The sequence below is a fragment of the Camelus dromedarius genome, chromosome 5, assembly GCF_036321535.1.
Source record: "Camelus dromedarius isolate mCamDro1 chromosome 5, mCamDro1.pat, whole genome shotgun sequence".
Lineage (NCBI taxonomy): Eukaryota > Metazoa > Chordata > Mammalia > Artiodactyla > Camelidae > Camelus > Camelus dromedarius.
In genome coordinates, this window is record NC_087440.1 from 84,979,593 (window position 1) to 85,111,409 (window position 131,817).

The following is a 131,817-nucleotide window of genomic DNA, read 5'->3' on the forward strand; positions in this document are numbered from 1 at the left end:
AGAAACGGATTTTTATAAGGAAGGCAACAGAATGCACTGGAAAGAGCGTGAACAAACACCTCTGTCAGACAACTCTGGGCTCGAATCCCACCCAATTCCTCCAGATTCCTAGCTCTGGACCTTGGGAATGTAACCCAACCTCTCTGAACTTTCTTTGTCTTCGCATAAAACGGCCCAAACTGAGCCTCTGGCCCATGAATACCTCAGTAGCACTCAGGCTGTCGGTGGGCAGCATTGTTTCTAGGGCGGTGGATCCTGGCCCCCTAGGAAGTGTGACTCAGGAGTTCTCCACCTTCAGCTAGGACCTGAGTCCTGAGGGGCTCCCAGCAGGTCAAGCTCAAAGCCTAGCAGGATACCGTGAACTCTTTCACCAGTCGTGCGACCCTGAACACGCTCCTTGCCTCAGTTTCCTGATCTGTAAAACGGGGCTCCATTAAACAGTAAAACAGCAAAAGGCTGGGCTGTGAGGAGTGTTGTGAGGCTTAAATGAGGCAGTGCCTGTGAAGAGCTCGGGAGCTGGTATCTGTTGTATAATTTGTTGCATAGAGACCTGTGCTGACCAGGGTAAAATCCGAGGAGACAGTACAACACTTCCTGGAACTCCTGCCAGGCAGGAAGTACAATGCTTCCAAAAGTTACCCCGGACGGCCAGATGGAGGGGCTTCTAAAGCAAATACGTCCTGGGACCCAAGGGGCTAAACGTCTGAAAAAACAACTAAAGCCAGTTATGGCATAATCAGGCTTCAGGAGACAGACAGACAGAACTGCAGCTCGTTTGCTCTGCGTGGATCAGATCAAGAGGAAAGCTTCGGCAGGTGTGTAACACGGGGGCAGAAGGGAAAAGGCTTCCAAATCCTTGCAGCACGCGCTCGCGCATGCGCGCACGCACTCGGAAGATAAATGACTCGCCGTTTGCCCAGCGGCCTCGGTGTCTCCCTTCCTCACTGGCCTTCTAATTCCCTGCTTCGGCTCCAGGCTGCTTTCCATCCTGGCTCACCTGGCTCCAGTGACACCTCACAAGACTGCAGATTGATCTGTTCTGTCCCCAGCGCTGCAGGGCTGATGGCCCAGGCAAGTCCCTTAATGGTTGCTTTTAGAAGCTGTACGCAGGACAGTGGTCAGCGAGGTGGAGATAACGTCTGGGTAACTAGGAGTTTGGCTGGTTAGCACCTGCATCTGCATAGCCTGATAGGGGAACTAATAAAGCTTTCTTGAGATGGGCTTTCGCTTTGGTGCAGTCAGAAGGACCTCTAAATAAGAGGGAAATGATAATGAGTTTTCCTTAGTGGGTATAAGGAAACAGATGCTCAGAGAGGTTAGTTAATTTTTTCAAGAACACAGAGCTTGAATCTGAACCCAGACCTCTCTCTCCAAAGGCAATGCTGTGTCTCCTAAACCCCTGACTTAAGTAGCACAGCTGCTGACAACAGGTTTTAATTAAGATGGTCCTTCTACCGGGGATATTATGTCCTTTCCTTATTTTTCTTTTGTGCTGTGGGTCATTATTTATTTATTTTTGTTTTTAATTAAAAAATTATTTTAAATAATTTCAAACCTGAAGTAAAATTGCAAGAATAGTTACAAAAAACTCCTATAACACTTTATCCAGAGTCGTAACTTTCTTTTTTTAAAACTGTCTTATTATTTTATTAAGGAATCCACCTCTGTGACTGTCATGAAGCCCGGGCTGAGTTAACGGTGACGAGTTTTGGAGGTAACTACACCCAACTCTGGACTTTCTGGTTATAACCACTGTCTTCTTTCTCTACCTCAACAAAAAACTAAACTCATGGGGCTTCAATCCATGTCCTCCTATTCCTAGAAGATGCCAAAGCCAACTGCGTAAGAGGCTTTTTCAGAGGAGATGACTTTTGTTCTCTTAGAAGACAAACCCTCTACTTTGCTTTGTGAGGCAGACAGCAACCCCAAACCACAGACAGGTTGGGTTCTGCGCAGATACATAAATTTTTAAACATCGTCCACGTGTTTGACAATTCTTTTCTCCATATCTGCCTGTGCGCACGTGCGTGTGCACATGCGTGCTATTGTATTCTGAACCGTTGGAAATGGCAAGGTAATACCAAGAACAAGAACATTCATTTATGTAAATAGTATCGAATAAGCAAATCCAAGAAATTTAATCTTGTTTCAACACCTGAAGCTACAGTCATGTTCCAGTTTTGTCAGCTGCCCCACACGTTCCTTGTGATATTTTTACTTTCAACCTAGGGTCCTGTCCAGGACCATCTATGTGGTTGGGGCCAGGTCTGTTTAGTTTCCTTGAATCGGGGACAGTTTTTCAGCCCTTACTTTGTCTGTCACTATGTGGCCATTTGGGAAAGCTCAGGTCAGCTGTTTCACAGGCTCTCTCAATTTAGGTTGGTCTGCTGTGTCCCCATGGTTAGCCTCAGATCATACATTTTTGGAAGGACTATCATGGAAACAATGTTGGCTCCTTCTCAGACTGTCACATCCAGAGGACACGATGTCCCTTTGTCCCTAACTGGTGATGTTAATTTTAATACCTTGGTTAAGGTGATATACATTTCTCCAATAAAGAGCTACTCTTTCTCCTTTTATAATAACTCACTACTGAGGAGAGACTTCAACACAAATTTTAATATCCTGTTTTTCATCAAACTCCCCATGCCCCCGGATTTAGTATCCATTGACTGTTCTTGAATTGATTTTTACTATGATAATCTAAATCCATCTTTCCTTTCATATTTATTTATCACTATGATGGGTATGGATTCATGAACTCTTCATTTTATTCAGCGCACTTTAATCCATTACTGTTCTTACTATATATACATATCCTCTGTTATGTATTTATTTATTTACCTGTTCAAATTGTCCCAGCTATACGTATATATTAGAAATGTACTAAAGACCATGAGTTTATGCATTCAATTCATACCCTCCATCACAGGATTCTTCCTTGCTTCCCTCATTCTGTATTTGTGGCTCTTCTTGCTCAATCCTGCAAATCATATAGTGTCTCGTTTGCTATCCCCATTCTGTGATGAAAAACAAACCTGGAAAGAGGGCTTCCAGATTCTTCCAACTAGAGATACATCGTCCAAGTCTTGTGTTTGACAATTCCTTGGATTAATTCTTTTTCTCCCTCTCAGTGTAGTTATGTTATCCATTTGAAATATATTTGAATTCATTTTATTTTCTTTTCATTTGGTTTTAGGGCTTTGCTCACTTTGTTCATGTAATTTTATTTTTAAATATATAGAACATTAATATTATCCTTAAAGTCTAAACCATTTAAAAAGATCCATAAAGAGAAGTGGTACTCCCTTCTACCTCCTCCACTCTGTCCTTCCTCATGCTTTTCAGGCAACAGTTTATTTAGTTTCTAGTTTATCCTGCCCGTGTTTCTTTTGACAAGGACCCACCAGCATTTCCATAAGCAATGCATGAAAATGACTTTTTCCACCCAACCATTATAGTGTACTGGGAAGCTGTCACGTTTTTGCCAGTCTGATGGATAGGAAATGGTATCTCAGTGTAGTTTTAATTTGCATTTTTTAATTATCTATCAAGTCCAACATATTTTCATGTGTTTAAACACCACATATTAGGGATATTAGCTCTTTATCAGTGATATATTTTGAAAATATTTTCCCTGAGGTTTTCACTTCTGTTTGTTCTTTCTGACTTTGCTTATGAAATTTTGACCTTGCAATTAAAAATATTTTTCATATAGTCAAATTTCTCAATCCTTTAACAAACTTCATCTGGACTTTGAGTCATGGTTGGAAAGCTTTTTTTCTACATCTAAATTATAGAGGAATTTACCCATGTTTTCTTCTATTACTTGTATGGTTTTTTAAATTTAGATCTCTGATTCTTAGTTTATTCTTATTTATGTTGTGGAAAATAGGTCTAATTTTATCCTTTGTTTTTTTTAAATGGTTATCCAGTTGTCCTGATACCATTTATTTAAAAGTTTTTCTTTATCAAATATTAAATTTCCATTTTTACTTGAGTCTGTCTCCAGACTTTCTAACTTACTTCATTGGTCTCTCTGTCTCCTCAGGGCCTAGCACCACAGATTTTACTAGAGTATCTGTGTAGGATGTTAATACCTGAGCGGGCCAGTCCCCTGTCCTCCCCACTCCCTGTCCCCCATATCTGTACCTTTTCAATGTTTTCCTGGCTACTCTTGCACATTTATTTTTCTGTATGAACTTCGCTAACATCTTGTCTATCTCCAGAAAAAAAATATTTGCTAGCATTTTTATTGGAATACCATTAAATTGATAAACTTAGGGAAAACTGATGTCTAGATGATGTTGGCCCATCTTATTCAAGAAAGAATATCTTTGCATTTGTTCAAGCCTAATTTTGCATCTTAAAGGATTATGGCAGAATTTTCTCTATATAAATTCTGCTCATTTCTTGCTTATTAGTAAGTGTTACATCTTTTCAGTTGCTATTTGGTTTTCTCTTCATTATGTGTTTTAACTGGTTGTTGTTTGTGTATATGAAGGCATTGTTTTTGCATGTTAATTCTATATTCTGATACGATACTATAAATTCTTTTATTATTTGAGTTTGCTTTATCATTGATTTGCTAGGGTTATATAGGTACGTTACATGTCATCTGCAAATATAGAGAGAGTTTCTAATTCTATGTCTCTGATTTCTCTTATCTAATTGCATCGTCTAGTACCCCCAGGACAATGTGAAGTGGTAGTGGGTATAATGAGTGGCCTTGTCTTACTCTTGACCTTAGTGGGAATGCATTTCTTATTAAGATGCTGACTTCAGAATTCGGGGATATCTATATTTATATCTATATCTATATCTATATCTATATCTATATCTATATCTATATCACAGACACACACATACATAGGAATATATATATATACACACATATGTATATATAGGAAATGTATAAATATGTATATTTAAGGAAGTATCCCTCAATTTCTTTTTCTCAAGATATATGCCATATCTATCTACCTATCATCTACGGTATCACCTGATTATCTACCTATATATCATATATCATCTATCTATCTATCCATCCATCCATCCATCCATCCATCTGGTTCTTCTTTATCTCATTTAATGCTTTTTGCCCTGAACTGGGAGAGTAGGGTCTCTTCCTCCAGCAATCTTTGTCTAGCGCCCTCTACTGACAAAGATTAATATGCCCGGCTGGCAAAGCAAAACTGTTTAAAACGTCCAGATCAGTTTTTGCAGAGCAGCAATAAAGGGAGGATTTGGAGTTGAGAAGCAATAAATTGATAACTATTTTTGCTTTAAACAGTTAATATTATTTTAAATATATTTAAAATATATATTATATTTATCCACATATTTACTCTTTCCAGTGCTCTTCCTTCTTTTGTGTAGGTCCAAGTTTCCATCTAGAATCATCTTGTTTCTGCATAAAGAACTACTTTAAAATTTTCTTTAGTGAAGGTGATAAACTTTTTCAGCTCTTGCTTGTCTGGGGAAAAAAAACTCTTTATTTTGCCTTCATTTTTGAAGGTTTTTTATGGTTTGTTTTTGTTTTTTGAAAGATATTATGACATTTTCCCACTAGCACTTTAAAGACAACTTTCTTTTGTGTTTTGACTTGAATAATTTCTTTTTTTAAAAAAGTTTTTACTTAGAAATAATTTCAAATTTACATAAATTTACAAAAAAAAAAAAAACCAGTGTTTCCATATACATTTCAGTGTACTACCACATAGTACACAACTCTAGGACAATGATCAAAACCAGAAAATTACATTGGTACAATATTATATTGGTATTATCCAAATGTCAATCGTCTCACTTTTCTCCTTCAACTAACCTTGTCATCAATCACAGTGACATTGTTTATTACAAGAGAACCTAGAGAAGATTAGGGGAACCCGCCCACTTCCCAGAACGTTTCAGTGGACTCCCTGGTGCCCAGAGTCCGAAGCGCTGCGGCTCCTCTGGGTGTCCCCTTATGTCAGATTCACAACCTTGCCCAGGAAAAGGCTGCTCCACGTGAAGTGGTCGAAGATAATGAGGATGAAGGGCCGGTTGAAGTGGATGGTGAGAGGATCGGGCGCCCCCTGTAGGCTGACCTTGGTGTACGCAACTGCCTCCAATCCTTTCTCATCCAGTTGCAGGATGGCCTTATGGAGCACCTGGTGGGTAAGGACCGAGAGTGGGGGTTGAGCACCTGCGGCGTGTGGGGAGTTCTCCAAGTCTCAGCGCTTCACCCTTCTGCCCTCGGGTTTCTGGATGGCGAAGCTGAGGCTCAGAGGAGGTCACCAGCTAGCTCCTCATCTCCATGGCAGTCCCAGGATGGGAGCAGGGGTCTGCCCAACTCCAGAACCCATACCACACCTAGGCTTCCTCCCTAGAAAGTGGGCAGGTGAAGCCCACCAATGAAGATCAAGGCTCTGGGGCCAGAATTGGACTTCCGCGTCCATATCCCGTGCCCCTTACTGGGTCCTGGGCTGGTGGAGGCAAACCTTGCTCCTTCTCCACTCTGCCAGTAAAGAAGGAGGGTTCAACTTATGCAAAGTGCTTGTGCCTCTCTGTATGAAAAAGGGTCATCTCTGACTGTTGAAACAGTCCTTGATATGATCAAAATTAGAAGAAATTCTGAAATCAGCAAAACGCTTGCATAGCTTTTATCAAAAACCTTGGACAGAGCAGATCTGCCTAATTAAATAACAACACCCTATGGGCAGATGGTGCAGCAGGGAATCAGAGGCTCAGTGGCTCTGTAAATAGGCACATATGGCTGGGGAGAACTCTGAGCTGGGCTACGAATCACTGCAGTGTGTCTTGGGAATATGAGGTTTTGAGTCAAACAGACCCTAGGTCAAATGTCAGACTATTTACTAGCTCTGTGGCCTTGATGAGTTATTCACCCTCCCCAAGGCAGAGATTCCTCTTCTAAGAAACTGGGGTAACACTCGCCTTGTAAGGTGATAGCTGTCTGACTCAGTCCTTCACACACAGGCATTTTATTGTGCACATACTCTGTGCCAGCATCACAACGGTCCATGTCTATGTGCTTAGGGAGGAGGCTGCTGCCACTACAGCTTTCCCCTGTTGCCTCTCTTGTTGTGTCACCCACAGGACTGTAAGATCCTGTGAGGGCAGGGCTAGGTCTGAGGAATGGAGGCACATCCAGTGTTGAGCACAGTTTGGGGCACAAAGTAGATGTTCAATAAATACTCCCTGAATGAATGAATGAATGAATAACAGAACATGAAGCAGAGGGATGAAGATAATGAATGTAACTGAGTAGAAGATTCAGTGTGATCTCATTTAGACGTTTCCTTTTTGCTGGAGGTGGCTCACAGTCCTGCCATGGTGACTTTGTCTTCCACAGGGGCCCCTCTGTGTGGCCTGGCAGAAAGGGTCAACGCCTGGGCTGCAGCGCTCCCTTGTCACTAGCTCTGTGTAACCTTGGGGATGTCACGTTCTTGCTGAGCCTCTATTTAGCCTGTTGCAAAACTAGGAGCTTGGACAAGACCTGGGGCTCTCAGCCTGGGACCTAGAAGCCTGTTCATGGATGGGCTCCATGTTGCTTCTATCATTGGTATTGTGGATTTTGGCAGGGGTGAGGGGAAGGTGGGGTCTAGAGATACTTACCTTCAGCACCTTCGGTGGGGCCTCTTGGGTGATGCCTGAGAAATGTGTCTTGTTGTTAAGCAAGTCTGCAATGCCCATGTCCCTCATGATGCCCCCAAGGTCATAGGCTCCGGAAATGGACACCTTTGGGATGTACAGGTCCACCTGGCTGCTCGGGGTAAGCAGATGGGGTTAGGTTTTTCTGGGGGCTGGGCCTGGCCAGCCAGACTCCCTCTTTCACTGTGATCCCTCCAGACCCTGCCTCCCAGCTGGACCTGCTCTTTGGGGACAGGGGAAGGGAGAAGGGAAGGGACAGGGCAAGAGGCAGACTCTGTCTCTCCCTCCATCACACAGGTAGCTTCCTCTTTGGGCCTCTGAACTGCAAAGCCTTCTCAGCTCTTTCTTGGAGCTGATTCCACCTGATACAGATAAACCATTGGACACTGAAGGAAAGACTCCCTAAAGAAGTCCTTGTGGACAAAAGAAATAAAAGAAAAATTAAACAAACGGGATCTAATCAAACGTATACACTTTTGCACAGTAAAGGAAACCATAAATAAAGTGAAAATACAACCTATGGACTGGGAGAAAGTATTTGCAAATGATGCGATTGATATGGGATTAATTTCCAAAATATACAAACAGCTCATACAGCTTAATAAAGAAAAACCCAATCAGAAAACGGACAGAAGACCTAAATAGACATTTCTCCAAAGAAGACATACAGATGGCCAACAGGCACATGAAAAGATGTTCAACAACACTAATTATTAGAGAAATGCAAACCACAACTACAGTGAGATATCACCTCACACTGGTTAGAATGGCCATCATTAAAAAGTCTACAAATAATAAATGCTGGAGAGGGTGTGGAGAAAAGGGAACCTTCCTACACTATTAGTGGGAATGTAAATTGGTGCAGTCACTATAGAAAACAGTTTGGAGTTTCCTTAAAAAACTAAAAATAGAGTCACCATATGATCCAGCAATCCCACTCCTGGGCATATACCCAGAAAAAAATATAATTCAAAAAGACACATGCACCCCAGTGTTCATAGCATCACTATTTACAGTAGCCAAGACATGGAAGTAACCTAAGGGTCCATCAACAGATGACTGGATAAAGAAAATGGGTATAGATACACACAATGGAATATTACTCAGCCATAAAAAGGAATGAAATAATGCCTTAGACCTAGAGATTATCATACTAAGTGAAGTAAGTCAGACAGAGAAAGACAAATATCATATATCTCTTAACTGTGGAATCAAAAAATACTACAAATGAACTTATTTATAAGACAGAAATGGACTCAACAGACATAGAAAATAAATTTATGGTTACCAAAGGGGAAGGTGGGGGAGGGATAAATTGTGAGTATGGAATTAATAGATACACACTACCATATATAAAATAAACAAAAAGAATTTACAGTATAGCACAGGAAACTATATTCAATATCTTGTAATAACCTATAATGGAAAATAATTTTAAAAGGATATATATATATATATATTTTTTGAATCACTTTGCTGTACACCTGGAACTAGCACAGTATTGTAAATCAACTAACTATACATTAGTTACCCCCCCCAAAAAAAAGAGAGAAAAAGCCGTTGTGGTCCCCCAAGGACCCCCAGCAGAAGAGGAGGAGTGGAGGGAACATCCACTGGGTGTAGGGGTCCTGGTCCCAGCCCGGCTGCTAATGCTGTGTGGCTTCAGCCAAATCCTGTCCCTCTCTGTGCTTGTTCTCATCTATACAGCAAGGCAGTGTAAGGCAACAAAGGCCTCTCTTAGGGCCCTTCTGTACTAAAGCTCTGTGATTCTGGAAGAATTTGAGGATAAGACTGGCAGTTTCCTCTGGGTAAAGCAGGTAGGCTATCTAGAAAGGTAAGTAAAGTCATTCCAGGGGTGGGGGTGGGCATTACTTTCATTTTAAAATTTCTTCCTTTTCCTGCTCTCCAGCCCCAAACCCTGAAATCAGTGAAAGGGTGCGGCTCTCCAGCAGGGGAGGGAATGCAGGAAACCTTCTCTTTACTGAGCAAAAGCTGCTCTGGTGAGGTTTGGTGGCTGGCAACCAGGGCAGCTGAAGAGGAATCAAAGGCAATGGAATACTACTTGGTCATAAAAAAGAATAAAATAATGCCATTTGCAGCAACATGGATAGACCTGGTGATCATCATTCTAAGTGAAGTAAGCCAGAAAGAGAATGAAAAATACCATGTGATACCACTTATATATGAAATCTAAAAAAAAAAAAAAAAAAAAGACAAATGAACTTATTTACAAAACAGAAACAGACTCACAGACATAGAAAACAAACTTATGGTTGCCAGTGGGGGAAGGGATAAATAGGGAGTCAGAGATTTGCAGGTACTAACTAACAGATATAAAATAGATAAACAAGTTTACACTGTATAGCACAGGGAACTATATTCAGTATCTTGCAGTAACCTACAGTGAAAAAGAATATGAAAACGAATATAGGTATGTTCATGTATGACTGAAGCATTATGCTGTACACCAGAAATTGACACAACATTGTAAACTGACTATACTTCAATTAAAAAAAATACGTATATATATATAAAGGCGAATGAGACATGTGACTTGTCCAGACAGGAAACAGCAAAGGAAGGTAAGGGAAGCACCCATACCCGGCACCTGGTGGACCTTCCTGAGCTCCCTTATCTCCTCTAATCCACGCAGGCAACCAGTCTTAAAAATTGGAGTCACCATCCTCAACTTCTAGATTGCGAGACTGAAACTCAAAAGAGGCTGAGGAATTTCCCCAAAGTCACACCACTGGGAAGCACAGGAAAGTGAAGAAACCAGGACTAGCTGCCTCAGACTCCCATCGCCTCACCCTCAGAGAGCTGCCGCCACGACCTATGCAGGCAGCAGGTAGGTAAGTAAGTGACAGCAGAGCAAGGAGACCTAGTGGAGGCTCTCGCGAGAGCAGCCGGTGAGTAGGGCCCAGAGGTTTCTGGTGGGAGGTGCTGGACCCTGAAGGATGCTGAGCTTGGATGCGTAGGAGAGCACAGTTGGGGAGGAGGCAGTGATGCTGGGAAGGATGAGGGAGAAGGGGCGACGCAAGCATGGCGGTGAGAAGCCACGGGCAATATCACCCGGATAAAGCAGAGAACTCATGCCCAATCACATATGATGTGTAAAGATGCAAAGTTTTACCTTGAATGTTCATTTAAAAATTTAGAAGAAAATGGAACGTGTTATTGATAAATGTTGTTCAAGTAGTTTGGTGCAGAGATTATTTTGGGTGTAAAGAGATTATCCTTTATTTTCAACCTGCTAGGGTCGCGAATTTGAATCACGGTGCATTATCACCACCTGGTGGCACTGTACCTGAATTACAGGTTGCTTTTGAGAGGTGGGAGTGAGGTAGGGACAGGAGGGCCGACTTGAGGAGCTGGCAAATGGAACTCTCCCATCGCCCAGACACAGGCTCACATGCACACACACTCAAGGGAGGTCTAAGGACACTTCTGTGCCCCCACGTAGCTACAGGGGATCTCTCTGGAACAGAGCTGACCATACCACTCTCCCCCGCACTAGTGAGGTCAAACTTGCTGGCACTTTCACGTCCACTAGGGGGAGCTGGATTAACCTCTCCAGAAGTATCAGCACTTGGCAGCTCTCTGAGGGGATAATTTAAAATAAAAATAACCAAAACCCTAGAACAGGAAACCTACATATATAATAAAGTAGAAGAGCTTCTTTCTAGACTGTCTGCCTGCAAAATTCTTGGATTGCCAAATTCATCCAAGTTGAATTCGTCTCATCTGTTTCTGTTGCCGGTGCCCCGGGCCCCGCCTCCCTGACTTGGCTGGAGTCGTTCCCTCTTCCATGAACGCTCTTGGGCGCACTTGCCACTGGCTGAACTTCCACTCGGGCTTAGCGCACAAAGTGAAAGCAATCTGCTCTGCAGCCCCTTTCCCAGTCCCCTGGCCGGAGTCCCGTGTCCCACCCTCCCCCAAATTTTACACATTTGTGCATCTCCTCCCTTTTCTTGCTCTGAGAGAACCTATGATGTCATTGTACCCCTATCAATGGCACCAGACTCTGTTTTCTGCCCTAGAGTGCAGGCCTTTTGGGCCTATATTTTGCCCTTTTCATCGTTCTATCCCTTGTGCTTAGCCTAGTGCATGGTACACAGCAGGTGCTTCCATATAAATATAGTGAACGAATGGATGAATAAATGAAATCGTACCTGTCCATGAGCCTTCCTGAGCGACTCCAGATCCGAGCGCCGGCTCCTTCCCCCAATCCCCTCTTCCCTTTGAGTCTGCACCACCCACCCACCACCAGCTCCCAAATTGCTTGGTTCGTGCACAGACAGAACTCCAATCTCCCGGGAGTGAGGACCATGTTCTCCAGAACCTCTGCTTCCCCCTCCAAGGTGAGGATCAGGGCTGGACACAAGCTTGGCTATAATTTTGATTGTCCTCTGGCTCAGAGGTTCCCGAGGGAAAATGAGTTTATTACCAACTTATCCTTACTTTCTTACTTAGTTACTGATTGATTGAAGAAGAATTAGATCACTGAGTGGCTTAAGAACCATTCATAGGCTTTGCATTGTTTCCAGGGTGGATAGAGTGATGATTTTCATTGTCTTTTTTATGAGATCTCCCAGGAATCTTTAGAGCTGCTTGGTCTCAGGTAAGCAAGATAAATGGATCAGTGAGGGCCGGGTGGTTGGTGAGCTCAGTTTGAGAAAACAGTGAAAGATTTGATAACACAGAGGGCGGCTATTAACCTTCCAGGGAAGAAGGACCTCACTTTGTGGAAGGGCCCGGAGTAGCTCAGCGCCAATCGACAGGTGGAGAAGTAAGTGTGACCTCTAGACCAGAGAACCTCCAGCCTTTGGGGACCCAGCAGGCAGGAAAAGTGAGCCCTGGAGGGCAAATCTGGGGGAAGAAGGATGGCCAGTGCACCCCTTTTCCACCCACCCTACTTTCTGGGAACGCGACGGCTGCAGAAATCAGCACAGCTGGCCGGAGGGCTTACCTGCTGGTCAGGGAGTCAGCCCATCTCTGAATGGTGTTCCGGCTCAGCCCGGCAATCACTGTGTCCATCTTCCCCTTGTCCGGGAGGATGAAGAAGGCGGTCTCGTTGCCTGTGTACTCCAGCTGCACCAGCTGGCAGGGGAGCTCCGAGTCATTCAGGTACCTGATGGCACTCGACTGGAACATCATGGGCACTGTCACCCTGGTCGTCTCGTTCACATAGAAGTTCTCTTCCCTGGTGCTTTCTGGGTTGAAGGGCTGTGCCCACGTGCCTGGTAAGAGGAGGGAGAGGGAAAGTAAGAGAAAGTCTCTGAGAGCAGGGCGAAAAGGCAGCTTGGGAGGCTGCACAGCCCCAGGGGGGACCGCCAAGCAAGTGATGCAGCCTCCTTCACGCCAGAAGGTCCCACCAGAGTTGCTGGAATTTCCTGCTAAGATGTGAAATTCCCGGAGGTTTAAAGCCTGTTCCTTTCTCCACCCTTTGCGATGGACTGAGGATCAGCACCGTATCTGAGACTGACTTCTAGAAATAGAAGGAGGAAGAGAGCAAGAGATTGCTGGCTCTAGGATTTAGGGGTAGGGGTCAGTAAACCAGACTTTGCCTCATTGCCCCGGCCCTGGAGGCCATCCTGGCTGGGAGGGCTCTGGAAGTGGTGCTGGATCTCAGTCTGTGGATTCAAGGTCCCTGGGGGGATTTGAAGGAACCAACCATCCATTCCATCCCCACCCTCTGATGTCCTAGCCGCCCAGTCAACTGTACGCACTTTCCTACAGGAGGCTCCACATCTGCCAAATGGCCCTGAAGGCCACAATACATTCCCTAGAGGCAGAGTCTGGGTGAGAAGATTCCTTCAAGGTCACAGACACCCACCCCGGACTGAACTCAAACCCTCTCCACCATGTTTCATGATATCATGCAATCTGTTCCTCTTGTGACGGGGAACTCACTACCTGAACAGATGGGACTTTCCACTACTGGTCAGCGCTGATGGGAAGAAAATTGCTCCTTAGACCGAGCCAAAGTCTGCCTGAATGTAATGCCTGCTTGATTGAGCCTTTTTGGCCCTTGAATTTATTCCAAGCAACCCTGAGTCTTCTTACAGGGGACAGACCTTTGGATGTTTAAAGACACAGGCTGAGTCTCACTAGGGCCTCCTCTGCTCTAGGTTAAGTCTTCCCAGGTCTGGAGATGACTGAGGACCCTAGTCCAGTGGGTACCAAGTGTCCTGGCTGCCCTTGAGCACCAGTCCAGAAACCCTTGTGAGGTCACTGTTTCCCACCTGAGGCCACCTGAACGTGGCCAGTGCATAGCTCCAGGCAGACCCTTCTCCATCCCTCTGCCTGGGGGACTCCCTGGATCATGAGGCTGTCTCACAGCAGGTGGGATCCCTTGCACGTTCTCAAATCGTCCTCCAAAGGAAGCCTGAGGTCCTCAAAACTGAAGGGGGCATGTTTTGTGGCTAAGTCGTCCAGCTCACAGCCAAAAAAATTGGATTAAATATTTTTTAGTGCTAGGTTTTTCATCCTTAAAAGTTTGCTGTATGCTTTTGACTAAGTATTTCTTTTCTAGAAGCAAGTATAACATATATCCAGTTTGGCAGAGAACCAAACACAGAATGGGATCTAACCTCTACTTTAGGGGATCTTTTCTTGAAAATTCGTGGGTCAGGAGAACTCATGGTTAAGAAACTTAAGAATTTGTGAAGGGGAATTGGAGAGAGCATGGATGACTCCCTGGAAAACTTTTTCACAATATTTTTACTGTTCTCCATAAAAGAGCTATCAAGACAGTCCACTAAGTAAAGACCATGCCAGGGACTCTGTACATGTCCTAAGTGTAGTGATGACAGCCACACCCTGCACTTCTGTTTATTATCCTGACTTGCTGCAACATTTCAGAGTAGCTCCCAGCTTAGCAGGGGCTTGTTAATTAGCTTTGCTGTATCACAGGAAGTCTGTGTACAGCCAGGCAGCCCGCACTCCTGTCAATGTCTGCTCTTACATTCGAAGGTTAAAACTCTCTCTGATTTTATTACCAGGAGCTATGGTTTCCCATCAACTCAGCGGCACTGTGGCCATGAGAACACTTAGAAACCACAAGAGCAAGGCCCTGGGCCAAATGCCATCCTGCCAGCCTCTGTCCGTCCTGCCTCCTCTCAGGCACCAGTCAGGCTCAGAAGGGCCCTCCCTCTACCTGGGTTTACTGTGTTTTTCTCCCAAGGCTGTGTTACGAGAACCTCTATGCAACCACTGTTGAGTTTCTTCCACATGCCAAGTGGTATGCAAAGTATCGGGTCTCCACAGAGATGGGGATGCCATGCACAAGAGTGCACAGTCTAGGGGGAGAGATGTCCTGGGTAATTAGTGGGAGCATCCAGAAACATTTCCAGGCAAATATACCCAGACTCCTTGGCCCTCCCGCAGTCAGGTGTCAAGGATGCTGCCTTTTGTATAGAACCACAAAAGACTTTGAATAGCCAAAGGCATCTTGAGAAGGAAAAACAAAACTGGAGGCATCACATTTCTTGATTTTAAACTACATTATAAAGCTATAGTCATGAGAACAGTGCAGTGCAGGCATAAGAACAGACACATAGACCAACAGAACAGATTTGAAAGCCTAGAAATAGCCCCTCACATACATACTCAAATAATATATGACACGAGAACCAAGAACACTCAATAGGAAAAAGAAAATCTCTTCCATAAATGGTGCTGAGAAAACTGGATATTCACATGCAAAAGAATGAAACTGGACACCTGTCTTACATCTTCACAAAAATTAACTTGAAATGTATTAAAGACCTAAACATGAGACGTGAAACTGCAAAAATTTTGGAAGAAAATATAGGGAAAAATAAACTCCTTGACTTTGGTCTTAGCTATGATTTTTTTTTTTTTGGATATGACACCAAAAGCACAAGCAACAAAAAGAATAAACAAATGGGATCACATCAAACTAAAAAGCTTCTGCAATAGCAAAGGAAACAATCAATAAAGAAAAAAGGCAACCTATGGAATGGGAGAAAATCTTTGCAAAACACATATTGGATAACAGGGTAATATCCAAAATATACATGGAACTCATACAACTCAACAGCAAAAACAAAAAAACACCCCCCCCAAATAATCCAATTAAAATGGGCCTCTGACTTGAATAGATACATTTTTCCCAAAGAAGATATACAAATGGCCAACAAGTATAAGAAAAGGTGCTCACTCAGCATCACTAATCATCAGGGAAATGCGAGTGAACAACCATGAGCTGTCACCGCACACCTGTCAGAATGGCCATTGTCAAAAAGAAAGGAGAAAACGAGAGCTGGCGAGGGTGTGGAGAGAAAGAAACCCTCGTGCACTGTTGGCGGGAATGCGATTTGGTGCCACCAGTATGGAAAGCAGTATGGAGGCTCCTCAAAAAATTAAAAACAGAACCACCGTATGACGCAGCAACCCCACTTCTAGGTATGCGTCAGAAGGAAGTGAACTCACTATGTTGAAGAGTTGTCTGCACTGCCACGTTCATTGCAGCATTATTCACAACAGCCAAGACAAGGAAACAATCTTCCAAACAATTTGATGGATGAATGGATAAATAAAAGTGATACACACACACACACACACACACACACACACACACACACACACACACACGTATACCTGTATTAGAAAGTTACTCAGTCATAAAAGAATGAGATCCTGCCATTTGCAACAACACAGAGGAAACCTGAGGGCATTATGCTAAATGAAGTAAGTCAGACAGAGAAAGACAAATACTGTATGCTCTCACATATATGTGGAATCTAAAAATATAGAACTTACAGAAACAGAATGGAATGATGGACAGGAGGAAGGTGATCAAAGGGACACACTTGCAGTTATAAGATGAGGAAGTTCTGAGGAATCTCATATACAGCATAGTGGATATTGACTACAGTTAATAATGTTATGTTATATACGTAAACGTTGCTGAGAGAAGAAATTAAAAATATCATAGTCAGCATTTTATAATAACTATAAATGGAGTGTAACTTTAGAAATTATGAATCACTATGTTGTACACCTAGAGCTTTTATTGTACATCAGCTATACTTCAATTTTAAAATGCTACAGTGAAAAAATAAAAATGTATAGAAGAAAAAAAGTTCTCACCACACACACAGGTTTCTTTGTGAGATGATGGTTGTGTTAACTAACCTTATTTTGGTGCTCATCTCACAATATATACATATGTCAAATCAACCCGTTGTATACCTTAAATTTACATGATAAGTTAATTATACCTCAGTAAAGCTGGAGGAAAAAAAGAATGGTGCCTTTGCCTGGCCAGTCCCTTACCCTCACTACCCTCCAGGAAAGGAGGCCTCTCCCAGGTGGGTTCCCAGACTCGTGCTGGAGAACGGGCAGAGAAAGGCCAAGAGGCAGCAGGAGGGCTCGCCAAGATGCTAAGAGATGCTAAGTCCATCCAGTAATAACATGCCGGGGGCGGGGGGATGGGGGACAGCTGGCTGATGGGAAGCCCCGAGTGAGAGGCGGGGAGGAGAGAAATGGTATGTGAGGAGTCTTTGCTGGGGATTATGATTTGGATAATCTTTAATGCGGGTGTGGAAAAACTGCAGAGGATGCGTATGAGAGACAAAGATTTGCCTGAGGGAACTGGGAGGTTTCATGGAGGTGGTGGCTTTTGAGCCAAGATTTGAAGTGTGGGAAGAAGTTTTAGGCAGTCAGGTAAGTTGAGGGAGGGCTCAGGGGACAGAAGGGGCTTGAACCTTTTGTCAGGCAGAGTGGCCCCCCAAGGATGCCTGTGTCCTAACCCCTGGAACCCATGAATATGTTATGTTACGTGGCAAAAGGAAATTCAGGTTGCTCATCAACTGACTTTGAGATGAGGGATTACTCTGGGCAATCCAGGTGGGCCCAGTGTAATCACAAGTGTTCTTAAAAGTGGAAGAGGCTGGCGGGAGGGTCAGAGTCAGAAAGGAGATGTGAGGATGAGAGCAGAGGCCAGAGTGATGTGATTACTAGCTTTGAAGAGGGAAGAGGGTTACAAGGCGAAGAATGCAGGTGGCTTCTACAGGCTGGAAAAGGCAGGCAACGGATTCTCCCCTCGAGACCCTCTAGAAGGAACATACTCTGGCATCCTCTTAACTTTAACCCAGAGTGACTCATTTTGGACTTCTGACCCCAGAATTGTGAGATAACAAATTTGAGCTGTTTTAAGCCATTGAGTTCATGGTGATTTGCTCCAGCAGCAATAGGGAACTAACACAGGCTTCCACGGGGACGTCATGCTCAAAGACTTGAAAGGAATTCGGTGTGGGCGGCCTGTCTGTGATGTGTGTACGTGTCAGTCTGCTGTGTATTGGGAACTTTAAGTAGGAAAAATATTGAGACCTGAAGCTGGAGAAGACACAAGAAACAGATAATTCTAGGCCAGGGTTTTTCAACCTTGGGACTATAGCCACTGGGGGCAGGTATCACTGTGGGGGCTGTTCTGTGCACCCTCCCTGGCCTCTCCTCACTAGATGCCAGTGTCACCCCCCCCACTCCTAGTTGTGACAACCCACAATGTCTCTAGACATTGCCTGACATCCCTGAAGGTGGATGGGGGTGGGATCTCCCTCGGTTGAGAACCACTTATAGACTAAGGAGTACAGATTTTATTCTCAAGGATAATATATCCTCAAATTGCCTGATCATAAAAATGATGAGGGGAGAGAGCCTTGTTACAAATACAAATTCTAGGACTTTTTTAAAGCAGTTTTGCTTCAGTAGGTCTGGTGTAAGCTCTGGAATCTGTAATTTTAACAAGTCTCCATGGTGATTTTTAGGGACAGGCACTTTGGAAAATCCTGCTCCAAACTGGTGAGGAGGGACTGTGGTTGGTTGACAGGAGACTTGGTCAGAACTGGCCGTGAGCCCCCCAGGAAGTGTGAACAGGAGGGCTTAGGGACCACCTGGAAGTTCCTGAGGACAGGGGCTTTGTCTGTCTGGCTAGAGGCTGTATTTCCAGCCCCTGGCCAAGTACCTGACTCACAGCTGGGACTTGGCCAATATTTGTAGACTGTGAGGTAGCCAGACTGTTCATAGCTACATGTTTGACCTTGAACCAACTTGCAAGAGCTTGGGCAAGTTGCTCAACTCTTCTGGGTGTCATTTTGGTTCTTGGTGAGATGACATAATTCCATCTTCCTAATAGGATCATGGAGAAGATGGAGATTCAGATGTGCAGGTGCTTTGTAAGATTGAAGTCTTTGCCCAAGAGTGCACCCTGGGTTTTGATGGCTCTTACTATTGTTGACAGTAGAGGACAGGGCCTTGTCAGAATGGGATGGGTGAAGGGTACCTTTAAAGAAGATGTAGTTGACCAGGATGAGCATGGCTGAGCTGTCTAGCTCCGAGAACAAGTCCACAATTTTCCCTCGCGTCTTATTCTTGACATACTCGTTAATTTGTCTTCTGGCTCCTGTCCAGTCCTGGAAATCTGTAGCCAAGGCGTCCAACCCATAGTAGTGCTTAGTGTCTTCTGAGAACGAGTCCAGAAGCTCCAGGCTGCAGTCAAGGAACAGGGCATTGCCCATGGCCATATCCAAGGCAGTGTCTGACTCCCTGAGGAGGTGGTGGACATGCCGGAAGCCCTGGTGGATCTCAGCTTCGGATGTCTCAGTGAGGTTGAAGCCCAGGCTGTGGAGAAGCTGCTTCCGTGTGTAGCCACTGGCACCCAGGGACAGCATAGCCAAGGCTGTGGAGATGCTCACAGGGGAGATGAAGACGTTCCTGCCTGGAGCTGAGGCCACTAAGTGCTTATACAGGGTAAAGGCAAAGTCAGTGTTGCTTGGAGCCAAGTCCCGGTGAGGGTTCCTCTTGCTCACGACAGCGTCAGAGTCTTTAGCCTGAATGGTCCAGAGCCCACTGGTAGACAGCCAGAAGAGACAGGTGTACAGAGCGAGCAGCATCATCCTGGATGGCCAGGCCCTGCAGAAGCACAAATGCTCATTAGATGTCGTGGGGCCTCTGAGGCAGCGAGGTGTGGTGAGCAGTAGGTAGAAGACCCCATTGAAGACCCACTCAAGTTCCAGTTCCTTCCTTCCTCCACATTGGCTGTATGACATAGGGCAATTCAGGGTCTCAATTTCCTCATCAGAAAATGAATTCCAACACCTGCTGTGATTTATCAAGTAACTATCAGGTGCCTAACATTTTGCCTTGCCAACAAACTAATAAAGTAGATATTATTGTTCTGATTTTAGGCAGGCATAAATGGAAGCTCAGAAAGGTTAACTATCTATCCAACTGATATATTCAAAGTACTGAAAGAAAGAAAAAAACTATCAACCAAGAATCCTCTATCAGGCAAAACTCTTCTTCAAAAGTGAGAGAGAAATTAACACATTTCCAGGTTAAAAAAAACAAAACAAAACTGAGGGAGTTCATTACCACTAGACCCCTCCTACAAGAAATGCTAAAGGGAGTCCTTCTGATTAAAATAAAAGAACACTTGAAAGTAAAAAAAACCTGTAGGAGGAAATAAAGATCCCTGGTAAAGGTAATATGAACAATTATAAAATCTAGTATAATTTCAGTTTGCAACTCCACTTTTTATTTTCTATATGATTTAAAATACTAATGAATTTAGTATTCCTCTATGTTTTTGGAGACACAACAAATAAAGATGTAATTTGTGACTTAAATAACGGAGAGGATGTGGGAACAGAGCTATATGGGAGTGGTTTTGTATGCTATTGAAGTTAATCTGGCACAAATTCAAATGAGAGTATTATAACTTTAGGATTGTAAATTTCCATGGTAACCAGAAAGAAAATAGCTATAGAGTATGCACAAAAGGAAGTGAATTAAAATGTTTCACTACAAAAAAAAATCAACTGAACATTCAGCTAAACATAAAAGAAGATGGTAATGCAGGAAGTAAAGGACAAAAGAGTTATAAGGCATTTAGAAAACAAATAGGAAAATGACGTAAGTCCCTCCATGTAGGTAGTCGCTTTAATGTAAATGGATATAGTTCTCCAATCAAAAGACAGATTAACAGAATGGGTTAAAAAAAAAAAAACAACTATATGACTACTAAAAAAGGCTTATTTTAGATCCAAGGACACAGACATGAAAGTAAGAGGATGGAAAAAGATATTCCATATAAATAGTCACCAGAAGAGATTGTTGGTAGCAGAAGAAAGGAAACAATAAAGATTAGAGCACAGATAAATAAATAGAAAATAGAAAAACTAGAGAAAATAAATGAAAGCAAAATATAATATATCTGATCAATATATATTACATAGTATGATAATACAGTATGGTATAATAATATATGGTATAATAATAAAATGTACTATAATCTTCAAATATATTAACAAAATTGACAAAACTTTAACTAGACTGAGTAAGGAAAAAAAGAGAGGAGTCTGAAATTACTAAAATCAGAAATGAAAGTAGGGACATTACTACCAATTCTACAGAATTTTTAAAAAAATTATAAGAGAATACTATGAAAAGAAATTAAAAATTACAGACCAGGAAGATGGATAACCTAGATGAAATGGAAATTTTGTAGAAACACCAAACATACCAAAATTAAACTATAAAGAAATAAAAAATTTGAGTAGACCTGTAAGTAGTAAGGAAATTGAATCAGTAGTTGAAAACTTCTCAACACAAAAAAGCCCAGGAGCACATGGCATCAGTTTTTAATTCTACCAAACATTTAAAGAAGAATTCACAGAAATTCTCCTCAAACTCTTCCAAAAAAATTGAAGAGGAGGGAACACATTCATTATCTTGATATCAAAGCCAGGCAAAAACACCATAAGAAAACTACATATATTGGTTATGAACGTTGATGCAAAAATTCTTAGCAAAATACTAGCAGGTAAAATTCACTAGCATATGAAAAGGATTTTACACCATGAACAAGTAGGATTTACTCCTGGAATGCAAGGATGGTTCTATATGCAAAAATTGATCAATGTAATACACCACATTAACAGAAGAAGGAAAAAAAAACATGATCATCTCAATTGATGCAGAAAAAACATTTGACAAAATTCAACATCCTCTTTCATGATCAAAACACTCTACAAACTAGGAACAGAAGGAAATTACTTCAGTGATAAATGCCATACTATGAAAAGCCCACAGCTAACATCATACTCAATGGTGAAAGATTGAAAGCTTTTCATTCAAGATTCAGAACAAGACAGGATGCCTGCTCTTGCCTCTTCTATTTAACATACTACTGGAAGTTTTAGCCAGAGCAATGAGCAAGAAAAGGAAATAAAATGCATCTAAGTTGGAAAGGAAGAAGTAAAATTATCTTTGTTCACAGGCAACATGATCTTATACATAGATAATGCTGAAGACCACAAAAAAACCCGTTAGAACCAATAAAGGAATTCAGCAAAGTAGCAGGATACAAAATCAACACACAGAAATCAGTTCTGTTTCCATGTAGTAACAACGAGGAATCTAAGAAGGAAATTAAGAGAACAATTCCATTTACAGCAGCATAAAGGGAAGAAAATACTTAGGAATTAATTTAACCAAGGAGGTGAAAAACTTATACACTGGAAACTGCAAAATGTTGCTGAAAGAAATTAAAGAAGATATAAGTAAATGGAAAGACATCCTGTGTTTATGGATTGGAGGATTTAATATTGTTAAGATGCCAAAACTACCCAAAGAAATCTGTATAGAGTCAATGCAATTCTTATCAAAATCCTATGATGTATTTTGCATAAATAGAAAAATTTGTCCTAAAAGTCATATGGAATCTGAAGGGACCTCAAATAACCAAACAGCCTTCGGAAAGAAGAGCAAAGTTAGAAGTCACACACCTTCTGATTTACAAATGCACTATAAAACTGCAGTAATCAAAAGTGTGGTATTGGCATAAAGGCAGGCATGTAGACCAATGAAATAGAATAGAGAGGCCAGAAATAAACCCGTGCATATCTGGTCAAATGATTTTTGACAAGGGCACCAAGATCATTCAATGGGGAAATGACTTTTCAGCAAATACTGGGAAACTGGATATCTACATGCAAAAGAATGAAGTTGGAGCCTTACCTTATACCATATACAAAAATTGACTCAAGATGTATCAAAGACCTAAATGTAAGAGATAAAGCTCAGAAGAAAACAGAGTCAAAACTTCATGACATTGGATTTGACATGACATTGGGTATAACACCAAAGGTACAGGCATCAAAAGAAAAGTTAGACAAATTGGACTTCACCAAAATTAAAGACTCTGTTTGTTAAAGGACACAACCAATTGAGTAAAAAGGCAACGCACAGGATGGGAGAAAATATTTGCAAATCACCTATCTAATACAGATACATCCAAAATATACAAAAATTCCTGAAACTCAAGCGCAAAAGACCAAAAACCAATCCAATTCAAAAAATGGGCATAGGACTTGAGTATATGTTTCTTCAAAGAAGATATGCAAATGAACTAAGAAACGCATGAAAAGATGCTCACCGTTAGTAATCATTAGGGGAGTGCAAATAAAAACCACAGTGAGATCCAACTGATACTCATTAGGATGTCTATTATGAAAAATGAAACACCTAAGAGAGAAGTTAAAAAGGAGCAGTGGGACTCTTAGAGCAGGCAGATTGCTAGATATGAGCAGAGAAAGGGGGACACAGACCAAATGGCAGGAATTGGGCAGAAAAGAGGGGCACAAGCCAAACGCAGGGAGCCATACATCATGTAAGCACCAGGGTCCCTGGGCAGAGAAAGAAAAGCAGGAACCTTTGGGCTGATAAGGGATCACACCTTTTGGGGTCATGAGTGGCCTGGAGATGAACAAAGAAAGGTGAGAAAAGGCAGAAATTTCCAGTGTCCGAATGTAACCTTTTGCTCATTATGCCCTCATTTCAATAAAATTAGCCTTGCAGATCAGGAGTACCCATCATGCACCGACACCATGACACTTCCGATCCAGACTAAATAAGGACACAAATCCCCTCTCCCTTTGGGAAGGTGGAGTTGGGATGATGATCAGGGAATACGACCCCAAGCCCTTCCCTCCTCAATGAATATTCGGCCCATTCATTTTTACACCCTATGTAACTAACTTGGCCAAGAAACACAGGGCAGCCGCTCACCTCAGCCTGCCCGCTCTCCCCTTGAGAGTGTACTATCTGTCCTTTAATAAATCCTCACTTTACTTTTCTAACCACTATGTCTTGTCTCTGAATTCCTTCTGGGACGGGACAAGAACCTGGAACACCGGTTGCCTCTACTGGCAACAGAACCGTCCCAAAATGTCACTTGCCCAGAAAGATCAGGTAGCTCAGAAGAAGGCAAGCTTCCTTAGAGCTCAGGAGTGAACTGCTGAGAGTTAATGAACCAAACCACAATCTTCTATGAAGATTTTTCAGATAAAGACAGTAATAAACGTATTGACCAAGCAGCAAAAAGAAAAAAGAAAAAAAAAAGAAACAGAACACAGAAGAAGTGTTGGCATGAATGTGGAGAATTTGGAAACCTTGTACATTGCTGGTGGGAATATTAAATGGTGCAGTCATCTGGAAAAGAGTATGATGGTACCTTAATAAAATAAACATAGGATCATTTAATTCAACAGTTCTGCTTCTGGGCTGCTCCAAACTCAGAACCTCACCAGAGACAGATGCAAACATCCCCTGACCTCCCTGAGCCCTCCTCCCACCCTCTCCACGTGGATGGAAAAACAACTCCTGCTCTGAGTTCCTTGCATCTTGGCTTTGATAACAGCCTCACTGCCCTGCCCCCTCCTTCCCCGGCCACAGGGCTTTGTAGGCAATTCTCCATTTTCCTGGGTTTCCTGGCGAAACAAGTTGGATTACGATTTCAGCCTTGCTATTTATGACCTGGGTGGCATGGGTGCTCTATCTAAACTCTGCCTGTTTCGTTGGTATAAAATAGAGTTGATAATAATACACAACCCTGGCCTGGCCCTTTCTACCTTCCAAATTTTTGTTGTTTGTCTCCTCCAGTCTCAGGACACAGCCCAGGTTTGGGGCTCGGCCTCTCTACCAGTCGCCTGCCCACAAGGTCTCCTTGTCTCCTGCTCACTTCCTGCCAACCATTCTCGTCTCCGCAGCCAGAGGTGTCTTTCTCAAATCAAGCAGATGGGTTGCTCTGCTGCAGAAAACCTTGCAGTGGCTCCCACTGCTCCCAGGGAGGGGTGATCCTCACTGATGTGGCCCAGGGAGTCCTCACCACCCTGGTGACAGCCCCACCCCTAGCTTCACATCAGGCCCCTTCAAGTCTCAGCTGCAGCAACGCTGGGTGTCTCAGGAGTGATCTCCCAGCACATATCAGACTTTCATCCCTCTGCCGGGGTCAGGCCGGGGAGGTCATTCCACTGCCTAGTATTTGCGGAGTCTGGCTCTGGCCTGAGAGCTGGGAACAAAGATGGGCCTGTCCCATTCCTGACCCATGTGGCTCCACTCTTTTAGCCCATCCCCTCCCTGCCAGGCCTGGCTTGCTCCCTGTCGTCCTTTGGTACTCAGGTCCCGGGTCACCTCCTCCAGGAAGCCCTCCCTCTGTGCTTCTCTCTGTCACTGCCCCTGGCAGATTGCAGTGAAATCTTTGCTTCAGCTTTGGCCCTCTCCACACCTGTCTTTGGTCCTTTCTTGGGCAAGGACTCCGAGCAGTTCACAGCCCACAGGGTGGGCTTTCTCCAAATAGAAGTTCTTGTCCATTCCCTTGTCTTCCTACTGGCTCTGAGATTTCATGCCTCATCCTCTCCTGTGTTAACTCTCCAAGATTGTTGTGAATATCAGTCACAGCTGTTATCAGTGCATTCTGATGTGACCTCACTTAATGGGTCATCCCGAGCCCATTGTACGGATGAGAAAACTGAGGCTCAGGGAGTGAGAGCTGAAATTCCAAGTCCTGCAGTCTGACTTTGGAACCTGTGCCACGCCATTCTGCCTTTCTCTAGAGAAAGCAAAGTGAAGAGTAAAACAGCTCTCTGAAAAGTACCAGCAACATGAAACTGTGGAGTATCAGCATCATCCACGTATTTCATTTCATGAATGTTCTCCTTGTCCTGCATTTCTGAAGTCATGCATACAGTAAACATGACTTTTTCTCTTTGTTCTCTGTATTCCAAAGGGCCCCTAAGGGCCAGGTACAGTCCTAGGCCCTCTGCATTTAAATCTCATAGCACGTGGTGGAAAGCTGATAGTTCCGTTCTGTCTGCAGGATCCTTGCCCCAGGTCACCAAGTGAGGAGGTGTGTGTGACTCTGTGGATGCACAGTCTGCTGCATCAGCCGGACACCACTCTCCCCTGCCTGTGTCCCCCTGCAGGGGCTCTGTGTCGCACTGAGCCACCCCAGCGCTCAGACTCCATCCCTGAGGCAGTTATGGCTGCTTGGCTGGGCCTAGGAACACTGTGCATTGGATGGGAATGGCTCTTAGTGATCAGCCTTTGCAAGGCAGGAACCCAGCAGAAGTCAGACCCCCGTGGGTGACCCCCAGATTCTGGAAAACCCTCTCCAGGGTTGCCTCATAGCACCGCTGGTTGCCCTAATGCCCAATGCCTCATTAAAAAAAAAAAAAAAGTCAAATAAGCAAGATGCTGCTTCATTCTGGAGGTTGGGCAGGAGCAGGAAGGATGGAGAGTCCTCAGCTGTTACTCACGGTCTGCAGTGGGCTTAGGCTGCAGCTGCTGACTTGGTCCCGCCGTCCTGGATCCTAATATGTGTGCAGTAAGCCGGCAGGGCTTCTGCCACTAAATCTTGTTTGCCAGCTTTCTTGCTGGTTAATGGTTAGAGGGGGGCCACTGGCCTTCACCATTTGGTGGTCCCCTCCCCCAAGACATTAACCAATGGGAGGCTTTTCCAGGAGATTTGAGTAAACACAGTAATGCTGTGAATTAACTTTCCTCTGCATACAGTTCCCTGAAGTTTTTTTAATATCAAAATGTGACTCGAGTTGCATCAGTGTTTGTGGTTGCCTGGTGCCAGCTGGCACAGAGGCCACAGGTGCCCTTAGTTAGTATGATGGTGCTGACATATGTGAAGAACCAGGTGCTAAGCTTGGGCTGGGAATGAATTCAGCAGGTCCTGCTTTCAAGCGGACAGTGGTTTGGTGGGAAGACAGACATGGAATAAAAGCAGCCCAGAGCTTCCTGTGAATTATCCCATTTAATCTTCACGATTCTATGAAGTGGATATTATTACTACCATTCTTCTTTAGATAAGGAAATGGAGGCACATGAAGCTTAAGTGAGCTGCCCCTGAGACTCAAATCTAAGACCATTTAACTCTAAAGTCTAGCACCTTCTCTCTTCCCCACATCTTCATTCACCAGTTCTCTTTGGATTGCAGGTGACAGAGATCAAACTCAAAATGATTTAAAATAAAAAATAATATTTATTGGGTCTCCTGAAGGAGAGTTCTGAAGGGTGGAGAGAGCTTCAGGCCTGGCTGGATCCAGGGGTCCCAAGATGGTCATCAAATCTCTGTCTCTGTCTCTCTCTCTCTTTTTAAAAAATTCTTTCTTAGCTCTGCTTTCTTCTGCTTTCCTGCTTCAGTCTGTCTATGGTGGCCATTGCAGCTCCAGGTTATTTGGTTCTAACTGGTTCCTTGATATCAGAAGGAGAGAGACTCACTTTTTCTTGGTGTTCCTGTCAGTCCCCTGAAGGACATGATTGCCCATCCTTGGAGTGATAACCATGTGCAGAAGAGCACATTGCAGATGGCCGGCTAGAGTCCTTTGCCCTCTACTGGGTCAGTAGTGCCATTACAACCTTTCAGGTATGAGGGGACATGTTTCCGTGAGGCCTACAACTGTGTCTAGAGTTTTGGGAGCTCTTTAGTTTTATTAATACTTGTTGGTATTTTCAAGGTTTTTATTTCTTAAACCAATTTTAGAATTTCTATCTAGGAATTTACTAGTTTTCAAATCTCTGTCATATCAGTAATTACTTTTAATTTTTGTTGGGTCTGTATTTTCTTTACATATTTCCTCTCTTTTTTTTCCCATGATGAGTCTTGTTACGGAGATCTGTCCAGCTAATTAATATTCTCAAAGGACCAGCTTTTAGTTTTGTTAATCCTTATTGGTTTTTAAAAATCTATATTTCATTGCTTTCTGCCTTTTAAAATTTTTATTTTTTATCATACTTTCACAAACTCTGAATTTTTCTGTTTGCACTTTTTCTATTTTCTTGAGTTAAATGTTAAGCTTTATTGATTTTTAATATTTCTATCCATATAAATGTATTTAAAGTCAAAAGTTTTCGTCTAAATACTGACTTAGCTATGTCCCACAAATTCTTGATATTTACTATTCTCACTGTCATTTTCTTCTAAGTATTTCTTAATTTCCTTTATGGCTTCACTTTTAACCCAAGGATAGTTTTATGTCATTTCGTGTGTTTAGAATTTTGGGCTATCCGTCTGTTATTAAATTTTACTTTCATTTCATTGTGGTCAAAAAGTGTCATTTATATTACATTGAACATTTGGAACTTACCGAGGCTGTTTTTGCTATCATAAATTGTCTGTTTTTGTAAATATTCCATGTTTTCTTATAAAATAATGAGTATTATCTATTCAAGGTGTGTGTGTATGTATGTATATACATAGTGCTTAAGCTTATTTTATTCAACTCTTCAGTATCTATGTTGATTCCTTATTTATTGAACTTTCAGCTTCTCAGCAGGGAATGTTAAAATCGCCAGTCACAATTGTTCATGTATTTAGCTCTCTGTCAATTGTTGGTTAATACACGTTGAGACTGTTAAAGCTTATGTACTTTTGGTTATTATATCTTCTTGCTCTATTGTATTTTTCTTTTATTGTTGTTTCATATGACACATTTTTGTCTTCAATTCTATTTTATCTAATAAGATTGTTTTCCTAACTTTGTCTTGGTTCACTCTTGCCTGACATATTCCATCCTTTCATTACCAAACTGAACTTTCTTGTTTTATTTTTGTGTGTGTGTGTATATATATATAAGCGTAGTCAGTTTAAAATGTTGTGTCAATTTCTGGTGTATAGCACAATGCTTCAGTCATACATAAACATACCTATATTTGTTTTCATATTCTTTTTCACCATAAGTTACTACAAGATATTGAATATAGTTCCCTGTACTATACAGTATGAACTTATTGTTTATCTATTTATATGTATTAGTTAGTATCTGCAAATCTCGAACTTCCAATTTATCTCTTCCCACTCCCTTCTCCCACTGGTAACCATCAGTTTGTTTTCTATGTATGTGGGTCTGTTTCTGTTTTGTAAATAAGTTCATTTGTCTTTTTTTTTTTTTATATTTCACATATAAGTGATATCATATGGTATTTTTCTTTCTCTTTCTGGCTTACTGCTCTTGGAATGACAATCTCCAGGTCCATCCATGTTGCTGCAAATGGCATTATTTTATTATTTTTTCTCGAGCCCTCTTATTTTAAGACTGTCTCATGTACACAACATTTTGTCTGATTTTTTTTTTAATTATCCAACAACAAAGGTCTCTGCTTTTCAACTGGCAAAATGAACCTGTTTGCGTTTTAATCATTGTTGTTTCAGGGCTGACATACCAGTTCATTTCAAATTTTCCATTTACTCCATGTTCTTTTTCTTTTTGTGTCTTTTACTTATTTGCATTGAAATGGTTGAATTTTCTCCCATTGGTTTAAAAGATACGCATTCTGCTTTTGGTCTTATGGTGGTTGCCCTTTACTAAAAACACTGAAAACTTCCAGCTAAGCTCCTAGCCATCCTGCAATAGAGACAAGCCATCCTGCTGTGTCTTCTGAATTCCTGTCCACAGAACCCAATGGTATAATAAACGATTGTTTTAAGCTACTACATTTTGGGATAATTTATGAGGCCACATTACCTAGAACAGGTTTTGGTTCCTGGAAGTGGATGTTACATAAAAAAGCCTACAAATGTGGCCATGGTTCTGGGATCAGTTGGCAAATGGGAGTTGGAAAGGCCTTATAGAGGCTGTGGCTGTCCGGTGGTCCTTGAGGAGGGCTTCAAGGAAAGTGGGGACCAGGTCAGGGGATGCTTAGAGGAAGAGGATCTTTATTATGAAGGTGGAAGATTTAGCAACATTGTCACTTGTGGAAACGTGAAAATAGAAAATGTGACAAACAAACTGGTGGCTGATGAGATTTCCAGGCAAACTGTTGAAGGTGTGTTCCAGCTTCTTCTTGCTCCTTAGAGTAAAGTTTGAGAGGAGATAGAAAAGCTTAAAATTTTTTGTTATGTATAAAAGAGCCAGGACTTTCTAGGTTAAAATGATAACACAGTTTCTCCTTCTTAGCCAAGGATGTTGCCTTCTGAGAAGTGCCTGTTTCAGTAAGATTGAGCAGAAGTGCCTGCTTATATCAGATTGTCTTTTTCTTAGTGATTGGGAGGCTTGCCAGTTAGATGGGGGGCTGTGTGTGTGTGTGTGTGTATATAGTGCAAAATAGTTTGTCCAAGTTTGTGGTTTTTTCACTCTCTTTTACATAATCTTTTGATGAACATAATTCATGATGGAGTCCAATCCTTCCATTTATTCTTCCACAGTCAGTGTAGCTTACGTCCTGCTTACAAAATCTGTGCCAACTTCAATGCCCTGAGACGTATTTTCTTACAGGGATTTTATTGCTTTAGTTTTCGCATTTAGATCTGCAATCCATCCAGATCTGATTTTGTGTGTATGGTGTGAAGTAGGGGTCAAATTTATCTTTTTCCATATGTATGTTTACACCACTTCGTGACAACAAGGGAGCTTGCTCTTTAAAAGTGTAATGCTCAAAGAGGACAGAATATGTCACCTCTTGAAGGAGATTAAAGCAATGTGGCATCTGTAATGGTGTGCTTTCTGAGAAGAAGGTGGTGATTCTTGGAGAGCTTTGGCAAGGAACTCCTCCCAGGCTTTGAGGTGACCCCTGAAAGGCCAGCAAATCATTACCCATAACTTACTCAGTGTTGTGCCTGGGTCCATAACTGGAGGGACATTATAGGGACAGTTGACAAAACTGGAACATGGATGGTACATTAGAGGAAAGTATTGTACTGATGCTAAATTTCCTGAAGTTAATAGCTTTACTGAAAAAATAATATCCCAAATTCTTAGGAAATATACATGGAAGTAAAGGGTCATGGTGTATATAATTTACTCTCAAATGATTCTTTAAAAAATATATATATATATACACACACACACACACATATACATATATACACACATGGTGTTACTGTGAAGACTGGGTGGAACTGTGAGCCTAGCACAGCAGAGGGCACCTGGTAAGGCCTCATTCAAGAGAACCATTGGTAGAATTTTATTTCTCTGGTGCCCACCAGGTACTGGATTCTGCTTAGATGGTACCTGACTAGAAGGCCTTTTCTTTAATCATCAACCTCTTAACCCCTTAAATTTTTTTTAGAAAAATAATTTTCTTAAAATAGGAGAACATTTTTCAGAAGCACTGTTGAGTCAGACATCCATCCGTTCACCGCATGTTCCCTGAACCGCTGGTCTGTGCCCACGGGGCCCTGGCTAGTGGCCTCCAGGTGAGTGGGACCAGGTCCCTGTTTACCAGAAGGCCCCCTTCAGTTGTTCCCTCTGGGCCAGTCACTGCTGCACATGGGTCTTATTTGGGAAAGGTGTATCCATCTCTCAGGCTTCACCCCCCAATCCAGGGATGCGCTTCTGGCGGAAGCCTCTACTCCTCCTCTGAAATCACCCCGCTACAGATGCGTTGCTCTGGATTCCTCTTCCCCAGCTCTGCCAGCCACAGAAGCTGTGACCAGGAGGCTTGCTCAAGGCCTCGTAACTTCTCCAGCTTTGTGGATTAGTGCCCTCTGGAATCCCGTCTCCAGGAAAACAGAGCCCTTGCCCGGCATGAGACAGGTCACGTCAAGCCAGAAAACTGCAGTGATCAGGCTTGCCCTGCATGGCCTTTGCTGAGCCGTGGCTGGCTGTTTACCTGAGGAATCGTGACCTGTGTTGGCAGAAATGGATGCCAACCTGTACTTATGGCCAGCATGGGGGTGGCGTGGGTAGGTTGGGCTAAATCTCCGGCTTCAGAGGCTAGACCAGAGCTGGCCCTTGCTGGTCCTAGCTCCTGTCACTGCTGTGGGTCAGGGGAACTGCCTGACTCCCTCTCCTGCAGCCCTGCAGGCTCTCATCACTGGGGCCACCTGTCCAACCTGCAGCCGTGTGCAAAGCACTGGGCACAGGGTCTGGCCCCTAGTGAGGGTGGTAGGTGGCATTTACTGAGCCCTTGCTCAGTGCCAACTCCGCTGTTTCGTGGATATTGACCTCTTTGATCCTCACAAGAACCTTACCGGTACCGGGTGAGTATTATTATCATCCAGGATATCTTGGCAGTCAAGAGTATGGACTCTGGGTTTGAATCCAGACTTTAGCTGTGTGCCATTGGGCAAGTTACTAAGCTCTTTATGCGTCATCTGAGAAATGGAGGTCCTAGTATCTAGAACGTTTTTAGGTTGTTATGAAGTTTGCATGAGGGGCCTGGAGTTGGTTTTGCCTGGCTGGCCACCAGGCTGCTTCTTCCCCATGACTTCCTGAGCCAGGTCACAGGCGATCGTGCCAGTGGGGTCTGGGGCAATTCCGCACGCTCTGGGGACTCCAACACTGTGGCCATGAATGGGAGAGTGGACTTCCCGGTAGAAAGGCTAGCCCCCCAGTGTGTGGGTGGCCATGAGCAAGCTGCTGGAGGGGACGGCTGCCCTGCTCTTGCTCGTGGGCTGGTGGGAACCGAGCCGAGGTCAGTCTCCGGAGCACCTGGACCACCTTCTCCGCGGGGACGGCTCCAACCAGCCTGAACCGGCTGCTTGGGGACAACAAAGGTGCTTTGTGGCCAGAACATTGACCTGGGGCTCCGGGAAGCAGCCAGGCCTGCAGCCAGCACACCCCTAGCTCCGTGCCCCACTGTACATTTTTAAAGACATAATGCTATTGAACACAATAGACTATGATGTAAACATAGCTTTTGTATGCCCTGGAAAACCAAAAAAATTTGGTGCGACTCACTTTATTGCAACGCTTGCCTGATTACAATGCTCTGGAACCGAACCCACAGTATCTCCAAAGTGTACCCAGATTGCTGTTCCCATTTGGCAGACTAGGAAGCTGTGGCAGAGAGAGGTTAGAATGTTACCGAGTCCAAGCTGTGCTGCTCACCCCAGGGCAGGTCAGTAAATTGAGAGATGAGGTGCTGGGGCAAGGAACAGTGACTATTTGGAAAGACAGCAGACCAAGAAGGTGGTCCTAAAGAACCATGTTCCCCAAGTTAGAATTCAGGCTTCTTTTACATCAGAAGAGGAGGGGGTGTGGCTGGTTGCTGTAAACTTCTTGGCTGGCCAGACCCTGGTGGGGGTGTGATGACCCTTTGTTCTTACAGCTGTCCACGTAAAATAAATGTTATTTTCTGTAAAAGTGTTAAACCTTTAAAGGTCAAGCCTGGGAGGCAGAGGCCTTGAGAACGGGTTATCCTGTGTATTTCAGGGAATAGGCAACATCCTTTTACGGAAGGTGCAGAGCCAGCATGACTAAGCAAAGGCCACAGTGCACAAAGGTTAGAGCTAAAGGAATAGATCCGATTTGGAATCGGGTTTGTTCTCTGTTACCAGAAGCCTTACCTAAAGTCACACTGTTAAGTAGAGGAATCAGAATTAAGTACCTTACAGATGCCCTGGCCACAAAGGTCCGCTGCCTCCTCTCTTTCTCATTCCTTCCCTGCCTCACGTCCCACATTAAAAGCAGAGGTTATGGGCGCTCTTGTCTTAGTCCTGAGGAAACTGCAAGGTGGTTGTGGGGAGGGGGCCGATGGGGGCGCCGGGTCAGCGCGTGGAGGCGGTGTGGATGCCCCTGTGGGTCCAGGTGTGGCCAGTGAATTCACAAGTGGGCAGTACCTGAAAGAGCCTGAGGAACATGGGACAGGACCGGCCGGCTCGAGCGGGAGAGAGAGGTGATTAGACACGCCTACTGACACCGGCTGGTTATCAGCAAGGGGAAGAGAAGGCCAGGCTGTTGAAAAACAGGACATTTTCTCTTACCCGCATCTGGCTTCTTGGTTCCAAGGACACAGCCATGCAACAAGACAGTTTGTGTTCCACAACTGCTGCATCCGTCCCAAGAACATACTCCAGTCTCTCTCTCTCTCTTTTTGTCTCTTTCCCACCAAAGTTTCTGTTTTAGGGCTGAGCTCTTTGGGAGGAAAGAGACAGTGGTAGAGGCTGACTGGCACCGGAATGAAGATAAGGATGGCGGAGGCTTCCGATAAAAGAGCCCGCGGCCCCGCAGAAACTGGAGCTGTCTCAACCGGCTACCTGGCTGACGGCTCCCCGCCTGAGCCTTTTCTTTTTTGCTTTATCCCCCCTCTCAGCAACAAAGCAACTCTTTTTTTTTTTTTTTTCACTTTGTCCCTCTGCCTCTACTGAGAATTCTTTCTCAATTGGCAGGCAAGGGCCCACACATTTGGCGCTGACACAGGCACCCCCAGGAGACGCCTTCAGGGGCTGGGGCTGAGTCCCAGCTCTGCCTCATGCTCTTTCCTTCTTCTGTGACCTTGGACAAGTCACTTGACTTCTCTGAGCCTCAGTTTCCTAAATCCCTGCCTTCCCTGAGGGCAGAGGAAGCAGGAGATCAGAATCAAGACATTAAAAGAGAAACTGTCACAGCCTTTCAGTCTGTCAGACCTGTCTCCAGTCTCACTCCAGCCAAATGCTGATTATGTGACTTTGGCAAATCCACCCCTAGCAGATCTCAACTTTCTGGCTCGTTAAATAAGGTGAAGAATTGTGCCCACCAAAGAGAGTTATTTTGGTGATGAGTGGAAATAATTAATGGAATGTATTTAACACATGGTGGTCAGTGAATTTCTCTTGTCAATGAAAAATTAATCAGAAGTGAAGCTAAAAAGACATTGAAAATTTTAGTTGAGCCACGCTGAGGATTATAACCCGAGAGACAGTCTTTCAGAGAGCTCTGAGGACCGTTCCACCTGTTAGAGGTGAAGGCAGAGTTGTGCAAGTTTTTGAGACCAAGGGTGATACATCAAAGTAACATACTGACAGTTTACATAATCCAACAAGGTGAGATCCTGACCCCAGACTGAGAAAGGAATGTTATCTCTAAAGGGAGGAAATTGCTTTTTTTTTCCTTTTTTTTTTTGATTCCATATATGAGTGATATCATATGGCATTTTTCTTTCTCTTTCTCTGCCTAATCATTAGGGTATGATCTATCCCACCCCCACCTCCCAGGTCATGACCTAAAGACAGAAGCTGCGGCGGCTGAGAGGGTGGCTGTTGAAATGGGCTTATTTCATGCAGGAGTGGGGAGAGCAGGGGTCCTACCTTAGCAGGAGGGTCTGAGTCCATGTGTCACAATTCTCTTTTAATTTAATTTAATTTAATTTAACTTAATTTGATTTTTTATCCTTATTTTTTATTGACATGTAGTTGATTTACAATGTTAGTCTCAGGTGTACAGCAAAGCAATGCAGTTATACATATACATACATGTATATATATTTTTTCAGTTTCTTTACCATTACGGCTCATTGCAAGAAATTGAATATAGTTCCCTGTGCTATACAGTAGGTCCTTGTTGTTTAAATATTCAAAATTCTCTTTCATCAGAGCCTCTTCTGTCTCCCTGGCCTTCCCTGTGTCGAGAAGGATGAAGACTGAGGTGATGTTGCAGCTGTGGTGCGAGCGGAGGACGTGGCTGTGCAGGTTAGAAACCCGGGAGCTGGAAGCAGCCCAGCCACTGCATGTGGGCCCCGGGGTCTTGGCTCCCTCGCCCCCTGAGAACGGTCTGATCTCAGTGAGCTTTGGGTCAAGGAGGGTTTCCCATTTTCCTGATGAAAGAGATGGCAAGTATTAGAGGAGACCACCAGTGTTCAAGGTGGAGAGCACTGGGTGTCAGATATTTCATTCATTTGGGAAATACTTGGGAAGGGGATGCTATGCACCTGGCATCGTTCTTGGTGTGGGCAATACAGTCATGCATGAGAGACCCCCAACCATGTGGAGCTTGTATATTGGGGGGAAACAAGGGACAAGATAAGTAAGGAAAAGTATGTTAGATGGTGATAAATTCTAAAGAAAGAAACAAAGCAAGAAGAGATAGGAAACATCAGGGAAGGAGAGTTATAGTTTTATATAAAGCTTCACTGAGAAGGTGACGTGGAGTGAAGCCCTAACAGAGAAGGCAGTGAACCATGGCGTGTCAGGGAGGCTGTCCCAGGGAGCGGGACTGGCTTGTGCAAAGGGCCAGTGGCAGCAACGGGTCTGGTATGTTCAAGGGATATTGGGAAGCTGGTGTAGCTGGAGCAGAAGGAGTGAGGGAGAGGGTAGTGGGAGGTGAGGCCAGAGAGGGAAAGGGGCCCATCAGTTTCCTCCTGTGTAAACTGAGGGTAATAACATCTACCTTATTAGATTCAGTGAGATGCTCTGAGTGAAGCCTGGGCACAATGCCTGGTACATAGTAGTTGCTCAGTAATCACTAGTTGTTAATTTTATTATTACAGTGCTCACTGCAACTCTACTAAATATAAATAAATTGTTCTAACACTTATTTTTTTTAATGGCTTTATTGTGGTATGATTCCTGTACAGTAAACTATACATATTTCAGATGTACAAGCTGATGAATTTTGATAGCTGTATACACCTATGAAACCACCACCACCAAGATAGCTAACATTTCCATCACTCCACAAGAGGTGCACATTTTGAGTTCCCAATTTATCCCTTCCCACTCCCTTTCCCCCCTGGTAACCATAAGTTTGTTCTCTATGTCTGTGAGTCAGTTTCTGTTTTGTAGATAAGTTCATTTGTGTCCATTTTTTTGATTCCACATACAAGCAATATCGTACGGTGTTTTTCTTCCTATTTCTGACTTGCTTCACTTAGAATGAGAATCTCCAGGTCCATCTATGCTGCTGCAAATAACATTATTTTATTCTTTTTTAGGGCTGAGTAGTATTCCATGGTATATATACCACATCTCATTTATCCAGTCATCTGTTGATGGACATTTGGGTTGCCAACACTTACTTTTTAATTTAAGAATATAGGGTAGATATATTTCACTAATTTGTCAGTAAGTGTGTATCACGTCACTATTTTACTGATTATATACATTGGGTAGTAAGGATCTACTTAACTATAAATTATTGAATCATCTTCTATGGATGAGTGTTGATTTTTCCCCTCTCTGGACTCACCTCCCACTACCCTCTCCCTCACTCCTTCTGCTCCAGCTACACCAGCTTCCCAATATCCCTTGAACATGCCAGACCCATTGCTGCCACTGGCCCTTTGCACAAGTCAGTCCCTCTCCCTGGGATAGCCTCCCTGACACGCCATGGTTCACTGCCTTCTCTGTTAGGGCTTCACTCCACGTCACCTTCTCAGTGAAGCTTTATATTTTATATCAGGTGTCTAGGAAAATTCAAAATATGCATGCCAATTTCATAAATGAACTCTATGGACTCTCTCACATTTTGATATGTGTACAAAGATATTCGTGGCACATATCAAAATTTTCCTAGACACTGTTAATTAGCCGTTCAAACAATCTGCACCAATTATGCTCCTACAAACACCGGGTAAAAATGTGTACTCCTCTACGCTCTTTCTGATGTTGAATATTGGCATCGTTTTATTTTTGATTGTCTAATAGGTGGAAATAGCCTTTCATGGTCCTTTATTTTTGTTGTTCTATTGTCTTTTTTCCTCTTGAGCAGGTTGTAGGAAATTCTTGTATACATAAGGGATGTTAAACCTTTGTCATGAATATTACAACCATTTTCTCTCGTCCCTCTGTCATTTGTCTTTTAACCTTGGTCATCGTATCTTTCGTTGTAAAGAACTGTTAACATTTTGTGTACTCTGATCCGCCAGTGTTGTCCTGCTGATGAAATCCTTCCCTGTCCCCAGTTATAAACAGCCACATGCAACATTTCTTCTGGTATTTTTGGAATTTCATAATTTTATGTTTAGCTCTTTAATCTATTTTAAATTTAATTTGCATTTGGTGTGAAGGAAGACTACCAGTATCCCATTCCCCCAGTACAGGAGACAATAGATTGAACTGGTAGCACTTATGAATGAAACCAAATTTTCCTCATGGATTTGAAAACCCATCATTGTCATATATAAAATTCCATTTATCACAGATTTTTCTAGACGTTTTATATCCTCCCATGCATATACCTGCCTTTTTTCCCCACCAGTACCATATTGTTTAACTGTTGTAGCTTTTAAAATACATGAGGTCTTTTGCAAGGCAAATCATTTTTTTTTCCTTTTTCAAAAATCATCAGCTTTTTTTTTTTTGTGGATTTATTCCACCAGATGAATTTTAGAATCAGTTTGCCAAATTGAAAGAAAAAGTCCAAATAGGATTTCAATAAGAACTATTCATTTGAGGGCAAATAGCTCTTTAAAAGTGAATCTGTTAAGCCAGGGATGTGGTACAGCTCTCTAATAATTTAGACCTTTTAAAAGTAACTTTTTCCATACTGTTCTTTCTTTTCCTGTTACACCAGGATTCCATACTGTGTAGTATATTTGCACACATTGTTTTGGCTGTTGCTGCTGCTGTAAATGAACCCTTAGAGATGAGCTCTCTGCCTCTACTCGCTCTGATTGGTCTGGAGCAGGCAACCGGTCCAGGACAAACAGACTCGTCCTTCAGAATTTGTCCTTGGGACTGAGCAAGTCTGCCCCTGTGGCTGACTTCTCTGTCCTGCGAGCGGAAGAACAGCGCTGTTTGTCATCACTTGGATGGGACAAAGAGAGAGGGGTGGGAAGGGTTAGGCAGGCTCCGTGAGAGATGGAGAGAGAGGACTCCTAGGTTTCCCACGTATTCAGGTCCAGTGTCAGGCAGGAGCGGACGCCAGGCCATCCCTCCCCTCTCTTCTGCTCTGGTCATCAGTCTCTCCACCTCTGGAGTCCCACGCATAGCTGTTTATGATTTGGTAAAATAAGCACCCTTATTCTAAACAAGTCACTAAAGGAAACCTGGGGGAAGAGGTGGGAGTGGAAGACACTGATCCCCCATTTCTTAAACATGTTAAGAGTCTGAATTCACCTCTGGGACAATGGGGAAGTCCATGAAGCCAGTAACACCAGTAGTGAGCGCTTATGTGCTCAGGGCTAAACTCTTTACAAGTCGAAATTAGATGAAATACTGTACGTGCTCGTGCACCTAGTAAGTGCTCAGCAAAAGCTGGCTCTTCCCAGTACTGAGAGTGGTATCTTTTCTGTGGGCTATTCTTTGCCAGCCCCCTGCCCAGATCCATCATCTGTCCTTCTCTGCCGTGTTCTGGGCTGTGAGAGGTGGGCTCCTCTGCACGGTACTGCTGGCTCTCCTGGCCACTGACTTCTTGGGTTTGGTGGCGGGCGGGAGTCCTGGGCAGGAGGAGAGAGAGGGCGGGGTGCTTATTCCCATCCCTCCTGGCTTCCGTTCCACGCCTCTGGAGCAGCTGCCTCCCTCCACCCGCTCAGACCCTTCCAGGCAGCCCCTCCTTCCAGGATTCCTTCTCTCACTACTTCTTCCCCTTGCTCCTTCGTCTCTGGGCAAGTGAGAGCAACCTGGTTTTGCTAAGCTCTGGGTGTCTCACCAAACAACCTCCGTGTTTTTCCCTTCAGCCTTCCCACATCTTTCTACATAGTCTCTTCATGGACGTCTCATCCTTTGAACCACTGAGGGGACTCTGAGCAAGACTCCGTTCAGCCTCACAACAACCCCTGCAAAAATAAGAGTCTCAGGGAGGTGAAGTGGCTTATTCAAGGTTCACAGCTAGCCAGTGACTGAGCCAGGATTCGAGTCCAGGACTGTTGCCTCCAAAGGCTTGATCGTACTCTCGGCTAGCACGCTCTTTCAGAGCGAGGGGACTCCCTACCGTAAGACCCCCCTGCATGTGAGCCCTGGATGGCCAGTGCTGCTGCTCCGCTCCCTCCCCTTAAAGCCACCCCCCAGCCCACAGCTTACAAGGAGAGCTCCTCCTCAGCTAGTGACCGGGAGCCCTGGGGACCGGACATGAGGTTAGGGGAAGGTCATTTTTACTTACAGTCACTAGGAATCTGATGAATCCACAGCACCCTCAAGGCTGGCCCCCACGGGCACCTGTCCTGGGCTGAGGAGTAGAGCGGGCAGCCAACATCAACAGATGATTCTGACCAGGGGTATGGAAACACATAGAAAAGTCAGTTTGTGCCCTCCCCAGGCAAATATGCCAGCTCTCAGCCCACTGCACCACCTTCATTTGGGTGCATAGTGTGCAGTGCTCACTGGTACACGAGGAACTAGTGGAAAAGGAACTGCTGATCTGACTGACCTGACCAAGGAGGTTGGCCTCACTACACTGCAACAGATGCTGAGGAGAAGGGACAGATGTCACATTCTGGGGGGAAAGTGTTTTCCAGTCCTCCCATCCATCCATCCTCTCATCCATCCATCCTCTTATCCACCCATCCTCCCATCCATCCATCCACTTCTGAAGCACTTGCTATATGCTTAACCTTGGATGGGCATTAAGGGGGGACTTAGAGTAATTGTATCGCTGCCTTCAGGAGGACTGTCTCACTTGAGGCTATGGTTGCCTGCTGCCTCCATACTCAGATTCCTCGGGGTTGGGTAGTGGGGTGTATAAAACTCTGGACTGAGGAAACCCTGAGTTGACAAAGTTTATGTTGAATGAACAGAATTCAACTAGGGTTAACTAAGGTTAAGCTTCCTCCAGGCAGAGTAGATTCTTGAGTACTCAGTGGAGGCTTCTGTAAGGATGTGGACTTGAGCTGATTCTGAAGGATGGGCAGAATTTGGGCTCAGCAACCTCTGAGCAGTGTCCCAAGTAGGCTCAGAGTCCATCGTGGTCACACTGCGTTCCTTCACTTTGTTATCCCCCTTTGATCTCCGTTTGGACTTCTTCGGGGAATGAGCGTTATCTTATTTCTCTGTACAAAAGCCCAAGGACCGACAGATCAATGTAGAAATAGTATTGACAATACTAGTGATACATGCAAAGATAGCAGAGAATCTTATTTATTTGTTACTTGTCTTCCAGGTGGTAGGATACGTGCTATGTGCTTAAGTGACTCCCTGGGGAGGCATTAGTCCCATCCTGCTGATGAGCTCAGGAAAGATTGAGTAACCTGTTCAAAAGCAAACAGGTTGTAGAGACTGAGGCTGGCTTGGCACGCAAAGCTATGTGGCACCCAGACGTACAGTCTGCTGTAACAGGTGACTTTCCTGGGAATGGGCGCATTCCGAGGTTGCTGGCAGAGTGCTTTGAAGGCTCAGTTTTGAATGTTGAAAAGAAAGTTATTCCTATGGCACTGGTTTGAAGCTGATATCTATAAACACACACAGAGTTAGTTTTTTTTTTTCTTGGTTTAATAATTTGTACTAGAGTTTCTTTGGACTTACTTTCTTGTGATGAAATGACCAACAGTTTTTTCTGATACATCAATTTCAAGCAATTGGTAAGAGCTGCCTGGGAGACTGAGTTGAAAGGGCAAAGACTCCATCTTTCTGTGTGAGAGTGCCTTAATCCATTAACCATGACTGCCTTGGGCATGCACAGAGGAAGCCTGCTTAGTTAAAATAAGGCGTTATCCAAATCTAGGATGCTGGTGAAGATGCTGGGTATTTAGTCTGGAATTAGGGGATGTGGAGCAGTAGGACGACTCAAAATGTTAAGACCCCAAAGAGTGGAACGTAACAAATAACTACCCCATGAAAATCTTAAAGGATGCAAAATGAAGTCATGTCTAGCTGAGAGAGGAATCAGGCCCAGAAAACATAGGAACTGAAAGGCATTTTAGAGATCTTCTGTGACAGGATGGCCACCTTGGATCTTTCATAGCGGTTCCTGGAGTATTAGCCTGACAAGGATTCTGAGGCCGTGCCGCATTCAGGTATCTTCATTCAAGATGTAAATGGAGCTGTGGTTGACTGATGATGTCTGCTGAGGATGTGAGATTGGAAGGAGTTGCCCATGGCCACCCGCTTGCCATTTTTATTCCAGTCTAACATTCTCATTGTGCAGAAGACGACGAGTTGGGGAGAGGTAGCAGGGACTTACCAAAGGTTACACATCCCAGGAAAATCTGAGAATTAGAATCCTCTCTCATGCCTCATGAACATGTGTTCTTCTACTTCACTGTACATTTTCTCAGAACTAACAAGAAATCATAGCCAATTTTCACAGTGGCTGTTGGAAATAAATGCCAGATATCAGCCAAGGGTTGATTTTGACATCACAGTCCTGCTGACCTTCACCTGCAAACATTTGTTTATTGAACAAACAAGCCTTTGAGCCTGTTTATTGGTATTCAGGAGGCTTATCTCATCCTGCCTCTGTATTTTCACCCTTTTTGCTTGGGTACCTACTATGTACTTAGAGCTTTATATGTAACACTTTACTTAATCCTCCCAACAACCTGTGTCTTTGTGAATGAGAAAGTTGAGTTCAAGTGGCTAACCCAGGATGATGCAGCTGTGAGTCATCAGTGCCCAGACCAGAACCCAGACTTCAACCGCTCTTTTGCCTTACCTGGTTCCTTGGGTTCCTGTGGATTCTTAAACAACCTTGTCTTGTATCTTTATTTGTGTTATAGCATTGGATGTTAAAAGTCAACAGTGGCAAGGACAGGGAATATAGCTCAGTAGTAGAGCCTGTTCTTGGTGTGCACAAGGTCCTGGGTTCAATCCCCAGTGCCTCCATAAAGGGAAAAAAATTTAAAATAAGAAAAAAAAATCAACAGTGGCAAAAGCTCTTTGCTTATAGCTCCATTATAATTGGCCTTTGTCCCTTTATAGCTGACATTAATTGGCCTTTAAATCCCAAAGGGCAATGACTTCTTTTCATTATGACTTTAATTTCTAAGGCAAACTGAGCCCGTGGTCAGTTCTTAGCTGCTCAAACCTTTCAGTAGGAAGTCTCTCTCCTACAACATTGCCAAAAGCTTTCCTTGCAACTTGTGTCTACTCTGGGAGTTCAAGCTGGTGATTAAGTCATTGCCAGCCCTCAGGGCGCCTCCCTCTGTGCAGACTAGGACATGCATTGCTTTGCTCAGGCAGCCATAACTTAGGTGCCTTAAACAACTGAAATGTATTGTCTCACCATTCTAGAGGCTAGGGGTCTGAAATCAAGCTTCCGGCAAGTTTGGTTCCTTCTGAGGGCTGTGGGGGAGGGTTTCTGTTCTCTGCCTTTCTCTTTGGTGTGTAGATTAACCACCTTCAAGCTCTCCTGGTGTTCTCACTGTATCTTCAACCCACCTCCCCTCTCTGTGTCCACATTCTTAAAGGGACACCACTCATATTGGATTAGGGCTCAGCCTAATGACCTCATTTTAAGTTGATTACCTCTATAAAGACCGTATCTCCAAATGAGGTCACATTCTGAGCTACTGAGGGTTAGAACTTCAATATATAAAATTTGGGAGTCGGGTGGGGAGACACAATTCAACCCCTAATAGCATCTCTTTGGCCCATGCATAACTGATGAGGAGCGGTATTCCACTCAGCCCACCCCCAAGCATTTTGTTATGACGGTTTTAAAACAGAGCATATTGGGGAGATTTTTACACTGGGCAGTTTAAACCTTTTTTTTTTAATTTAATTTTTAATGGAGGTATAGTCAGTTTACTATGTTGTATCAATTTCTGGTGCACGGTGTAATGTTTCACTCATACACATACATACATGTATTAGTTTTCATATTCTTTTTCATTAGGTTACTACAAGTTATTGAATATAGTTCCCTGTGCTATACAGAAATTTGTTTTTATCTATTTCATATATAGTAGTGAAAATTTGCAAATCTAGAACTTCCAGGTTTAGCTCTTCCCGCCCCCTTTCCCCTTGGTCACCATAAGTTCGTTGACTATGTCTGTGAGTCTGTTTCTGTGGACAATTTAAATCTACCACCTAGAATCTACCATGAACATTTTAATATGCTTGTTTTATCACATACTACCTGGAGTCAGAGCATTTTTATTCAAATTAAAAAGAGCATCTTTTAACCAGATGGATATCACCACATGGCAGGGTACACCACTTGGCGAGTGGAGCTGGGATGGATTTCAGGTCCCACAATATATCTGCCAGCATCCGTGTACAGTGCACAACCTGTACCTCCATCCTTATTGACCCTGAAGACAATCCTCTGAAGAAGCAGCAGGGCAACAGAGTATCTACAAAGCCCTTGCTTCTTTTTACAAATAAGTCTATAAAGCAAAATGATTCCCTGAACTTACATGAAACTCACACGCAGAACAGTGTGTAGCCCAGGACTCCACGTGGTTGGCACTTAGGACAAGGTGGCTGAATGCAAGAATGATTGGTTGACTGAATCTACTTCTTCATAAACTTAGTTTATGTGAACAGCGATTAGGAATCAAAAATGTGTCCAGACTCCAAAGGCAGGGAGTGCCTACCGGGGAGAAATGCATTCTTCTTAGAAGCAGCTCTGATGGTACAGTTACTGAAAGGGCACAAGATGACAATTGTCCTGAAGGCCACTGGTTGGCTGTTCGTGCTGCTTCTGCTGAGTCCCTACTCACATTCAGCCCCCTACCTGGTACTGCCCTGACCTGGGAGGAATGTTCCCCAACATTTAGCCCCAGGGGATTAAACCTGCATATTTGAGCAGGACTCAGCAAGATCACAATCTAAGACCAAGTGAGTATTGTTGAAGATCTAGCCAACAACTTGAGCAAAACAATGTTTATCAGGGCAGTGACTTCAGGGATTTCTGATGCTCCCCCAGGCTGGAGACTGAGTTAATATTAACAGGCCCAAGGTGATGTGAGCTTGTGTAATCGGGGCCTGGGCACCTCCTCCCTGGCTGACAATCCTGTTTGTCCACTCTGTTGCACTTCAGCTGCCCTTACAGTTAAAGCCCAGGGAGGAGGTTGATGGGCTGGGTCTCTGGGCAGCAGCATGTGATGCCGTCGCTCTGAACCAAGAATGTCAGATGCTGCCCTGCTGCATCAGTGGATGCCTGAGTCTCAGAGTGCAGGGGCATCTTGTGTTTGAATCACTGTCTCTGGGCACAAGGACATTTTAGCCCAGAAGGGGCCAAAGTTCTGTGCGATGAGAGGGTTAGCTCCCAGATCTCCTTACACCTCATCTCACCCTGCCAACCAATTCCCCGCTACTGCCCGGGGAAGCTAACTAAATGAAAACGTGCCATTGCCACCATGCCCACTCAAGGGCCTCTCGCCCACAGCAGCATTTTGACAAGTGTATTCCATGGAACCCTAGTGATGACTTGTAAAAAAAAAAAAAGTGTGTTCTGTAACCAGATAAGTTTGGGAAACACTGCATCTTCTCTCTCCCACTTGGGTGGTGACACTTGAAAAAAGCTGAGAAGTCCCCCAGTCAATACAAGTCCAGAGTTTTCCAAACCCATTTCACCAAGGAACATCCCCGCACTCTGTAATAAAACGACCCCAGGGAAATGCCTCAAGGATAATGTCCCTCTTCAGGCCCAGGGCCCTGCTTCTCTCTCTAGGATAGACTTGCCTCCCTGAACGTCCACTTGCCACCATCCCCTTCCATTTGATTCTTAAATTCATCTCTGATACTTTTTAAACATAGAAAATCATAGAGAAGAAAACAAAATGGCATGTGATCTGCCACCCAAATCTTTATGTGGTTCTGGCACAATATAAATCACTTCAAGCCTCTGCTGGATACCCTTTTTGAGCTCCAGGTCACTCAGAACAAAAGACAGTTCGTGTATGATGTGCGAGTCCTCCCTGTCCCCCCATTGCCCCCCAAACCAGGTTTTGTAGTCACATCTCTGGCCTCTTCTGCTTCTCTGTTTCTCTCAGGCTCTCCGCTGCTCTAGGCACTCTGCCTCCTCCTTGCTTCCCTTGAACATGCCAGATACATTTCTGCCCCAGGGCCTTTGCACCTCTTATTCCCCCTGCTCGGCTGCACTTCTCTTAGATACCTGCATGGCTTACTCTTGCACCTGCCTGGGGCTTCAGATGCCACCTTCTTAGTGCGGCTTTCCCTGACCACTCTGTCTGAGTGTGTCTCATACCCTAGCAAGCCCCATCCCCTGGCCCTGCATTATTTTTTGCTGTTGGACTCATCACCTTCTCCTATTCTATACATGGTATTGACTTACCCAGCTTACTGCCTGCATCCCCCACTGAGCTCCCGTGGACAGGGATTTTTGTCTGTTTTGTTCATTGCTGCACAGCCAGTGCCTGGCACATAACAGATGCTCAGTAAATAATTGTGAAGTAAATGAAGCAAGCGTGTGTGTTCACAGAAGAAATCATACTATGTACACAGTCCTGTATTTTGCTTTTTACTATATTTTTTGCTTTTAGAGGCCTTTCCTATCAGCCTATACAGAACTGGCCTCCTGCTTTAAAATAGTCACATGATACTCCATTGCAGGGATGTACTTTATTTTGTATCATTAATTTCCTATTTTAATGGACATGTAGGAGTTTTTGCTCTTCAAACAATGCTATGATTAAAGAAAACACATTTAAAAAAAAAGTTTGCTGTTTGTAAATATTTCTATGGGATAAATTCCCAGTAGTGGCCAGTCTGAGTCAAAAATTAGGTTTTTTTTTTTTTTTTTGGCTTTAAAAGCCATAACCAAATTATCTTTCGAAGATAGAAAGGCTGCACAAATTTATACGCCCCCATCTATTGTATGAGAATGTCTGTTTCCTCACATGTAAATCAGCAATGAGTATTGTCACCCACATATGTTCATGCAATCTGATAGGTGAAAAGGGCGCTCTGATTTGTGTTTTTAAAATAATGAGTGGATTGAGAATTTTTTCATATTTGCATTGGCCCTTTGTATTTATCTTTTTGTAGTCTGCCTGCCTAAGTCCTTATGTATTGTTCTACTGGATTACTTATAGATTTAAAAGAGTTCTTTAAACTTAAAATGATTGTCATATCTGTTATAAAATTTCTTAGTTTGTTCTTTGGCTTCATGTACATACTTTTTGATATGGCATTGAATATATGTATTTTTAACAAGTTGATGTGAAATTACCATTAAAGCCATAGGATTATAAGCTATAACTCAAAATATTAGAAATTTCACTGGCTTATTTGGAAAATATTGTGCATACAATTATTATTATTAAATTTAAAAATAATCTGTATTATTTTGTTTTCAGTTCTGGTAAAATACATATAGCATAAAATGTATTATGTTATCACTTTTCAACGTTCAGTTTCATAGTGCTAAGAACATTCACATTGTTGTGCATCCAATGTCCAGAACTCTTCCTCTTGCAAAACTGCACCTCTATGTCCACTAAACATCAACTCCCATTTCTTTTCTCAGAGCCCCTGGCACCCACCTTTCTGCTTTCCCTCTCTATGAATTTGGCTACTCTCATATTTCATGTAAGGGGGATCATAGAGTATTTTCCCGTTTGCGACTGGCTTATTTCACATAGCATAATGCCCTTGAAGCTCATATATGACGTAGCAGGTAGCTTCTTCCTTTTAAAAGCTGAATACTATTCCGTTGTGTGCATAGACCACATTTTGTTTATTTATTCACCTGTTGATGGACGTTTGGATTGCTTCTATCTTTTGTCTGTTGTGAATAATGCTGCTCTGAACATGGATATACAAATACCTTTTTGAGACTCTGCTTTCAATTCTTTTGAATATTTATCCTGAAGTAGAATTGCTGGATCATTTGATAATTCTTTTTTTTTTTCAGGTAATTCAAGTTTTTTGAGGAACTGCCACACTGCCTTCCTCTTCCTCTTCCTTTTCCTCTTTCTCCTCCTTCTCCTTCATCACATAGTAGCCATCCTAATGGTGTGAGGTGATATCTCACTGTAGTTTGGGTTCTCATTTCCCTATGATTAGTGATGTTCACCATCTTTTCATGTGTTTGTTGGCCTTTTATGTATCCCTGGAAAAATGTCTGTTCAAGTTCTTGGTCCATTTTTAATTGAGTTGCATGTTTCTTGTTTCTATTAAGTTGTAAGAGTTCTTTACGTTTCTGTTTATTAACCCCTTGTCAGATATATGATTTGCAAATAACTTCTCCCATTCCACAGGTTGCCTTTTTATTTTGTTAATCATGTCTTTTGATGCATAGATGCTTTTACTTTTGGTATAGTCCAATTAATCTATTAATTGTCTGTGATTTTGGTGTCATATCCAAGAAATCACTGCTAAATCAATGTTATGAAACTTTCCCTTACAATTTTTTCTAAGACTTTTACAGTTTAGCTCTTTCATTTAGGTTGTTGATCCACTTAGAGATAATTTTTTTTTTTTTTTTGTATATGATGTGAGGTAAGAGTCCAACTTCATTGTTTCACATGTGGATATCTGGTTTTCCCAAAACCACTTGTTGAAAAGACTCTTTCCTCTATTGAATAGTTTTAGGATCTTTGTCTAGTATCATTTGACCATATGCATGAGGGTTTATTTCTGGCCACCCTATTGTATTTCATTGGTCTATATGTCTTTTTTTTTTAAGCCAGCATCACACTATTTTGATTACTGTATATAAGAGATTAGGAAATGTGAAATTTGTGACTTTGTTCTTCTCCGTCAAGATTGTTTTGGGTCTCTTGAAATCCCATGTGAATTTTAGGATGAATTTTTCTAGTTCTACAAAAGATGCCAGTGGGATTTTTGTTCGGGATTGCTTTGTCTTTAGATTGGTTTGGGTAATATTGATATCATAACAATATCTAGTTTTGCAATCCATGAACATGGGATGTCTTTCAATATACTTACATCTTCTTTAATTTTTTGAGCAATGTTTTGTAGTTTTCAGTCTGCAAGTCTCACCACCTTGATGAAAGTTTATTCCTATGTATTTGATTTTTTTTGATACTATTGTAAATGGAATTGTTCTTAAAATTTCCTTTGGAAATTTAGTTTAAGAAATGCAACTGACTTTTGCCTGTTGATTTGGAATCCTACAACTTTGCTGAATACATTTGTTAGTTCTAACAGTTTGTGTGTGTGTGTGTGTGCATGCACACACGCAGTCTTTAGAATTTTCTACATATAAGATCATGTTGTTGGCGAGCAGAGAGAGTTTTACTTCTTCTTTTCCAATTTGGATACCTTTTATTTCTTTTTCCTGCCTAATTGCTCTGGCCAGAATTTCTAATACTATGTTAAATAGAAGAGGCAAAAGCAGGCTTTATGGTCATGTTTCTGATCTTAGAAGAAAACTTTCAGTTTTTCACCATTGAGTATTATGCTAGCTATGGGCTATTTATATGGACTTTATTATGTTGAAATATTTTCTTTCTATTCCTAGTTTTTTGAGTTTTTTTTTTTTTTAACCATGAAAGGGTTTTGAATTTTGTCCAGTATTTTTCTGCATCAACTGATACAATCATGTGTTTCTCTCCTTCATTCTGTTAATGTGGTGTGTTGATTAATTTTCATATGTTAAATTATCCTTGTATTCCAGGAATAAATCCCACTTAGTCATGGTGTGTAATCTTAGTTACGTTCTGTTAAATTGCATTTACTAGCATTCTGTTGAGGATATTTGCATCAATATTCATCAGAGATATTGGTCTGTAGTTTTCTTTTCTTGTAGTGTCTTTGTCTGGCTTTGGTATCAAAGTAATGCTGACCTTATAAAATGAGTTAGGAAATGTTCCCTTCTCTTCAGTTTTTTGGAAGAGTCTGAGGATGATTTGTATCAATTCTCTTTAAATATCTGGTAGCATTCAACAGTGAACCCATGCCATCCTGGGCTTTCTTTGTTGGGATGTTTTTGATTATTGATTCAAACACCTTATTCGTTATATGTCTGTTCATGTATAACTAGTAGCATGTGTCAATTTTCTATTTCTTCATGATTCATTTTTGCTAGGTTATGTGTTTCTAGGAATTTATCTAATTTATTTAGATTTTTCAATTTTTTTTTACAATTTTTAATAGTATTCTCTTATAATCCTTTTCATTTGTGTAAAATAAGTCATAATGTCCCACCATTAATTTGTGATTTTAGTTATTTGAGTCTTCTCTTTTTTTCCTTTGTCAGTCTAGCTAGCTAAAAATTTGACAATTTTGTTGATCTTTTCAAAGCACCAACTCTTGATTTTGTTGATTTTCCCCACTTTTAAAACTAATTTGTTGATCTTTGCTTTAATCTTTATTATTTCCTTCCTTCTGCTCGCTTTCAGTTTAGTTTGTTCTTTTTTCTAGTTCCTTAAGGTGTAAAGTTAAGCTGTTGATCTGAGATCTTTCTTCTTTGTAATGTAAATGCTAACAGCTACAAATTTCCCTCTTAGTACTGCTTTTACTGCATCTCATAAGTTTTGGTATGTTGTGTTTTTATTTTGATTTGTCTCAAGATCTAGCCTAATTTCTCATCATGTATTTTTTGACCTGTTGGTTTTTTAAGAGTTGTTGTTTAATTTCCATACATTTCTGGCTTTTCCAGTTTTCTTTCTGCTGCTGATTTCTAGTTTCATTCCACTGTGACTGGAAAAGATACTTTGTATAGTTCCAGTCTTTTAAACTTGATTAAAACTTATTTTGTAGCCTAACATATAGTCTACCCTGGTTCCATGTGCACTTGAGAAAAATGTTTGTTCTCTTGTTGTTGGATGGAGTGTTCTGTGTATGTCTGTTAGTCCAAGTGGTCTACAGTGTTGTTCAATCTTCTGTTTCCTTACTGATCTTCTGTCTGGTTTCTCTATTAATTATCGAAAGTGGGGCATTGATTCCCCTGCTATTATTGTGTTACTGTCTCTTTCTCCCTTTAATTTTGTCAATGTTTGCTTCATTTAGGAGCCCTGATGTTTGGTACACATATATTCATAACTGTTCTGTCACCTTGGTGAATTGAATTACTCTTTTTCTGCCATACAATTTGAGTTTTCTAAAGTCAAATATATCAATTCTTACATTTATGATTTCTGGGTTTTCTGTCTTATTTAGAGAGGTGTTACCCACTTCAATATCCATAAATGAATTAACCATTGCTTTCTTCTAGAATATTTACATTTTTTTATGTATTCATGTTTGATCTGCCCAGAGATCCAAACACTATTGCTCAGTGTGGACTTGAGCCACTAACACTCTGAATTGACTGTGATCCCCCACAGAAGTGCAGGACCCTTAGCTCTCTCCCTGTTCTGTGGTCTTCCTGGCTTAGCCTGCCTTCCTGTTGCCCTCTTTGCCTACCACTCTCCTATCAAAACCTAATCAATTAATTAAGTGTCTCCACCCACTTCCAGGGAGGTCCATCTCTGTTGTTGCTGGCTTTCCATATCTGTTAAGTAAATTTCAGCCAACATTTCATACTTGTCTAGATAGTGCCTGGATGGTGTAAATACATAATAAAACTTAATTAAGCGGCTACATGAAAGATCGCTGTGATTCTGGTTTCCACACATATCCTGAGGATATGAAAAGAGACTCAGAGACAATAGGATGAGAGATTTACACATCACACACAAGCCTGGGCCAGGTCAGTCATTCTTTAATGTCGTCTAGGGAGGGATTTGGTCTGAGAGGGAGAGTTGAACCCAGGGAAGAAGTTATTTTTGCACGGGAATCATCACCTTTCCCATAAAGAGGGGAATGTTGGTGTTTACATCCTTGGTGATGATTATGAAAGGCGTATTGAAGTTGATGGTCAGATGCTTAGACCAGCTGCCCTCTTCTAAGAGAGTGACCTCAGCCTGTTCTGTCTCATTCTCATTGATGCTCAGCACAGTCTTATGAATGGCCTGGAGAAGAGGGGGACAGAGGACTGTCTGAGGCAGAGACAGGCTGCACCATACCCCACCCAGACCTGGGAGGAAGGCACCACATGGTCAGAGCTGTCCTGGGACTCAGGACACAAGAGAACCAAAGATTCATGACTAAATAAAGAACCACCTGATTCACAACTAAATCATCATGGTTTAGTGGAATGAACATGACTTTCCATCACAAAGATCTGGGTTCAGATCCAATTTTCCCCACTAACTAGCTACGTCACTTTAAGGACAAAGACTGCACCTCCTGGAATCCCTGTTTCGTCAATAGGAAAATCAGAGCTATGGGATGGGATGATCCGGAGCCACTAGGGTGCTTCATGTGAGGAACTTCACTCAGTGTAGGTGCCCAATAAATGTGTGTGTGTGTGTGTGCATAAGTTTGTGCATGTGTGAAAGGTGTGCATGTATGTTTGAGTATCAGTGTGCGTGTGTGTGTGTGTGTGTGTGTGAATAAGGAAAACAAAATCGAAGATCATCCTCTGATCATCTTAAGGTTCCATCAACTGCTCAGACCTATTCACTCAACCCCATCCCACATGCCTCTACTTAACCCTTCCCTCATGGGGGACTGGTCTCTTCTCTGTCCTTCACCACCATACTCATGCTTCTCTCCCCACCTAGTCTGTCCTTCCCCAGCCCTGTCCTCCGCTCCCTACAGGGGACACAAAGGCATCCTCCTCAAGGCCTCTGTCTGAGCCCACACTGCACCCCCACCTCTTCCCCATCACCATCCTCAGCGTCCCCGGGAAGCAACCCACCACCTCGGGAGGTAGATTTTCTTGCATTTTGTCCCCTTGGCTCATCTCTTGTTTATAGCACCACATTTTAAGCTCCTTGGGGACCAGGACTTTGATGGGGACTTCACAGCACCCCAGCCCCACCCAGGCACTCCAGGTCACAGCCAGGCATTGAATTGCAGTTGCTCCTTTGGGCACCTTTAAGTCTCCTGAGTAAATGGCATCCTTAGTTGAAATCGCTCCGTAACTCAGACTCGGTCATTTGCCAATAACTCCTAGTGTCACAGATGCAGGTTAACAGTCCTTTGCAGTCCCTGAGCCCTGAGCCTCTCTCTGCAAATAGGGGTTTACTGGGACGCAAAGAGAGGAAGACCGCAGCCAAGGATGAGGCAGAGGGTGAGTGACACAAACTCAGAGGAGGGCGTGAGGCCACCTCTTCCCCCCATCATCTGACCACATTCCAGTCCTGGTGGAGCAATGGTGTTCCTCAGGGACCTCAGTCTGCAGGTGTGTTTGTGACCCTCCGTCCCTTCCTCAGCCTCCTCCCTGAGCTGCAGCCCCCGTGCACATTCTGGCTTGCAGATGTCAGGGGCACACTCACCTTGGACAGCTTCAAGGGCACTTCCTCAGCGATCCCGGAGAGGTCAGCCCCATTGCTAAAGACCTTGGTGATGCCCAGTTTGCCCAGAGCAGTTTTCAGATCATATGTTCTAGAAATGGACAGTCTGGGCAAATTTAAATTGACATTCCTGTCAAAATGATTAGAAAACAAAAGACTGTCACAGAATTGAAATGTTCCCTTTTCTGGTTGTCTCCCTCACTTGGCACCCTGTCCCCCTGCCCACGTGAGGGTGTGAGGCCATCCTTGGTTTATTCTAACACAGAGTCAGAGATTGTTAGAATCACAGGGATCGTCTTGTCCTGCAAAGCCTCTCAAATGTCTCCTCCTCTGAGAAGGCCTCTGGGTGGATCCAGGGTGTCTTCTGGGAGCACCATGCACACTACTTCCCTCCAGGGTTTGATCACCGCCAGACTGGGACTCCTCTGGGGCCAGGATTCCAGAGGACCATGGGGCATGCTGGCAGGTCCTGAGTGACATCAGTTCAGTGAATGATGAGTGGGTGCGCGGGGCTGGGAACTCAGCTCTCGTTTTCCACGGGGACAAAGCGTGGTCCTGACAGAGTCTGCCATGTGTGCCAACAGGCACTTGGGCCCCATTTGACCCGGTCTGGACCCAGCCCTACTAAGTTCTCTGCTCTCAACCCCGGCGCCAGGAACGTGGGCACGGAACTGGGGTCAGGGGGAAATACAAAAACATCTATTTGCTTTTTGCCCTTATACTTCTCTATATTTTCATTTTTGTTTTATAGTGGACATGATAAAGTAGTTCACCTGGACGTGGGCAGATTAATGAACACAGAGATGTGCATTAATATGGGGCACGTGTCAGGAATGTGGTCAAACCACCCTCGTCTAGTGACAGAGGAACCAGAACCAGCCTCCAGGACGTCCCGGAGTTTTCCCGCCCTGTGTCTTTGCTTTTCCCACCTCTCCGAGTAGGATTCCCCCTCAACTCACAGTGGGCTTTGTATCCTGTAACTCCACACTCCCCTGCCTCCTTTGCCAGGAAGCCCACCTCTTCCTTCTGCGCTCGCCTGTGACAGGCGTTGGCATTGCTTTCCCCGCCCTGGGCACTGGCCCCCGGGAAGGGGCAGTGTCCACAGTGGGGAGGAAGTGCTCAAGGACAGGACTTTTGCCTCCTCACCCCTGGACACTGTCCCTCTTACAAAAACTGGTCAGTGCTTCCTGGATGGATGCTGGCCTATTTCTGGAAGCACAGGGTCATGCACCAGATATGGCCCCCCCTCCCCCCTCCCTGTGGCCAGGACCGGTGTGGCTCCCAGGTCAGCCCTAGGCTGCGAATCACTGCATCTCAAAGCTTTGGAGGATCAGGGAGAGGTGGTGCTCCCTGAGCCCGTCCTTCAGCATCTGCATATTCCCCACATTCAGGCAGAAACAGGGAGGCGGCGATTCTGCCCTTGAAGTACTGCAGCAGGACCCCGGAGGAGAGCGTGTGGTCCCGGTACGGGTGTAACACGGCCAGGCGGTTGATCATTGGCACCTTGATGGTGGTCTTCTCTTCCACGTGGAAATCTGTCACAAAGTGCTCAGCCTCAAATTTATCGTTTCATTTGCCTGGAGAGAGATGGAGGTGCACATTCGCTGGGAGTGGGACGAAGGTTTAGAAAAATGTGCTAGAAAAAGGAGCCCTGAGGACCCCTGTTGAGACACTTGTCTTTGAGCCTCAGTTTTCCCATCTGTATATTGGGGCAAAACCAAAATCGTCAGGCTACTGAGGGGCTTTTGAAGATAATCAGAGGTGGGAGGAGGATCCAGAATTCCTGTATCGTAGAGGCTAAACCACATCGACCTGGGTGGGAGAACAAGCATTTTTATTTGGACTTTGTGTTTATTTGCGCATGACCCGAGGCTGATTGACGAAAACTATTGGGAGTAGTTGGAAGCTCCCCAAGTCTTACGTGGCACCTCCTTGTCTGAGTCTCCCTGTGCCTTGGTAATTGGCTGGGCTTGTTATTCAGGGAATCCACTCTTGTTCCTGCTCTAATGGCTTTTGCCTGAACCAACACAAGAAATGCAGATGCCCGGGCAGGGCGCCCTCTGCTCCAGCTGGAGAAGGTCACCATCCTGCTGAGTCAGAGTGGGAGGCTGCCTCAGGCATCCCAGGGCCCAGGTTTCCCATTTGATGGGAGGAAGAGACTGAGGCTGGGGAGGGGACAAGACCCACCTGAAGTCCCACTGCAGAGCTGGGACCGGGCAGGTGCTGACCCCGGCCTTGGTGCTCTCCGCCACACTGTTCTCCCTCAAGAACAAGGAGCTGACAGTGTGAAGGAGGCAGCCCCTGGCCTAGACACTCACCTTCCCTCCCCCAGGCCATCTCCGTGGACCTATTGAACTCCTTAGAATGGGGCCCAAGGTTTCTGACATACTCATCACTCAGAGGGAGGAAGGCAGGCAGACATTGCAGTTTAGTTGAGCACCTGCTGTGTGAGCATATAGTCCTATGACCTTTGTAAGTTGTTTACTCCTTCCAGAAACCTGCCGACAAGGGTCTTATGATGTCCATATTACAGACGGGAAACTAGAACCTCGAAGAGGTAAAATGACGTGTCCATAGACAAACAACTAATAGGAAAGAGAGGCAGGATGTGAGTCAGCTGGAACTGACCATCTTGGCGGATTGAGATGTCAAGGAGATGATGTACGCCTCAGTGGACATCAGCGTTAAGTGCCTTCTTAGAGTTGTAGCCTAGGGCCTTCATGATCTCAGTGCGAGCGTCACCCTTGGCCCCCAGGGAGGGCATCGCAAAGGCTGTAGCGATGCTCACTGCGGTGAAGACGATGTTTTTGTTGTCGGACTGACGGGCCAGTTCACGGTACAGTTTGAAGGCAAAGTTGGCCAGTTTGGGGGCCATGTTGGGGAAGTGTGGGGTTATGTAACCATCGTGGTGGGATTCATGCATAGCGCCAGAGACCTGACCTCACAGGCCTGCCAGCAGGAGGAGGCCCCGCGTGGTGGAGGATGCCATTGTCCTGCAAGAGAGAGAAGGGGGCCACGCCCCAGTCAGGCCACTCAATGAGTTCCTCAACCACTGATCGACAATCATGGGAAAGCAACCACAATTTATTGAGCATCCACTATGTGCCAGGCCTGTGCCATGAACTGTCCTCCTTCGTCATCCCTGAAACACTCAGAACACTGGCAAAGACACTACAGCGCTCACCAGGTGCCAAGTGCCGTGCTAAGCACTTTCCGGCCCTGTTGCGCCACACTCTGCTAACAGGCCTAGGAGGTAGGTCCTATGACCCTCACGGCTTTACAGGTGAGGAGACCAGAGCCCCTAGAGGTACAGCCACTTGTTCCAGGTTACAGAGCAGCACAGTGGCAGGACCAGAATCGCCTGCCCGGGAGTCTGGGTCTGGGGTCCACGCGCTGGACGGCTCCGCTAACGGCTGCAATGACCCCGAGGTGTAAGGGCCACAGCCCCTATTTTACAAAAGAGGAACCTGAGGCACAGGAAGGGCAATGTACGTGCTCACGATCACCCAGGAAGTGGGCCAGACCTGGCTCAGGGGTGACTGGACCTGGAACAGCCCTCGGAGGGCCTCCACTGAACCCTGTTATTTAGCGGACAGAGAGGCTGCTGCCCAGAGTGGGAAGGGTCTTGCCCAGTGACACACAGCCAGGACACAGAGAGCCGCGGGGACTCATCCTGCCTGGTTCTGGCCCAGACTCTCTGACTCCGCACAATCACTCGGTCTTCCTTTCCTTTAAATACCTCACTTTATAAGCCACCTTAGCCTGGAGTTGCCATCTGATTCTGCAGTGTTCCAGGCCTGGGGAAGGCTGTGGAAGCAGAGCCCACGAGAGACCTCAACCTCCAGGCATTCACAGACATTAACCCCTGTCTCATGGGGTGTTTTGTTATCTTCATTTCACAGGAGGTTAAAAGTGAGGCTCGGGAGGGTCAGTCCCTTGCTCAGGGCCACAGAGCTGAGCAAGCAGAACTGAGACACACAGGCCCCTGTGCTTCTGGCCCGGCGCTCTGTGTACCTGACACCTGCATCGCTGAAGCGGAACGTGCCTGCTTGTGAGGGCTGGGCACACGGGAAGTCGGGGTCTCCAGCTCAGGACTATTACTGGGCTGGGCATTTATTCTGAGGGGGGCTGTCCTGTGCCTTGCAGGGTGTTTAGCAGCATTCTGGAGAAAACTAGGTCCCAATAGCAACTCCCAAGCCCCAAGTGTGACAGTCAGAACTTCCCCAGACACTGCCCAGTGTCCCCTGGGATCAGAGTGCCCCCATGGGCTCCCCTGTTGCAGGGGCTTTGGTGGGGAAGGGTGCAGAGCAGGAGGCCTGCTCAGGAGGCCTCCTCCCCTCTAGATGAACGGACTTTTCTCATCAAAGAATGGGCTTGGGTCAAGTGATTCCCAATTGAATTTATTCACTGGGGCCGAAGTGTTGACTGGACTCAGTCAGTTTGGGGTGTTCATTCTTCTTGAGTGGGGACCTGGTCAAGGGGGTCCCAGGATTCTGCTGTGGCAGATTGTGCCAGGCGTTCAGGAGACCGCAGAAAGTCTCCAGATCTGTCACCTTGGGAGCTCAATGCCTCTGTGGGCCTTTGGCTCCAGGATCTTGAGGATCACTGCCTTTAAGAGTCTTAATGACAACAGCCACTGAGTGTCAGGGCTGTTTCAGCGAAACACTCACATGCAGCCCCAGCCCTGAGAGGCCTTTCCTGACCTGGCCACACAACGAGTCTCAGACCGAGACTCCAAATTATTTGCAATCCCTGCCGTCAGCTCCCCTGCCCCCGTGGGACCCTTCAGCCTTCCATCCTGGGGATCAGATGATGGGGGCCTTGGAAATGCTGGTCCCCTCAGTGATACAGGGTGATGGGGAGGAAGAGGTGTTGGAAAAGCAACTCTTTAAGCTTTAGACAGGTCTGGGTTCTAATCCACCTCTGTCACTCCCCAACTAGGGCCAAAATTTGAATCTCTCTGAGCCTCCTCTTTAAAGTGAGATTGTGGGGAGGAGTGAGTGGGAGCCGTCTAGCTGTCACACGCACAGCTGGCAGGGACCTGAGAGGTCAGCTCTTCAGGGGAAGAGGACACTGGGTTTTGTGCACTAAACCTTTAGGGTCAGTGAGGGGCTGGAAGATAGAAGACAGGGCTCTGAACCCAGATAAGAAAGGGGAGGAGGTGACAGTGAAGGACAGCAGGGTTATCGGCGGGGTTAATGAATACACCTCAGCCTTGCAAAGGGGGACTTCCAACAATGAGTTCAAAGCCAGGGGTCCACTGTGCAGGGGGTAGGGTCCTTTGCTCATTCCCTATGTAACGATTGCTACGGCAAGCATCGGCACCAGTCACAAGACTGCTGCTACCATCTGAGTGCCTGCTATTGGCATCTTTCAAGCTTTGTTGAACAGCCCCATCTTTCCTGCCAAGTGCCAAACCGGTTGAGTGAAAGGACACAAATAAGGCCCATGAGGACGTATAGCACCTTCACTGCTGACAAAGCTGATCTTGAAACCTGGGGCTTATTTCTGTGGGACACTGGGCTTCCAGAAACGGGCCCCTGAGTTAGACAGCTCACATCTGCAGCACTGTGAGACTGAGGCCAGGTCTTTCCGTGGCCTGACATCCAGCCCACGGGAAAACTTCTGGGCTGCCCAGGCCCAAAATAAGAGTGGTTATAGAAATGAGCCATTTCATAGAGCCCATATGGAAACTCAGCAAAGTAGATAACTCTTTTTCACCTTTTACAAATGAGAAAAATGAGGCACAGAGAGGCTGAGGAACTCCCCCAGAGTCACACAGGCTGCTGTCTCTTAATATCTCTCATGCTATACCAGAGTGAGTCTTTTATCTCCCTGGGCTGCTGGCTGTGTCCTTGCTGGGGAGGGAGCTGCCTTGGTGAGAGAGCCTTTCTCTGATTTCTCCACTCGGTAACATTCCATTAGACCTTCTATGCCTGGCTCAGACTTCATTCAGAAGCGGTCCCGGGAGGGCCTGGCTGTGAGGGAGGACGTGTCCTCTGCCTGCTGCTGTGAGGACCCAACAACGAGCAGCAATGGAAAGGCCCAGCCTCAAGGGGCTCTCAGGGCGTCCACGATGCTTGTGGATGTTTGTGGCTCATCCCTGATGCTTCTGGAAGGGATCTGAAGGTGCACACTCACCACCCAGCTGGGCCTCTAATGATTCTGTGTCAAGTTCCAGTGTGGGTTTTTTTGTTTCTCCAAACCAAGAAATTCTCCAGCCCCAGCTGTGTGTCCTACAGTTCAGTTCTGACGCTATCTACCTGGAGATCACATCAGATCCCACAGGTCACACACTCAGCGCTGCAAGACTACCCCACCTCTCCTGCAGACACCAGTCACAAGTCCAGGTTGTCACCTGTGCTTCTGACCCACGGGCTATAGATTGGAGTTTCCCATGACCCCCTCCTTGGGTTCAACTGATTTACTAGAATGGCCGCAGAACTCAGAGAAACCTTCTATTTATTGGATTACCAGTTTATTAAAAAGATTAACTCAGGAACAACCAGATAGAAGAGATGCATAGGCCAAAGTAGAGGAAACTGAGCGGAACTTCTGAGCTCCCTCTGAGCTCATCACTCTCCCCAGTCCACGTGTTCATCAACCCAGAGGCTCTCTGAAGCCCATTCTCTTGGCTGTTTCAGAGGCTTCATTACAAAGGCATGATTGATTAAATCACCAGTGGCGGTTGAACTCAGTCTCCAATCCTTCTTCCCTTCCTAGAGGTCAGGGGTTGGTTTTCCATGGCAACCAGCTCCCATCCTTAGGTGACCTGGGGCTTTCCAAAATTCACCTTATTAACATAACAAAAACAACTTTCTAGTGCTCGCCAGTTAGGAAATTCCAAGGGTTTTAGGGTCTCTGTACCAGAGCCAGGGATGATGACCACGCATATATATTTCTTCTTATTAATCACTGTATCACAGCCTCATTCATTACCCGTTGTCCACAGCCACAGACCAGCATCCTTTACAGGTGGGACCTAGGCCTCCTTCCTATTCCCAGGATATTGCAGGTACCCAGTAAAGGTTTTCTTTTTCTTGTTGAGCTAATAAAATAATGTCCAACCCACGGGCTTGTGGAGAGGGTCAAGTGAGCTCCTGGGAGGGAGATCGACATGTAATCAGCATCTTCCATTTCTGAATTAGTGCACATGTGTGAGAAGCCAGAAGTACCCCTGACCTTTGCCCTCTTTTTATGAATGAAGCTTAGATGGCCCCACCAGTCAAGGCAGAGTTTGCACTTAACCTCAAAGGGCCATTTATTTATGCTTTAATATGGTAATTCGTATGTCTTTTTCCTGCAAATTTACAGGGAGGTGTAAATATCACTTCCTCCATTGTCTCTGCCTGAGTCCGGAGCCTGCCTGTGTGTCTCCCTCCAATCTGTCTATACACTCTCAAGGGGAGCGCGGGCAGGCTCAGGTGAGCAGCTGCCCTGAGTTTCTTTAGCAAACTGGTTACACAGAGGGTAAAAATGAATGGACGGAGTATCCACTGGGGAGGGAAGGGTTTGGGGTCGTATCCTTTGATTTTCATCCCAACTTCACCTTCTTGAAGGGAGGATTTTTGTCCTTATTTAGTTTGCATTGGTAGTGTCATGGCATCAGTGCATGATGGGTACTTCTAATCTGCAAGGCTAATTTTATTGAAATGAAGGCATAATGAGAAAAAGGTTACACTTGGACACTGAAGATTCCTGCCTTTTCCCATCTTTCTTTGTTGGCCTCCAGGCCACATGTCACCCCAAAATGTGTTACTGCATTATCAGCCCAGAGGTTCCTGCATTTCTTTCTCTGCCCAGGGACCCCTGTTGTTTACACAGTATAGGGTCTCCTGCATTTGGCATGTGTCCCTCCTGTTTGCTCAGTTCCTGCCATTTGTCCTGCATCCCCTTTCTCTACTCATATCTAGCTATCCACCTGCTCTAACGCTTCGACATGAAATGATGGTATCTTAGGTGAATTCCCTGGACTCTCAGGAATTCCAAGAGGTCTCGGCATCTGTCCCATTACCGCCATGGAACGCCAGTGTTGGGGGAGTATGCAATGTTGCTTGCTCAAGGCTGTGAACACTTGAAGCTTGGGCAGGAAGAGCTCCAGCAGATCAGGGGGGCAGTTTTTCTTGTGGAGGCATCCCAGGCGTGTGCTGTGGGCTCCCAGTGTTCCTCACACTTGAAGGAGGAAGTTCGCTTTGCCTAAGTCCAGCGTGGCCCATCTGGTGTGATGTGGTGAGGTTCGGAGGAACAAGTAGAGCCTCTGAAGCCAGCATCTGCCACTTACCAGCTCCGTGACCTTGAACAAGGCAACCAGCCTCTCTGAGCCTCAGTTTCTTCATCTGTAGAACATGGTGCGTGTAAGAGCAGAGCAGCTCCGCTCCCAACATCACAGGGCTGCTGTGAGGATTAAGTGAGAAAATACCTGAATGGCCCCTCCCAGGGGGCCAGGCTTAGAGAAGGAGCTCGTAGATGCAACCGACATAGTCCCTCACATTGGCGTCCTCCTCTGCTGGCCTTTAAAAGCTTTTTGAACACTCTGATGTGAACCTCACACCAACTCAAGGTAGATCTTAGAACCACGATGAGACTATTGAGGATCAGAGAGGTTTGGCAACTTCGCTAAAGTCACACAGCTGGAAAGTGGCAGAGTGTGAACTCGATCCAGGTCTTCAGACCCTTAGGTCCGGCATCATTCTAGGTGCTGGACAACGTTCGTGTCATTAATGGAATTTGTCGAAGTTGGGAGTCTCTAGGCAGAGAAAACTCAAGAGGATATGAGATGTATATGGCAAACAGCCCAACCTTTCTCCATTATGTTAAATTATGTGAAATTGCACTGATGTGGCCATTTGGACCTAAATGGTGTAAACTGGATATGACTCAACTTAGTTCTTTAGGCGTACATTCATCCCAGTGAGAGGCTGGATGGTGACTGCTAGATTTGTGTGGGATGGGGCAGCCTGCCACAGAGCAGACACATTCTCACTAGTGTTCAGGGCGCTGGGTCCTTCCGGCTGGGGCTCCAGCCTGGCCTCTCACTGCAGTAGCCCTCCAGCAGGGCTTGGAGGATGGAAGGAGTCACACGGCCCTTTCTGAAAAGGGCTGCTCCTGGGACAGCCTCTGGCTGTGGCACAGGAGCTGTGGTTTCCTCCAAAGACCGCAGGGAGGGCCGCGGGGCGGCCAGAAGACAGGTTGAAATGCGGCCCCGGCAGGGCTTAGCCAAGGGAGGGCAGGCGGGGCGCTGGGAGTGGATGGTCTGCTGGACTTCCACTCCTATGACTAAGGAATCCTTCTAACAACTTTTCAGAACCATCCAGGGCACCTTGACCACATGATTAGGGAAGACAAGAGGGCATAAGGTAAGTGGCCTTGAGGGTCTGACATCCTGGATGAGTTGGAACAGGTGATACAGGCTGAGACCCCAAAATCTTCTCTTCATCGAGGGGACGAGACCTGCTCCTAGGAGTTGTAGGTTTGAGGGTCCTGGGGCAGAGACGGAGTGACAAAGACAGAAGTATGTGTCCCCAGGCCAGCCCCTTTGGAAAGGGTCCCAGAATAAACAGTCAGAGCTGTGGAGCCAACTGGGGCCCACCAAGGCCCTGCGACCCCCAAATTTCCAGCCCTTAGGCGTCCACCTGCTCCTCTTTGGAAGGTAAAGTTCATTCCTTTCTGATCCTAGCAGGAGTAACTGCCCTGGGTAATGTCTAAACACACAATGAAACACTCCTGACCAACTGGTCTGCTTCAACCCCATGTCTCCATCTTAGAGCCAACCAAAATCTGTTCCAGAGCTGATCACACAAGCCCTGTGTTTGCCAGCCCCTTCCCCATAAAAGGCCCTGCACATGCACCCCAGCGCTCACACGGGCACCTCTCGTCTGTGTGGCCCACCGTAGCAGCATGTCTCTTAACCTTTCCTTTGTCTTTGGTAAATGACCTGTGAGCAACCAGGACCCAAGCTTGGCACAGGCGACAAGGTGGGGCGAGAGGGGACCTGGTCTCCCCCTCCTGCTGCTGGAGACGTGGCAGCTCAATGTCCCCGTCTGAGCTGAAGGCTCTGAGAGCAGCTGGCAGCCCTGTGTATGTGTGTGGCGGAGGGGGGGGAGAGTCTCAGGGGGCAGGGAGCGCAGTGAGCACTGCAGGGGGCGGTGCTTAGCAGGAGGACTTGCTGGACACATGATGAAGGTGGGGGCTGCGGGCTGGATTCTAAGCCTGTGCGATTTCCCCTTGGGGATTCCCAGAGGAGACTGGAGAGCCCGGCACGTTTCCGTAAAGATGGGGGAAGAGTCAGTAAGTGGTGGGTTACAGCCCACATTTCACCCTCGCCTGGCCCAGGACTGGGCGGTGTAAATGCTAATAGGCACTAACGCAGTGGACACAGGAAAGACTGCCGTGGTCCAGGTTCCACACACATCCCGGGGATGTAAAGGGAGACTCAGACACAAGAGGATGAGAGATCTGCACGCCACACTTCAGCTGGGGCTGGGTCAGTCATTCTTTAATGCCATGGGGGGAGGGTACTGGCTTGGGAGGGGAGGGCTGAACCCAGAGAGGCAGTTATTTCTGGGTGGGATTCACCACCTTCCCCACGAAGAGAGGAGCCTTGGTGGTGTTATCATGGATGATGGCGATGAAGGGCCTGTTGTAGCTGACATCTGGGGGCAGCGACATGGGGATGGCCTCCAGAATAGTGGCTCCTGCAGCTTCTGTTCCTTTCTCATCGATAGTCAGCACGGCCTTGTGCACTGCCTGCAAAGGAAAGAGCCCAGGAGTCCGATCTGAGTAGAAACAGGCTGCCTGGCCCTCACCCAGGCCAGGGAGCAGGGCCTGGAGAGGAGATCCTGGCCCACTCATGCCTCTCTCCCCATCTGGCCTATCTTTCCCTAGCCCTGTCCTCCCCTCCGAGCAAGGGACACAAAGGCATCCTCCTCAAGGCCTCTGTCTGAGCCCACACTGCACCCCTACCTCTTCCCCCATCACCCTCCTCAGCGTCCCCAGGAAGCAACCCACCACCTCGGGAGGTAGATTTTCTTGCATTTTGTCCCCTTGGCTCATCTCTTGTTTATAGCACCACATTTTAAGCTCCTTGGGGACCAGGACTTTGATGGGGACTTCACAGCACCCCAGCCCCACCCAGGCACTCCAGGTCACAGCCAGGCATTGAATTGCAGTTGCTCCTTTGGGCACCTTTAAGTGTCCTGAGTAAATGGCATCCTTAGTTGAAATCGCTCCGTAACTCAGACTCGGTCATTTGCCAATAACTCCTAGTGTCACAGATGCAGGTTAACAGTCCTTTGCAGTCCCTGAGCCCTGAGCCTCTCTCTGCAAATAGGGGTTTACTGGGACACAAAGAGAGGAAGACCGCAGCCAAGGATGAGGCAGAGGGTGAGTGACACAAACTCAGAGGAGGGCGTGAGGCCACCTCTTCCCCCCATCATCTGACCACATTCCAATCCTGGTGGAGCAATGGTGTTCCTCAGGGACCTCAGTCTGCAGGTGTGTTTGTGACCCTCCGTCCCTTCCTCAGCCTCCTCCCTGAGCTGCAGCCCCCGTGCACATTCTGGCTTGCAGATGTCAGGGGCACACTCACCTTGGACAGCTTCAAGGGCACTTCCTCAGCGATCCCGGAGAGGTCAGCCCCATTGCTAAAGACCTTGGTGATGCCCAGTTTGCCCAGGAGAGTCTGCAGATTGTAGGTTCCAGAAATGGACAGTTTGGGAAAACGTAAATTGGCAGAACTGTCAAAATGATTAGAAAACAAAAGACTGTCACGGAATTGAAATGTTTCCCTTTCCGGTTGTCCCTCCCTCTTGGCACCCCGTCCCCCTGCTCATGCGAGCAGGCGAAGTCAGCCTTGGTTTATTCCGCTTTCAGTCCTCCACATCCAGGGTCAGAGAGTGTTAGAATCACAGGGATCGTCTTGTCCTGCAAAGCCTCTCTAATGTCTCCTCCTCTGAGAAGGCCTCTGGGAGGATCCAGGGTGTCCTCCAGGAGGACCATGCACACTACTTCCCTCCAGGGTTTGGCCACCACACCCCCCCCAGACTGGGACTCCTCCGGGGCCAGGATCCCAGGGATCCGTGGGGCGTGGTGGCAGGTCCTTAGTGGCATCAGTTCAGTGAACGATGAGTGGGTGCGCGGGGCTGGGAGCTCAGCTCTCGTTTTCCATGGGGACAAAGCGTGGCCCCGACAGGGTCTGCTGTGTGTGCTGACTGGCACTCAGGCCTCATTTGACCCGGTCTGGACCCAGCGCCACTTTGTTCTCTGCTCTCAACTCAGCCACCGGGAACATGGGCACGGAACTGGGGTCAGGGGGAAGTATGAGAACTTCTATTTGCTTTTTGCCCTTATACTTCTCTGTATTTTCATTTTTGTTTTATGGTGGACGTGATAAAGTAGTTCACCTGGACGTGGGCAGATTTACGAACACAGAGATGTGCATTAACATGGGACGCATGACGGGGGTGTGGTCAAACCACAGCCATCTAGTGACAGAGGAACCCCATCACGTCCTGGACTTTCCCACTCTGGGTCTTTGCTTTTCCCGCCTCTCTGAGCAGGTTTCCCCCCAACTTGCTGTGGACTTTGTATCCTGTAACTCCACACTCAACTGCCACCTTTGCCAGGAAGCCCACCTCTTCCTTCTGGATTCGTCCATGACACGTATTGGCGTTGCTTACCCTCACTGGGCACTGGTCCCCAGGAAGGGGCAGTGTCCACGGTGGGAGGAAGTCCTCAAGGTCAGGACTTTTGCTTCCTCGGCCCTGGGCACTGTCCCTCTTATGGAGCTGGGCTGGTGCTACCCGGACGATGCTGCCCTCTGTTGGGAACACTGCGTCTTGCACAGCAGCTGTGGCCGTGGGACGTGGATCCACCCCCTCACCCTCTGGCTGGACCCGATGTGGCAGCTTCCCGGGCACCCTCCGGTTTGGGAAGTCACCTTGGGTATCTCTTTTCCAGGAACTTGGAGAGGATTTCCTTGGTGAGCGTGTCCTCCAGGTGCTGGAGTTTCCCCTCGTCGGGCAGGATGAAGAAGGCGGTGGCATTGCCCACGTAGTCCATCAGCAGCACCCAGCTGGCGAGCGTGTCGCAGTAGTGGAGGTCGAACATGCCCAGGCGGCTCATCATGGGCACCTTCACCGTGGTCTCCGCGTCCACGTGGAAGTCCTCCTCTGTGGTGCGCTCCGCATCGAAGGGCTTCTCCCATTTGCCTGGAGGGAAGGGGTGGCAGACATCAGCCAGGGATGGGAGAAGGTTTAATAAAAGTCGTAGAACAAAGGAGCCCTGAGCCTCTTGGCCAGACACTTGTCTCCGAGCCTCAGTTTCACTACCTATAAAATGGGGCTCAAATGAATGATCAGTCTACAGAAAGGACTTTTGGGAGGGTCGTTGAAGACCAGAGTAGGATTCAGAATTTCTATAATGTGGAGGCTGAGGGTGCCAATCTGTCTGTGCAGAGTAAGGATCTCGAGTTGTATTTCACACTTACTTACTTGGGGGTAGCTTGGGAAATTCTAAAGGAAAATTATTGGCACCAGTCATACACGGCACCTCCTTGTCTGAGTCTCCCTGATCCTTGGTGATTGGCGGGGCTTGTTATTCAGGGAATCCACTCTTGTTCCTGCTCTAATGGCTTTTGCCTGGACCAACACGAGAAATGCAGATGCCCAGGCAGGGCGCCCTCTGCTCCAACTGGAGAAGGTCACCATCCTGCTGAGTCAGAGTGGGAGGCTGCCTCAGGGATCTCAGGGCCCAGGTTTCCCATTTGATGGGAGGAGGAGACTGAGGCTGGGGAGGGGACGAGACCCACCTGAAGTCCCACCGCAGAGCTGGGACCGGGCAGGTGCTGACCCCGGCCTCGGCGCTCTCCGCCACACTGTTCTCCCTCGAGAACAATGAGCTGACAGTGTGAAGGAGGCAGCCCCTGGCCTAGATATTCACCTTCCCTCCCCCAGGCCATCTCCGTGGACCTATTGAACTCCTTAGAATGGGGCCCAAGGTTTCTGACATACTCATCACTCAGAGGGAGGAAGGCAGGCAGAGGTTGCAGTTTAGTTGAGCACCTGCTGTGTGAGCATATAGTCCTATGACCTTTGTGAGTTGTTTACTCCTTCCAGAAACCTGCCGACAAGGGTCTTATGATGTCCATATTACAGACGGGAAACTAGAACCTCGAAGAGGTAAAATGACGTGTCCATAGACAAACAGCCAATAAGCGGTAGAGAAAGCATTCGAATATTGGTCTTTCTAACTCCAAATCGATCACTATTTCCTCCTCACTAGAGCTGTCAGATGTGTGTTCTGTGAAATCCTGTTCCCTTCCCTTTGTACACTCTGCCAAAATTGATCTTTCTGGCTCTCTATTTTGGGAGACATTGCATATTATACATCACTTGCTGGTAGGAGGTGCAATACACACTAGGACACTTAAGGCTCTGAAAAGTCCTGCAGAGACGATAAAGATTTGACTATTCTGTCTACAGTTCCATAACCTTATTGGACCACGGAAAGTTCTATTGATCGTGTGTAGAGAACTGAACAGATGCATGGCTGTATCCCATGCTGCCCTGCCAGGAAGGTTAAGAACTGAGTGTTTGAGAATCTTTTGGGTATTTCTGTGGGAACAAGCTCAGGCTGGTTGTGCAACCTTACCTTTAAAGAATATGTAATTCACCAGAGCAAAAACAGTGTCTTTGTCAAGATCCTGTACCAAATCCACAATTTTCCCTTGGGTTCCCTTCTCTACATAATCGTTGATCTGTTTCTTGGCCGCTTCAGTGTCCATGAAGTTGATGGAGAATGCTTCGGAGTGGTACAATTTCTTGATATCTTCCAAAAACTTGCTCACTAGCTTTGCGGTCTCGTTGATGAACAGACCGTTGCCAGTGGTCAGTTGCAGCTGGTTGTCTGGCTGGTTGAGGGTGTGGAGGAGATGCTGGAAGCCTTCGTGGATCTCAGCCTCTGTTATCTCAGTGAGGTTGAAATCTAGGCCGTTCAGGATCTCGGTGTGAGTGTCACCCTTGGCCCCCAGGGAGAGCATTGCAAAGGCTATAGCGATGCTCACTGGGGAGAAGAAGATGTTGGTGGTGGTGGATCCGCTGGCCACCTGGCGGTACAAGCTGAAGGCGAAGTCGGCCAGGTTGGGGGCAATCTTGTGGCAGGCTGCTTCCATGTGGTGCTCACGATCCTGATTGGGTGCATCTGTCTCCTGGACAGCGTGTCCCTGGAGACCCTCAGCCAGGGAGATGGGGACCAGGCAGCACAGGCCTGCCAAAAGGAGGAGGCCCCGCGTGGTGGAGGATGCCATTGTCCTGCAAGAGAGAGAAGGGGGCCACGCCCCAGTCAGGCCACTCAATGAGTTCCTCAGCCACTGATCGACAATCATGGGAAAGCAACTACAATTTATTGAGCATCCACTATGTGCCAGGCCTGTGCCATGAACTGTCCTCCTTCGTCATCCCTGAAACACTCAGAACCCTGGCAAAGACACTACAGCGCTCACCAGGTGCCAAGTGCCGTGCTAAGCACTTTCCGGCCCTGTTGCGCCACACTCTGCTAACAGGCCTAGGAGGTAGGTCCTATGACCCTCACGGCTTTACAGGTGAGGAGACCAGAGCCCCTAGAGGTACAGCCACTTGTCCCAGGTTACAGAGCAGCACAGTGGCAGGACCAGAATCGCCTGCCCGGGAGTCTGGGTCTGGGGTCCACGCGCTGGACGGCTCCGCTAACGGCTGCAATGACCCCGAGGTGTAAGGGCCACAGCCCCTATTTTACAAAAGAGGAACCTGAGGCACAGGAAGGGCAATGTACGTGCTCACGATCACCCAGGAAGTGGGCCAGACCCGGCTCAGGGGTGACTGGACCTGGAACAGCCCTCGGAGGGCCTCCACTGAACCCTGTTATTTAGCGGACAGAGAGGCTGCTGCCCAGAGTGGGAAGGGTCTTGCCCAGTGACACACAGCCAGGACACAGAGAGCCGCGGGGAAACCCCGCTGAGGGGCTGGACCCACTCCCCACTCACAGTGAGCCTCAGCCCCTTGTAGATTTTCCTGAGCTAGGGTCTGTGGTCTCCCCGTATTAATGGGCTGAGTTCTCAGCAGTGAGCTCAGCTGCCCATCCTGATTGCCACCTGTGTCCCAGCTCTGCGCCCACCGTGGACGTGGGTGTTAGAGGTACTGGTCCCTCCAGTAAAGTGGGGTTTGTGTGTGCGCATGTGAGAAGGTGGGTAAGAGTTGCTAAAGCATCTCTTTTCTTTTCAGACGTGCCTGTGTTCTAATCCGGGTCTCAGCCGCCGTCAGCGCTGTGACCTAGGCCAAGTCATTTAGTCTGTCTAGTCCTCATTTTGTCACATACAGAAAGTGAGGTTGTTGGGAGAATTTAATGAAATAAGGATGGACACGAAAAACCTGCATTGAAGGCATCTGAGAGAGCACATTACAGAGGGGGAGGCTGGTAGTGTTGCAAACTAGAAGCCTTCAGACAACGGCCGGGGAGGGAGAGGAGTCCTGTGGCTGGGGGTGGGGGCGATAGTCGGGAGTGGCAAGGCCTGTGGCTGAACCAGCAAGATCGGTCTCTGTCTAGTGATGTTCAAGGTCAGTGTCACCCACAGCAACACAGGGCCGGCTCTGCCCCACTGAGCTCCCTCTACTCCAGAGAGACCCTGGCCTTGGGCCACCGGGCTGAGACGGCCTACATACAAGGAGCTCTCTTCCCAGATGGGGAACCAGGGATCCGAGCAGAGGAGCATGTGTGTCTGCTGTTAGCTGTTAGTCGCGTGACTAAAAGCATCATTTTAATAAAACACAAAGGCCAAGGAGCCCTTGAACTTGGCATATGAAAACCTGAAGGGAAGAAGTTGGAAATAAGAAATGCTGAGTTTCAGACTCACAGACATAGAAAACAAACTTGTCATTACCAATGGGGAGAGGGAGTTTGCAGATACTAACTGCGATATATAAAATAGATAAACAACAAGGTCCTACTGTGTAGCACAGGGAACTGTGTTCAATATCTTATAACAGACTATAATGAAAAAGAATATGAAAAAGAGTATATATATATATGTGTGTGTGTGTATATATATATATATATATATATATATAATGTATGTATAACTGAATCACTATGCTGTGATTAACAGAAATTAACACAACATTGTAAACTGACTCTAATTCAATAAAAAAAAAAGAAAAAAAATGCTGGGCTTCATCTACCCCCTTGGATTTTTAAAAGTTTCTTTCCAATAAAACAACAAGACAAAGTACAAAACTAGTTTCTTTCCATCACCTTTTTTCTGGCCTTCATGCCTCTAAATAATCCAAGTAGAGCAGACTACACATTACATAATACCTGTCTGGATTTTTCTTAAACTAGCCAATGGTTTTAGAGCTGAAGATGGGGCCAAAATTAGTTCTGTATATTTCCATCTCCCTTGGGTTTCTCTTTACTTCCTTACTGGATTTTGGTGCGGTCCTCCATGGTTTATGGAAATTCCCCACTTTGCAGGGCTCAGAGATCATGAGGGATTTGGGCCTCGGCAGGGTGGGGATACTAGATGTGCTGAGTGGTCTCCTGGCTGGAGGCTGTGGCTTCTGGCCCTGACAGGACCATGTCTCTCGACCTGGCTTTGGGCAAGCATCTTCTTGTCCTGGGCCTTGCTCTCCCCAGCTGTGTAAATGGAGGTAGGGAAAGACCTAAATGAGGTCTTTGTGTACTAACACTGGACTCTTGATTAGCTGGGTATCCGAGTTTGGTGGAACAAAATGGGCTGAGACTTCCCTTGGGTGAGGGGTGAAGGGGTGAGTTGCCCTCCCACTGAGAGGGCTGCTGGTGTGGGGCCCGAGTGAAGAGGGGCTACAGCTTGCATGAGGACATGTTTCCCTGACCCCCCCAACCCCAGTTCATCTGCCTGGAGGTCACGTCACCTCCTCTGGTTTCCTTCTTTTACCATAAATGGTCTGAGGCCAGGAGCAGGTTAGTCCTTGCCAGGGCCACACCGGGAGTCAGGGACAAAGCTGGCTGGACCAAGCCTAGGCTTTCCCACCACCAGACAGGGACCATATGTCCTCAGATCTTAGATGCTGAATGTCAGAATTGGACCCCCAGGGACTCGGCTGTTAGCCTTGAGCCATGTTGGCTTTGTTTTGCTTCCCAGCCTGTTCCTTCAGGGGCCCAAGGCTTTTGCTCCCTCCTCGCCCTTCTACCAAAGGCAGGACCCTGCACCCCTCAAGTTCTAGTGCAGGGGAGCCAGCCGGAGATGAGGAATAAATGGTGAAGCGCCCAGAGTTTTGGCCCAAACTTGAAGCCAAAAGAGTGCAGATGTCACAGGGACATTTCCAGAGTCAGGGCAGGTAGGGGAGAGCGACGGGGACCATGTCTTTGCCTAATCTCACGCCACTGCCCCCTTGGACACAAAATGAGCCATGAAGAGCGACCCAGTGGGGTCCAGGAAAATAACTGTGCCGTAAGGTCACAACCTGCTGCAACCTGGCCCTAAATGAGCCCAGGTTGGACCCAGCCCCGCCGCTTATGGGCAAGTGGCATTGGGCAAGAGACTTCACTTCTTTGAGCCCCGGATTCCTGTCAAGTGGGGAAAAGAATCTCTGGTGGGCAGATATGAGCAATCAACAAGGTGATGGCGGGGCGGACATCTCCTGGATGTGGAAGCCCTCCCCATACCTGCGCACAGGTAGGGTTTGGGTGTGAGAACTGGCAGATTCCTTCTCTGCCAGTTGCCAAACTGCCTGGGACCAGAGAGGGGAATCCCTGCTCAGCAAAGAATAGCCTCTGAGTTTGAAAAATGTTCAGTCCTCGTCTCCAAGTCTTGATTTATCACCTATTAGCTGCCACACCCGATTCCTAGCAAACATTAGCATCAGTGTCCCCATCGTCATCCTCACACTTAGGAAACAGCAGGACACAGACATACACCGTCTCATCTAATCTCTCAAAGCCTGCCCTATGAGGTGGGAATGATTATTAGCCCCACTTCATAGATAGAGAAATTGAGGCCTACAGAGGTTAAGTAACTTACTGAAACCCACAGAGCTGGTTGCTTATAGAAGTGGATTTAATCCTTGGCATTTTGATTCCTGAGCCTGACATTTAACCCTTCTTTGTATACAAAGCTGAAGTAAGAGGCCTTGAAACAGAAAATCTCAGAAGTGGCCCGGCCAAATGAAGAGGGGGAGCATCAGTTTGTGGCTAAGATCAGAAGCTTTGAGGCAGGCTACTCAAGTTCAATTTGCTATCAGCTGTGTGACCTTGGACAAGTTACTTAACCTCTCTGAACCTCAGTTTCCCAGAGATGATAAAAGTGTACTTCTTCATGGAGCTCTTATGCAAATGAAATAGGCACTGAGTGCCATGAAATGCCTGGCACACCATCTGCTCGCAGGAGGCATCACTGTTACTGATACTGGGGCTCTTTCAGAGCACTCTCGGGGAGTCTGGTTGCCTTGGCCTCAGTCATCTTTATAGGCCCCACCTCCAAAAACCAATGATGGAAAAGTCCTATCCTTCCTAAACTCCAGAGATTAAGGCAGGTAGGGGTAGGGGTAGGGTAGGGGCAGGAGGGCATAGGTTATCTGTGCTTTGCCCAAAAGGACAGAGAAGTTAAGCAACTGTCCAGGGTTGCCCAGCATCAGAAGGCCCTCCAGGCCAGCCCAGGCTTCCCAGTCTCCACCTGGTGCCTGAGATCCCAGAAATGTGATCAGGAATGTGGGTTCCAGAGCTAGGCGGCCTGAGTTTGAATCCTGGATGGTGTGAAATTTGGGACAAGTGCTGAACCTCCCTGTCCCCGACTTCCTCATCTGTAAAATGGGAAGAGCGCGGTAGCCACTTCAGAAGGTTGCTGTGAGGCTTAAATAGAAGCTGCCTGGCCAGCATGAGGGCTCAGGAACACCCCGAGGATGGTGGCCCTCTCTGGCTTCCCATTGTCCACTGCGGATGGAGGTGCCAGAGGCCCACTGTGTACAGGGGGGCCCACTTTGGCACCTCCAGGCTGAGACCTGGCCTGATGCTGTTTTGGGCATACCTGCAGAGGATGGAGGCCTCCTAAGCCACTGAGACTCTGGGCTTCTGGTCCGGCCAGGTCCCTGCGTCAGCCTGGGCTCCTCACTGGCCCTCTCTGAGCCGTACCTTTCTCATCAGTAGAAGTGGAAAAAGATTCATACCTGAGCAGCAGCCGGGGTGGTGAAGTCTACAGGATACGACCCACAGGAAAGACTCAGGAGCTGTGTCAGCAGAAACAGGCTCCTTCCTGGGTCCCAGGACACCAGAGCCAGCCCCCAACTTCCACTCCCGCTTACAGAGGGCCAGTTTAGTCACCAGTAGGTACTGGGGAGGTCCTAGACAGCCTTAGGGGAAAGGACCCTCCAGGGCTGCTGTTACTATGACAACAGGAGGCCCAGCCCCAGCCCACTCCAACCCCTCTGCATCCCAGGCAGCGCAGGGACCCACAGGCCTCTGGGGAGGCGCTCGCCAGTGGAAGGCATACTTACGATTCACTGTCCCAGGTTGGGGCTGGTGACCAAGGCTGAGGAGACAGAGCCTTGTCCTCACCTGTATTTAAGCAGTGGATCCAGAGGTACGATGGGGGAGGCTGCTGGTGAATATTAACCAAGGTCACCTCAGTTATCGGAGGAGCAAACAAGGACTAAGTCCATGGGCTGGACACTGAGCCGCCTGCCCACGCTGCCTGTATGTGCTCTTCCTGGGCGGCACGCAGCCCTCTGCTCCTAACGCCAAAGGAGTCTTTGTGTCCAGCTCATAAACCACAGCATCCTGAATCCAAGGTGGGGTGGCGTGTGACTCAGGCAGTCTTTGGGATGGCAGGACTTGCTGGCCTGCACTCCTGCTGGGGATTTCTCGGCGGCTGCCCCACAGGTAGCAAGAACTACCATTTACTGAGCCATCTCGAAATGCCCACTGCTGAAGATGCGGGGTGGGGGAGTGGGTTATGAGTCCAATTGGCAGATGGAGAAACTAAGGCCCAGAGTGGAAAGGCTGCCCATCTGAAGTCAGCAAGGCAACCTCAGATACAAAAACTCTCTCAACATCCCTGGAAAGAAGATAGGGCCTGAGCGATGCTGTCACAGCCACTTAAGGCTGACACAGGCGGCCATGGGCACAGGCGGCTGTGAGCACAGGCCAGGGTCAGAGAGTAAATCTGTAAAGCTGTGTGGCCTCAAGCAAGATGCTTCATCTCTCTGAACCAGAAGGTATATTTTCATTTGCATCATTGGGCTTTAGAAGTCAAACTTCTTAGCATGGTTGTCAGGGTTACACAAAATCCCTTCTGTAAGGTGCCTGGCACACAGTAGGCTCTTTACTTTGATTTGCATAGCCTGCTGTTCAGCCCTGTCTTCAGGCTTCTCTGGGCAGATCAGAGGAGGCTCAATTCTTCGCCAGCCTCAGGCCCATTTCTGTTTCCCTTGGATGTAGCTCCTGGCAGACTAAGGTAATCCAAAAATGGCTTGGATTTTCCTCAGGACTATGGCCCCATCCAAGGGCGATCGCAAGCCCCTAGGAACACTGGTGGTGGTTGGGGGGGGGGTGCAGGGTCTGAGGCCAGTAGGGCCTTACTTGTTTTAAAAAGGGCCCTTTTTTAAACAACCTAAGGCAGACAGCATCACACTGTGCGCGACGCCCGCACGCCCACTTGGCATGCAGTGTGCACTCTGTAGGCGTTTGTTGAGTGAGTGGACGACTGCATCCCTGTCCCTCCTGTTTTCCTCTGGTCCCAGCTGGGGGACTCTGCCAGGTGAACAGCCTGCAGGTCTGTCTAGCACACAGGTTCAGACCAGGGAACCCAGTGCCCCCATTCATTGGCTGTGAGGTGTAAGGCAAGCTGGTTAACCTTTCCATGCCTCAGTTTCTGCATCTGTAAAATGGGGATATTGACAGTTCCTACCTCACCGGCCTGCTGCTAGGATTAAACACAGCAGTTGCAGGTAAGCTCAGAGCCCAGTGTTGAGAGCACACAGGAAGCCCTTTATGATATTGCAGACCCTGTGCCAGTGGGTCTCCCTGGTGTCTTTCAGGGTGGGCGGTGGCTGGGTGGGGGACATTCCAGGGGCTTCCCTGCAGGCCTCATTCAGTGTTCTCAGTACCCTTGTGAGGGGAGGAGGTACCTCCCCTTATACAGAAACAGAAATGAGCTCAGAGAGGGGAGGGCTCCCTTGCCCCCTTCCCTCCTGACTCTCCAGTTCCATAGTGTGGCTTCAGAACTGTGACTCTTTCCCTTGAGCTGGCTGAATGGGCATTTCCCCCAGGACTCTGCATCTGCTTGGAGACCTAGGCTATGGTGAGGTGAGGCCTGCCTTTCCTACCTCCTGAGAATTTCTCCTCCTCCCCGTGCCTCAGTTTCCCCATCTGTATAATGGCCTCCCTCCAAGCCCAGCTGCCCCTCCCAGCTCTCACACTGAATGAGCAACAGCACATACCCAGGCTATTGCCAAGCGTGGCCCCTGCAGCCCAGCGGCCTGGAGGCTGGTGGACAGCTGCCCCCCCAACCCCTCCTACCTTCAATTCTGGCTGTGGTGGCGGCCACGCCCTGCTGACGCGGCAGAACCTCCTTGGCTTTGGGGCTCCCGCAGGCTGTGTGCCCCTGAGCCTGATCTCTGTCCGCATAGGAGGAAGGAGGCTCTGGGTGGCGCAGGCAGCAGGTCTGGGAGGGGCGGGGACTTGGGGCAGGAAGTTGCCTTTCACAAAGTTGCCAGAAGCCAGGCAGATGCCAGACGGCCCTACCCAGCCCAGGCAGTCCTGTGTGTCACCTGCTGTTCCTGCTGTGTCCAGCTGTGTGACCCGGGATGAATCATTTAGTTCCTTTGAGCCTCTGTAAGAGGACTGGTTGCATGGTGGCAGAGACGGCAGGTGCCACCCTTTGGTCCAGGGCTGGCATCAGCATCTCGGTAGGTTTCCAGGGCCAGCTGTAGAGGGAAGAGGCATGAGCCACCTCTGAAATTCACTAGGGGAGCCCCACAGAGATTGAGAGGGGGCTGTGTGTGTGGGAGAGGTGTGTGTCATGGACGCTGGCTGGGGGCAGAAGAGATGCAGGCTATCAGGGGCACTGGGGACTTGGAGGAGGAGTGAAGAAAGAGTATTGGGGAGGGGAGTGGGAGAAAGTGAGGGGCTCAGAGTGGCGGCCTGTCTTTCTGAATCAAGGGCTCCTCGCTCAGCACTTCCTTATTTATCTCCCCATCCTCACACTCACCGCTCCCTTAGTATTTCATGCTGCGGACAGCTCTGCTGGAACCCACCCCAGAAAGAAGGGGTGGGATGGTCTGGGAAAATGAGCAAGGACAGAATCCCTTAGTGGGGCACCCAGTGTCCATTCTGCACGCCATTGTGTCCCACAAACCACAAGCCATGGTGGAGGAAGTCCTGTCCACGTGGTTAATTCTGGAATTGTCGATTGCTAGATCTGGGCTGATTCCCTGGGAGTGAATGTATCCTAGGAAGACTCTGTGGGTTGGCTGTAAATAAGGGGCATCTGGGGAGACCTTATCCCCCACTGGCCTGTCTAGAGATGGGAGAGAGATGGATAGAAGCATGAGAGCTGAGGAGTGGGGGCTGCAGCAGGAAGGGAGGGAGGGGAGGGGTGTGTGAGGGGCTCTGGACCAAGTAGATCAAGGATCAGAAGCTCTGACTGGTCCAGAGAACGATGCTGGACTTAAGGGATGCTACACCTGTTGGCAGAGCTCCCCAGAGAGTGTGGGTACCAGCCTGTGCTGACGGCCCTAGGCACACACGCAGTCACATCACACGCACCCCCACGCTCAGATCCCCCATACTGTGGAGGCCCCCCTCCAGGCACTGGTCCTTTCTTCAGGAGGCAGTGCAGGTCAGTGGTTAAGGCATGGGCTCAAGGGCTAAGCACCTGGGTTCAAGCCTTCACTCCACAGTTCTCTCTGTGAGATCTCAGCCCCTTAACCTCTCTGTGCCTCCGTTTCCTAAGCCGTGGGACTGCAGATGAGAATGTGGAGAGTCAAGGAGATGATAATATGTCAGATTAAGGGCGGCCTCAGGCCCGAAGTCAATGCCAGCCACATTTAATCTTCTATGTGTCGGGGCCGGGGAAGCCTTTCAGGTGGGTCCCAGGTGCTCAGCAGGAGAAAGACCTGGGGAGCAGCGCGCTTTGTCTGGTGGGCACTTCTTCAGATTCAAGTTTCTGCTTGTCCCCAGAGGCCACAGCCCCTTCTGCTGGGGGGCTGCACTCATTTCGCTTCCTGAGGGCACAGGGCCAAGTGCAGTTAACATCTTTCTGAGTACCTGCAAGGTGCAGAGGGCCAGGCCAGGTGTGGGGTAGATTCAGGGGAGGACCTCATTTTAGCTCTCTGAGCCTCGGTTTCCTCCTTTGTAAAATGGGCATACCGAGAGTCTTTTTTTTTTTATATGGTTGTTTCGAGGCTTAAATGAAGGGATGGTTTGGGGGTGTTTGACACCAGGCCTACTCTGTAGTCATCACCAACCCCGTGTCTGTCTTCTCATAACTCGTTTAAACTAGTTGGGTTAGTCGCACGGTCCAAGAGTCTCTTCCAGGAGGTGGGCTGAATTTGCATCATGAGTGCCCCGCCTTTTAGCATCTTGCAAACCTACCAACTTGCAACACCCTAGTGGACCCTTTTCCCTTCCGGACACGACCTCATGGCTGCTTCCTGTGCACAGTTCAATTCTTGCTTTTTCTGGAACAACTGGATTTATTCCCAGTTTCTTGTTTTCAGTCTTCATCCTTACCTGTAGGAAAAGGAGGCAACTCAGTGCACTGGAAGTGACCGTAGAGTTCACAGGAGGATTAAACACCCAGCTACTTTTCCACCCTCTACTTGTTCAAATTAATAAAACTACTGTTTTCGTTTGCTTGTTGTTTTTGTTTTTTATTGAAGTCTAGTCAGTTACAATGTGCCAATTTCTGGTGTGTAGCATAATGTTTCAGCCATACATATACACACATATATTTGTAAAATTACTGTTTTTATTATCGCTGTTTCTTTCTACACTTTATTTTAACTTGACCCTTCTGAATGTATGGACTATTATTGGCTTTCAGCTTTTAGGAGGCTCCACTTGTCTTGTTTAAAGATAATTAGTATTTCCTTTGGGATGGTCAAATGGTCACATTTTGTCCAATAGGAGTCCTTTTAACTGATCTCTTTTCTCCTTTCAGCAATCCTTGTTGACGTTGCAGGAAGCACACATTTGATTTCCAGCAGCGACACCACGTCCCAGGCCCATCTTCTTTTTTTTCTGCCCCAAGACAAGGTGTCAGTAACCCTCTCCGGGAGAGGAAGAGAGGAGATGGCAAAGGTCCTTCTGGACACAACAGGGAGGGCTACAGGTGCAGGAGACCCTGAAGGACTTTGGGACTTGTTTTTTCACAATTACAAACCCCGCGTGGGTGACTTCGATAGCAGAGAGCAATAGGGCTCTTCGAATTTGCTCAACGCAGACCTTGGGTCACAGTGGTTCGATCTACCTTTCGGCCTTCTATCGTGTTGACTTTAAACATTTCTGTTTGCTTGGTTTTCATGAGTCTCTTGCTGCTTCCATGTTACGAAACAGCCCCCCAGACCAACTCCAGTGTGTGGTCTGTCAGCACCTGCATCGTATCACAGGTGATACTTCCTGAGCACTTCTTATCTGCCCGGCGATGGGTACCATTAACATCCCCTTAGTACAGATGAGGAAACTGAGGCACAAAGAGTCACCCTGATGTTGACAGTGCAGCCCATCTGCCTCGCTCCCTCCCCTGCTCCTCCCTCTCCTATGCTTCCCTCCCTTCCTGTATCTGTCATCAGCTTACGAGATTGTCTTCCAGTTTTCCCATCTATTAATGCATTTGCTCATTTGTTCACTCACTCTCTACATATCCCATAGTGATCACTCGTTGGCTCAGAGTTTGAGAAGGTAAAAAGATGTGGTCCCCATTGTTCAGAAACACACAGCCTGGTGGGGTCCGAGCCCGGGGACCACAGAGGCCCTTTCTATGACCCAGGGAGGGAGAGATGGAGAAGAGTGGTGGGTTCAAGAGATAAACGGGAGTCAGGAGCAGCGGAGAGGGATGACATTGGGAGTAAGCGCCAGGAGGCCCTGGGGCTGGCCCTGGGGCCGATGTTCCTCGGCATCTGTGATGGAATCCGCATCTCCCGACTTTCTGCTCAGTTCTCTTTCTGCCAACCCTCCCATCCGCCAGGGTAGAGTCTCTCCCACCCCCCATGACAGGAAGGAGCAGACTCCAAAGGCAGATCCAGAGCCAGCTGGCAGGGGGATTTCATAGCAATCCCCCCTGCTGACAGGGGGATTTCATAGCATCTTTCCTTCTTTCCTCTCCTTTCTACCCTATCTCAGCTCTGGGGCTCAGGCCCCCATCACCTCACCCAGCAGCCTTTCTCCCCCCATGTACTCATCAGATAGCTAAGACCCAACTTTCCTAGAGACCTGGCTTCCCCTGAAGTCCTTTCCAGTAGGGGCTGTTTATTTTCCGACATCTCTGACTCTGGGTGTCACAAGAAGGTCCAGTTCTCCTGGCCCCACGACTGCCTCCCCACGACTACCTCTCCCCACTTAGCCATCATGTAGCCAACCCCCGGTCAGTCCCACCTTCCCCCAGTCTCATGCCTGACACCCACAGGCCAGTGGAGCATACCCTGCATCACAGGAGGGGGTCATCTGGACTCAGCCTGGTCTGTTTGGCATCACTCACCATCCTTGTGGATGACCTTCTGAGTGCTGGCCCCTCGCTTCCTGTCCGTCTCATCTCTCATGACCTCCTTCACTCCTCTCCACCCACCTATGACCCACTGGACCTTTGCTATCAGGTTGGAGGCCTCTTCTGTCAACTCTTCATGTACAGCCCCCCTTGCCCCCTCCCCACCTGTCCTTGAGCCTCACGGGATTGCCAGTGTGGACACACGGAGATGGTGCGGTGTCATCTGCTTAAACCTCATTGCCATCTCTTTGGTCCATCTCTGTCAATACCTTTGTGATCGATAGAATGATGTCCATGATCCTAATCCCCAGGACCTGTGAATGTGTCCGCCTTCTGTGGCAAAAGAGACATTACAGATTAAGATTAAGGATCTTGAGTTGGGAGGTTAGCCTGGGTTATCTAGGTGGGCCCAATATAATCACAAGGGCCCTTATAAAAGAGGAGCTGGAGGGTCAGAGAGACAGAAGGAGATGTGAAGACGGCATGAGGGTGACCTGAGGAAGGGGCCGTGGATTCAGAGGGGCAGACAGCCTCTAGAAGCTGGAGAAGGCAAGGGAAAGGACTTCCTTCTAGAGACTCCAGAAGGAATTTAGCCCTGCTTCCACCTTGATTTTAGATTTTGACCTCCAAGACTGTAAGACAACGAATCTGTGTTGTTTTAGGCAAGTAAGTTGTAGTCACTTGTTACAGCTGCGGTAGGAAACTCAAACAACCTTCAGCTCCCTTTGTTTTCCCTTTGTGCCTACCCCGCAAACCCTAACTCTCCATCATCTAGTCACCCCTTCCCTGGCCCTGGGGCCACCGCTGTCCCCCCACACTGGCTTCTTGCTGCAGCCTCCCTGGGCTGGCCCCCTCTCCCTTCCCTGGGCGCATCCCAGCCTCCCCTCCACACCCCTCACACCGCGGTCGACACACGATGGTCCACAGGCCCGGGCGGGCGGGCTGCCTGTTTTGGTATGGCCAGGCAGCCAAGAATGGTTTCTGCAAAAAATCCGAAGAAGCACAATATTTTATAACAGAAGAAAATGAGATGCAATTCACGTCTCAGTGTCCACATACAATGTTTTATTGGGACACAGACACGCTTGTTCGTTCATTGTCCAAGGCTGCTTTCGTGCCATCGTGGCAGAGCTGAGCTGCTGTGACAGAAACTGCATGGCCTGCAAAACCTAGTATTTACCACCTGGCTCTCCCAGAACAAATGCGCTGACGCCTAACTGGGATGACAGCTATGTCCACACCTCCATCCGATGATCGCTGCATTGCCTCCCCGGCTGCCAGCCTTACATGGGCTGCTCTCTGTGCTGGGAAGGAGGCACCTTCCTCTGCCTCCTTGCGAGGCTGACAGTGTGTCCCTCCATATCTGGGTCCAGGACAGACTCACCAGTAAGCCTTCCTGATCCCCCACCCCCGAGCTGGCTGTGCTGGGTGACATGTCCCCCGCTTGCTGCTTCCACAGTGCTTCGGACACCTCCCTTTATAACATTTCTCAGAAGAGCTGACAGTTACTGAGCACAGACTGCATGCCAGACACCAGCCCAAGCATTTTAGAGAGATTAACTCTTCTTCTCCTCACAGTATGCCTACGAGGTGGGGACTTTTGTTTTCCTCATTTTACAGATAAGGAAACTGAGGATCATCTAAGTCAAGCAACTAGCCCCAGATCATGGAGCTGGTGAGTGGTGGAGGGGAGATTTGTATTAGGCTGTGTGACCATAGGCAAGGGCGCAGGACCCCAAAGCTCAGCTCTACCACCAGAGCGCAGTTACCTGAGGCCAGAGCTGTGTTCTTTTTTTCAATTATAATTTTTCACTGAAGTTTAGTTTATTTATAGTGTTAGTTTCAGGGGTACAGCAAAGTGATTCAGTTATACATACATATATAAATATTTTTTTTCAGATTCTTTTCCATTACAGAAATTGAATATAGTTCCCTATACGCTACAGTAGGTCCTTGTTGTTTATCTATTTTATATACAGTAATGTGTATCTGTTAGTCCCAAACTCCTAATCTATCCCTCCCATCTCTCTGAGTTGAGCACAAAACAGATGCTCACAGGATGCTTGGTGAACTGAGTTGAAACGCATGGAAGAGATGAAAGAGGATACAAATGGCGCCTTTCTTTTATCAGATGGTTAAGGTGTCTTGCCAGCGTGAAAGTGTGAAAACCTTTGGAATGCTCAAAATGTGCATGGGGGATGCAACTTCTTAGATTAAAAAACAAACAGTTGTTTTGTCCATTCCAGCTAGAAGCCATCATCTGAGGAAACCTGCCCTGTGCCCTTACCCTGGGAAGACTGAGAGGAGGGTGGCTGGTTGCCCCTCAGCCCACACCTAGAACCCGGTTATCCTGCTCGCCACGCCTGGGCTCCCACCACCGCCCAGAGCTGCCTCTGCATCTGCCTCCTCTGTCTGCCCCACGAGAAAAGGGGAACGGTTCATGGGAGGAGAGCAGAGCGGGGGCTGAGCTGTGATGGCGAAATGCCACCGAGGGAAGGGGATTGCATCATGCCCGCTGCCCTCTCCTTCCGTTCCCCCTGGGGCTCAGCCTGGCAAGGATGGGGCCGCTCTCCTTGGCCCCACAGCCATTCCCCACCCGCAGCTGCTCACAGCCTTGTTAAACCTCAGCGAAAGCACCTCATTCTCTGCTTGGCTGGTGGGTGCCAGGCACTGTGTACACAGACTCTTATCTTTCCAACAGCTCTGCAATAAAGGTCTTGTTATATCCACTCGTAGGCGATACTCTGAATAAATAAAATGACTCTATAAAACCTCTTTCTCGAACCCTCCTCTTTATTGCTATCACCTTGATACGTGCCGTCATCCCCTCTCCTGCCTTATTTTTTTATGGATTTATTTGTACCAAGGTGCTATTTACAGGCAGTAAAATCGTAAATCCTGAATGGACAGCTTGATACAGGTTCACATTTGCATACCTCTGTGTAACCACCACTCTGATCAAGATATCATTCCATTGCAGGGATGTACGGCAATCAGTTTATCTGTGGAGAGATGTCGGGGTTGTTTCTGATTTTAACTATTTGGAATAAAATGCATTCATGGGCAAGTCTTTGAACACGTTTCCATTTCTCTTAGGTGGAATGGCGAGTTATAGGACTGAAGACACTAAACTTTATAAGGAATTGCTCCCTCTCCTCTCTGCCTCCTCCTTCCTGATGTCCATGAAGGCTTCCAGGACTGGAGCAGAGAAGCAGTTCAAATCCCAGGTCAGCCTGTCAGAGCTGAGAACTTGGAGCCAGTCTCTTCCTCGACTCTATGGAACCAGGGTGATAATCTCGCCAGTGAGGATGACGTGAGATATCGCTCGTGAAAATCCTAGCTCAAGCTCAATAAATACCACTTCCCTCCACCCCCTCCATTCTTGGGGCTGTACAATGGTTATTTTAACAACTGGCAAATAGAAATGAAATAATTCAGGGAAGTGACTAAGAACAAAAACCAAAATGGCTCCAGGAACTTAGGCGAAGTCAATGATTTCCACTTTACTAACACAGGCCTGGGGGCCTCATTTTCAACCGTCCACCTTACAGGGGGTTGAGCAAGCAGGGTAAACACAGCTAGGTCAACACCGCTTCCTGGGAAGGGGGTCTGGGCAGAGCAAACAACCAGGACGTGTGTTTTCCGGCCTGGCCTCTGCCCTCTTCCCTCCACCTCTGGCCTCTACTGGGTGAAAGGGAGGCAGGTGGGGGAGGGTCTGTTAAGCAACTTGGCTCAGATGCGGGAAGTTGTGGGCTGGGACTCAGGGCAACGTGTCCTCCTCTCTTGGGCTGGAAGAGGGTGAGTCTTTTCAGGGGTTGATGGCAAGCACTTTGCGCACACACACACACACACACAGAGGTATGTTAAACCCTCTCCCCCGACATGAGATCTGGGGCTCCCCTTGTACTCAGAGCTCTGGAAAAATGGTGGTCCTGACACTGCCTGTGACAACGTGGACTTTGACAAGAAGGTGGGACTTGGGGACAGTCAGAACCAGCCTCAGGTTACTGTGTACAGGTTACTTAACCCCTCACATCTTCACCGTCCTTATCTGTGAATGGAGATTTGGTTCCAAGGTCTTAGGGGGTTGATTAGGGTAAAATTCGTGATTATATGTGAAGGGCCGGCATCTCATGGACCCTCAATAAATGTTGTTCCCTTCCTCTTCCTCTTCCCCTCTTCCCTCCTGGTCATTTGGTTTGAACATTGCCATTCACAATACACAGTAGAAGGTAAGAACCTATATATGTAGAAAATAAGACTATGCATAGAAGGCTCTGGAAGGACACAAACCAAGGATTATTCTGGAATCATGCACCCTTACCCGCTGAAGTCACTTTTGCCTCCTTTTGCATATTCTTGTGTATTGATGTTTTCACAACAAAAATGGGTTGGTTTTAAGAAAAAGCACATCTTTGATTCCTTTTAACTTAACCAAACAGATGGATGTGGTGTTTACACAGGTGACAGCTTCTTGCAGGGTCTTTCTAAAAAGGTGACTTCCCCAGGGCTTCTCTTTTACCTCTTTGGCTTTCCTCCAAGCGCCCTCCCGCTGGGACGTCAGCCCGATGAAGTGGAAAGGCTTCCACGTGAAGTCAGACGGCGCAGGGCTCAATCCTGGTCCGCTGTTTCCTAGCTGTGGGGCCTTATGAAAATCACTGAATCTTGGTGAGCCCAGGGATGGAATAGATCGTGTCTACTTTAGAGTGTTTCGGGGAGGCCTGAATGAAATGACAGCACACAGCCCGAGCATGTAGGAGCTCCTTGAAGAATGCAAAGGCAGCTTCCCCCCTGCCACGTGTGGTTCGCAGTCCTGGTGGCTATTGCCTCTGGCAGCCTCACTACAACCCTGCAGGACAACCACTGTCCGTCATCATCTCGCCCTGCAGAGGAGCAGCTGAAACCCAGAGAATTTAAGTGGCTTGCCCAGGTTTGCCCTGGAAAGCCAGCGGTGTCCCTCTTTCTCTGACTGTACATTACACTGTATATATTATGCACACTATGGCCATGTCGTGTTTTGTCTTTGACCTTGGCGTCTGGAGAGTTTGTATGGTCTGTGTTTGGCCTTCACTTTTCCTTTTGCAGTTTGCACCACATATGATCCCTCTAATCAGAGACTCAAGACCTGCCTCGAGATGGGAAGCCCCCTGGCTAGAGTTCCAGATTATTCTGTTAGCCTCATTAACAAAGAAAGACTCTGGGAAATCCATGCATCTAAAAAACATCTTCCAGATACAAAATCAGCACCCAGCAAGATCCTTGTTCAGAGTCTTTGTCATAATTTATTGTGTTGGTCATCCGGTCAACCAGGCAGGTTAGAGCTGTTCTCCTGAATGGAGGGCAGCCCTGACTCTCGACTTACATGTGTGACAAAGGCTTGAACAAGCCTAATGGGCTGATGAATCTCTCTTAGTAAAATGAAAAAAATAGTACCTCCAGTACGTTTCTTCATTTATTTAAAAACTTCCCTGATGCATTATTTGCCTTAATAAAATAAACACAAATAGACATTTTAAAAAGGAAAGGATAATAATATTAATAAAATTTTATATTTTTTCCTGTACTTTAACAAATCCATTGGATCCATTTGGGCATCTGCCGATTAGGCAGGGAAAGCCACGAAAGGCTGCCGAAGTCTAGAGCTGGGACATCAAAGAGTTTGTGAGCATCACTGGAAATCCAAGTGGATTTAACGTGAACAATGGAAAATGTGAGCTTAATAAGCTCTGTTTGCTCAAAAATGCATAGACGCCACTTAAAGCCAGAGTATGAGATTGATCAAATCAGTGGGAATATAGATTTGAGAGTCTAAATTACTTTCCAGAAATGTGAGTTGGTGAGAGCTCACCTCGACCTGATTGCCAGTTTTCCTTGCACCTGTTGAATCTGCCACTTCCCAGAGTTTGGGCACACAGCCTGACCTGCCAGAATGGCTCTGGCCCTTGTTCTTGCTGGCCCCTTTGCTGGAAGATTCCTCCCCTGGGTGTCCTCACGGATGGTCCTGCATTGCACTGAGGTCATGTCTCAAAAGGGCCTTCACAGAGAATGCTTTCCTTGGCCACCCCATCTGAAATACCAGCTCTCCTACATCATGACACAATGTCCTTGATCTGTTTTGTTTTTCTTCCTGGAACTTAACCACTCCCTGACATTACATTATGCATCTGTATTTGCATTAGGTATTTTTTTGTTAATTGTATTTTATATATAATTGTTAACTTGTTTATGTCTGTGTTGCGTAGAGAACAAGTCACAGTTTCAAGAATTTATGCACGGAATTTAGAGATTATAAACACATTCACCAGTTCTTTATTCAGTGGCTGGGATATATATGCCAGGTGCTGAGCTAGGAGCTGGGAGTGGCCGAGATGATAAGCCCTCAGAAGTATCTCCACGCTCCCCTTCATTTCCCAGCTGGGCTGTAAGTCTTATATGATCATGACACATTGTTTGGCCCATTGTTGTATCCCCAGGTTCTAGAAAAATAACTCGTACATCCTAGGAGTTCAAAAATATTTATTTCATGACCGTGTTTGTGGAATTAAACTCTGAAATGCCAACGAAATTAGGCATAATTTTTTTTCAGTGCCATGCTCTACATTTAAAATTGAGTTGAATAATTTCAGCAGAATCTAAGGTCTGAACTCTAAAGATAGTTGCGAAAACTTAGAGCACCATTCCTACTAGAGTGTGGTATCCATAAAGACAAGGGCCATGTCTGATTGGTTCTACACTGAATCCCCGGCTAGCACCACTAACACTAGCTGTTGCCACAACTCCCAAATCCCAGGGGCTTAGCACAACAATGATAGGGGGCCCATCTCCATCTGGTAGCTATGCTTTCTGGAACACATGGCCTCCCAGGGACAGAGAAAGAGGGAGTTGGAGAAGGCATGCTGGCTCTTGACCTGCCTGGAAGCCACACACTTCACTCTGCTCACTGCCCATTGGCCACATCCAGCCACATGACCCTGAACTTACTGCAAGGAAAGCTGGGAAATGAAGGGGAGGATGGAGACATACATTGTCTTGGCCACTCCCAGCCCCTAGTTCAGCGCCTGGCATGTATATCACAGCCACTGAATAAATAATTGATGAATGTATTTATAATCTCTAAATTCCATCCATAAACTCTTGAAATTGTGACTTGTTCTATATCCAACATTTTGGTATTTCTAGAGGATTTGCAATTCTCCTGATCTCAGAGCGGTTCTGAAATAGGACTCCAGGTGTGACTCTCTCAGTTAGGACTCCAGATTTAGTGTGAGTTTCTGCATGCCTGAACACATGAATGAATCAACAAAATTGGCTGGTATTTTCCCCCACAACTTCACGTTTAGGGTATTAAACCATCACATCAGGAGGGAAGTACACGTCTGGACGTCACTGGGATTCTGACAGGGTGGGTCTCTCAGAGCCATGGGTTTATAAATCCTTGAATCTTAGGAAGTTGCTGAGTAAATACCTTTATTCCACAACCTAAAATTTCTTGTTTCTCTCCATCTCTTTTCCTTAAATTTGGTATTAGTAGAGGCCCTAGCAGGAAGCCCGTTCATAATCTTCATCGTCTGTCTACTGCACCGTAGTGAGGCTAGTGGCAAATCTCTCTGCGTATCTTTCCTGACAAATTCTCCCATGGAGGCCAGGAGCACCACCTCGATCTTATGACTTACATGGAATTATTATTATTATTATTATTATTATTATTATTATTATTATTATTAATTATTTCACCCTTTAAAGTGTGATGATGGGCTTTAGTATATTAGCTGTGTACACATGAATGCTTGAAATCGCCAGTCCATTTAATTTCATGTGTTGGTTCCATCCTGTGATGGGCTGTGAATCATTACAGTGAGTTGCTTATACCTAGTGTGTGGGTTACACACATTCATACACACATACATGCAAGTGGCGAGAGCCAGTTCCAGAATCCCCCTGCTTCCAAGGCCCAGCCAGTGGCTGACTTTATACCCTTTTCTGCTGGCAGCTGGAGGAACACCTGTATCACACACCTGGACTGAGCAGCGTTTACAAGGCTGGACCATTTCATGGGCAAAGGACTTGAACAGACATTTTTCCAAAGACGACATCCAAGTGGCCCATAGGTACCTAGAAAGATGCTCATCACTAATCATCAGGGAGTACAAATCAAAACCACAATGAGATATCACTTCAGACCTACCCGTTAAATGGCTATCATCAAAAAGATGAGAGACAAGTGTTGGCGAGAGTGTGGAGAACAGGGAACCCTTGGACACTGTTGGTGGGAAAGTAAATTGGTGTAGCCACTAGGGAAAACAGCAAGGGGGTTCCTCAAAAAACTAAAAATAGAAATACCATATGACCCGGCATTTCTACTTTTGAGTGCATTTCCAAGGAAATAAAGTCAGTATCTCAAAAAGATATCCGGTTCCCATGTTCATTGTAGCAGTATGTGCAATAGCCAAGACATGGAAACAACCTAAGTGTTTGTTGACAGATAAGTGGATAGAGAAAATGGATACACACACACACACACACACACACACACACACCTGTAACCAACTTGCATGAGAGAAATTTTGTCCTTAAGCCACTACAATCGTGGAGGTTGGTCGTTGCTGAAGCATAACCTAGTCTATCCTGACTAACACAGTATGACACTGATACTTTGCTGATGCCACCTCATGCTATAGCTTGGTTCTTTTTGTCACTTTGTTATAAAAAGTATTATTTTAATTAAAATAATAAGTCTCTTATTTACCTGGCAGTGATCTGGGTTATTACTTTGGTTTTTAGCAAACCCAAAATAGGAATAATGACTCCTCAGGTTTGATGTGAGACTAGATTCCTAAGCCTTACTAATTCATTTGTGGGCATATAAATTCTGTTTTTACATTTTAGGATAAAACTTCTCAAAATTATTGTAGCTACAGGTGAGAGAGTTCTATTTTCCTGTGTGCTGGCTTATTAGGTAATTAATTCTCTTCTACAAAATATCAGACATGGGGTCAGGTGGCCTCTATAAAAGTCGTATAGAATCTATTTTAACAACTCCCCAAGTGAGGCTCATTGGAATATGTCTGGACCATGAGCAAATATTTGGGAGCAACTTATATAGGTGATGTGACTGGCAAAGTTAGGTGGGCTAGCTCGAATGTCACATTACTGATGCCTGAGTTTTACTACAGTTCGGTCGACCTTCCATCTCCCTCCCTGACAGCCAGTCTTCCTTTCTGTCTTCCCTATTTCTGTGAGCGGTGCCCCTGATGCTCATCAGTCCACCCTTACACAGTTCTTATGCGCATGTCATAGTGTGTTGATCATCAGCCCAAGTTGATGCTTAAGAAACCTTGTAAGATATCTGCTGATGAATCTCCATCAGTTTCTCAACTATTCTACAAGCACCAAGGCAGGGCCTACAGACCAACAACCACATCCAGACATGTGCCCGTGAGTGGGCGCCCCAGCAGCGATGACCCTGAGTTGGATCTACCCGAAGGTGGATTAGCCTCTCAGTTGCCATCTGAGCTGTGGGGGGTGAAGTAACTCAGTTCTTAGACGTGCACAGAAAATGTATCATGGCTGGAACTGAGTTGCACTGATTGATAAATAACCAAGACAAGTTTCTCAATGTCAACCAACAAAATCTACACCTCAAACAAAAGGGAGGCTTGAAGAGTATTGCGGGGCTTAGCTCTCAGCAGCCAGGGGCCTTACTGAGTGACTCTGGGGAACAACTGTCATGCAAGTAACCACAAACAGTGCTTGACTCCAAGCCCTGCCCTGAAAAATGGCTGGAACTCCAAAGATTCCTCCTCAGTGGTTGGCCTTCTCTCTTATCTTTCCCTTGGCAGTGAGCTAGGTGATTGGCACATCGTTCCTGGAAGCCACTAATCCCCAGGGAGAATCAATGCCTCTCGTCTCTGCTTTAATCCATTGTGATGCCTCTGTGGCATCCTCTCATGCCCAGAAACTCCTCTGGGTTTCCTCTTCTAGAAGCCATCACACCAGTCTCTGAAATCTTAGAGTAATTTCATTCCATGTTGTTTTATGTGCAACCTGAGTTCAGGGCCAAGATGTGCTACCAACCCCTGACAGATTACTGACTTTCACCCTTCTTCCAGGGGCCTTGGGTCTCCATTATGTGTGTTTGCATCCAGGGTCCCTGGACACCCACCCCTTCCCTATGTGATGAGATTGGGTCCCTATTTAGCTGAGCAGGCTCGCTTTCCCAAAGAGGGGCCTCCAGTTTCTGAGGGAACAATGGCCAGGAGAGGCCAGATAGAAAGTGCTCAAAACATTTCAACTCTCTCTTTCATGTTCCAATGTGTGGCTCTGCATGGAACTCCCAACTCCACCTCCCTTCACCCCCCAGAGAGAACAGAGAATCTGTTTTTCTCATATCACAAATGATATTAGCAGTACACATGGGAAATGGTAACTTCTGGAACTTGCTTAATCATCTCGGTGCATCCCAGGGTACCTGATAAAGGGTTGGCAGGAATACATTGTGTTTGTGAGCCAAGGGGGATGAGCTCAAGCAGAGAGGAGAAAGTTGGTGGTGCAGGAGAGAGGAGAGAATTGCTGGAGCATTGAGTTAGTGAAGGAGGTGGATCTGGTACCCAAGCAGATGTGGTGGCCTTGCCTGGGAACATGAATGTTTCATCCACAGAATAAACGAAAGGAAGAGTTTCAGGGCGCATTTGCAAGGAAGTAGACGACTGTTGAGCTGGAATCTTGCAGAAGTTCTCTCTTGATTGTTTCACTTTTCTCAGTGCAGCGAGAAATATAGTGATCAGCTGAGATCAGGAGAGGGAAGATTGTTTTAGACATTTTAGGAGAGAGGAGGAAGGACAGACTAGTTAAAGGAAAATAGGAAAGGTTGCATTAGAGATATATAGTGTGATTTCTGAGCAGCGTTAGGGTCCCTTGAGATGACAGTGAGTGTAAAGTTGAGGTAAGTTCCGTCACTATGGCCACCTGTTTTTCTCTGTCTCCTCCGATTGTACAGCTGCACACATGGAGCGGAGGAGCAGCAGGATTTTATCACGGTTTGGTTTTGCCAGTATGACAAAGGGAGAAAGGAGTATGTCAGTTGAGTGATTAGAATGATGATCACCAGTCACTGGTAAATACGAGATCAAGGATGTGCCCGTGGGAGTGAGTGTCTTAGAGCAAAGGGAAGCACCATTGGAGGAGAGGGGAAAGTCCAGGGACTGGAAATTTCTGACTCTGCAGAAACTGAAATTGTCAAGAATTTAAAAAGAAGGGGTGTTGGAGTGACCATGAACCAGTAGCTAAAAATCTTCAAGAAAGATAAATAAATAAATCAGATAAATGGTAAGTAATGTTATGAAGGAAACTAATAAAGGGCTAAGAGGGACAGTAAGGGTGTGGATGGGAACCCACTTCCGGTAGGGTGGTCAGGGAAATCGTTTGTGAAGCAATGAAGTCAATACCTACTGGATAAAAACTGAAGGTGGAAACATGCCAGGCAAAGGACACGGTAGCAAGTGTAAAGGCCCTGTGGCAGGAAAGAACTTACTCCAGGACCTATCGGAAAATTCGTGTGGCTAGAACATAATTGCAAATGGGAATATGGTGGGAGATTCTTGTTGGAGAAAGAAAAAGCAGAGAAAACCAGAATACATTGAGAACCCTATATTCCAATACACATTTTTTTGTTTTGTTTTGTTTTGTTTTGTTTTAGTATATGTGCTGCCGAAGCGAGCACCACATTTGTTTAAAATCACCAAAAATCTAACAAGATTTGGGCCTTCTTTTTCATGGTAGGTGGTTCAGGGTGTAGCGATTTGCGTTTTGGCTTGGAGAGGATATCTTGACATGGCCTATACCACTGAGCTTCCAGAAACTTCAGTGAGGTGGCAGGCCTCTGAATACCTCTAGTATGCATAGGTATTCCAGAGGGAGTTAAAATACTTCCTATTTCCTGCTCGTTGGTTGCAATCAGTATAGTGTCATCGATGTTATGAAACAAGTGTGATTACATTTACAATAGTCCAAAGTCATTCTCCAACATTTATTTGACTTCCGCACAGGTCAGACAGATGAGGGCCTGGGCCTGGAGTCAGAAAACAGGTGTCCCAAGTGAGCTGTGACACTAGGTCCGTGGGTAACATTTGCAGGATGCTTTCCTCCATGCTGGACCTCAGAGTGGGGAGAAACGCGGGAAACCTTGGTGGTTACTCTAAATTTGCCTACATAGAAGAGCGCCCCCTGCTGGAGGGATGGGAGAAACTGAAAGTAGCTATTGCAGGAAGCTGGCTGGGCAGGGACCAAGGTATCTGGATTTTATTACGGCAAAGAAAGGGCTTAGAAGACAGCCTGCACCCACCCCGGTCCCCCTTTCCTGCATTCTGTCCTTTACCAGGAGGGTCCCCTTTTTCAATCCCATCCTTCTTCCCCAAGCCCCTTGCAGACCTCCAGGGTTCCTTGCCCTCTTATATCATAGATTTGTTCTCTGGAGAAGATCTGACCATGGGACACAGGGTAGGAAAGGCTGCTAAGGCTGGAAACCCCGCGGCGCGCTGTCCAGCTTCCCTGGTGGTGGAACGTCGAGCATCCGTGACAAGCCAACAGGAAGGTTTTGAACAGCCCGTTTCTTCCCAAGTCGTCTTAATTTCTACCCCCAAATGGTTGACTTGCCCGGTGGCATTCACTCTTCTTAACCATTTGCGCCTGGAAGTTGCGGTGTGGCTCCTCCGTCTGGAGAAATACCTGCACATCAGCGCGCAGCAGTAGTCCCGGTGCCAGCCGGGGCTACTGTCCACGTGAACGTTCTCATTTCAAAATGAGCGCACATCCTCCGAGTAAAAGCAGCTTTTAACTTGCTTATTCCTCTGGATTCTTGGTGTCTTTCTTATGCTAGTAATTAATTTCGTTTTCTCACCTCTTTGATGCTTTTAAGAATTTTATTTAAATGCAGGTTTTCTAGTTTTTATCAGCAGCTGGGTTGATACAAATAAACAAGCTGGCCGTTACCTAGAAATGGGTAATTATTTATTTTGTTAGTTGTCTTTTCATCAGTAACTGCCTGTATCTCTCCTTACTTACCAGCTGTGGGAAAGCGGAAGCCTCTTCTTGAATTTCTCAGTCCTGTTAAAGTACCCAGCACAGGGCCCTTTTACCAAAGCTCTCTCTCTGGTGGTCCTGAAGCAAAGCTAACCTGTAAGTGTGTGTGTGTGTGTGTGTGTGTGTGTGTGTGTGTGTGTGTGTGTGTGTGTGTGTGTATTGCCCCCTGCAGTTTTTTTTAAGGAACTTTTTGTTTTCGAATAATTTTAGATTTATAGAAAAGTTAGGAAGATTGCATTCCCGTATACCCCATTTCCCCCATTGTTAAATTCTTACTTAGCCGGGGTACACGTGTCACACTAAGAAACCAACATTGCTATATTACTATTTACTAAATTCCAGACTTTATTCAAATTTCCACATTTCTTTACCAAAAAAAATTAGTTGCCAATAATAAAAAATCAAGAGATTTTTCATTTTCAGTTAGAAAATGAGAAGATCTGGCATCATGGGTGGTGTTCCTCCCTGGTGACAACTGGCTGAGGCCAAATAACCATCACAACCACCACAGAATAGTCAGCGTTTATTAAGCACTCGTTATGTGCCAAGGACTGTTCTCAGCGATTTACCTGTAATAAGGCATTTCATCTCCATTACAAGCTTGTAGGTGAGCAGTAGCATCGTCCCTGTTTTACGGAAGAGGAAACTGAGACATTGAGAGGTGGGGCCCAAGGTCATCCAGCTGGGGTGGGACTGAGCAGGGTCCGTCCAGGGCCTGCTGTCCCGTGTCCCCAACCACCACAAGTACTGCTCCCTGCTCCTTTCCGGCTGTCATCCTCTGTCGGACTCTTTGACTCATTCACATTTCTTTCCAGGTCTCTGCAGACATATGATTTCACAGTTTATAAACCAGCCCTTCACAGTTTATAAAGCATCCTCACATCAATGACCTCATCTTAGTCCCAGCAGCGGCGAGGTGACTCTACCCCCGGGAGGCCTCCCTCATGGCCGAGCATCTGGGGCGTGGAAAAGGAGAGATGCTGGAATAACTGCTATTAGAGTTTTGGGGGGCCCCAAACGTCCCACTCCCTCCACCCCGTCGAGGGGCGCTGCAGGCTGGTGGGCTTCTGAGCAGAGAGAATATTCGTTGGCCCATTGCTCCTCCATGGTTAGAGCCACACCCCTTACTTGCGTGGTGCTGATGCCGGTCAAGGTGATTCACACTGGCCCAAGGTCCCTGGTCGAGCTTCATCCCCCGACCTCTGCACACTGGACATCATTTCATACCTTCTGGGCCCAGAACTGGGCCAGGGAAAAAAAGATTTCAAACAGATCTATTTGGGTTCTTATTAATCTACCCTCAAATCGGGTGCCACACAGAGGCCAAATACACATCAGAGAGCAAAGAAGACACTTCTGGCTGAATTTAAATAGTGTCATGGGCTATATACGAATCCCAGTTTTTCTGTTCTTGCTGGGTCCTTTTGTTATAAAGAGCTCTGTGAACTGACCATTTCTGGCAGCATTTCTTCATGGCTTCCCTCTGAGGCAGATAGAAGTGGCCAGTAAATAATCTAACTTTCCCAAAGGGGACACCGAGGTCCCCTTAACATGGTCACTCAGTCAGTGGATTGGCCAAAAGGAAGGCTTGGTATTGAGACCACCAGACACCTCCTCCTGGTGCGGCTGTTTGCTTTATACTGTATCTTTGAGGCTTGTTTTGGGGTTTCCTTCGAAGCAGCTCTGCAGGATTTCGAGTTCTTTTTGTAGGCAATCTGTTCTGCTAGAAATGTGCTTGATTACGATCATAAGCCTGTTCCTTCTTATCTAGGTGTATGGAAAAATAAGTATTAGGGTTGGGAGTAGAAGATTGGAAAGTTCTGGAGTAAAGAATAGAAACTGTACCAGGAACAGGGAGGGTTGTTCAGGACAACCAGTCACACACAATTACAGGGTGGGCAGTGAGGCCAAGAGAGTGTTGCAAGAGGTTCAAAGGAAGCACTCAATGGCGTGGGCACAGCCCTGCATAACATGGCGGATGATGCAACTGGATGGCCCCACTGACTTGTGAGATGAGAGTGAAGAAAGCCACTGAATAATGGAGATAACCATGAACAAAGGCAGAAGAGAGTAGAAGAACGAAGTCCTGTGTAATATGAGAAAGGTAGCCACATAAGACAGGGTGGTGTCTCTCATGGGCTGTAAGCCAACTATCTCCACCATGTTGATAACCTTAGCTCTGGGCATGACTTGCCTTGAGTAGCAAGGGTTGCAGGTTTTAAGTAAATGTTTAAAAGTTCTTTAATTCTTCACTAGGAATGTGGGATGACTCAGAATTGTGTCTGCCCACCTGGTCAGATTTGGTATCTATAACTTTATGCCTTGAGGTGGTAAGGTTTTCAGCAAGATCTCGGGGAAGGTCCAGTAAGGGGTTGCTAAGGATTGTTCTAGCTCTAAAGGAAAGAAACAGAAATGTTAATATGACTCCTGTCTCATCCAGCAGAAGACTAACCAGGATGCTGCACCAAGCACAATTCAGGTCTGTGAGGAGAACCCCTTCTTCCATGCTTGTTTGTCTGGGTATCACTCAGAGACACCCGGATCAGTGTTTTTCCAGCTTTGTCATCCAAGCTGCAGACAGTGGATGTGCTTCCCTGGGGTCTGGAGCAGGGTGGGGCCCCAGAAGCATGGATTCTTTGAAAACTTGGCAAACTTTACCTTTTGTTCCACAAGAAATCAGTGTTTGTTTCGACATGAAAACAATGCTTTAATCAGTTACTCTTGAGTAAACAGGATTTAGTTATCTCAAGGCTGGTTTAGAACCCAGCATGCACTATGGGCCATAAGTCAAGGATGCTGATGTTCTGTCAGGGTGCAATCTCCTTCTCTCTCTTTCTCTCTCTCGCCAGAGAATCCTCGGTTACTAACACAGAGAATTAATCAGATAAAAGGGGAGTTGGGGCAGTTTTCCTGAATTGCTAGATTTGAAGAGTTTTCCCCAAAGATATTCTTTAAAATTTTTTAAAAATCATTTTTAAATTTATTTTTTGTTTTTTTTTTTACACAATTTCTCAATGTTATACTCCATTTACAGTTATTGTAAAATATTGGCTTTATGCCCTGTGTTGTACAATACATCCTTGTGGCCTCTCTTACACCCAGTAGTTCGTGCCTCCCAGTCCCCTCCCGACAAAGGCTTTCTTTTTAATAAAACAAATTCTACCTAGGCCAATAGGAAACCCAAAGTCTAATGTAAAAAATAATACAATGAACAAGGGCAAAATTCTCCCATTAAAAACTGATTTCATGATTATAAGCTATTTTAATACAATTTCCGTTTACCAGCTCCCCCTCAGCCCCCCATTGTGTGAGTGTGTTTGCTGCGAAGTCGTTAAGCCTGTTAATCATCGTGGGCCTAGTTCCTTCTTCAAGTCGTTAATATATATTTAAAATTTGGGGAATGTATAGATACCATGATTGGAATGGTTATAAACAGTTACATTAAATGCTGAAAAAATAACATTGAATAAACCAGCCAACTGCACCTCAATTCTTAGTTATATATCAGTCGTATTTAATGATGTGCGATTTGGGTGAGTTCACAATGTGGGATAAAACGGAGAGATTTTAGGTTTGCTGCAGAGGTGTATTCCCCACTCCCTGCCAGGCCCAAAGTGTCCAGAAAAAAACCAAAAATCCATCATCTTTCTTCCAAACCTCATCCTCTTCCTGTGTCTGAAATCCCAACTGAATGGCTCTTTCATCCACCCTTTTGCACACGGCAGAGACCTGAGTCATCCTAGGCTCCCGGCTCCCCCGACTGTTAGGTTGCCCCGTCTTTGTGATTCTCAAATCTCTCCAGCTCATCTCCTCCTTCGTATTTCTGCTAATGTAGTCTCTTAGCAAGTCTCATTGGATGGCGACCAAAGCTTTCTAACGGGGATCAATGCGGGAACTCTTCTTAGGCAGATCTGAGTTCGAGTCTTATGTCCAAATACTGACAAACTCAGGGATCTTGCTGAGCTTTGAAATCTCCCTGTACTTCATTTTTCTCCTTGGGAAAATGAGATGATAATAACACCTATCCCTTGGGGTTGTTACGAGGAGTAACCAGAAGACCATGCAGGGAAAACATCTAGCTGGGTGCAGACTGTCAACTCTGAGCACACAGTAACAGTGCTGATGGCTGTAACTGTCCCGCCTCCCACAGAGCAATCCTTCTAACACGAATACTGCTTATTTACCACCACGGCCGCCACCACCACTATAAATCTCCAGTAATTTCATTTTATCGAAAGAATCAAGTCCGAATATTCTCAGCATCAGCAGCCTTGTTGGCAGGACTTCTGGTTCTGACCATGATGGAGGAACCAGTATTATACCTAATTACTCTCTCCCATGACAAAACCCGTAAAAATGAAACAAAAGATGGCAATTGTTTAGGAATCGCTGAAAAACAACTAGTCACTGCAGGACTTCAATCCTTATAACCCTAAGGAATGCAAGGCACACGGCGTAGGTTCACAACCACTTCAGTGTTCTCCCAGACACTATTTTCCAAATTATCATGCAGGAAACAGAGCTCACGAAGTGATGGTTTCACCTTACGGAGAATATAGAAATTTGGATAAGGGGTGCCAAGGTGGCTGGAACTTTTGACTCAAAGTTAATATTGTACGAATTCACATAAAAGTGCAGAAAATGTGCAGTTGAATAGATCCATTCCCCCCCATCCTCTCACACACCACACTTTGTTGTAGTCATTGTAATATGGTCAGTCCATTATATTCCACATGCATTTAACCCCCACAAGAAAATGTTAGAATTTTTAGCTTCAAATAGGCACAGCTATTTTGAAGAAATTAAGAGGAAAAAATAGGTTTTTATGTTGTCTATTTATTTACAAGTTTAGAAGTTCTTCATTTGTTCTTGAAGATCCAGTTTGCCTCAGGCATCAGCCTGAAAGATTTCCTGTAGTTTCTGGTGGCAATGAGCTCCTTTAGTTTTTCTTTATCCAAAAATTTCATCATTTATGCCTTTATTCTTAAAGGAGATTTTCTCTAAATTTACAATTCTGTGCTGACAATCCTTTTCTCTTAGCACTCTGAGGATGCCGTTTCACTGCCTTCTTGCCTTCGTGGTTTTGATGAGATGTCTATGAAAATTCATATTACTGTGATGTACCATTTTGTTTCTGGCCACGTTCAAGGTTTTCTCTTTATTTTCTCATTCAAAATGTTCACTGTATCTTGAGCCTAATTCCCAAGTCTTTCATTTCCCTCCTACATGCTGCCTATTTTTCTGGCTGGTTCTGTGGACTCTGGTTTCTATTCTCTGCCTCTTTCTCTGATGTTTCATTTGCAGCTGCCACGTGGGCTGGCCCCAGTGCTTGTTCTCGCTTCACCGCCCTGGATTTTGTGCCACCTAGTGGCTACTGGGACCACGGGTTCTTGGAACAAGGATTCTGGCCGCAACCTGTGACCAGGCCCCGGCCGGGTCTTACCGCCTGTCTCAGGTGTCCGTGGGTTCTCTCTCCTTGTACCCCCCAGCCTGTGCCACCTGCAGCTGCGAAAGCAACCTGCTCCAGGCCCTGACTTTGGAAGAGCTGTTCTCCAACGCTGCCTGGGCTTAGGACTCGGATGCCACATGTGCCAAAACCCGTCCCTATTTATTCTACTTCCATTTAATGTAATACTGCTCTATTAGGATTTAAATTTACAATTTTCTATGCACTTTCTATTTTTTCTATTTCATAATCCTTTTTTTCTTCTTTCTTGTCCTATTTAGGATTGATATTTTTATTATCTCATTTTCCCCAGCTAAATTGGAAGATAAACACTTTTATTATTCTCTGAGGACTTACTCTAAAAAGTGCAGCGTGATTCTTTGATTTATCAGGGTACATTACTAATTGGTATTTTGACCCCCTTCCTGGACAAGACAGGGACCTTAGAACACCTAAATTTCATGCACAGGCTGTTGCTATTGTGCATTTTAGATTCCATGTAAATTGTATGCAATTATGTTATTATTGTTGCATACAGCCAATATTTAGGTACACTTGCAAGTTCTTCCTTTAGACTTTCCCTTAGTGAGCTCTACTATTGGCAGGTTCTCTTAGCTTTTTCTTATCTGAAAACATTTGACTGTGCTTTCAGCCTAGAAGGATACTTTTGCTGGTTGAGGAATTCGAACTTTCTTCATTAGCAGTTACGTTCATTTCATACTTTTCCCGTTGCGTTCTGATTTTGCCTGGTTGTCCTGGAAACATCAGAGGTCAGTGTTCTGCTCTTTTGAAGATAATGTACCCCCTCTATCTGGGCTGCTTGAAAAATGATCTGTCTTTGATTTTCTGTGGTTAAAAATGATGCCGTGCCTCTGTTTTAATTTTTCTTTTTAAAAAATTTAATTCCCCTTGTGATTTATTAGAATCTTTTGAATTTTGAAAGTAATTTCTTCCATCAGTTCTGGAAAATTCTTAGCCATTATTAAAACTTACTTCTGGGCTGCCCTTTCTCTCTTTTCTGTCTTTTTTGGGGGTTTTAACTATGTGTGTCTCAGAATTTCTTGTGATACTATTTATGTCCATCGATCCTTCTTTGTTATCTTTCATCTATCTATCTCTTCATCCTGCACTCTGGATAGTTTATTCTGACCTATTTTCCAGTTCCCTTAATTCTCTCTTTTTCTTCAGTGCTATGAAATTATTTTAGTATTTCCCCTGCAAGAATGAATACACAGTGAAAATGGGAATAAAGTATTATCTCCTGCAATCTCAAGTGAGAGGCATCAAAATCTACCAATTAAACTTTTTAAAACATCATCCTCTCAAGCGACTTCCTGAGGAAGAGCAGGGGATGCTTTACAAGACCACGTCTGTGGAAAGACGCAGCATTCATTAGATGAATTTGTGCTTGGCTGGCCATGCCATATACCATATTTCTCGTATTTTAAAGCTGGTTCTTCCACAGAGAATTTGCTTTCGAAATCTCATACAACCTCCAAATAGTCACAGGAAGAAATTCCTTTCTCCTATCCCCATGATGGCGAGCTGTTTTCTAGCAGGGGACAACGCTTTCTGCTTTCATGACGTGACTATCTATGTGATCTGCATCATGGTCTTTGGTACCCAAGTTTTAGTTTTAAATAAAAAGGAGGTTTGTGTGTTTTGGCCAATATTTCCAATTCCTGAATCTTTTTATATGTTTTGTTATCCAACTTTTTCTCTTTTGTCCATGATTTTAATCAGATTGTGTCCTTGAACGTTTCCCCCAGTTCAGCGGGCACAGGCTAATGTAAATAATCACAGTGCATATTGTCCAGAGCTTTCTTCCAAAGCTGCAGTCATAGCAGCCCAGTCATTTGCTCAGGGACTGTACCTTAACCCAAACCAGCTTTATGCTAAAGGCTTGATCCATTTGGACAGCTATAATAAAGTGCCAGAGACTGAGTGGCTTATAAACAACAGAAATTTACTTCTTACAGTCTGGAATGTGGAAGTTCAAGATCAGGGTGCCTGCCTGGTTGGGCTCTGGGGAGAAACCGCCTCCTAGTGGCAGGCTGCAGGCTTCTCATGTCCTCATGTGGCAGAAGGAGGGCCAGACAGCTGTCTGGGATGCCTTTTATTAGGGCACTAATCCCATTCATGAAGGCTCCACCCGCATGACCTAATCACCTCCCAAAGACTCAACTCCTAACACTATCACCATGAGGGCTAGGGTTTCAACATGTTAATTTTGGGGTGAAACATTCAGTCCATGGCAGAGGCTCTCAGCCCCACACTAGGACTTTGGGATCCTGTAGGTGATAGAGGTAGGGAACACAAATCTCTCTCAACAGCACATTTTTTTTTCTCTCTTTCTTCTACTGTAAGTTCTATGATGCAAGGGAATTTATTGTGTTTATTGATTACCCATGGGTTTAGAACTGTGCCTGGAACATACTAGGTGTTCAAAGAGTATTTGTTCCAAGTAAATAGCATTTGTTAACCACCTATGAAGACAAACACTCCTCTGCTGTTAAACTCACCCGTGGAGTTCTTAATTTATTTTCAGGTCTAGAATTTCCTTTCCCCCAATCTGCAATGTCATTTTTCATATTTTCTAAATTCCTGTGCAGTTTAAAAGGATTATTTTAATCTTCAGAGACATAGTTTGTTTATGGGTTTTGTTTAGTAATTTCCAGATTTTTTTTCTTGTCTGTTATTTATATGTATTTTGTTTGTTCATATTATCTCTTCATACTTCAGGTTGGTGGTCTTTTTATGCTATACATTGTATCTGAAAAATTGTTTGAAGGCATAATTTCAGGTCTCGAATAACAGTATCTTCTCCCACATAGGATTTTTTTTTTTTTATTTTAACCAGGTGTGTGGAATTTAAGGTGAACCAGATGTAATTTCCAGGCCTAAGTTGCATTAAGGTGAGCCCAGACGGCTGGTATTCCCAGACACCTGCCGAGGGTGTCAAAGTTGCTGCTCAGCCTTTCAGCAGTCTCTTCTGAATCAGCAAACATCCACTTGTTAACGGTGGTCTCAGCCTACCTATCAGGATGTTCCTCCTTTCCTGGAACTTGACTCAATAAGCTTCACTCTCCTGCTGCTTTAAGGGAGATTTTTGAAAAATATTTAATATGGATATTTTAATTGTCTTTAGTGGGAGGGTTGGCTCAAATTGCTTCATTATCAGAAAGAAAGAAGGTTTAAAACAATTTTTTTTTTTTGGCTAGTTAATTTGTTTTTAACTAAGCTGTTCACACTAGTTGCTCCTGGAACATGGGATTCCAGGGGAGAGTTTTGTTCCTCATGTTGTATACCATTTGTGCATTACTTTTATAATGAAAAAAACGTAATTCCAGAAAGTATGGAGAAATACATGCAAAGGACTAGCACAGTATTGGGCGCGTTATCGTTGCTCACAATGTGCTCTTTCCATATGCTGGCTTCCTCTTCTTGTCCACCCTCCTCCCCTCACCACAGGGATAACACTCTGCCTTCCCTTGTCTTCTGTCCTGGAGCAGTGGCTTCCTCCTCTGTCACAGGAGCCCAGCACCTGCTTTCCTTCCTCCCCGCACAGGCGCAATCTTCAGGCATGGCTCATATCTCACCCTGAGCAGAGACTGGAGGAATTTGCATGACCCTGGAAACACCGAGAATGCCATTGTAATGTCGAGACCCATGAGGATGCTCTAACCACCTCCCCACGGAGGAAACCACATGGCTACAAGGAATCAACACTTGGGCAGCCTAGTAATCATGGAGCTGAATAAATCTGGAATAAAAGACATATTGCTTTTAGGGACTCTTTGCTGCGTTTTCCTGGAATAGGATTTAGCAAACACCATTCTAGTTTGTCATCTTCCTGTAAAAGTGACAGTGGCAAGACTTAAATCATTCAAAAACTTTTATTTATGAAAGACTCGCAGGAATAAACTCTCCAGCACAAGCTCTCTGACTGTCCATGGAAGGGATGTTGGGGATTCTCTTAGTCTTTCACATCCCACCTACTCCCAGTGGGCTTGATAGAACCTTCCAGGCTGCTCCTTGGTGTCCAGTAGCATCTGAATTTTTCTACTCAACTGTCCGTTCAATTTCAAGTTCCAGCCTCTTTGATATTTACTTTCATACTGAAAACAGCCTCAAGCCAAGTGTGGAAGCCAGGAGTGAAAGCATCATAAATCACAGACCAGGGAACATGCTGATGCTTCTGCAACCTGCGTGAGGGCATATTTCTGGTTCACTTCTTTGGAAATGCGGTGACTTCCAGGCAATGTTTCTCACTCAAGTGCAGCAGAATTTACTTTTATTTAACTAACACTTAGACTATGTGCCAGGCCCTTTAACTGCATTATTCCCTCATTGAAGGAGCCAAGAGTCATAGGAGAATTTGAGAGAAAAGTCCAGGGCACAAATGTCTCCTATGGCTGAAAGCAGAATGGAAAAGATGAAAGAAGATTTGCAGGTCGAGGCGCTGACTAAGGGGTCAAGGCCACGGAGGGCAGGCCACGTGGCTGGTGCCTCTGGGGTGGCTGTGTGACTCTGAGCTGGGAACTCTCTTGACTTGGATAGAGCTGGCTTGCAAAGCCATGTCGAGTCAGCACGTCAGGATTCTGGGCAGATAGAAGGTTGTCTTTGAGGCTTAAAGAAAATGTGTGACCTGTTGGTGGGAATGTGGTTTGGTGCAGCCATTATGGGAAACAGAATGGAGATTCCTTAAAAAATGAAAAATAGACTTACCATATTATCAACAATCCCACTCCTGGGCATACATCTGGAGGAAACTCTAATTCCAAAAGATGTATGTACTCCAGTGTTCTTAGTAGCACTATTTACAATAGCCAAGACATGGAAGCAACCCAAATGCCCATCAATAGATGACTAGATAAAGAGGTCATGAAATATATAATGGAATACTACTCAGTCATAAAAAGGATAAAATATACGATTTGCAGCAACATGGATGGACCAGGAGATCATCATACGAAGTGAAGTAAGCAAAAAAGAGGAAGAAAAATACTATAAGCTATTATTTATATGTAGAATCTTTAAAGAATGACACAAATGAACTTATTTACAAAACAGAAACAGACTTACAGACATAGAAAACAAACTTATGGTTCCGGGGCTGGGGGAAGGGTGGGGAGGGATAAATTGAGAGTTTGGGATTTGCAGATACTAACTACTATATATAAAATAGATAAACAACAAGGTCCTACTGCATAGCACAGGGAACTATATTCAATACCTTGTAATAGCCTATAGTGAAAAAGAATATGAGAAGGAATATATATATATATATAAATATATATATATATATTTATATGTATAAATGAATCACTACGCTGTACACCAGAAATTAACACAACATTGTAAACTGACTACTTCAATTAGAAAAAAAAAAAAAAAAGAAAATGTGTGACCATCAGCTTCAAAGAGGTGGAAAGAGGACCTAGGGTATAGACCTGTGTAAAGGCTTCTATGGGAATTGAATGAAAGAATAATAAAAGCACTGGAATTAAAGAAAACCATTGTTTGGATTGTCATTTATAATGCAGAAATGAAAAGTTGAAGCAATGTACCTCCCAGGAATTTTCAGAGTTATTTTTGGTGGCTTGCCAAATTCTTAGAGCTGACGGAAAAGCCATTAGAGGTTTTGCTCTTCACATAATCTGCACGACCCACAGGCGGTTTTGGTTTTCCTTTTTCCATTCCAGGATAATGGAAATAATAATTCTCTTTATAAAGGATTCTCTTGAGTGCCTCTGGTTGAGCGTAGAAGGTACATAAATGAAAAGGAAAATGAATAGGATGCCCTTGCTATAGAATTGGGAACACACAGGAAACAGCAGGGGAGGGGACAATATTGAAAACATCAGTGTGCCAGCTGTCAGCATCCCTTCCTCTGGGCGTTATGGTCCCCAAGACACTTACTGTGGGCTGAGATCTCACTGTTGGTTTGGGAATGTGTGAAACCTCCTGGTCTTTTACCTCTGCATGTTCTGTAGAGACCCCACAGACCACTTAAAGGAAGCAGACTTCGCATGGGTGGAAACATCATTAGCTGCCCTGAGACACAGTGTAGAGACAGGAGGCTGAGCAGCACAGTGGAGCACAGCCGGGCATCCTTCCTCTGGAAGAGAAAGCAATTCTCTCAGGCTAGATCAGGAGAACTCAGAGCCCACCAGAGTTCATGTGATGGGGTGTAAAAACGAATTTCTAACCAGGAGCCGGTCTGTGCACGAAGTCACACCTGTCTACAGATGCAGACGGATCATGACCTCTATAGTTAAAGAACTGGAAATATGGTGCAGAGAAGGTAAAAATTCAATTTTAGGACTTTCCACCCAAGACCACCTTTTGCTGGGGATAACTGCTAAGCTGCACCCCATCCTGCTTACAAATCCACATTTCAAGATTTCCCCTTCCATCTCTGGCCCTGAGTGAAATAAATCATTTTGAGGAACTAAAATAATCATTCTCTACTGATGACCTTAGTCATCAGTACAGAGCTGGAAAAGCCAAGAGAGAAAATAAGCTGAAAAGTTATTAGACACAAAGAACACACAAGACGTTCATTAAGGTGTTCAGTGAAGATGTGAATCAGTAGTATTCCTAAATATACACAAAAGGCAGCCAGCGAATGGAAGGGAAAATCTTACGTACAAGAGCGGCGGGGTATATAGTACACCCATGAATGATGTTAACAAGAGACGTAGAGGAAATTTAAGAAGAAAAGAAATAGAAAAAGGGAAGCTTGGTTAGGGCCACATAAAGATGAGGCTAAGAGAAGCGATTCATCTTGTTCTTAAATGGGAAAGCTCTACATTTGATAACATATAAATTTTCTCTAAGTTGATTTATACATTCAGTGTAATTCTTACCAACATCCCAGCAGAACCTTTCCGAAACTCTAACCAAAGGATTCTACAATTCATCTAAGGACTCATTTTATTAAAAAAAATCCTAGGAGATCTTAAAAATAATAATAATATAGGAGACTTGTTCCATAGAATGGAACTATAGTATTAACATATGAGGTACCAGGTGCAAAAACACAGACAGTTCACTCCAGCTGAGAGAGAATCAAGGAATAGATGCGTGTATATGTAAGAATTAGAGTTACAAAAGGTCACAATTCAGATAAACTCTGGTTACCCAGATACAACTTTTTGGGAAGAAAATCTGGGGAAAAAATACTTCAATATCCTATAATCTGCATCTCCTTAGAGCAAGTCATTTTAACTCCACAGATACATTCAAAGGATGTGCATCTTGGTGTTTTTAAAATTGGAAAACAGCAATTGGTCTGTTAAAAGAGAATTTTAAACTAAAAATTTATGGATGGCATACTTCAAATGGAATATTATACAGTCATTAAAATAATGTTATTATGTTCAAAAAAATTTTAAAGCAGTATGTGTGCTAGGATCTCATTTTGGGATGTGTGTACGTGTGTGTGTGTCTGTCTTAGCAATGTATGTATTACATAAGAAAAGAATAAAAGAAAAGGCTAATAGGACTCACTCTGGGTGGTGGTGACTAAATTTTATTTTCCTTATTGCTTTCATGGATCTGTATGAAGTGCGCATGAGATCACGTGTGGCTCATGTAACTAAACGTTAATAATAAAGGCAGGTGCATTGGGGACTGTCTGATTTTCTCTCACTCTTGAGGTCAAAAGCCCTCATGGGTAGAGTAGGTCTGTCTTCTCTGCTGAACAGTAAATTGATGACGTCACTGCGTGTCCTACTTATCCAGCAGCAGGACGTTTGTCCCGAGGGGAAGATATCTCCGGGAGAAGCAATGTCTTGGCAGATGGTGAAAATCTGAACCCCCCATCTAGTTCCGTATTTGTCTCACTTCCCTGAAACCTGAGCTAAACTTCAAAGCCCAATTGTTCCGATGCTCTTCTGTAGTTCAGCCAAGGCAGACATCAGTGGCATCTTCCTGATCCTTCTAGAAACACTGCAGGCATCAGTCATCTGAATGATGCTGCTGAGCCTTTTAAAATCAGAGCAGGAAGAATGGTGCTGATACAAAGACCGACAGGAGCTGGATTCTAGGAAGAATCAGAAAAAGCATTTTGATGCCCACAAACATCCATGCTCTCTCTCGCCACTAAATGCTACGTAGCCTATATATTTCCCTTTGCTTCAAAAGCCAAGAACTTATATCCGAATTCAGAGTACACATATGGAATATAAATGATTGATAACTTCCATTTCTGCTTTTTAAAAAATACTTTAAAAATGGCCTTTCTTGCTCTTTAAAAAATCTTGAGTTAAGTTCTTTCATATTATTTAGTTCCATAGATTTCCAGGGAGGCAGACAGCAGAAACTGTGACCTTCAGAGATGTGTAGAGTCAGCCTGGCTCCTAAGGAGACCCGGTGAGGGTTACAGAGCCAGCCCCTCCAGGGCCAGACTCAGCCCCGCTGTAGTCGGGGAAGGGGGCTCCTCCTAGTGGCAACACTGGCAGGTGCATTGGGGACTGTCTGATTTTCTATTACTCTTGAGGCCAGAAGAGGGAGCACTCCCAGCTCTGGAGACTCAAGCCTCCACCTCTAAGGAGGTGCCGAACCCAGAGGAGGGGGCGCCTGCAGTGGGCAGAGGCGTCTGAGCCAAGGATGGTGGCTCCTTCAGCACGTGGAGGGTGGCAGGCACAGACTGCGAGGCCCAGTGGTGGTGGCTAAGGTCGCACTGAGGACATTCACTCCATCGCTCAGCGGCTGTGAGCCTGTGACCTCAGCCCTGCCGTTAGGACCCAGTCCTCTGGCGCCAGGGTCTCTGACCCTTCACTGATGCCCCAGTCACTCACAGCCCGCCAGCCAGCTCACTCAACCTACTCTGGCTCAAGAGGCCCCTGCCCCTGTGGTCCAGATTCTGCCTCCCTGCTGCAGAGCGTCACCCAGGGGTGTGTGCACAGGGTCTGGGTGCAGAGGTGAGCAGCCAGGGTCTCTGCTCCCACGGAAGCCTCTCTCACTCTGGCCTTGCTTCTCCGTCAATCCGGAGGGTTTATCTGCCTCTCAGCCCCCATAATATCTCACACCGGCGACTGTCACTTAATGCTCAGCAGTGACAGCAGCTATGCTGTTTTTCTTCCCCCCTTGTATAAATGGTATAAATAATGTTGCCTAATAGGTTATGCTGTAAGGGCATCCTGGTCCTGGTCCTGGTCCTGGTCCTGGTCCAAGTTTGCCCGTCAGGGAATGCGTGACCTTGGGTAGGACAACAACCTCTTTAGGCCTCAGATGCCTCTTAAAGAAAGGGAAAAAACAAAAGAAAGAAAGAAGAAAGACAAGTAGATAATAAAATGCAGATCACAGAGCACTTGTCCTTAAAGTGGGTCACAACGGGATGTTAGGAAGTGCTACGAGATAAAAATATTTCTGTGATCCAATGACCTTGAAAAATACTGGAATAAAGGAAGCAAGACAAGTTTCTTCACTGCAGGACTTCCCAGTGCCTTCCAGATGATCACGCATTTAAAGTCTCCAAGAGGGGAGGATCTAACGCCCTGCCCCCCGTATTATTTAAGTACTGGGTTCTTCACAGAGTCCTTTGAGGGACTCGTGTGTCACACACTCGCTTTTAGAAACATGGCAGTGTCCCTGACTGCTCTGTAGCAGCCCTGCAGCCCAGGTAGCCCAGGCTATCCTGGTATTATTGAAATATTTAGTAGCCTGCATGCTTTAGAGGTATTTCAAGCTGGTGCCCCACAAGCTGAATTCGGGATTTGGATTTGGGTCCATGGGTGCAGATGGGTTAAAATATCAGTCAAGGGATCTGCTCTTATCTCTTGCTCTCTCTCCACATAGGAAGGCTCAGCTGTCACACTGGCTCTGACATCTTCATATAACCTCAGGAGTCAGGCAGTGCAGGCCAGAGCCCCTCAGACAGGCTTTCAAGAAGACCAGTGCATCCTCTGACTTGGGGGAGGGCCTTCTTTCTTGCATGGGCACCGCCCCCATCACACTTTCAGCACGGGCACTGGCACAAACATTTGCCTTCAGTCTGCTCTCTGAGCACCTTCTCAGCCCGCACCTGCCAACCCCTCCGTCTACCACTGGGTTCCCATCTTGAACCATCTTAATGGTGAGATTCCAGACTTGGGTTTGGGCTTTGGGGGAAACAAGTCTCTTGGGTCTGAGGCAGATGTCACTGGGTCCAGCTCAGCTGACCAGGGTTTTGTGGATGACATTGGTTCAAAGCCATTGCCAACAAGAAAACAAACCTTGGATTTCCATTTGCCTTTTGCATCTTGCTCAGATGTCACTATCAGGAAACTCGTGGGGAGGTGGGACTGGGAACTGGAGTAGGATGTGGGTGGTTCCAGATTCCTGTCCTTTTGCAATTTTAATAGCACGCTGGTTTTTTTAACACATCAGGGGACAAAGAAAAGAACCCTCGTCTACAATGTTGAAAGATCCAGAGAAGGAACAAGATTTCTGACTACCAAGGTCATCTCACACAGTAGGGTTGCCACTGGAGACTGCAGATGAGTTGGTGTGGCGGGTTAGCCAGGGTTCACCAGAGAAGCAGAACCATAGATCATCTCTGTCTCTATCTCTGTCATTCTTTACCTATACATTTATCTTTATTATCTGAAAATGGCTTGAGCAACTCTGGAGGCTGGCAAGTCCCAAATCTGCAGAGCTGATATCCCAGTATGGGGGCTGTCGGGGAAGCGAATTCTCCCTTTCTCAGGGGAGGGTTGGCTTTTGGTTCTGCTCAGGCCTTCGATGGATTGAGGCCCGCTCACATTACGGAGGACAGTCTGCTTTATTTAGTCTACTGACTTAAATGTTAATCTCACCCAAAAAATACCCTCTCAGAAACACTCAGAATAATGTCTAGGCGCCATATGTCTGGGCACTCCATGACCCAGCCAAGCTGACACCTACTTTGAGGCCAGCACAACTGGCATGGAACATAGCTTCTCTTTGTTTTAGCAAGGATACATCTGGCTTCAGACAGTGAGAGAGAAGCTGATGTCAGCTCAAGAAAACTATAAATGCTGGATAGAATCTAAAATATAGATGGTTGAAGGTACTGGAGAACAATGTGGGAGCATGAATGAAGGGTGGGGACTGCTTTGCAGGGGAGCTCACATTTGCTGCTGCCTTTCGCTCTGGGACTTCTGCTGATTTGCAGTCGGGGGCGCTGTGGTGGGCAGGATATGATGGCTTCAAGTCTGTAATAGTGTCATCAAGCAGCGGAGACAAAAATGGGAGTTCAGAACCAACAAGAAGTTAGGACGTGAGGGTCTGAGTTCCTAGAGGAAGTGAATCCAGTGTGCTGCATGTAATTTCCCTTCAAGGAATTTTCTGATTCCTGTGGGGAGGAGGCTATAGCTCAGTGGTAGAGCACGTGCTTAGAATGCACAGGGTCCTGGGTTCAATCTCCAGTACCTCCATTAAAGAATAAATAAGTGAACCTAATTACCTATCCCCCCCAAAAGAATTTTCTAACTCTTAAGTGGTGAATGTATGGGATGATATGCTGAATAGTCATGTAAAAGTCACTTGGTACAATAACAGATTTTAGCAGGCTCCTGGTACTCAGGAGACAAAAATCGGTGTATGAACATGTGAAGGGGGTGGGACTCTGGAAAGCAGCCCAGGTGTTCATTTGAGACCTCCTCACTGCTGCATTGTGGGCGGAAGGCCAAGCAAACCAAACCTCAAAAGAGACTGAAACCCAGTCTTGCCTAATCGAGGGACTCTAGCTGCCTTAGAGAAGAAAATCAAATCTCCTCTTGAGGAAGAAAATAACCAAGGCTACATGAATTTTGATACATATTGTCTGACATCTAATAAAAAATGACCAGGCTTAAGAAATAACAGAAGAAAAAAAAAATAAGTGAAAACCAAGAGAAAAAAAGATAACATATTCACAGGTCTCCAGATACTGAGTTCTCAAACAGACTTTAACCACGGTTATTCTGCATAATGAGATAGATGAGAAAAAACAGAGACTGTCACAGAGACATGGAATCCATAAAAAGAATCAAATTAAGAGGGAGGGTGTAGCTCAGTGGTAAAGCGTGTGCTTAGCATGCATGAGGTCCTGGGTTCAATCCCCAGTACATCCATTAAAAAAATAATAATAACGATAAATAAATGAACCTAATTAACTCCCCCCCCCAAACCAAACCAAAAAAAGAGAAAAGGATCAAATTAAAATTCTAGTATTAAAAAATTAAGATAACTGAAATTAAGAATTAAGTAGAATCCTTTAATAGCAGATCAAACAGAGAAAAAGAGAGTAAAAGTGAGTGATGAGCAAATAGAAAATATCCAGATTAGGCCCAGAGAGAAAAAAGAATAGAAAATGCAGAAAAGCATGTAAGAGACATATGGAAGGTGATGGAGACGTCTAATACATGCCTAATTGTGGTCCCAGATAAAGAAGAAAAAATTGGAATAAAAGCAATTTTTAAAAAGATAGCATCTGAGACTTTTTCAAAAAGACATCAAATTGCATATTCAAGAAATTATACGAACCCCAAGCAGAATTAATGCATGAAAAACTGCACCTCAAGACATTATTTTAAAACAGTTGGAAGACCAAAAGGAGATAAAAAAATTTAAAGCAACCAGAGGGGGAGAAATTCATTACCTTCAAAGGATTATGAAGATTATAGATAACTCTTCAACCAAAATTGTGAAAGTCAGAGATACTGGAATGACATCTCCACAGCACTGAAACAAAACATCTGCCTACTTAGAATCCTACACCCAGTGAAATTATCCCTCAAGAATGAAGGCAAAACAAAGGTGCTTCACTGAATCAGTCTGGTTTCTTGACCGGGAAAACAGAGGCACTGCAAGCAGTTTTTGTAATAAAGGGTTTTATTACAGGAGCTGGGGCTTCTGTGAGTGTGGATGGATTGGGGGGATATGACGTCTGGAAGGCTGCAGCTGGAGGAACAGAGAGAGTCACCAACTACTTTAGCCTGAATTACGGGAGTGGCCAGGATAGCAAACAAACATTGAAAGCAAAACAAAGTAAGAAAAGCTAACAAGGACTTGTGAAAACAAAGCTGGAGGATTTGACTTAATATGAAGACTTATTATAAAGCTGCAATAATTAAGACAGTGTAGTATTGACAAAGAAAAGACAGATAGTTCAACAGAGTAGTAAACAAAGAGTCTAGAAAAGACCCTTTTATACATGAACAACTTCAAAGCTCTCAGCTCTGTTCCTGGCTGGAATGAAGGGAATAGAACATCTATGCCCATTTTCATGGGTTCCCTGAGACTCATGGGACCTTTAGGTGGGGTGACAGACACCAGAGGCCTCAATGACATTTTCCCCATGGCGTCCTGTGTATCTTTGTAGGCTGTACCTGGCTAGTGGCTTAGTCCCAACATCCAAAGCCTACTTGCTTGCAACTCAGGGACAAAATAAGTGTACCTGGGACTTTCTGACATTACAGAGATGGCTCAAGACCCACCAGAGGCAACAGCTTGAGATCTTTAAAAATGAATACATTTTAGGGAGATGTTGACTTACTTTGAAAATAGTCAGGCTCTTCCAGATGGTTAAAAGTTCGAGCTGGAGTATAAATACATATGGAATCTCCACTGGGGGGTAAACTGACTGAGTTCACAGATGATTGAAAGTGGCAGCTTAAGAGGGGAGGGGAGAAGCAACAGTGAATGATCACGAACAGCGATGTTTTCTAGAGAAACCCACGGGGCTCTCACCCACGTGTGCCTCCACAGGCACTCCCTCTGAGCGTCCCAGTGTCACAGCAAATGTCCCTGCAGCAAGAGTGCTCTCCCCTCCAGGTGAAGTCTTTCACGCCCAGCCAAAGTCCCTAAGACTCACCATCCACACATTTGGGTTTCAAAGATGTGCAGCTTACGTGGTCACTGGGAGGGGTCACATCTGACACCTGGGCCTGGTGGCCACTTGGGAGATTAGGACATTTCCCAGAGCTGAGCTGTGCTCTGTGGGAGTAAAGGGCAGCCTTGATGGCTGGGGCAGCCAAAAGAATAGCGTGGGAATAAAAGAAATGTTCATTGAGCACCTACTGTATACCAGGCTCTCAACGTGTCACACTCATAGCCTCATTGGGCGTTCACCGTTCTGTAAATTGGGTTTCGTATTTTCCATTTTGCAGAAGAGATTGAGGCACAAAGGAGTCAAGTAACATGTCCAAGTTTGTCCGACCAGTGGGAGGGGACAAGAATTCACTAGTGTCCAGAAGTTTGTTTCAACTTGTTTCCCAAGGAGAGGAGAGAGGACAAAAGGAAGGGAAAATGTGCTGCAGGTGCAGCTTGAAAGGGAGTGGGTTCCCTCCCACTAAACCCTCACACAGAACATGCTGTGCCCCTCTACCATGTCCTTCACCCCGCTCTCTCCATCCTCACCTCTGAGTCTTTGCCTCAAAATTCCCCTGCACAATTATTTAGTAAAGGGGTTTGGCTGGTTATTTGAGGCCATTCTCTGACTCAGAGGATGGTTATCAACAGATAAACGGGCGTGTTTGTCCTCCACCCATGCTTCTGGGTCTTTCTTCCCCAGATGCTCCAGCTCCTGGTGTTTCTCCCATCTCTTCCCTCCTTGGACCTAGAAGGTCAGGTCCTCACTGTGTAGGAGCCAAGGAGATGAGGCTGGGTGGCTTTTGAGCTGTGCTTCTGAGAGGAGGTGTGACCTAGAGGTTAAGCACAAGAGCTACGGAGTCGAACAGCCCAGTTCAAATCCAGGCTCTGCCACGGACTAGCACACTGTGCCTCCGTTTCCCCACCTGTAAGATGGAGACACGGCAGAACTACTGCACATGATTTGGGGGAACACTAAGCTTGTTGATATCCATCAACTGTCTATAATGGTGTCTAGTGTATAGTAAGTGCACAGCTAACATTAGGCATGTCTCTCCCTCAAACTCAGTGTTATTTCTCAAAAAGGCACTGGCCCCAGAGAGGGAGACTTGAAGGGTTGGTCACTGATTCTGTGATCACCATGCCTGGGCTAGACCAGAGAGTGAATGACCATCTCTAGACCAGAAGAGATGGCCAGGTTCCCCTTGTAGTTTCTCTTGGAAGAAGGATGAAAGGAAACTCATTATAGCATTCAGCTTAAATCCAGCCAGTGCTCTGCCTGGTCACCATCCAGGGCCCGGCTGCCCCGCGCCTGCATCGCAGGGGCACTTTCCTGCGCATGCTCTTGTCCACAGAGGACCCGTCCTTGCTGATTTCTCTCTCTAGTGTGTATTTCATTTACTTGTTTTGTTTACTGGGTGTTACCCCCAGTAGACTATAAGCCCCATGAGGGCAGGAATTATTGTCTGCTTTGTTCACGGCTCTAGTCCCAGTGTCTGACAGTGCCCGGCACATAGTGGGTCTTCAGTAAACCTGTTCTGAAGCACTGAATGTGTGCCTCCCAATAGCCCTGCACGTAGCCCACATAACAGCCGCCCACATACTTTAATATATGTACTTGTTCAATGTCCGTCTCCCCTGCAAGTCTGGGAGCCCCAGGAGGTTGGGATCTTGTCTGTCAGCTTCCCTACTCCACTCTCAGAATCTTCCAGAATGCCTGACCCAGTGTAAGATGTTCTACTCAGGAACCTCTTCCTTTGATGTCTCTGACTTGCAAGTTCTTAGGAAAACCAGTCACTTCTTTCTGCAGGAATCAGTCCCGCTGCTGGAGAGGAGTTTGGCAGCTCTTCAAGCATTTGAATACAGCTCGTCCTCAGGTTTTAGTTCAAAGTGACAGAAGGCTATGTGGCTGGCAGGTGGCCCAGGCCATGGGGCGGGCTCCTGTGAATCTCTCCTTTGTAATAAGAGAAGTGGTGTCCACAGACCCAATAGGCAGGCAGCGCCGAGTGGGGAGGGGGAGCAGAGGGCCAAATGGGGCTGGTTAGACATGGGATCGTATGTGGGTGGCCTGGTGGAGGAGGGGAGGGGTGGTCAGGACAGGGCACGTGATGGGGCTGGACTCACAACGCAGTGCCTTTCTGGCTGCCCCTCCACCATGGTCTCATCCATGCTCACATGTCAGAGGATTTTCCAATCACCACCTTGTCCACATCCACACCTGCTCACGCAGGCCTACGGTGGCTCCCCACTGTCTACAGGACGAAGTCCACACCCCTGACCCCGGCATCCAAAGCCTCCAACCTTTCACCTCCGAATCCCTGTCCAGCTCTTCTGCTCTGATCCAGCACAAGTTTGCTCAGGCTGCAAAACTGGTTTTCTTGTGTTTTCTCAGATCAGAACCTTTGTCTTTCTTTTCCCCAGTGGCCTTTGCCCATCACATATATCCTCCACCCTCTCCCAGACTATCTTATCCTCTTTCCCTTTATTTAAGACTTCCCTGCTTTTCAAGATCCAGCTGAAGCCGCTCCTCCTTGGGGTGGGGGTGGGGATTTCTACTCCTTGGTACAGCTTCTTCTGTACATGCCCCACCCACAGCCACTCTCTAAGTCTTGGCATCAACCTCGTGGTGGGCACAGGAGTTGTCACATACATGAAACATACATGCAGCTAAGTTGGCGTCTCTTTGAGTTTCCCCACCACATCCAGATAGATGCCTTTTTAAGATGGGAGGGCACACTTGTGGGAGCGGGGCTTCCGACCGCTAAAGGATGCATTATTGCATCTGCATACTGCCCCCAGATTCGTCCTGCTGACCAGGTGTGTGCTCTATGCCCACTGTCCCATCAGGCCATGAAGACTCTCCCCCTGTCTTTGATCCTGGGTTGTCCTTGGGCGTGGGACCTCTGTATCCAGATTGGCCCATCCCCACACCACCTTCTCCTTATGGAACATAGTTTGGAGCTCCTGTCCCAGCTTCCATCTCCTTTCAGGATGAACTAATCCCTGACATCCAGGGATGACGTTTCAGGATGACATCACTTTGCTGTACAGCCGAGATCGGCCACCATGAAGGGAGGGACTCGCTTACTTCTCCTGATGTCCTTTGTGCCTTTTCCTGGGACCTTTACCCAAAGGGCACTCAGGAAAGCCCAGCAGTGGTGGCAGCAGTGGCGGACGTCTCCAGGGAGCCCCTAACAGGAAGCTGTTCTCATCTTAACCTTCTAACCACAACTGACACAAGATTGTAGGAAATTGCAGAGGGAATGGCTGACCGCTGCTCTGCGTGTTGACCCTCCCTTGTAAGCATCTCCCCTCATTGTTCACAAAACCCAAGATCAACTTTATTAGCATCTTCACACTCTGACTACCTGGTCCCCACTGTACCCCCGAGATGCAGGCTGGGGCTGGCTCTCCTGATTTTCAGGCAGGGGACAAGACACCCGCTGGCCTCCCACCACAGTCACCCTGCAGCTGGGTTGACAACTTTTCCCAGGAAAAGGAGGCTCTGGGTGGTCACCTCCCAAAGGAGCAGCAGGAAAGGCCGATTGAAATGGGCGTGTGGGGCGGATGTCGCGGTCAGAGACTGGGCCTGAGAGAGGAGGCTGGAGGCGGCCCCGGCCTCGGTTCCCCGCTCACTCATGTCCACTGTCGCTTTGTGTGACACCTAGAAGGAAAGAAGAGGGGCAGAGACAGGGTCGGTCCAGGGCGCTCCGAGGGACCAGATTCCACCTGGTCTGGCACTAGGGAGATGGGGGCGGAGTCACCCCGCTCAGGCCCCGCCTCCCGAGGAAGCAACTCCAGCCTTTGTTTCATTTCCCTCCCCTCCCCATTTCTCTGCCTCCATCATTTCCTGAGGGGGGCGGTCACGCTATGCTGATTGCTCTTTGATGGGGAGACAGATGGACCTAAGCAAGGCTGAGGGAGGTCTGAGTATGTACCAGGCTACAGAAACCCTACAGTGATGTTTAGGGACATTTCCCAAGCACATGGCACAGACCCGAGTGTCACTTTCTGCCTTGAGCTGAACTTGCCCCCTCTATGCCTCAGTTTTCTCATCTTTACAATGGCTTGCTCAGCCTAAATCAACTGTTTTCCAAAAGAGCTCAGTGGAACGGGGTTCTCTGAGGTGCCAAGCCCTCCACAGGCCTCTGTGAAAAGGACTCTTTTTTTTAAAACCTCATTATCATGCAACTTCTTAGGAAGAAAGACTTCTGAGGCTTTAACAAAGAAAAAGTTGAAAAACATTCATTTCTAAAAAGGTCTATGAAGAGCCAAATCTAACATCTAAGGTCACCGTGATTGAAATTCTTTAAAAGGCTAAATTATTTCTTTTCCCTCTTGTTTTCTCTCTCCATGGCAGGCAAGTATGTGTGCACGCACACACACACAGACACACACACAGACACACACACACACACACAAGACCACGTCCCCGTTCCTTAGATTCACATTCCAAATCTCAGCTAGTCTTTCCCAAATAAAGGACAGAATACTTTCCTTATGAAATTCCCAGCAAAGACTTAAATGTTAACTAAATGTTTCCTCTTAAACAGAAAGAAAACTGAAGACCAGAGAAGGGCTTTTTTTGGCCTCCCTACTGTGGAAAATTGCATTATTCTTTTCAAGTGTGAGCTCCCCTTTCCTGTAGGGAGTTATCCGCCATCACCCGTGCCCTGTGACTTGCAGTGCCTCCTGCAGGAGAACAACACAAGCCCATCCCCTTGACGGTGACCTTGACTGTGGGACTTCCTTTAGCCAATGATATATGTGTGACCTTGACAGAGATCAGGTGTGAGAAGTGTTAGGTGCCGTTGCACATTTTCTCTTGTTTTGTCCCCACTGCTGGAAGAATGGTATGTCCCAAATGGGGGCTTCTCCTTAAACCTACATTCTGGAAGGAAGAAGATCTGAAGCAGATCTGTAACCAGGTGGAAGAGACATGCCTCTGACACGTCACATGGACAGGAAGTCAACCAGTTAAGATGAGGCACTGAGATTTGGGGTTGTTTGTTACTGCAGCAAAGCTGATAAATACACTCAAGAGCTGTAATAAAGGCCGATAGAGCTCCACTGCCTGCCCTTGGAGGATGTTTAAGGGATTAAAACACCTGGGGAACTTCTGCTTCTGTGGTTGACCTTGAATGTGCATCTACTCTATTCAAGACTCTGTTCCTGCTTTGAAGAATATAGAAGTCTAGAAGAAAGGGGAGTGGAAAGGGAGCTGCCTGTGAAAAGAAATCTTAAGAGTGTGATATTAAAGAACCAGAATAGAAGACAGGGGGAACCTGACTTTAATATGCACCTAATATCAAAGGAGAAGACATAACCTCCCCCGCAGACAGACGCATCCATGTTCACTGCCTTACCCTGGACATGGTTCTGTTGAGCTTCCCAGTGATTCCTGACAAGTCAGCTTCAAAGTTGAATAAGTCGGTGAGACCAACATGGGCAAGGACCTCTTCTAGGTTGTATGTTCCCGAAATTGAAAACCTTGGCAAATGCAAATCCAACAGGCTGGGGAGAGAATCAGACAGAGAAGGGCTGCTGTCTTGTTATCTTGTCCTGTCTGTTGGCAGCCTGAGCTCTGGGAGGGAGACGTGTTTCCCAGAGGGAGGGGGAACCAGTCTTCTCGTGGCTCTACCTGCAGTGCCAGAACATTCTACCACCCAGAGCCTCCTTCTCTTCCCACCTCATAGAGTGTCTATGTCTGGATCTGAGAAGACTTCCAGCACAGCTAGAGGTCTTTGAGTTTGTCACATTTCTGGAGGGCTTTCTGGGTGCCAGACATTGGACAAGGTTTACAAGACTTAACCAATTGATGCCACAACATAACCGTGTAAAGTGAATACTGTTAACATTTCCCCACCTCCACAGCCATTTCACCAGCACGTCCTGTGGGCTGTTTCTGAACTAGATCCTGAATCCATCTATTGGCAAACCCCTAACATAAGCTACACCATTGCTCACCTGTCTGAGTTTCAGGGGCTTTTGAAGATCTGATGAAAGATCATGTACGTAAAGTGTGGGCACAAATCAACCATAACTCTCCCTCCTGTTACCGGCATGCTTTTGCCACCAGAGCACCATATTCCTTGTGTTAGGTTCACAGGCTTCTTTTGACCCAGAGAAAATCTGTCCCTTTCTCCCAGGTTAATTCTTCTCTGGAAGTATTGTTTGACAGTTGTCAGGACACCTGCAAACTTGGTTAGTTAATAGCAGCTGGGACTTCTGCCTCTAATGAATGCAGATTAGAGACTCTAATTTAGGTTGGAGTATCAACCTGTTCAACTCTTGGGCAAAAATAAGGATCCAGGAGTCTAACTGAAGTGGGAGGCAGTTGCAAGTCAGGGGTTGAACTTGGAAAGGAGGAAATGGATCTGGAAACAGAAAACAAAGCCATCTCATCTCGGCCTACATGACAAAATTTGCACAGGCAGCACTTGGACGGGCAGGCCCCCACCGTGGGGAGGGGTTTGAGTCTAGAAGAAGGGCATCTGGTAGAGAGCCCAGCACACAGTAGGTGTCCCGCAAGTGTAAACGAAGAAATGAACAGTTACTAGGAAGTGTGGGTCCCCTGGGCAAGCTAAACTTCCTCACAGATGAATGGAGGGAAACCTAGAAGCCTGAATTTTCCAGGTCTGAAAGCCCATTAAAATAATGCCATGTTATGTAACTCTCTGGCATGAGAAATAGTATCAGGGAGCATCTGAGATTTGGAAAAATAACTTGGGTTGGTTTTGATTTTTGAAGGTCAAAGTGAGAATTCAAAACAGGCCCTTCCTAAGGGAAAACCTACTGGTCTAGAAGATTCTTCCTCCTGTGAAGGGGCAGGGGTGGTTTCACCCCAAGGGAGCTTGAGAATACGGGGCTGGAACCAGACACTGACCAGAGCTATGCAGATTCGGAGACATCAGGATTATACTTTAAATCCTGCAGTCTGTTCTTGTCCTGTTATCTCTTTCATTTGGTACTTGAATCTCTAGCCAAACACAAACCACCCTTTCCCTGTTTTTGGTACTTTAATGTCATTGGGGTGCTGAGAGAAGGCTCCTGTGGGCATGAAGGTAACTGACGCCAGGTGGTGATGGTGGATGAAAGACAGCCATCAGGAGGTTTGATCTGTAACACCTCCCCTCCAATCGGGGTGGGCTCTGTGAGTGCTCTGACCAATAGAATCTGGCAGAAGTGACACTGTGCTGATTTCTGAGCCCTTCACTTCCTGTCTTTTGGAATCCTCCTTCCTGGAGGGCTGATTTGTCATGTAACAATATCAACTGTACTGAGCAGCTGGGCAGAAGCTCAAGCTAGTCCCGTGGAGATGCTTCACACAGAGAGAGAGAGATGCCTGCTCAGCCCTTAGCTCAGCCTGCCAGGCTCCAGACATCTGAATGGAGGAGCATTCAGTGCTCCAGCCCCAGCCACCACCTAACTCTAATATTTGAGACCCCCAAAGGAGAACTGCCCAGCTGAGCTCCATCCAACCACAGAACTGAGATAGCTAATATATGGGTTTTTTTCCAAGCCATTCCATTTTGAAGTGGTTTGTTATCCAGCAAGAGGTAATTAGAACTCAAGACCAGATTTCTCCTCGGAGGGCCCCATAACGGAAGGTAGATTCCAAGGATGGGTTAGCTGGAGTATGGGGTCTAGGGAAACCAGAAAAGGCTAAAGCCACTGTGAGAAAACCATAAACCAAAAAGCAAGCGAGACAGAAGAGGATAGGTAAACATCCCCCCAAACTGGCAATTGGCACCTTGATTTTTCACAATACTCCTCTTGGTATTTAATTTCTTGAAGAAATATTTTCATGAAAAAAGAGGCCCTCTTAAGAAATGTCCACTGTTCTGTGGGAGTCAGAATTATTCTTAATAATTCTCCTTGATCTACTTTGTTGCCTACACTTAACTACACTTAATTCTGGTTGTAAGTTATTATTTGGAGAAAAAGGGAAGAGAAGGGAGTTTGGGTAGAAAGAAGCCCGGGAGAGGATAAGAATGATCATTGGCCATGAGCTCTTCTCATGAACCAGGTACCACTCTCATATTCTACACGCTTTAACTTGATAAGTCCTTTGAGCAACCTGATGTGGTGGTTATTACGGCCTCATCTCACACTGAGGAACTCCGAGGCCCAAAGGGTAAGGATGGCCCAAGGTCACACTGCTGGCTACACAGCAGGGAAGCGAACCAAGCCAGGGTTTGGGGTTTTTGCAACTGGAGCTGATCAAGGCCGCCTAGGGTTTTCAAATAAAGCCTGCAGGAGTCTTCCCAATCCGGCACTTACCTGGGCAGGAGCAATTGGTCCCATTTCCTCAGGGTCTCTGGCTGCAGAGCTGCCTCCACCTGGGCCATTTTCCCCGGGTCAGGGAGGATCAGTAGGACCCTGGCATTTCCACTGTACTCTATCTGGAGGACGGTGCAAGCCACCTCCTGGTCATAGAGGAACCTGTGCATTTCCTTTTGGTGCATCATGGGGATGCGGAGAGAGGTCCTGTCGTCCACAAAGAAGCTCTCTTGCTTCTGGGTCTGGTAGCGATTGAAAGGATGCTTCCACTTGGCTTAGGGCACAAAACCCACAAAACCATTAGAATACGCTCTAAGAGAGCCAAGTCTGGGCAGTCTTACACTGTCCCACTGGTTGGAAATGCAGAATCTCAGAATCCTCTCTCTTCCAACTTACAATCTCCACCCACAACCCCCTCCTGACTTGCCCTCCTGAAAGTACTGGTCTTGGTGACACGGGGAGGGGACCGGCTCATCCTGTCCCTCAGGCCCACAGCTTATCAGTGGCCAAGCATTGCTGATTCTGCCTCCAAAGCCACAGCTTTATTCAGGTCACTACCTGTCTCTGTTCTTCCAGCCTTATTCTCCTCCAAAACATTTTCCAAACTGTAGCCAGATTGATCTTTCTAAAACAGGTGTGATCACATCACTCTACAGTTTCAAACTTTTTGGTGATTCTGGGATCCTATAGATAAAGCCGAGGGTTCTCAACATGGCCACCGATTACCTTTTCATTGCAACTCTCATCACACCCACCTAGGTATTCCCCTATTGTGTTTTATGCTCCATCCAACTAAATTTGTTGCAGTTTCTTGAAAATGCAGTGGTAGCTTTTTCCTGGACCTTTGCACATACTGTGTTTTCAACCTGAACCCTCTTCTCTCCACCTGTCCCACAGTCTCTTCGCCTGAGTAAATCCAACTCACCCTATGTGTCTCAGCTTAGAAGCCTCTCTTCTAGGATGGCTTCCCTCACTTCCTGAGTCTGGAAAGTTGTATCTTTCAAGAGCTCCATGGCACCTGTACTTAGTCAAATACAGCATCACTTTCCCATTGAGCTGCAATTGTGTTTTTACTTATTGACAACTCACATGGGACTGTGAGCGACACAGAGTGGGAAAACCCTACCTTATTCATAGATTTCACCAAGAGGTCAGCAAAGTCGCTGTGATGTAGTCAGTACTTAATGTTTGCTTTTGAATGAATGAATGAATAACATTCCTAGAGTCCTCAAACATGAGACCAAAGTCTAACTTAAAATCTTTAATTCAGAAATTTAAAACATGCTTGACCCTGTGTCAGACTCTGGAGAATCAAAGATTAGACTTCTGGGAAGTATCACAGACTGATTGAAAAAAGCTTTTTTTTTTCTGCTTAAACGGTTTAAAAACCTGGATAAAATAATGGATCCATGAACAAAAACAAATAAGTAACTGATTTCAAAAACAAGAAGCCAACTTCCAGATACAAACCAGGAGTGCACATCTCTGGCTTGGGGCTGAGGTCATCTGGCTCGGAGATTATCAGAATCAGATGCAGCCCATATGGGTGGTATTTAATGTCTTCTCAGAGGAAATAAATGCAGTTCACGCCCGCAGTTGGAACTGATCTCTCTGCAAATAGCTAGAAGCTGTAAGAGGCAATTCCTTTCCCATTTGGGAAGCCTGGATTGAAAACTCTGCCCAGCAACCTGGCCATGAGATAGGACAGGTCACCACATTTCCAGGCAGGGGGAAAGGACCACAATGTTCTTCATGCTCATTTCTCATTCAGTGCAGGAATTCTCAAATCTAGAAGAGGTCTATGTTCTCATTACTCCCTGGAACTCACTAACCTAGAAATTCATATAGAATCAGTAAAACCAATAGGATAAGACCAGAGGCAGATGTGAACTTGTCTTTTAGAGACACTTCCACAACAGTCCATAAGAAGCTTGTACAAAAGGATGATTTCTACTGAAGATGAGCTCAAAGCTGAAAATTTCAGTCTTCTTTTGAGAGAGAATCAGTAGGCGCAACAAACCTAAGAATTCACAGTTCAGGATCCTGAGATAATAGAAATAATCTAAGAGAGAGATATTTTTAAGTGTGTAAAAAATGGAAGAAATAAAATTCATAGGAACAGGTCATTATGGCAAAATAATTGGTAGCCTTGAGAGAAATAAGAATTCAAATGAAAATATAGTCAGTAACCCAAAAACTCAGCAGATGGTTAAACCATAGATTAGCCATGGCTGAAGTGAGAAGTAATAAAATGGAAGCTAGAGCCGAAGAAATCACCCAGCTGGCAGCACAAAGAGATAAAGAGATGTTTTCCTCTCTTAATCAGGACATACAAAGGTGAGCCTGGTGTGTCTTGCACCAGAAAGTAGGGAAGTGTTCCCCCCAAATCAGCAAAGATGGAGGTACAGCAAAAGACACAGGAACCAATTAAAAGAGCTCTAACAATGGTCAGTATTAGAGAATTTTGAGCAACATAATTAGGTAGTATTGGATTATAATCCAAAATATAAGATAAATATCCATGAGTCCATAATTATGTAAATAAGTGATTGAATAAATAAATGTGAGAGAAGAGAAAACCTCCCATACAGAAGAATTCCAAATAATTTATGTAGCTCTTCCTCTTTCAAGGAGACAGAGCATAACTCCCCACGCCATAAGTGTGGGGGGTACACAGTGACTCTCTCCAAAGAACACAGTATGAAAAGGGAGAAGTCTACCAAGCATCATCTTAGCCGTGTGATCAAAGTCAACATCAACAGTGATGTCAGGTTGATAGTATGTCTCCTTGACATGATGGGACAAGAATGGCACTTCACCTCTGTGGCCTTCTTCCCATGTCCCGTAACCCCAGTCTTAATCATGGGGAAAACACCAGGCAAATCCCAATCTTAGGACATTCAGGCAAACTATCTAGCCAGCACTCCTCAAAATTGTCAAGGTCATTAAAAGCAAGGAAAGTTTGAGAAACTGCCGAAGCTAAGAGGAGCCTAAATTGACATGATGACTGAATGTAAATGTGGATTCGCATGGGATCCAGGAAGAGAAAAGAACATCAGGTAAAAACTAAGGAAATCTAAATAAAGTATGAACTGAAGTTAAGCAAAATTTAGAAATCTAAATTTCCTCCCAGCAGAAATCTCCACGTAAGGCCACTAATGCAGGAAATAACCAAAGTAAAGAGAAATGGACCTCAAGACGTGAAAATTTCAGTGCAACAGTCAAAACAAGCTATCGCTATAAATTAAGATGTGATAATGACACCGAAACCTAAGTGCGAAATACACCAGTTGTGTAGTGTTAAGAGACGTGGAGTGTATTCTAGATGATTGTGGACACGCACTTGATGTGCACCCATGGACGTGAAGGGCACACAGCAACCCTAGGGCAGTGGTTGCCTTTGGGGAGGCATGGAAGGAGGGAAATGGGACCAGGCAAGGACTGCAAAGGAACTGGACTGAATCTGCAATACTATATTTAAAAAAAAAAAATCTGAAGTGAATGGTAAAATGCTACCATTTGTTCATTCTTGGAGGGGGAGTGTATGGTGGTTTTTATATTATTCTTTGCATTTCTGTAGCTTGAAATAGATAATAATTTAAAAATAAAATATTTTTATAAAAGTGAATTATTAATAGAAAAGTGGGATTGAATATAAGTTTTGTTAAAAAACGATGCAAATAGAACTGAAAAAACATGGCAAAGAGAAATCAAATATTGATAAATTAAGAAGTTGTCATATAAAGACACTACTTCAATGTTTGGAGGTAACTTCTGGAAGAAACAGTTGTAAGACTTCAAAATTAGTGCTTTTTAGGGACAGGGCTGGAGATAGAGGAGGAGGCATTACACCTGCCCAGGCCAGCCCTCACCTTTGAAGAAGATGTAATTCAAGAGAACCATGAGCGTGTCTTGCGTGAACTCCTCCAGGCAGTCCACCACCTGCCCGTAAGTTTGCTTTCTCACGTAGTCATTAATCTGCCTCCTAGTTGTATTGGAATCTGTGAAATTGGCAGAAAAAGCAAAAGCCCCGTACAGCTCCCTGATGATGTCCAAAAAGCGCTGCTGAGGCTTCAGCTGCTTGTCCATGAACAGAGAGTTGCTGACTTTCAGTTCCAGTTTGGGGCTGGGCAGGTCGAGGGTGTGGATGAGGCTCTGGAAGCCATGGTGGATGTCAGCTTCTGGGGTCTCCGTGAGGTTGAAGCCGAGGCCCTCCAGGATCTGAGTCGGGGTGTCAGCTTGTGCCCCCAGAGAGAGCAAGGCCAGGGTGGTGGAGATGCTCACAGGAGAGAAGAAGATGTTTCCTGGGGTTTCTGCTGCCAGCTGCTTATACAAACGCAGAGCGAAGTTGGTAATGGTAGGTGTGACTTTGTGGTAGGCAGGGAGAGGCTCTGACAGCTGACCCCGGGGGGCTTCAGGCACCCCCAGGTTCTTATCTCCACGGGCAGGAAAGGTCTGACTGTGGACCGAGGCCAGGATCTCCGCTCCCAGCAGCCACAGCCACGCTGGTCCCATCCTCTGAAAACAAGATGTTGAACATGCCATTGTTTTTCATAAATAACTTCAAGGCTCCTCTTTGTTTATACAATAAACCTCCCATCCAAACTATCCCACAGACGCGTCAGGCGGGGCACTGCAGAGGGTGAGGTGGGCGTGAGTAAGCAGGACTCCAGACACTTCCCCCGGGGTTCTCAGCGATGCGGCCCTTTATAGCTTTATATACTGATCTGTCTGGAAGATTTCATTGAGAAAAGGACTCTGGGCTTAAAAAAAAATTCCATGGTCTTTTCTCCCTGCCTCCCCCACTGCATCCATCCATCCTTCCTTCCTTTTTCTTTTTCTTTTTCTTTCTTCTTTCCAGTCATTCTTTCGATTATTCATTAACTTTCAAAAACAGGGTTGACCCTCAATCTACAGAGCAGATGTTCAGGACACTGTGACACAAGTGATGCCAGGCCTCCCTGGCACCTGGGTGTGGCCATTAACTAGAATCTGCCAACGGGAGGGGAGAGGATGACGCGTGTATCTCCTGGGCCAGATCCTCCCAGAAAGGGGAGCGCCCTCTCCTCTTTGGGTCTTCTTTAGCGGGAGTGTGGATGTGACCATCAGCCATGGGGACACCGTGGGTGGGGGCAGCTCAGGAGAATGAGGGGTGGCAAAGCCACAGGATGGATGGAGCCTGGGCGGAGAGATGAGAGAGGTCAACTCTGTCTCCATCAAACCTGTTATCTCAAGGACCTCTCGTCACACGCAGGGGCGGAAGCCTGTATCTTAACTGATGGTTCAGGGAAGATAGCCTTTATGGGTTGAATTGTATCTTTCCCTCCCCCCATTCCTACACTGAAGTCCTAATCCCCAGTATCTCAGAATGTGATCTTGTTTGGAAATAGGGTCACTGAGTTAATTAATTAGTAAGAGGCTAATCTGGGCCCTAATCTAATATGACTGGTATCCTTCTAAAAACGGGAAACTGGACACAGACACACAGGGAGACGACGTGAAGGTGAAGGGAGAGAGCAACCAGGGTGATGCTTCTGCAAGCCAGGGAGCCCCAAAGACGGCCAGCAGACCCCCAGAAACAGAGAGGCTTAGAACAGATTCTCTCTCCGAGCCTCAGAAGGAGCCAGCCCTGCCAACACCCTGATCTCGGATTTCTGGTGCCCAAAACTGTGAGATGACACGTTTCTGCCATTTAAGCCACCAGTCTGTGGTCCTGTATAATGGCAGCCCTGGGGACCCAACACAGTATCTCCTGTGCTTTAGGTTGTGTGACCCAGGGGGTCCCAGTGCTTCAGGGCGGGGAGTGCAGGCCCACGTCTTCACAGAGCACACACTTGGGCCCCCCACTCCACCTTGCTGTCCCCTTGCCCCCTTCAGAACTGACCCTTCCATTGTCCCAGCCCACAGCCGCTGCCCGCAGCTGCCCGCTGTGTCCTTGCTGTTTGTCCTGATAGCTTCCGTGTCTTAATCAGCGCCTTGACCTTTTGCCCAAACTAATGGTCTATCGGTTGGTTACAAATGCCATGGTCGTGTGGGAGAGCTCTTATTTTTGCAGATGGTTTACAGCTCCCTAAATCCCCCACCACACCCCAAAGGCCAGTTGTTGGGAGGCTGAAGGTAGCCGCCTTACCGGTTATGTTGAAACACAGTTTGCAGGTCAAAGTACCGCGGGCAGTTTTCCAAGGCCACGTCCTGCCCCCTCCGCCGCGGCCCGCTTACCAACAGATTCCGTTGAAGCTGGGAAGCAGAGCAATTGAAATATTGGCCTGCCCCTGGGGGAAATAAGAACTACAGCTGCAATAAAACTTCTTCCGGTTTATTTGTTTTTAATCCCAATGATCTCGCCACTATTTTCTACTTCCTGCACCCCCAGGATGCCCTGATTTTCCCAGAGGACTGAATTGTAAGTCAGGGGGCCTGGGTTTGAATCAAGGCTGTGCAGTTAAGTCACTGGGTGATACTGGGCAAAGGAAGCTCTCTGAACCACAGTGAGTTATTTGCAGAATGTGAATAATAACAATGCCTACCTCCTAGGGGTGGGGTTGCTTAAGGATTATAAGAAATAACTTTGATAAGAAATATATATATATATACAAAAATTTTTTTTTAAAGTCTAAATTTGGTCCGCTCAAAAAAAAAAAAAAGAAATAATATAATATAAAGCACCTGGCCTATAGGAAACATGCAATGTTAATTTTTACACCTTTCTACTGAGGCTGGATGGAATCACACCCTAATTTATTTCTTTATACCCTTTCCAGAAAGATCCCAGAACAAAATTAAGAACTCCATTAATTAATTATAATATCCTTATTTATTGTTTATTTTGTGGTGGGGATATTAGATACAGTGTATCACCGGTTCCAAGCCAGACTTGTGCTCAGAGGCAGGGGGAGGGATGGTTATAAAGGGGGTGTGGTAGTATCTAGGATCATCTCAAAATCTGGAAGGGGGTGCTACTGGAGTTTAGTGGGAGAGAGAAAGCACTTGAAACACCAGATGTGTCACAGGCAATGAGGAATGGTCCATCCTACATGCCAGCAGCACTCTTGTGGAGAGATACTCACTTCATATCACTTAATTGAATCCTTCTGGGACCCTTAAGGTATTGGTAATATTATTCCTGCTGCACCTATGGGGAAACTGAGACAAACACCTGCAAAGTGGCAGGAGCATGATTCAGATTCCAGACCAGGGCTCTGAAGCATCACTCTTCATATAACAGAGTTTCTAGTAAATTTGCTGCAGTAACATTGTCATTTTGATTTGGATTGGATTGTTCTGTTTTGTTCTCTAACTGCCAAGAATACTGAGAGTTCCTTTCTCAAAAATTTTAAAGGCCAAGCCATCCATAAAAGATAATTTAAAACCAGAAGTTCTTACTTTAAGACTTAGAAGCAGTGTATCATCGCATGTTTCTTTTAAGGGACTCAGTTCTCTTATTTATTCTGCCAAAGCGAGAGAGAAAGAGAGAGAGAGAGCGTGTGAGCAAGTGTGAGCGCACTGCCACTCCTGCCTTCATTTCAGACACAAGCGTGGTACTCACGGCGAGGTCCCTGGGCTGGGGGCCTTGGGTCTTCAGCCCTGCGTCGCCTCCTACTCACAGGAAAATAGTGTTTGAAGATCACGGCAGCCTAGTCAATATTTGCCAGGTCAATTCCTGGAACGGGTATGAAGATCATATGCAGCAAACAGGAAGCGACCTTTTCTTCCAAGTATCTGTCCTGCCTGCCTGCCCTACAGACAAAGTGGGTTGTGATTCTGGACCCAGCTTGGTCTGAGGATGTCCTCACGTTGGGGATGGTGGCAGGGGGTCGTGATGCGGTGGCTTCTGATCTGTCATTGGTGTTCTGTGTGTTCCAGGCGGTGATCTGTATGAATCACCAGCACAAGAAGAATGCGGGATGTTGACTAAATCTGTTGTGGTGACCATTTCACAATATGTATAAAAATCAAACCACCGTGTGATACACCTTGAACTCATACAGTGACGGATGTCAGTTATTTCTCAGTAAAACTGGAGAGAAAAGAATGTGAAAGGCATGGTCCTCTCTGCTTTACGGATGGGAAACTGAGGCTCAGTGAGGTCAATAACTCGCTCAGTAAGTGGGTGGTGAGGCCATATTCAGAAGACAGATCTGCTTCCCCAGCTGAAGCCTTCACTGCAACACTAAACCATTCCAGTATTTACTGAAACTTGAAATAAATATGATCCATGTACAGAAAAAAAAAAAAAAGACTGGCAGGAAATTTAGAAAACAGAGCAAAATCTTCTCTCCTCTCTCCTGCTGCATCACAAGCCCCATAAAGTGAGTTCATCGACTCTTGTTTACTCTTCTGTTACCCAAGATCTAGAACCAAACCTGGAACTAAGTGAGTATGTTTCTCATGACTGATGGAACTGGGTAACTTTCATGTTCTTTGTAGATTTTTGTCTTCCGTTAATTTCTCACAAAGAGCATGCATTTTATTTATAATAAAAACCCAATAAAACATTGTTAAAAATAGAAGTATTTAATTGCACATAAAGCAAAATAAAAGCTTGTCTGGGTTGGCGCTGTGGTTCCAATCAAGAGGAACTTTTAAAACATAAAGGCTTCCAGGATCCTGAATCTGATTCTCCAGTGGGGTGGGGCTGGAGGTGCCTCTGGCCTGTCTGGTGTGTGAAAGTCCCAAGGGGAGAGCTGTAGGTGCTCACAGGAGGGTCCAATCAGTACGTACTGGAAGTGTGAAGGCCAAGGACATTTGGACTAGGCACTGATGGAGTTGGCTCCACCCACCACTGCTTGAGATCCTACCCTTGGGTCTAGAACAGTGCTGAGAACTTTCTGGCTATTTTATAAAGACACATTTGCAGTATGAATAAACGAGAATTGAAGTCTATGGCCAGAGTTCCTTTCTCATTAAGGAATCCAGTTCACTTTTGGCTAGCTCTTTACAGCCATTTGTCACATGCTAGCGGAGAAGAAACGACTCTGGGGGTCTCCCATTTTGGGATCTACTGCAGACTCTGTCACAATAGAGCCCACTTCACAGAGCTGTGGTGGGAACCCAATGTGGTTGTACATGGGCAGTGTCTGTGCACTGCCTGGCCTAGAGCGAGGAGGGAGAAAGAAAGAGAAGGAGAGAAAGAGAGAAAGATGTTTTAAAGAATTGGTTCACATGATTATGGAGGATCACAAATCCAAAATCTGCATGGTAAGCCCTTAGGCTGGAGACCCAGGGAGAGTGGGTGTTGCAGTCAAGTCCGGAGGCTGCCCCAGGTGGAATTTCCTCTTGCTCAGGAGATGTCAGTCCTTGTTTTATTTAGGCCTTCAACTGATTGGATGAGGCCCACCCACATGATGAAGTACCGTCCGCCTTACCTGAAGTCCACCAATTTAAATGTTAATCTCCTCTCCAAACACCTTCACCAAAACATCGAGAAGAATGTTTGACCACTGTAGCCCCCTGATTGTGTGAACAAAGGAACAAGACTTGGGCTGGAATGGTAAACAAGTTATAAAAGGCTGCAGACTCAGAGGTGAGAAGGCTGGTTAGCCAATGACGGGTAAGATCCCCAGAGGGGGGCAGCCTAAGACAGGCACAGCCGCCTGAGTCAGAAAGAATGTTGTCAAGCAGCTATTTTCCTACATGTTCCACCCTGATAAGATGTAAGGCTCACTGGCTCCGTGACGAGCGGAATCTATCAAAAATATCAAAGGACCTTAAGATCCTGACCTTAAAACAATCTGTGCCTCTAGGGAGTCATAAAATGACATACCATAGTTAAACATTTTCCATATTGTTCTCTTTTGCTTTATAAGCCTGTGTAGTTTAATAAACTTTTAGAGTAGCCATCAGCTCTCTCTGCATACAGTGTGTGTGTGCACATTGATATTGCGGTGCCAACAGACCACATACGTGGACAGTGTGGCCCAGACAATTTACACGTGAAATGAACCATCACATGTGTCATGTGATAGCAGGAGAGAGGGTTGAGCATCACCTCCTCGAGGGGGCTTGGCTTCCTTTCTGGAGTGAAAATCTTTGATTTTGGTGCACAGACACCTCACTTGTATGTCCCAACTCAGAGTCAGAGGTCATGAACATGACCTTGAACGGGTCTCATCTCACTGTCTACTCTGCCTTGAGACCATTCCAGCTCATCGCTGCAGTCACAAAGACACCTACCCTGGCCTCTGGTGAAGGCACTGCGGGTTATGGCACTGATGTCTGTGAGAAGGCCCAGCTCACCGTGAACTTGGGCAAATGGGCTTGGTTAAGTCTACAGAGTTGCCCTGGGTGCCTAGTGCTTCTCAGTCATTTCCCAGAGTCGTTTTTGTACGTGTGCCAACAATCTCCTTGTGTCACATGTCCCTGCCCACCTCCCTCCAGCACGAGGGACACCAGACCTCGTAATCTTCCAGGGATGCCCTCTACTGATGGAATCCGGCCCTCAGCATCCTCTGGGAGCATCTTCCCCCTCTGCCTTCACTGTGGACGCACCAGCAAGCATCTCCAGGCCTTCCTTTGTCTGCTTGTGCTGCTGACACCACTTCCTCCACATCTTCTAGAACAATCCACCTTACGGTTCCTCTCTCAAGTTATCTCCTTGACTGAGCCATGCTGCTCTTGGGACCCCCCCCACCCCCAGGGCTCTCCTTTCTTGGAGCTTGGGCTGTAAGTGGTGATGTAAGTAGCAAGCTCTTTTCTCGGGCGTTTGAGCATCCTTCTTAAATGAATGGAAGTTCAAGTCCTGAAGTGACACCTCTGGGAGTGGATGGGGTTCCTTCAGGGTCACATCGTCCCCAGAAAAGAACACTTGTGTCATGTCCCACACCCCACCGGACTTGGACTTTTGGTGGATCTGGGGGACCCTGCCCTCTCTCATCCAGTCCAAGGCTTCTAGACCTACAGGTGACCCCCAGGCAGCTCCGGCTTCATCATGTCATCTCATGACGAGCAGCCAGCCCCTCGTGCCCCATCGCTGGCCCCCAGTCTCCTTCCTGGCCTTGTGCCTTCAGCACTGAGCCTGGGCTCTCTACCGGAGCAGTTTTCTTTCACCCTCTGGCCTAGTCTGTTCTGGGTTCTTGCACCGAACTAGCCCACCCAGGCCGGGTTCTGCCTCTTGGGTATCACCCTTGGGTCGGCCTGATTGGCCAAAGTCTGCCAGCTGTGCTCATGGCCGCCGGGTCTGACTTCCCAGGTCAGATGACTGGTTGCCACTAGACCTCATGATCCCGTGTGTCCAAGGCAATTCACGGCCAGCCAGGTAGTAGCCACATCCCAGCCTCTCTCCCTCTCCCTCTCTCTAACACACACACACACACACACACACACACACACACACCCCGTTCTGTGCATGAGTATCCTGTCTCTTTTCCCCTCCTCGGTTTTACTTCCTCTCCAGTTGGGGGCCATGATAACTCCCTCATGGAGGGTTGCTGTAAAGATGAAAAGAGACCAGGGTATGGGACAGAGAGGATGCTGTCAACTTATTTGGGTGGGGCCCTCTGCTTCTCTGGGTACCACCCATTTCCCCTTGGAGCTGAGCAAACACACGGAAGCCCCCGAGGTGATTGTGGGTCCTGACCCTTCCTCTCCCCACCCTCCCTCTGTGGTGGGGCCAGTCTCCACTCAGGGCTGGCCGGGGGAGTTGGTGTGAGTCCTCTTGTGCAGATGAGGGGGGTGGGCTCTGACTGCCAGCGGGGAAGGGAGCAAGACCCCTGAGACAGCCACAGCC

The 131,817-nt window shown here is 46.0% G+C and overlaps 3 protein-coding genes, 1 long non-coding RNA gene and 1 other non-coding gene across 10 annotated transcripts; 2 read left to right on the forward strand and 3 right to left on the reverse strand.

Annotated features, from left to right (window-relative positions):
• The first annotated feature begins 588 nt into the window (after nucleotides 1-588).
• On the forward strand, nucleotides 589-66,036 carry LOC116153604 (uncharacterized). 4 transcript variants are annotated; one of them, XR_010381064.1, is made up of 6 exons: nucleotides 589-815; nucleotides 976-1,071; nucleotides 1,655-1,714; nucleotides 10,307-10,505; nucleotides 35,264-35,359; nucleotides 65,716-66,036. It is a non-coding gene; the product is annotated as an uncharacterized LOC116153604 (long non-coding RNA). The 4 variants fall into 4 exon arrangements; XR_010381063.1 differs by lacking the exon at nucleotides 589-815 and having other exon boundaries at nucleotides 830-1,071; XR_010381065.1 differs by lacking the exon at nucleotides 589-815 and having other exon boundaries at nucleotides 830-1,071; nucleotides 10,307-10,501.
• Nucleotides 5,695-26,350, reverse strand: SERPINA6 (serpin family A member 6). Its single transcript, XM_010987833.3, has 5 exons — nucleotides 26,280-26,350; nucleotides 18,965-19,593; nucleotides 12,623-12,893; nucleotides 7,618-7,765; nucleotides 5,695-6,152 (listed from the first exon to the last, which is right to left on the reverse strand). The coding sequence occupies exons 2-5, from the start codon at nucleotides 19,575-19,577 to the stop codon at nucleotides 5,967-5,969; spliced, it is 1,218 nt and encodes a 405-aa protein (XP_010986135.1). The 5' UTR covers nucleotides 19,578-19,593; nucleotides 26,280-26,350; the 3' UTR covers nucleotides 5,695-5,966.
• SERPINA1 (serpin family A member 1) lies at nucleotides 63,233-75,407 on the reverse strand. Of its 3 annotated transcripts, none has more exons than XM_064486224.1 (6): nucleotides 75,280-75,388; nucleotides 73,257-73,360; nucleotides 67,408-68,066; nucleotides 65,696-65,966; nucleotides 64,346-64,493; nucleotides 63,233-63,504 (listed from the first exon to the last, which is right to left on the reverse strand). In XM_064486224.1, the coding sequence occupies exons 1-6, from the start codon at nucleotides 75,385-75,387 to the stop codon at nucleotides 63,313-63,315; spliced, it is 1,482 nt and encodes a 493-aa protein (XP_064342294.1). In that variant the 5' UTR covers nucleotide 75,388; the 3' UTR covers nucleotides 63,233-63,312. The 3 variants fall into 3 exon arrangements, with proteins under 3 accessions (XP_064342294.1, XP_064342295.1, XP_031310111.1); XM_064486225.1 differs by having other exon boundaries at nucleotides 73,257-73,357; nucleotides 75,280-75,377; XM_031454251.2 differs by lacking the exon at nucleotides 73,257-73,360 and having other exon boundaries at nucleotides 75,280-75,407.
• A 33,913-nt stretch (nucleotides 75,408-109,320) lies between these two features.
• TRNAS-AGA (transfer RNA serine (anticodon AGA)) lies at nucleotides 109,321-109,393 on the forward strand. Its single transcript has one exon. It is a non-coding gene; the product is annotated as a tRNA-Ser (tRNA).
• A 5,748-nt stretch (nucleotides 109,394-115,141) lies between these two features.
• On the reverse strand, nucleotides 115,142-126,354 carry SERPINA11 (serpin family A member 11). Its single transcript, XM_031454252.2, has 5 exons — nucleotides 126,223-126,354; nucleotides 123,965-124,610; nucleotides 120,093-120,366; nucleotides 117,176-117,323; nucleotides 115,142-115,473 (listed from the first exon to the last, which is right to left on the reverse strand). Exons 2-5 carry the CDS (start codon nucleotides 124,605-124,607, stop codon nucleotides 115,270-115,272), a joined length of 1,269 nt encoding a protein of 422 aa, XP_031310112.2. The 5' UTR covers nucleotides 124,608-124,610; nucleotides 126,223-126,354; the 3' UTR covers nucleotides 115,142-115,269.
• Nucleotides 126,355-131,817: the final 5,463 nt, after the last annotated feature.

Bases quoted from the DNA above. Each gene is read 5' to 3' on its own strand.
- SERPINA6 (XM_010987833.3), bottom strand. From the start codon at position 19,577: ATGATGCTGCTCGCTCTGTACACCTGTCTCTTCTGGCTGTCTACCAGT. The intron at 12,894-18,964 runs GTACCCTTCACC...TCCTCTTACCAG, and splicing joins CAACTACATCTTCTTTAAAG to GCACGTGGGCACAGCCCTTC. The intron at 7,766-12,622 runs GTAAGCCCTCCG...TACCCCGAGCAG, and splicing joins GCTGACTCCCTGACCAGCAG to CCAGGTGGACCTGTACATCC.
- SERPINA11 (XM_031454252.2), bottom strand. From the start codon at position 124,607: ATGGGACCAGCGTGGCTGTGGCTGCTGGGAGCGGAGATCCTGGCCTCG. The intron at 117,324-120,092 runs GTAAGTGCCGGA...TTCTCTCCCCAG, and splicing joins GACCAATTGCTCCTGCCCAG to CCTGTTGGATTTGCATTTGC. The intron at 115,474-117,175 runs GTAAGGCAGTGA...CTTTCCTTCTAG, and splicing joins TCAACAGAACCATGTCCAGG to GTGTCACACAAAGCGACAGT.
- SERPINA1 (XM_064486224.1), bottom strand. From the start codon at position 75,387: ATGCGGACAGAGATCAGGCTCAGGGGCACACAGCCTGCGGGAGCCCCA. The intron at 68,067-73,256 runs GTAAGTATGCCT...TCTCTCTTGCAG, and splicing joins CCAACCTGGGACAGTGAATC to GACAATGGCATCCTCCACCA. The intron at 63,505-64,345 runs GTGAGTGTGCCC...TTTCCTTTGCAG, and splicing joins TGCCCTTGAAGCTGTCCAAG to GCAGTGCACAAGGCCGTGCT.